The 142,887-nt window shown below is 47.4% G+C and overlaps 4 protein-coding genes and 1 long non-coding RNA gene across 7 annotated transcripts; 2 read left to right on the forward strand and 3 right to left on the reverse strand.

Moving 5' to 3' along the window:
* Positions 1–12,384: 12,384 nt before the first annotated feature.
* On the forward strand, positions 12,385–12,869 carry LOC117068504 (60S acidic ribosomal protein P2-like). The gene has a single exon (XM_033185734.1). The coding sequence runs from the start codon at positions 12,434–12,436 to the stop codon at positions 12,815–12,817; it is 384 nt and encodes a 127-aa protein (XP_033041625.1). The 5' UTR covers positions 12,385–12,433; the 3' UTR covers positions 12,818–12,869.
* A 7,626-nt stretch (positions 12,870–20,495) lies between these two features.
* LOC117068505 lies at positions 20,496–23,351 on the reverse strand. The gene is made up of 3 exons (XM_033185735.1): positions 23,200–23,351; positions 21,071–21,167; positions 20,496–20,923 (listed from the first exon to the last, which is right to left on the reverse strand). Exons 1-3 carry the CDS (start codon positions 23,331–23,333, stop codon positions 20,582–20,584), a joined length of 573 nt encoding a protein of 190 aa, XP_033041626.1. The 5' UTR covers positions 23,334–23,351; the 3' UTR covers positions 20,496–20,581.
* Positions 23,352–28,712: 5,361 nt separating this feature from the next.
* SMOX (spermine oxidase) lies at positions 28,713–69,807 on the reverse strand. 3 transcript variants are annotated; one of them, XM_033185737.1, is made up of 8 exons: positions 69,583–69,807; positions 42,482–42,715; positions 40,180–40,406; positions 34,154–34,327; positions 33,282–34,041; positions 32,476–32,636; positions 29,615–29,704; positions 28,713–29,189 (listed from the first exon to the last, which is right to left on the reverse strand). In XM_033185737.1, exons 2-8 carry the CDS (start codon positions 42,687–42,689, stop codon positions 29,052–29,054), a joined length of 1,758 nt encoding a protein of 585 aa, XP_033041628.1. In that variant the 5' UTR covers positions 42,690–42,715; positions 69,583–69,807; the 3' UTR covers positions 28,713–29,051. The 3 variants fall into 3 exon arrangements, with proteins under 3 accessions (XP_033041628.1, XP_033041629.1, XP_033041630.1); XM_033185738.1 differs by lacking the exon at positions 69,583–69,807 and adding an exon at positions 62,452–62,641; XM_033185739.1 differs by lacking the exon at positions 29,615–29,704.
* On the forward strand, positions 43,548–54,055 carry LOC117069093. Its single transcript, XM_033187087.1, has 5 exons — positions 43,548–43,637; positions 43,867–43,983; positions 44,940–45,296; positions 47,960–48,033; positions 53,794–54,055. Exons 1-5 carry the CDS (start codon positions 43,548–43,550, stop codon positions 53,834–53,836), a joined length of 681 nt encoding a protein of 226 aa, XP_033042978.1. The 3' UTR covers positions 53,837–54,055.
* Positions 69,808–74,116: 4,309 nt separating the features above from the next.
* LOC117068507 lies at positions 74,117–81,089 on the reverse strand. Its single transcript, XR_004431155.1, has 3 exons — positions 80,977–81,089; positions 75,829–75,938; positions 74,117–74,504 (listed from the first exon to the last, which is right to left on the reverse strand). It is a non-coding gene; the product is annotated as an uncharacterized LOC117068507 (long non-coding RNA).
* Between the last annotated feature and the right edge of the window lie 61,798 nt (positions 81,090–142,887).

The following is a 142,887-nucleotide window of genomic DNA, read 5'->3' on the forward strand; positions in this document are numbered from 1 at the left end:
GTGGTTAAACAACAGAGATTTATTTTTTCACAATTCTAGAGGCAGGAAGTCCAGGATCAAAGAGTCAGCAGGGTTGGTTTCTCCTGAGGTCTCTCTCCTTGGCTTGTAAGTAGCCATCCTCTCCATGTGTCTCACATGGCTTTCCCTCTGTTTGGGTCTGTGTTTTAATCTCCTCTTCTTATAAAGGCACCAGTCACATTGAATTAGGACCCACCCTACTGACCTCATTTTCAGTTAATTCCCTCTTTAAAGACCCTATCTCGAATACAGTCGCATTCTGAGGTACTGGGAGTTAGGACTTCAGTGAATTGGGCAGGGGTTGTAGGGAATGCAATCCAATCTACAGCAATCCCACAATCTCTTTAGTGCGAGCAGATACAAAGTCACACGGAGAAGCAGGCAGACACAGGGAAGAGAGACGCACTGAGGTCACTTTTGCCATCTACCTTCCATGAGTGACAATAGCAATCTAGCTCTATCTCTGAGTTAAAACAATGCAGATTGGGCCACTCTCTTCCGTGACCTGGATCAGGACCCTGCCCTGACAAGCCCTGAGTTTTCACTTTTTTGTGTGAGAATCGAATGAAATGCTGTTGTACACATGCTTTGAAAAGTAGAGAAGGCTATAAGGAAAGACCATGATTTTCTTAACTAAATACAGTAATTCAGGAAGAAAGGCAAGATGCAGATATTCTCAAACGTGCATGAATCTTTCTTCTAAAAAAGTACCCTAGAGCAAACAGCATACTTATTAGAGGCCTTAGAAGCATTCCCATGAAAGTCATGAATGGGCTATGATCTCATTTCACTCTTACTCAACACTGTACCAATAGCCATAGTTAATGAAATACGAAATGGAGTAAAGAAACAATAGGTTTATTGAAAGTAAAGAAATATGACCCTCAAAATGTGCAGATACTGTGTATAAAATAAAGCTGTAAGAACTACTTAAAAATGTAGAATAATGTCTTTATTACTTGGTATATAAATGCATATTCTTTTTTTTTTTTATTATACTTTAAGTTCTAGGGTACATGTGCATAACGTTTATATCATGTATAACTCCCCAATGCAATCCCTCCCTCCTCCCCCCTCCCCCTGATAGGCCCCAGTGTGTGATGTTCCCCTTCCCGAGTCCAAGTGATCTCATTGTTCAGTTCCCACCTATGAGTGAGAACATGCGGTGTTTGGTTTTCTCTTCTTGTGATAGTTTGCTAAGAATGATGGTTTCCAGCTGCATCCATGTCCCTACAAAGGACGCAAACTCATCCTTAAACAGGAAACAATAAGCACAAACCATAAAGGAAAAGATTGGTTAATTTGTTCATTTCAGAATTTAAAACTTCTGTATATCAAAAGACCCCATAAACAAAGCAGCTGACTGGGGGAAACTTTGCAATTTATATAACAGACAAAAAGATCACTATCCTTAATATTTTTTTTTAATACCTACAAATCACTAAGAAAACGACAACACAGGCCGGGCGCGGTGGCTCAAGCCTGTAATCCCAGCACTTTGGGAGGCCGAGACGGGTGGATCACGAGGTCGGGAGATCGAGACCATCCTGGTCTACACGGTGAAACCCCGTCTCTACTAAAAAATACAAAAAAAAAACTAGCCGGGCGAGGTGGCGGGCGTCTGTAGTCCCAGCTACTCGGGAGGCTGAGGCAGGAGAATGGCGTAAACCCGGGAGGCGGAGCTTGCAGTGAGCCGAGATCGCGCCACTGCACTCCAGCCTGGGCGACAGAGCGAGACTCCGCCTCAAAAAAAAAAAAAAAAAGAAAGAAAACGACAACACAAAAATATGGGCAAAAGGAGAAAACAGGCAATGCACAAGGGAGGGAAAAAAAACCAAATGGCTAATAATCATCAGAAAAAAAATACTAGTTGGGAAATGCAAATTAAAACAAAAATGAGACATCCTGTTCCACCTAGCTGGTGACCAAAAAAAGATTTTTTTTTTTTTTTTGATGGAGTCTCACTCTGTCACCCAGGCTGGAGTGCAGTGGTTCAGTCTGGGCTCACTGCAACTTCTGCCTCCCAGGTTCAAGCAGTTCTCCTGTCTTAGCCTTCCAAGTAGCTGTAACTACAGGCACACCCCACCATACCTGGCTAATTTTTGTATTTTTAGTAGAGACAGGATTTCACCATGTTGGTCAGGATGGTCTCAAACTCCTGACGTCAGGTGATCCACCCATCTTGGCCTCCCAAAGTGCTGGGATTACAGGTGTGAGCCACCATGCCCGGCCAAAAACAACAATTTTCTTTCTTTTTTTTTTTTTTTTAAAGGAGTCTCACTCTGTCACCCAGGCTGGAGTGCAGTGGCATGATCTCGGCTCACTGCAATCTCCGCCTCCCGGGTTCAAGTGATTCTCCTGCCTCAGCCTCCTGAGTAGCTGGGTCTATAGGTGTGCGGCACCACACTCAGCTAATTTTTGTATTTTTAGTAAAGACGGGGTTTCACCATGTTGGTCAGGCTGGTCTCGAACTCCTGACCTCATGATCCGCCTGCCTTGGCCTCCCAAAGTGCTTGGATTATAGGTGTGAGCCATCACACCTGGCCAAAAAACAACATTTTTTTTATTACACTGAGGAATGGCCAAGTTGTACAGATACCAGTGCTCTCATACCCTAGCGGTGGGCATGTAAATAGGTAAACCTCTTCCCAGGGTAATTTGAGAGTGTCACCATGTGTCTTACGTGGCTCACACTGATTGCAGGTTGTGTCATATCCCTGAGGAGTTCACATCTATAATAGGGGTACAAAAAGTATTTATTAAATGAAAGGCAACAGTATAATTGCTGGAAAATGCAAATTTTAAAAAATTGATATTTACTGAGGCAAATAGGCTTAAAAACATTCCTCAGGGGAAGAAAAGAAACTTTAAGGCTAGGCCTGTAATCCCAGCACTTTGAGAGGACGTGGCAGACGGATCACTTGAGGTCAGCAGTTTAAGACCAACCTGGCCAACATGGTGAAACCTTATCTCTACTAAAAATACAAAAATTAGCCAGGTGTGGCGGCACACACCTGTAATCCCAGCTACTCAGGAGGCTGAAGCAGGAGAATCGCTTGAAGCTGCGAGGCACAGGTTCGTTGTGTGACCATACTCCATGTAAGTATATAAGTATCCACTGAGTATAGTATGGAAAGGAAGGAAAAAAGAATAACTTTACAGGGGAGAAACCTGATAAACACTACTTTAGCCAGTTGATCAAGTTCAATATCAACAGTCATGAATCACATCAACAGTATATACCCTTGATATAAGATGAAAATGGTACTTTACCTCTGTGACCTTCCTTCCAAAAAACCTCGTTACCCAAGCCTAATTGTGAGAAAAACATAGAAAAGGTGGGGCGCAGTGGCTCACACCTGTAATCCCAGTACTTTGGGAGGCCAAGGTGAGTGGATCACCTGACATCGGGAGTTCAAGAACAGCTTGGCCAACGTGGTGAAACCTCATCTCTACTAAAAATACAAAATTAGCCAGGCATGGTGGCGCATGCCTGTAATCCCAGCTATTTGGGAGGCTTGAACCTGGGAGGCTTGAACCTGGGAGGCAGAGGTTGCAAGGAGCCGAGATCACGCCATTGCACTCCAGCCTGGGCAACAAGAGTGAAAAACTCCGTCTCAAAAAAAAAAAAAAAAAAAAGGCCGGGCGCGGTGGCTCAAGCCTGTAATCCCAGCACTTTGGGAGGCCGAGACGGGCGGATCACGAGGTCAGGAGATCGAGACCATCCTGGCTAACACAGTGAAACCCCGTCTCTACTAAAAATACAAAAAACTAGCCGGGCGAGATGGCGGCGCCTGTAGTCCCAGCTACTCGGGAGGCTGAGGCAGGAGAATGGCGTGAACCCGGGAGGCGAGCTTGCAGTGAGCTGAGATCCGGCCACTGCACTCCAGCCCGGGCGACAGAGCGAGACTCCGCCTCAAAAAAAAAAAAAAAAAAAAAAAAATCAGAAAAAATATCCAGTAGAGAGAGATCCTATAGTATACCTGACTACTACTCCTCAAAAATTTCAAGGTCATCAAAAACAAGGAAAGCCTAAGAAAACGTCATAGCCAAGAGAAACAAAAACTGTTTTTTCTCTCTACTCACATTCAACACAGAACACTTCTGTGATCAGATGTGGTGGGCTTCCCTCCACATCAAGCGGTTCTTCAGCAGACACCAACTGGTGTCTGTAATTCAGTTCCACTCTGGCACTACCTGGCTGAGATGGCGTCAGATCCCACAGATCAAGGGCTCAGTCCCGCAAGATGCCTCCACTTCAGATGCCAATCACAAGTCCCAGGTAGAGACCCGTTGTAGAAACAACTTATAGCTGACTGACCAGCTATAAATCAGGGTTCCCATGACCTAGCACCTCCGTTCAATACTTTTTTTTTTTTTTTTTTTTTGAGATGGAATCTCCCTCTGTCGCCCAGGCGAGAATGCAGTGGTACAATCTCGGGTCACTGCAACCTCTGCCTCCCAGGTTCAAGCAATTCTCCTGACTCAGCCTTCAGAGTAGCTGAGACTACAGGCGTATGCCACCACACCCAGCTAATTTTTGTATTTTTAGTAGAGACAGAGTTTCACCATGTTGACCAGGCTGGTCTTGAACTCCTGACCTCAAGTGATCCACCCACTTCGGCCCCCCAAAGTGCTGGGATTACAGATGTGAGCCACCGCATCCGGCCTCAATAATTTCTTAAAATGGCACACAGGACTCAGGGAAACACTTTACTTAAGTTTACCAGTTTATTATAAAGGATACAGATGAACAGCCAGATAAAGAGATGGATGGACAGGGCAGGGTGTGGATGGGTGGAGCTTCCATGCCTCCTCTGGGTGTGCCACCCTCCCAGCACCTCCACATGTTCAGCAACCCAGAAGCTCATCAGAGCTTATTGTTCAAGAGGGGGTTTTTTGGTTTTTGTTTTGAGACCAGGGTCTAACTCCGTCACCCAGGCTGGAGTATAATGGCACAAACATGGCTCACTGCATCCTCGACCACCCAGGCTCAGGTGATCCTCCCACCTCAGCTTCAGCCTCCGGGGTAGACAGGACTATAGGCACACACTACTAAGCCCAGCTAATTTTTTTCTGCTTTTTGTAGACATGGGGGTCTTGCTATATTGCCCAGGCTGGTCTCAAACTCCTGGATTCAAGCAGTCCTCCAACCTGAGCCTGCCAAAGTGCTGGGATTACAGATGCGAGCTACCATGCCCAACCCAAGAGTTGTAATAGAGCCACCCTGCTTCCCAAAAATTGGTGGGTGGGGATAAAAATTCCAACCCTCTAATCCTCTAATTACTTGATCTTTCTGGTGACTGTCCCCATTCTGAGGTTATCTAGGGGACCAACCCTAAATCACCTCATTAGCATTAACTCAGGTATGATCAAAAGGGGCTCATTATGAATAACACAGGACACTGCAATCATTCAGAAAATTCCAAGGGTTTCAGGAGCTCTGTGACAGGAACCAGCGACAAAGACAAAATACTGCGTATATTTCCTATTATACCACAGAACCTAAGGAGACATGACAACTAAATATAATGTGGTATTCTAGAAGAGAAAAAGGACATTAGGGAAAATATAAGGAAAGCTGCATAAATGATGGAGTTTAGTTAATAAGGTATCAATATTGTTCATTAATTATGACAAATGTATCATACTAATGTAAAATGTTCATAATAAGGGAAATTGGGGGGATGGGAGACTATCTTCTCGCTTCTTTAAGTCTAAAACTGTTCTAAAAATAAAGTTTATTAATATAAGAAACAGAACTGAAAGACAAAAATAAACAAATACACAATTACAGCTGGAGACTTCAACACTATTCTCTCAACAGTTGATAGAACTAAACTAAACATCAGCAAGGATATAGAAGAATTCAACACCACCATCAGTCAACAGTATCTAATCAACATCTATAAAACACTCCACCCAACAAAAACAGAAGACATATTATTCTTTTCAAGCACCTATGGCTTGTGTACCAAGATCATGTAAACCAAAAAGTTTCTGAGACAGGCCTTGATCAATTTAGAAGTTTATTTTGCCAAGGTTAAGGACATGCCCAGAAGAAGTAAACTCAGAATCACAGAAACAGTCTGTGGTCTGTGCCTGTCTCTAAAGATGAATTTAAGGAAGTCAGTATTTAAAAGGGAAACGTGGGCTGAAGAGGAACAGTCATCCACATGTCACAAGAGAAAAGAAGCAAGTAGAGAAAGCGTCAATTATGTATTCGTCTCATGCTCAGTAAATCATTAAGATAAGGGGAACACAGAGTAGCTAGCTTTGGAGATAATTTAACCTGTTATCTGTAGCTGTCTGCTTAGGAACACAATGAAAGGCAGCTTCTTACATGATTGGGCTCTCGGTTTAATTTTTTTCTTTTGGCCTCGTGAATTGGGGTCCTGGGTTTTTATTTTCCTTTCATAATCATATACCATATCCTGGGCCATAAAACAAACCTGAACAAATTTAAAGGAATTGAAATCATGCCAAGTGTGTTCCCCAACCCCTGTGGAATCAAGCTAGAAATCAGTCAGAAAGATCAAAAGAAAATCTCCAAAAACTAGGAAACTAAAAAACACACTTCTAAATAATCCCTGAGTCACAGAGAAGTCTCAAGAGGAATCAAAACATATATTGAACTGAGTGAAAATGAAAACACATCAAAATTTGTGGGACACAGCTTAAACAGTGGTGAGAGGGAAATTTAGGACATAAATGCTTACATTAGAAAAGAGGAAATGTCGGCCGGGCGCGGTGGCTCAAGCCTGTAATCCCAGCACTTTGGGAGGCCGAGACGGGCGGATCACGAGGTCAGGAGATCGAGACCATCCTGGCTAATACGGTGAAACCCCGTCTCTACTAAAAATACAAAAACTAGCCGGGCGAGGTGGCGGGCGCCTGTAGTCCCAGCTACTTGGGAGGCTGAGGCAGGAGAATGGCGGAAACACAGGAGGCGGAGCTTGCAGTGAGCTGAGATCTGGCCACTGCACTCCAGTCCGGGCGACAGAGCGAGACTCCGCCTCAAAAAAAAAAAAAAAAAATAGAAAAGAGGAAATGTCCCAAATCTATAATCTGACCTCACACCTGTGAAACTGATATAGGAGTTTAAAAAGGAATTATTTAGCAGATAGTGAAGGTAAGGAAGTCCTCAGTAAGGTTTTCCTTTTAATACAGAGCAGCCCCCAAATCATTTCTTTTTTTTTTTTTGAAACGGAGTTTCACTCTTGTTGCCCAGGCTGGAGTGCAATGGTGCGATCTCGGCTCACTGTAACCTCTGCCTCCCGGGTTCAAGCGATTCTTCTGCCTCACTCTCCCAAGTAGCTGGAATTACAGGCGCCCGCCACCACGCCAGTCTAATTTTATATTTTTAATACAGACAGGGTTTGGCCATGTTGGTCAGGCTAGTCTCGAACTTCTGACCTCGGAGCTGGGATCACGGGTGTGAGCCACTGCCCCAGGTCAATCATTTTCTTTTCTCACAAATAACAGCCTGTAAAATCGACCTGCAGACATAAAAAGGCAAGCTAGAAGCTTGCACGAGTGAATGCTGGCAGCTGTGCCAATAGGAAAGGGGCTACCTGGGGGCTAGGCATGTTCAACATGGCAGCTCCATCTTCCTTCACGTGTACAGTGAGGAGAAGACAATATGGCACTGGCCAAGTAACGACTCCATTTGTATAATAGAAGATTAGGATGGGGGTCGCCAGCTTCCTCGCATACTATGTAGAGGTCAAACCTGGTCCAACCAATCTTTGGGACCTATAAATCAGACAGCGCCTCATCAAGGCAGTCTATAAAATCCAGAGCACTTTGCTGCGGGCCGAAGTCCCACTCGGGAGCCCCTCTCTCTGGCAGGAGAGAGTGCTATTCTAGTCTCCTTTCTCTTTCTTTTGCCTATTAAACCTCAACTCCTAAACTCACTTCTTGCGTGTCCACATACTCAATTTTCCTTGTTGTGAGACTACAAACCTCGGGTATTTAGCCCAGACAAGGACACTGCTTCAAAACTAGAAAAAAGAGCAACGGCGGGGCGTGATGGCTCACGCCTGTAATCCCAGCGCTTTGGGAGGCCGAGGCGGGCGGATCACGAGGTCAGGAGATCGAGACCATCCTGGCTAACACGGTGAAACCCCGTGTCTACTAAAAATACAAAAAACTAGCTGGGCTCCCTGGCGGGCGCCTGTAATCCCAGCCAACTGCTTGGGAGGCTGAGGCAGGAGAATGGCGTGAACCCGAGAGGCAGAGCTTGTGGTGAGCCGAGGTCGCACCACTGCACTCCAGCCTGGGCAACAGAGCAAGACTCCGTCTCAAAAATAAATAAATAAAAATAAAATAAAAAACTTATGGGAGGAAGTCAAGGCCATGATTAACGGAAAATTCATAGCTTTAAAGGCACGTTAGAAAGGAAGAAAGTCAAAATTAACAAGCACTCACCTCAGAAAGGAAAAGAACAGTACATTAAGCCTAAATAAAGTAGAAAACAGAAAATAATAAAGATAAGAACAGAAGTTAATAAAAATTAAAAATCTACTTACAAAAGAGAGGAACATGAAGCCAAAAGTTGTTTCTTTTTTTTTTTTTTTTTTTTTGAGACAGAGTCTTGCTCTGCCACCCAGGCTGGAGTGCAGTGGCCGGATCTCAGCTCACTGCAAGCTCTGCCTCCCGGGTTTATGCCATTCTCCTGCCTCAGCCTCCCTAGTAGCTGGGACTACAGGCGCCCGCCTCGTCGCCCGGCTAGTTTTTTGTATTTTTAAGTAGAGACAGGGTTTCACCGTATTAGCCAGGATGGTCTCGATCTCCTGACCTCGTGATCTGCCCGTCTCGGCCTGCCAAAGTGCTGGGATTACAGGCTTGAGCCACTGCACCCGGCCCAAAAGTTGTTTCTTTTAAGACAATGTACAATTATTTCCTGGTGAGCTTGAACAAGAGAAAAAGAGAAAGCATCAATAGTCAAGGAAGAAGTCCGGGGAGGGAGGGGAGAAAGGGTTTAAAAATTAACTATTGGGTACTATTCTCAGTACCTCAGCACTTGCGTGCCAGGATTATTCATATCCCAAACCTCAGCATCACACAGTATATTGTGATCCCCAAATATCTGAGACAGTTCTCAGTCAATTTTGGAAGTTTATTTTGCCAAAGTTAAGGATGCGCACCTGTGACACAGCCTCAGGATGTTCTGAGGACATCTGCCCAAGGTAGCCAGGGCACAGCTTGGTTTTATACATTTTAGGGAGACATGAGACATCAATCATTATATGTAAGATGTACATTGGCTCCATCCAGAAAGGCGGGACAACTCAAATTGGGGAGGGGGATTCCAGGTCAAAGATAGGTAAGAGACAGTTGCATTCTTTTGAGTTTCTGATGAGCCTTTCCAAAGGAGGCAATCAGATAAGGATTTATCTCAGTGAGCAGAGGATGACTTTGAGATCTGTCTGTTCTTTGTCCACAAGGAAATTCCTTGTGGGGATGTAGCTTTATTGTCTAAGTAGCTAACTTTCTTAGGAAGAGAATGGGAGGCAGATTTGCCCTCAGCAGTTTCCAGCTTGACTTTTCCCTTTGGCTTAGTGATTTGGGAGTTTCAAGATTTATTTTCCTTTTACGATACCCAGGTAACAAACCTTCACAGGTACCCCCCAAATCTAAAATAAAAGTTGAGACCAAGTGTGGTGGCTCAAGCCTGTAATCCCAGCACTTTGGGAGGCTGAAGTGGGCGGATCACTTGAGATCAGGAGTTTGAGACCAGCTTGGCCAACATGGTGAAACCTCATCTCTACTAAAAAATACAAAAATTAGCTGGGTGTGGTGGTAGGAGCTGGTAATCCCAACTACTCAGGAGGCTGAGGCGGGAGAATTGCTTGAACCCGGGAGGCAGCAGTTGCAGTGAGCCAAGATTGTGCCACTGCGCTCCATCCTGGGGGACAGGGTGAGACTCCATCTCAAAAAAATAAATAAAGAAAAGAAAAGATGAAAAAGAAAAGAATGGGTTATATATAAAAAAGTAAAGATTTGGCACTCAGCTTGGAGAAAGGAAGTTAAAGACATGATAATGGTTTCAAAGCATCTGTTGACATGAAGACCTAAAGAAGACTGAACAAAATAACATGAATTAAAATGCATCTGGCCAGGCACAGTGGCTCACACCTGTAATCCCAGCAGTTTAGGAGGCCGAGGCAGGTGGATCACCTGAGGTCAGGAGTTCAAGACCAGCCTGGCCAACATGGTGAAACCCCATCTCTACTAAAAATATAAAAATTAGTTGAGTGTGGTATTGGGTACCTGTAATCCCAGCTACTCAAGAGACTGAGGCAGGAGAATTGCTTGAACCCAGGAGACAGAGGTTGCAGTGAGTCAACACGGTGCCACTGCATTCCAGCCTGGGTGACAGAGTAAGACTCCGTCTCAAAAAAAAAAAAAAAAACAGATGCATCACAGACTTTTTGATTTACATGAAGTAACATAATTTGAAGAACTGCTTATGATGGAAGAAAATAAAAGAAAAGGATTTTACTACAAATTGAACTTTAAAATTTTAAGTGATTAATCAAATTATGTTTATAATGAATAATTTACATAATATTTTGTTTGACTCAAATCTGTGCCTGAGGCAAATACAGTTTATCATACAGAATAGTTAGAAGACAGCAGAAACAATTTCACTGACACAACTAGATAGATCTAGCTCACATTTTACAGGTATATAGTAATTCTCAACTGCAAAATTCTTCTAATTTTTAGGTACTGAAAGTCAAAGTGATGATTAATCAGATTGGGAATTTGTCTCTGTAAAAGATTACCTTGGCAATGGACTGAAATAATGGAGCTCCTATTCTAAGAAATATTCTCCCTAGAGCAATCTTACTCTTGCTGGAACTAGATAAGAAAATTTTGATGGTATTCCCTTTGGATTCTCAAAGAATCGTGAACTCATATGAAAATTAAGAAATTTCAGTTTTAAACTATTAAATAAGGAAGAGATGACACTAAAGGGCTAAACATAAAATCCAAACCCATCAATTGCACCTTAGATTTTATTTTACTAAAGCGAGCAGAAAGATTTATCACCTATGTCTTAATAAGAGAATTAAGCAAATTGAATCAATTGTTTGTCATATTTATTTATAAGCCCATTTTTAGGCCACAGATTAGCTTAATTGCCATTTAGCAGATCATCTGCTTACTTTCATTTTTAAAATTTTATTTCTCTGTATAATTAAAATTTTTGTATAGTGAAAATAGAGTCAATTTTTTAAAAAATAAAAATAGAAATCACTCATGAACATAAAACAATAATACATGGATATGATGAAGTTAAGCCAATAAATTTGAAAACCTAGTGAAATAAACAAATTCCTTTAAAAACACAATGTACAAAATCTCTCCTAAAAAAGATAACATGGGCTGGGCACGGTGGCTCACGCCTGTAATCCCAGCACTTTGGGAGGCCGAGGCGGGTGGATCACCTGAGGTCAGGAGTTCGAGACCGGCCTGACCAACATGGAGAAACCCCATCTTTACTAAAAATACAAAATTAGCCGGGCACAGTGGCACATGCCTGTAATCCCAGCTACTCGGGAGGCTGAGGCAGAACAATCGCTTGAACCTGGGAGGCAGAGGTTGCAGTGAGCCGAGATTGTGCCATTGCACTCCAGCCTGGGCAACAAGAGCAAAACTCTGCCTCAAAAAAAAAGGAAAAGAAAAAGAAAAAGAAAATATGAATAATCCTATAATAAAGAAATAAATTAAATCTGCAACTTAAAAAACTTTCGAAGACTAAATGGCTTCACCTGTGAATGCCATCCACACATCTAAGGATGCAAATTTTATTTTATTTTATTTTATTTATTTGAGACAGAGTTTGCTCTTCTCGCCCAGGCTGGAGTGCAATGGCATGATCTCACATCACTGCAACATCTGCCTCCCGGGAAGAACACCAATTTTAAACAAACTCTTTCAAAGGCTGAAAGAAGAGCGAACACTGCCAAATTCATGTTATGAGGCCAGAAAAACCTTGATACTAAAATCAGACAAGAAAGGATGGGGATATTCCAAGAAAGGATGGGGAACAACTGGAAGTCTCATACCTGCTCCATTTGCCCCAGGCAGCTTTCCTGAGCCTTGGATGACCACTTCACAATTCTTATACCCCAGGTAAGTTTTATATCCCAGGGCCACATGACTCACTGGACTAATGTATTGAAGGACATCCTGTTTCTGAACGGGACTAGAACAGAGTCCAGACAGTTTTATACCTGCTGGAGGGTGTGTTCATTGGTACCACCACTTTGGGAAGCTGGTTCAAATTATCACCTGAAGTTGAAGTGACTTTATGAACCATCAGTTCCACCTCCAGGCACATACCAATCAAAATGTGTTCCCCTTTTTTTTTTTCCTCCCTGACACCGCCGAGGTCGCATGCATGAGGCCTCTCCGCCGCCGCCGCAGAGGCGGCCCCGATGCCTACGTGGCCTCCTGCCTGCTGGCTGCCCTCGGGGGTAACTCCTCCCCCAGCACCAAGGACATCAAGAAGATCTTGGACAGCGTGGGCATCGAGGCGGACGACGACCGGCTCAACAAGGTTATTAGTGAGCTGAATGGAAAAAACATTGAAGATGTCATTGCCCAGGGTATTGGCAAGCTTGCCAGTGTACCTGCCGGTGGGGCTGTGGCCGTCTCCGCCGCCCCAGGCTCTGCAGCGTCTGCTGCTGGCTCCGCGCCTGCTGCAGCAGAGGAGAAGAAAGATGAGAAGAAGGAGGAGTCTGAAGAGTCAGACGATGACATGGGATTTGGCCTCTTTGATTAAATTCCTGCTTCCCTGCAAATAAAGCCTTTTTACACATCAAAAAAAAAAAAAATGTGTTCCCATGTGCACCATGTGACAAGTATGCTTATTGTAATATTTATTCACAGTAGCCACAAACTAGAAACAACCCAAATGTCATGGTGGCTCACACCTGTAACCCCAGCACTTTGGGAGGCCGAAGTGGGCGGATCACTTGAGACCAGGAGCTCGAGACCAGCCTGGCCAACATGGGGAAACCCCGTCTCTACTCAAAATACAAAAAAAATTAGCCGGGCCTGGTGGCAGGTGCCTGTAATCCCCGCTACTCGGGAGACTGAGGCAGGAGAATTGCATGAAACCAGGAAGCAGAGGTTGCAGTGAGCCAAGATCACACCATTGCAATCCTTGGCAACAAGAGTGAAACTCCGTCTCAAAAAAATAAATAAATAAATAAAAATAAAAATTAAAAAAAGGATCAGATAAGAAAAATGTATTATATATAAAAATGCATGAGCTACTACCGCACACAACAACATAATGCATCTCATGAATATAATGCTTCACGAAAGAAGCCAAGCTTCAAAGAACGCATTCTGTGAGATTCCAAATATGGAAAGCTCATGATAGGCAAATTAAAAATGATAGTGTTAGAAGTCAAGTCCTTTTGGAAAGTGGGAGGAACTTACGTTTCATGACAGGGGCTTTGGTAGTGCTGGCCATGTCTCATTTCTTTACCTGCCTCATGGTACAAAGCTGTTTACTCTGCTAATTCATCATACATTTATATTTTGAGTAATTATCTCTGTGAAACAAGTTCACTGTGCACTTAGTTACCAACTTATCTGAGTCCAGTGAGACAAAACACCCACATATGCAACAAGTTACCTGAAGAGGATCTATTACTTACAGATAGACACCAAGGGATAACAGAAGCCTAGGGTTCATTGTGAGCTGGTCACCTAAGGCTGAGGAAAGCAGCCTGGGGCAGAAGGTGTCTCAACTGTGCATGCCCCACTTGCACTGCAACTGAGGGCCCCCAAGAAGCAGCCTACCCTGGGCTTTATACCCCGGAGATACATGATTCACTGGACTAAAGTGTTGAAGGACATCCTGTTCCTTTCTTTTTTTCTTTTTTTTTTTTTTTTTCTCTTGAGACAGAGTCTCGTTCTGTCGCCAAGACTGGAGTGCAGTGGCATGATTTCGGCTCACTGTAACCTCTGCCTCCCAGGTTCAAGCGATTTCCCTGCCTGGCCTCCCGAGTAGCTGGGATTACAGGTGTCTACCACCACGCCAGGCTAATTTTTTGTTTTGTTTTGTTTTGTTTTGTTTTTTTTGAAGCGGAGTCTCGCTCTGCCGCCCGGACCGGAGTGCAGTGGCCAGATCTCACTGCAAGCTCCGCCTCCCGGGTTTACGCCATTCTCCTGCCTCAGCCTCCCGAGTAGCTGGGACTACAGGCGCCCGCCACCTCGCCCGGCTAGTTTTTGTATTTTTAGTAGAGACGGGGTTTCACCGTGTTAGCCAGGATGGTCTCGATCTCCTGACCTCGTGATCCGTCCGTCTCGGGCTCCCAAAGTAATTTTTTGTATTGTAGTAGAGGCAGGGTTTCACCACGTTGGCCAGGCTGGTCTTGAACTCCTGACCTCGGGTCATCCACCCACCTCCGCCTCCCAAAGTGCTGGGATTACAGGCATGAGCCACAGAGCCCAGCCAGGACTGGCTGAGCGCAGGACTGGCTGATGGGAACTGGAACAGAGCACAGGCAGTTGTAGCCAATCCCTACTTATCACAGGATGTTGCATTCCCAGCACATTCAAGTTATTTTGAGAACTATAAGCCAGAAAGGGGGAAGAGCTGGGTTGGTCCAAGGCCACCAGGAGAACTGTCCTGCACTCTGTATGCTATGTTTCAGTACAAAAAGTTGAAGAAAGGCCAGGTGCAGTGGCTCGTGCCTGTAATCCTAACACTTTGGGATGTCAAGTCAGGAGGACTGCTTGAGCCCAGAAGTTAGATACTAGCCTGGCCAACATAGTGAGACCTTGACTCTACAAATAATTTTAAAAATTAGCTAGGTGTGGTGGTGCGTGCCTGTGGTCCCAGCTACTCAGGAGGCAGAGGAGGGAGGATGGCTTGAGCCCAGAAGATGGAGGCTGCAGTGAGCCATGATCACACCACTGCACTCCAGACTGGGCAACAGAGCAAGAGCCTATCAAAAAAAAAAAAAAAATGTTGAAGTAAAAAGGAGAAAGAATTATAGACCAAAGGGACTTAGGATATAGCAGTGGTTCCTAATCAAATCTCTCTTTGACGATTCAGGCTGGGCGCGGTGACTCACGCCTATAATCCCATCACTTTGGGAGGCAGAGGCGGAGGGACCACTTGAGGTCAGGAGTTCGAGACCAGCCTGACCAATATGGTGAAACCCCATCCTCACTAAAAATCCAAAAAAATAAAAATAAAAAGCCAGGCATAGTGCTGCGTGCCTGTAATCCCAGCTGCTCCTGAGGCTGAGGCAGGAGAATCACTTGAACCCAGGAAGCGGAGGTTGCAGTGAACTGAGATCAGGCCACTGCACTCCAACTTGGGTGATAGAGTGAGACTCCATCTCAAAAAAACAAAAAAAAAAATCTCTCTTTGATGATTCAGAAGGTAATCTTCATACCTCACAGGCATTGCTAAGCTTTATTATTGAATCCTGGCAGTGTGAAAATTTGATGGTGGAGAATATATTGTAACATAATAACTGTGCAAGGACATAAAATGGCAAGTTTAAGGAAATAGACACTTGGACAAATTGTCCAAAAGGTTCTTCCTGAAATATGGCATACCCCATGAAATTGATTAATCTGGATACATTCACTGTCCCAGAACCTCTTGAATAAAAGGAAGCCTGGGTACACTTGATCCACATGCTTTGTTTTGTAAACATCTTCCTTGTGCAAAAGTATTTGTATGATTGTTCACTAGGGGTGGAAAAAAACCTTTCAGAGATTAAATAACACCGATCACAGTGGGGACCATGTAGGTAGTAAGTTAATGGAGCTTTCACCGAAGTCTGTCTTGCAGTAGCCCAAGAAATCTGAACCCCTGCAGGGTTAGTTCCCCAGTTCCTGCATGAAGAGCAAAGGCAGATATCCTTGGCAACAGTTAAGCTCATCTCTTTGGCCCCCTGACTTGTGAAATGAAAGCCATTATGGTAGGAAAAGTCACCAGGTGGGCCCTGATGGAATTAGAGGCAGGAGTTGCTGCCTACATTGAAGAACACGGGGGAAAGGCCAATTCAAACCAGTTCTAGGGATGGCCCTGGGCATCCATGGCTTTTTTTTTTTTTTTTTTTTGCTCTTATCGCCCAAGCTGGAGTGCAATGGCATGATCTCAGCTCACTGCAACCTCCACCTCCTGGGTTCAAGTGATTCTCCTGCATCAGCCTCCAAAGTAGCTGGGATTACAGGCATGCACACCACACCCAGTTAATTTTTATTTTTATTTATTTTATTTATTTATTTATTTTTGAGAAGGAGTTTCACTCTTATTGCCCAGGCTGGAGTGCAATGGCACAGCCTCGGCTCACGGCAACCTCCGTAGGTTCAAGCGATTATCCTGCCTCAGCCTCCTGAGTAGCTGGGATTACAGGCTCCCACCACCACACTCAGCTAATTTTTTGCATTTTTTTAGTAGAGATGAGGTTTCACCATGTTGGCCAGGCTGGCTGGTCTTGAACTCCAGACCTCAGGAGATTCACTCACCTGAGCCTCCCAGAGTGCTGGGACTACAGGTGTGAGCCACTGCACCTGGCCTAATGTTTGGATTTTTAGTAGAGACAGGGTTTCACCATGTTGGCCAGGCTGGTCTCGAACTCCTGACCTCAGGTGGTTTGCCCACCTCAGTCTCCCAAAGTGCTGGGATTACAGACGTGAGCCACCGCGCCTGGTCACCCATGGCTTTTAAAGCTTCCAGGTGATCCAATGTGCAGTCAAGGGCAGGAACCATAACTCTAAGTTAAGCCAGGAACGCTGAGTTGTTGGTTTTTTAAATCTCCCCAAATGATCCTAATGCCATGGTGAGGAACCAGTGGTGTAAACAGCACATCTCAGACTTTACTGTGCAATCAAATCACCTAGAGCTCGTGTTGGAAAAACTCAGGTTCTGATTGAGGTAGGAGGTGGGACTTGACTCCAGAGGTGGGGCTAGGATACCACACCAAATTGAGAACTAGCTGAAACAGGAAGAGACAAAAGCATCCCTCTATAAGACATGTCCGTCAGTGTGCCATGTCAGTTTACCATTGCCATGGCAACACCTGAAAGTTACCACCCCTTTCCATGGCAACCACCCAACGATCCAGAAGTTACCACCTTTTTCCTAAAAATGTCTGCAAAATTCACCCCTTAATTTGCATGTAATTAAAAGTAGGTATAAATATGACTGCAGAACTGCCTCTGAGCTGTTCCTCTGGGCACACTGCCTGTGGGGTAGCCCTGCCCCTCAAGGAACTGTGCCTCTGCTGCTGCTGTGCACTGCCACTTCAGTAAAAGTCGCTAACACCACCAGCTCACCCTTAAATTCTTCCCTGGGCAAAGCCAAAAACTCATAATGCAGGGCAGCTAAGCCCCAGTTTAGGGGCTCACCTGTCCTGCTTTATGATCCAGTAGGTCTGAGGATGGAGCCTGCCATTCTGACGCTCTAAAAAGCTCCCAGGTGAGGCCAATGCTGCTAATCCACTGAACACACTTAGAAGGGCAAGGCTCTAGACAGGCAAAATAAATGGGAGGCCACCGCAGCACTGGAACACTCACAGGCTGTGGGGAAGCCCTAACACCTGCCTGCAAAATAAGTTAAAGATGGGCAAACTCTCCCTGGGAGGTGAGCTCTAGAAATGTATGACAAGGGCATGAAGGAGAGGGATGTAAGGAGATTATTAACCCCTGCTGTCTGAAAAGCATGAGGCACAGCTGAGCCTCACTATTAGTGAGGTATTATAGTTAGCACAGATCAAGCCAAATGTGCACACAAATCACCTGGAGATCTCGTTAAAATGCAGATTCTGATTCAGGTCAGAAGAGGAGCCTGATGTTCTGCATTTCTACTGAGTTCCAGGGAGATGCTGATGCTGTTAATCAGGGGACCACACTTGGAAAAACAACAGTGTAGACAAAAAGCAAGGAAGACTGGAGTGGAGGACGGAAAGTCAACTTAACCCAGCTGGGAATGGACAGGGCCTGACAGCCAGCCCTGGAATAGCCCAGGGCCTCTGCCCACTGAGCCTTGGCCACGGAGACTTGTGCTGGCTGCCCTGGTATCTGTGGTGGCCCCAAGAACCTCCAAAGATGCTTTGATAGAAATGAGGGCTGCAGAACCCCCAGACACTAGCTGTGGTGATATTAACTAGAAGGAGGCTCAGGTGAATTCTCTCAGGGAGAAGAGAACTAAGATGCATAATGACTCACTGTCAATACTCTTGGAGGAGAACCAGAGATAAATGTACACTTCCTGCTAGTGTGGAATGTGGGAGCTTGGAGCCATTATACCTTGAACTCCCAAAGCTAAACCACTCCTAATCTGTGACCCGTCCGTTCTTCTCCTAGGTATAGAGCCAATAGAAACGCATACACAGGCCAGGCGCGGTGGCTCACGCCTGTAATCCCAGCACTTTGAGAGGCCGAGGCAGGCAGATCACTTGAGGTCAGGAGTTCAAGACCTGCCTGGCCATCGTGGTAAAACCTAGGTCTCTACTAAAAATACAAAAATCAGCTGGGCATGGTGGTGGGCACCCACAATCCCAGTTACTCGGGAGGCTGTGGCAGGAGAATCGTTTGAACCCAGGAGGCATAGGTTGCAGTGAGCCAAGATTGCACCACTGTACTCCGGCCTGGACGACAGAGCAAGACTCCATCTCAAAAAAGAAAAGGAAAAAAATGCACATATATACACACATATATGTATAGTCACCAGAAGACTAATACTAGAATGTTGGTAGCTGCACTGTTCTTTGTTTTGTTTTGTTTCTTTTAGACGGAGTCTCCCTCTGTCACCCAGCCTGGAGTGCAGTGGCATGATCTCTGCTCACTGCAATCTCCGTCTCCAGGGTTCAAGCAATTATTCTGCCTCAGCCTCCTAAGTAGCTGGGACTACAGGCACACGCCACCACACCCAGCTAATTTTTGTATTTTTAGTAGAGACGGGGTTTCACCATATTGCCCAGGCTGGTCTTGAACTCCTGACCTTGTGATCGGCCTGCCTCAGCCTCCCAAAGTGCTGGTAGTACAGGCATGAGCCACCGCGCCTGGCTAGCTACACTGCTTTTAATAGCCAAAAACTTGAAACAATTCCAATGTCCATCACCAGGAGAAAGGATACACAAATCATGGCATATCACACAATGGAATACGATCCTGCAGTAAGAATGAACTAATGCTTGCTACACGAAACAACACGGATGGATCTCACAGACACAAGCTAAAGAAACCAAATAAAGAAACCAAGTGAGACAAAGAAACCAAATGGGGCATGTTTACATGAAGTACAAAAATGAGCACAGGTTAAACTAAAGCGTTAGAAGTCAAGATAATGGTAGCTTGTGACTGGAAGAACAAAGGGATACTTCTGTTTCCTGATCTGGGTGCCAGTTACATAGGTAGGTTCAAAATTTATAAAGCTGTACACACGTGATCCGTGTATTTTTATTTTTTTATATATTTATTTATTTTTGACATGGAATGGCACAATCTCGGCTCACTGCAACCTCTGCCTCTCGGATTCAAGCCATTCTCCTGCCTCAGCCTCCCAAGTAGCTGGGATTACAGGCATGCGCCACCATGCCTGGCTAATTATTTTTCTATTTAGTAGAGATGGGGTTTTACCATGTTGGTCAGGCCGTTCTCGAACTCCTGACCTCAGGTGATCCACCCACCTCCGCCTCCCAAAGTGCTGGGATTACAGGCGTGAGCCACCGCACCCAGCCTCGTGATCCGTGTATTATTGTACACAATTATACTTCCAATAAATATGTTTATTATTTTTTTAAATGAGACCTTATTTTGTCCCCATTAGGAAGCCAGATTTAACAGGACACATAAGATATATCCATACCTATGACATTCCTCACACCCACATTACTTAATCCACACACACAACTATTACAAATACAACCCGTAAGTCCAGCTTCCCTTAGGGAACAAACTAAGGACACATTTCTTATTTATTTACTAAACTTATTTCTCTAAGCATAATGAAGCTCTTTTTTTAGCATATAGCCTGGCATACAAGTCGAAATCATTAAAAGTCTGATAGATGAACAAAAGAATGAGTGAACAATTGAACAAAAGTAAATATCTCATCTTGGGGGCCACTAAGCCCTCTTAGTTTTTTTTTTGTTTGTTTTTGAGATGGAGTCATGCACTGTTGGCCAGGCTGGAGTGCATTGGCACGATCTTGGCTCACTGCAAGCTCCCCCTCCTGGGTTCACGCCATTCTCCTGCCTCAGCCTCCCGAGTAGCTGGGACTACAGGCACGAGCCACCACGCCTGGCTAATTTTTTGTACTTTTAGTAGAGACAAGGTTTCACCGTGTTAGCCAGGATGGTCTCGATGTCCTGACCTTGTGATCCACCCACCTCGGCCTCCCTAAGTGCTGGGATTACAGGCGAGCCACCGCGCCCGGCCAACAAGCCTTCTTTATAATGTTAAGAATGAAAAATAAATGATACTGTAGAATATTATAATCTTATTTTATTCACTTATTCAACATTAATTAAAGGCACTTCCATGATTTTATGTTGTTTGTTTAAATTCAGAAAAGCTCACGGAGAATCCAGGACACACATGTTCCCGGTGCAGCAAGAGGGCTGTGTCCCCCTCTGGGCAGCAGATGGCGCCAGAGGATGTGGCTCAGCCTTTGAGGTTGTCTTTGCTTCCAGAGATCCTGGAAGCTGGGATACCCCCTACCCCTCCCAGCCACAGTGAGAAGGGGAGCCAGTCCAGCCCTTCCTGTGTCTCCATCTGCAGCCTGAAGAGCCTCACCAACAACTGCTAGTGCAGGATAGTAAGGATGTAGCCAGAGTAAGTGTACAAAATGCTGCTGTGCAGCTTGACTGAAGGAGAGGCCCAGGAAGGTGGTTCCAGAGGAAGATGGCTGATGGGAAAGACGTGAGCATACTGAAATGTGGGTGGAAAGGATGAAGTAGAGAGATAGGGGACGGAAAGGACGAGGCAACGTCCCTGCACTTGAGGCATGGGAAGCACAGGTAGAGGGTCAGCCTAGGAGAGGCAGAGGCCTCACCTGCCACTGTCTGCAGGGAAGCTCCGAAGGATAGGCATGAAGGCTGGTGAGCTTGTCGATGGGGAAGAAAGTTGCCTCCAGGTGGCTTCTATTTTGTCTATGAAGCAAGAGACCAAGTTGCCTATTGACAAATGATGGTGGAGAGGGGTGTCCTCCGGATTTCCACCATTTAGCTTGGCTTCTTCAATCCCTTGCTTATTCCTTCTGCAAATATTTATTGATAACCTATTATGCTAGGCACTATTTTGGACTCACTGGACATGCAGAAGTGAACATAGAACTTACGTTCAGGGGTTGAGGGAAAACAGATAAGTAAACACATAAACATCAAAACCAAAAACATCGGGGAAAGAGAAGGACTGTGAAGAAACAGGCAGGATGAGAGAGCAGAGAGTGCGGGAGGCTGTGGAAACAAGGTGCTCAAGGAGGTCTTTTGATCAGGAAGTCTTCCCAAAGAAGTGACATCTGAGTAGAGATCAGAAGGCAGCAGCAAAGAGCCTTGCGAATATCTGGGGGACGGAGAGCATTTCAGTTAAAGAGGACAGCCAGGGTAAAGGGAAGGAGAGGGTGGAGAGGAGGTGCGACCCAGGGAGACAGATCACATAGGATGTTGGAAATCACCTTTGATCTTTAGCATGACTTTGTTACTAAGAACCAGGGAAGTGGCGTGGCTGGATTCATATTTTGAAAGGATCACGCTGCTGCTGTGCAGAGGACAGGCTAAAAGGGGCAGATGTGGCAAAAGGGACCCACTTGGGAGGCTGTTGCAGCCAAACACAGCAAAGATGTGAGGAGCAGTGAAGGAGGCTCAAAGTCATCACATTCAGGATGTGTTCTGCAGGGAGAGCCAACAGGATTTGCTGATGGCAAATCTGATGATCAGATGTGGAATGTGAAACGAAAAGAGGAGTTGATGATGACTCAGGTGTTTGCTCTGGACCAAATGGTGGTACCACTTACTCAAATGTGGAAGATCAAAGGTAGATTAGATTTGAGAAGAAGCAGAACTTCTGCTTTAAATATGTTAAGTCCCTGGAAAGATTCTGCAGGCAGTACTGTTATTTGCTTTGCTTTGCCCAGCAGGTGTGGCTCTGTTTTTTTCCAGCAGCACCTGTTGGTGGCCCAACCCTAGCTGTAGACTGATCCCTGATTGGAATTATGTCAACTGGCTTTAACAAAATAGGGGGTAAGAGAGTTGAGGGTATTAGAAGGAGACCCAGTGAAATGATAGACCAAATGTAAAACTCCAGTCCTGGAACCAATTTTAATTAGTCTGAACTGATCACAAGTGACAGAAGCCTAACCCAAACTAATTTAAGCAAAAGAGGAGGAAACAATGACTCAAGTAGCAGAAAGCACATCCAAGTAGCTCACAAATGAGAAGAAAGAGCTTCAAGGCATAATAAAGTGGCCATATGACCTTGAACTGGGGCTGAAAGACAACTGTGTAAGCCCATGTGCCCCATGTATGGGAGTGGGATGGTGGCAGTCTAAGACAAAAGGCAGTGGCTGGGACTGCAGTGAAATGGAGAGGGAATACCCAATCCAACAGATCAAAATTGCACAAACACTGAGTTTGCAGAATTAAAATATGCCTGACACTCCCTGAGAGAGATCTAGGCTTTGAACATTCTGGCAAAGTCAGTGTTAAACAACCACCGCTAGAATCATGGGAAGTGAGAAGACTTTTGTACCTATCAGTCTCAAGCTGAACAGTATGAAACAGGGCAGTGAATGACCCCCTTTTTTTTAATACTAAATACATAACACAAGATTAGATGTCCTGAATGCCACCTTGGTAGAGCAACAACTCTTCCTGCGTGTTGATGGCTTGATTATCCTACACAAATAAGGAGTCTCAACAAACAGCCCAGCCAGTCATTATAAAGAGTACAGCCTTCGTAACTCTACCATTAAGTTTGGCAGACCACTAATTAGACAGGCAATTCTCAAGAATTGACCCAGCAGCCTAACTCACTCTGCACCTTGGGGTTACCCTTGAGCTCACCCCAACAGGACCTAGTAAGTGCAGGTGACTCCAACTAGAGGTGCTTCACTCCTACATTTTTTGCAGGAGGGGCATACACTCCACGCAGCTCCCAAGAAATAGGACATAACATATTACTCACCTGTCACACAGCAGCAAAGGCAGCAAGAGACAGTGCCTGCCAAATACCCCAGGCCCTTGGAGGAAACAGTTCTGAGGTTTGCACGAAGGCACAACTAAACACCTTGACCCTGAAGTCCCTGATGCCCATAGCATGAGAAACCATGCAACCAATTCTCCATAGAACCTGGTGCCGGAAAGAACTTTCCTCTCCTGTGAACTTCTGTCAGGCAATGGGAATTTTATAGGAACCATTGACATGCGTGTTGGCCTGAGCATGCCACATTTGCCACTCCTAATAGAGCCCCTTGGGTTTCAATCTATGCCAAGTCTATTTTGAAACTTCATCACGGCATGAAACATATCCTGTGTTCCTTGTATGTCATATCTCCTCACTTCTGAATGGCTTTGCTCTTCCTTGCTCATCTGTCTTGAGTGAGTTTGGTTTTTGGAACTGTCAATCATAAATGGTACCCACATTATGCAATTAATGATGTGGAGGCAGCACACTGGAGGAGATGCCCCCTCTGGCACCTGTCCCTGCCTGTGTGTCCGAAGGCTCCCCATCGGCTTCCTCCCAGGGTTGCTCCCTTCCCCATGAGGTCATGTCCTCTCCAAGCTAAGTGGCCTTGCGTGGCCAACCCAAGGTCCTTCTGAGAACCTCCATTTCCTCTGCTGTGGAACAATCCCAACCCCCCTTTCGTGGTTGCAGATGCAGAGAAGATAAGGGGATACAGGCAATGGAACTGGTAAACAGTGACATCCTATATGAATTTAAGGTCACTCCTTATCACCAGGCAGCCAGGGGGGCCTAAGAGGGCCCTCCTCCCTTTATCTGCTCTCAGATGTGTCATCTCTGCTGCAAGGAGGAAATTAGCTGGGCCAACACAACCATGTTTTGGAATGGGAGAATGAAAGGAGGGCATTCTCAGACTCTTGAAACTTTCTTCCATGTATAACTTGATGCATTTTTACCAATGTGCATGCCCATGCAACCACCACCCACATCAAGATGTGGAACACTTCCGTAACCCCAAGAAATGCCCCCATCCCACTCCTGCCCAGCCACCATCCCCAGTCCCTCATCTCCAACACAGTAGATTAGTTTTGCAAGTTCTTGAACGTCACATAAAAGAAATCATACAGTACAAAGCCTTTTGTCTGGCTTCTTTAACTCAACATAATGTTTTGGGGGTTGTTGTTGTTGTTGTTGTTGTTGTTGTTGGAGATGGAATCTTGCTATGTTGCTCAGGCTGGAGTGCAGTGGCATGATCACAGCTCACTGCAGCCTCAACTTTCTGGACTCAAGCAATCCTCCCACCTCAGCCTCCCCAGTAGCTGAGACTATAGGCATGCACCACCATGCCCAGCTAATTTCTGTTTTTTTGTGGAGACAGGGTTTCGCCATGTTGCCCAGCTGGTCTTGAACTCCTGGGCTCAAGCAATCCACCTGCCTTGGCCTCTCAAAGTGCTGGGAGTACATGAGCTATCCTACCCTGCCAACGTAACGTTTTTGAGATTATGTGGTTGCAAAAGTTTCCTTTTATTTATTGCTATATAGTATTCCATTGTATGAGTGCACTGCAATTTATCCATTCTACTGTTGATGGACATCTGGGTGGTTTCCAGTTTTTTAGCTATTAGGAACTATGTTGCTGTGGACACATTGGTATATATGTTTGTGAGCGTCTGCATACCTTTCTCCTGGGTGTATACCCAGGGGTGGGAATGCTGACCAGCACATGGCCAGTTTTAGCTGACTCTGCTACAGTCCCCCAGTGTGGTCGTACCATACCCATTCTCTCCAGCAATGGCCTTAAGCTTTTTTGGTGGCACCAGCCTCTTCTTTTCATCATACAATAGAACAAGCCTACACTGCACGGTCAGACAGACTTCAGCTCATGTCTCGGCACCTCTGAGCAACCTTGGGCAAGTTACTTAACTTCTCTGAGGTTTCATTTGCCCACAGGAATAAATCACCCTCCCAAGCCTGAGTTGGCATCACTGTCAAATCAGTATCACATCCACATGGCATAGTGCCAGGCAATTGGCACTAAGTGAATATTCTCTCCCTCCCTCTTACCCACCCGTGAAGTTCCCCGAAGTGCAGTCAAGTAAACATTTCCAGACCTTTCACCCCCATGGGGTCCTTTAAAATTCCTCTGCCTGTACGCTGAGAACCTATTTATCACTTTCTTCCCCAATACTTATGTGATGGGGCTGCTTGTCTCCATCCCACTGCAGTGGGTGGGGAAATCCAACAACTGAGGAGTCAGAAGCAGACAGCAGACTGTGAGGCATGGAAGGTAACAGGTAATAGAAGGTGGCTTCCCATAAAGTGACCCTGGGAGGAGACAGACATGCTTTGACCAAAGTAAGGTCCAAATTTACATTGTCTGTTTATGTACTGTTATGGAAAGATGTCCAAGACATATTGTGGGTTTTTTTGTTTTTTGTTTGTTTGTATGTTTGTTTTTGAGATGGAGTTTTGCTCTTGTTGCCCAGGCTGGAGTGCAATGGTGCGATCTCGGCTCACTGCGACCTCCACCTCCTGGATTCAAAAAATTCTCCTGCCTCAGCCTCCTGAGTAGCTGGGATTACAGGCACGCACCACCCACCCGGCTAATTTTTTATACTTTAAGTAGAGATGGGGTTTCACCATGTTGATCAGGCTTGTCTTGAACTCCTGACTTCAGGTGATCCACCCACCTTGGCCTCCCAAAGTGCTGGGACTACAGGCGTGAGCCACCGCACCCAGCCTACAAGACATACTGTTAACTAAAGCAAGAAAAATGCAGGACAGGATGAATACTTTGGCGCTTTTGTATAAAAAGGAGGGAGAGGAGTGTTTTTATATTGACTTACATCTAGGAATGGATGCCCATAGGGCTGTGGAGAGGCAACAGTGACTGAGGACACTGTGAGAGGGAACATTTCAGTGTATTGTAATCACATGGACAACTTTTGGGCTTAAACTACATGAACAGATCCTCTATTCAGAGAATTTTTCATATATAGGCTGGGCGCAGTGGCTCATGCCTGTAATCCCAACACTTTGGGAGTCCGAGGCAGGTGGATCACCTGAGGTCAGGAGTTTGAGATCAACCTGGCCAATATAGCAAAACTCCGACTCTATTTAAAATAGAAAAATTAGCCAGGCATGATGGTGCGTGCCTATAATCCCAGCTACTCAAGAAACTGAGGCAGGAGAATCGCTTGAGCTTGGGAGGTGGAGGTTGCAATGAGCCAGGATCGTGCCACTGCACTCCAGCCTAGGCAACTTAGTGAAACTCCGTCTCAAAAAAAAGAAAAATTCATATATATACTTAGATATTTTTCAGCTAATCCAGCAGGTGGGTATGAATCCCTTGATATAAGCTCCATGAATATTTCTGGTGGATCAACCCTGGCAAAGCAAAATGTCTGTGAGGTTTGTGCACATAGGTATGTGTGTGTAAGTGGATGTAGGTAAGCATGTGTGTAGGTGTGTCTGTGTGTTAGACATCGCCATCACAACCTACCAGCCTGGGCAATATAACAAGACACTGTCTCTATGAAAAAATAAAAATAAAAATTAGCCATGCATGGTGGCACGTGCCTATAGTCCCAGCTATTCCTGAGGAAGGAGGATCATTTAAGCCCAGGAGTCTGAGGCTACAGTGAGCCATGATCGCACCACTGTACTCTAGCCTGAGCAACAGAGTGAGATGCTATCTCAATCAATCAATCACCTGAGAGGAGGAAGGTGATGGCATGTCCTATCAAGGGCAGGGCCCCAAATGTCCATGGAGGGGACCTAACCTAAGCTCACATGGAATTAGACCAGAGGGGCCTACCTGGCTCTTCATAACTTCTCCCCATCACCCCACCCCTTCAACTCTATAGAATTCAAATTTCATCACTAGAAATCTAGGATAACAAAATGACTAACTCTTCTTTAAGATGACTGGGGACAGTGTGAATGGGGACATTTTAGTGTATTCTTATATAGCTTTTGGGCTTAAACCACATGGACAGATCCATGTGGATCTGGATTCAAATTTCATCACTAGAAATGTGGAGTAACAAAATGACTATTCTTTAAGGTTCTGTGTGTGTACGTAGATGGGCATATGTGTAGGGTGTAGAGGTGAGTGTATATAGGTGTGTGTACCTGTACATGCCATGTGGGTTATGTGTAAGGTGTGGTGGTGAGTATATGTAGACATGTGTTCCTATATATGTGGGTGAGTATATGTAAGGGGGGTAGGTGTGTCTTTTTACTCAGCAAAAAGAGAAGAAAAAAAAGTTTTTCTTTTTTTTAGAGACACCTGTAGAGATGGGGTATCACTGTGTTGCCCAGGCTGGTTTCAAGCTCCCAAGCTCAAGCGATCCTCCTGCCTCAGCCTCCCAAAGTGCTGGGATTACAAGCATGAGCCACCATGTCCAGCCTAGGACCCTTTTCTAGATGCCTAGTAGGTAAAGGAAAGTATTGATTACTTTATATTTGGTGTGTGAATTATTCCTTAATACTGAGAAGCTTGACAGCTTACATGTAAAGGATTATAAATAACACCTTCTTTTATTTTTCTGAGACAGGGTCTCACTCTGTCACCCAAGCTGAAGTGCAGTGGCACAATCATGGCTTACTGCAGCCTCAGACTCCTGGGCTCAAGCGATCCTCCCACCTTGGCCTTCCAAAGTGTTAGAAGCACTGAATCCAGCTGAAGAGAAGAAAAATCTATCCCCCAATAAATGGCAGGCCTTAGGATATTCCCCCTGCCAAAAAATAAAGCCCAGAATGATCACCTGCCCAGATATTCAAAAGGAGGCCACCCCAGGGGCCAGACCCACAGCCCAGTGGCCAGGTGACACTAATTAACAATGAACAGACCAGGCGCAGTAGCTCATGCCTATAATCCCAGCACTTTGGGAGGCCAAGGCAGGTGGATCACCTGAGGTCAGGAGTTTGAGACCAGCCTGGCCAAGATGGTGAAACTACAAAAATACTAAAAATATAAAAATTATCCAGGCGTGGTGGCAGGCACCTGTAATCCCAGCTACTCAGGAGGCTGAGGCAGAGAATTGCTTGAACCCAGGAGGCGGAGGTTGCAGTGAGCAGAGATTGCGCCACTGCACTCCAGCCTGGGCGACAGAGCGAGACTCTGTCTCAACAAAAAAAAAAAAAAAAAAGAAAACAATGAACATACCTAGGCTTGGCATGGAGCCACCATCGCTGGGGTCCCTCCCACAGAACTCCTTTACTCCAGGCAGCGTGTCACTCAATTAAACTCAGAGAAGTCCAGCAAAAAAAGGGCCAGCAGGCAGACTCAGGCCAGACCTGAAGGAGCAGGTGCACAGTGAGAGGCCTGTATTCCTGAGGGGCCTTACTGGCAGGAAGGTAAACACCCCAACAGATGTGGGGAGGGGACACCCCTTCCAGTAAAAGCAGCACCTTCCCTCTGGGGACACGGCCAGGCCAGGGCTCCCCCACCTTCTCCTTCTCACTCAAAGGGGGTGTGACAGAAATAAACACGCACACACATACACAGAGGCTGAGAAAACCAGAGAGAAGCTGAGGGGCAAGGGAGGGAGCCTCTTTTATTATCCCAAAATGCAAAGTATTGAAGGCACTTACAATAACAAGGCGGGACAGAGGGTAGGCAAGGGGGGCGCAGGATCCAGCACAGAGGTAACTCAACAGCCCACCTGCTCATGGCCCGACCTGGAGAAAAAGAGAAGCTACAGGGCCGGGTCTGAAGGCAGTCAGGGCAGCTAGCTCTACAGAAGATAAAAATCCTTTCTACAGAGGACCAGGAAGGCAGGAGCACATGGCAGCAAGGGGCGGGCTGGAGGTCACAAGTTAGTGGCTCTTCTCAGCAGCGAGGACAGCCCTCAGGTCCCCTGCTGGAAGAGGTCTCGGTACATCTCGATGAGGCGGGCAGCCTCGCGCTGGCCAGAGAGCAGAGCACCGTGGGTGGTGGAATAGTACTTGCGGTGGGTGGCCTCACCAGAAAACAGCACCTGCATGGGCTGGGGGGCGGGGATAGGGAGGTCAGGGTGGAGGAGCAGCAGAGGCCACGAGGCCACCCCTCTCCACCAGAACCCCCCATCCCAATGACAAATTAGAGAGGCTCTGAGACACAGGTGCTGCTGCTTCCACAGGATGAAGAGCTGCCCATCCTATCTGGCCACTTTCCCCTGCTTCTTCCCTTGGCTCTTTCTGTCTTGAGGCCATTAGGAGTCCTGGCTCTGCGGTCTTAAATGCTCTTTGTGCCTCTTGTGAACTTGAGGCAGGTGGTTTAACCTCCCTAAGCCTTGCTTTTCTCATCTGCCAAATGGGTTTACACCACCTACTTCGGAGGGTGGTTGTAAGGATTAAGGGAAATCATGTATCTAAAGCACTTAGAACCTGGAAGAACAAAGCACTCAATAAAGTCGGTGGTAATTTGACAAACCTTTACGGTGCCCCTGTTAGCATCCAGGGGCTGTTCTGGGCACTTGGAAGAGAAAAGGTGACCAGGCTGCTGCTTTGTGGAGCTTCCATGCTGGTGAGGAAGCCAGACATGAAACCCAATTACTAAACAGCGTCATACGTGATGGAATGGGGTTTGCACATGGCGCCAAAAGCCCAGAAAAGAGGCCCAGTGTCAGGGGATCCCACAAAGCTTCCCAGAGGACAGGACCTTTGAACTGGTTCTCAGAAGATGCTGAGTGAACAGACAGGCAAAGGACATTTCGGACAGAGGAAAAGTTGCGGGCAAAAATGTACCAAAGCAGGCCTTGCTCAGGGGACAGTGAGAATTTTGGTACAGCCAGGGCTCAGCCCTGAGAAAGCAGGCTGTCTAGGTGAGGTCTAGGCAAGGTACAAGTTCTTGCACCCCAAGTTGGCGTTTGGCCTTTATCCTGGTTCCTCTCAAATTCAACATGCAAGGCACCAGCTGTGGATCCTGATAAAATGCAGTTTTTATTTATTATTTTTGAGACAGTGTCTCACTCTATTGCTCCGGTTGGAGTGCAGTATCACAGCTCACTGCAGCCTTAGCCTCCTGGGCTCAAGTAATCCTCCCACCTAAGCTTCCTAAGTAGCTGGGACTACAAGCACACATCACCACATCTGGTTAATTTTTTTTTTTTTTTAATTTTTTGTAGAGATGGGGGTTTTACTTTTTTCCCAGGCTGGTCTTGAACTCCTGAGCTCAAGCCATCCTCCCACTTCAGCCTCCCATATTGCTGGGATTAGAGGCAGGAGCCTGCATCCCTGGCCAGAATGCAGAGTTTTTAATCCAGCAGGTCTGGGGTGGGCTGAGAGTCTGCATTTCTTTTTATTTATTTATTTATTTGTGTGTGTGTGTGTGTGTTTGAGGCGGCAGGGGTTGTTGTTTTTTGTTTTTTGTTTTTTGTTTTGAGACAGGGTCTCGCTCTGACACCCAGGCTGGAGTGCAATGGCATGATCTCCGCTCACTGCAACCTCCGCCTCCCGGGTTCAAGCAATTGTCATGCCTCAGCCTCCTGAATAGCTAGAACTACAGGTGTGCACCACCACGCTTGGCTGGTTTTGTATTTTTAGTAGAGACAGGGTTTCGCCATGTTGGCCAGGCTGAGAGTCTGCATTTCTAACCAGCTCCCAGGTGAGGCTGGTACTGATCTACCTACCCTGAGTAGTGAGGCTGTATCCCACCACCAAGGAGCCCACAGAGGCTATTACACTGAAAGGGGTGCTGTATACTGTGTCAGGGTGCAAGCTGCCTACTCCCACATCCACCCATTCTCCTCTTTCTCCTCAATAACAAAGTCCTGATTTTTAACTGGGTCCATTGCCATCCAGAATAAAAATGATACTACCCAACCTCTCTAGCAGCTAGGTGCAGTCACGTGACTGTGTTCTGGCCAATAAGCATTAAAGTCCACTGTTGCTTAGAGACACAGCTGACTCAGCTCCAAGGGTTCCCTTCTTGCCATCTGCCTTTCCTCCTCCTTCCAGCCTCAGATGCAGATGTGAGAACTGGAGCTTCTGCAGCCCTCTTGGACCACAAGATGGTCTTGAAGATGAGAGCCAGGTGCTAATGATACGGGATCCTGCTGCCTGCCTCCAGATTTCCTTTTGATTTTCCTTAAGTCACAGTTGTGTTTGCTTTGCTTTGCTTTTTGTTACATGCACTAGTCCTAACTGATGCAAGTGAAAAGAGATTTGCTTTTTAGCAGGATGGCTGTGGCACCTGAAAGGGCCTTTCTGAGGACCTCTCTTTCTTTAAACACCAGTCCTTTTCTCTTTCCCTCTGAGCACCGTTGGGCAGGCACAGTAGATGCTGGTTGACTGAACTCTTCTTCACCAATTATACCAAATAATTGTTTTAAATATAACTCTGTTGAGTTTTAACATTTACTGTGTGTGTCTACTTGATGGGGGGAACTCAAAATCCACTTTACGGGAGCAAAAATGTATATTTCAGATTTTTTTTTTTTTTTTTTTAGTGTACAGCTGGCATAATTGTGGAGAACATCAGTAATCTAAACTTTATTTTCTAAAATATATTGGGAAAACATTTCCATTGAATCAGTGCTGTCCAATAGGACATGCCATGATGCTGGAAATGTTCTATCACTATATAATTTACTATGGAGCCTCTAGCCACATGTGGCTATGTGACTAGTGCAAACAAGGAACAAAAACTTTACTATATTGGCCATGTGTGGTGGCTCATTCCTATAATCCTAGCACTTCAGGAGGTTGAGGCAGGAGGATAGTTTGAGCCCAGGAGTTCAAGACCAGCCTAGCAGGATGATGAAACCCTGTCTCTACCCAAAAAAATATAAAAATTAGCTGGATGTGGTGGTGTGCCAGCATGCCTGTGGTCCCAGTTACTTGGGAGGCTGAGGTGGGAGGATCACTTGAGCCTGGGAGGTCAAGGCTGCAGTGAGCTATGATCGCACCACTACACCCCAGTCTGAAGTGTAGACAGAGCAAGACCCTGTCTCAAAAAAAGAAAAAAAAAATACTGTATTAACTTAAATTTTAATTAATTAATTTAAATTGAAAGTGGCTGATAGCTACCATATTGGCCAGCACAGCACGGAATAGCGCAGTTTTCATAATATCAAGAAAACACTTTAAGTTTCAATTTGATTCCATTTTTTCTTCCAGATATTAAGTGCACACTTTTCTCCTTGTGTTCTCTCTCATTACGGAAGCTACTCCATCCCTGCCTCACCTGAGCACCCCTTAGTGAACACTACCCTAGCCCTCCTCACCCTGGACCAGACACACACACGAAATACATCCACAACTCCCCTCCTCACCCCAAACGCCCCCGCTTACCGCTGTCTTCGAGCTCTCTGTGTACGGCAGGGGCTTGGCCAGCTTCTCCACATCTGCCCCGCTGGAGCCCACCTGCGTGTATGAATAGGAGCCGCGGAAGTAGGGGTTGCTGCCCCAGGCCGAGCGCAGGATTCGCCGAGGTTTTGGAATGTTGGGGTTCCCTGATGAGGAGTCAGAAAAGCCAAGGGGAAGGAGAATAAGAAATGGCTGCATACAGAAGATGACCCCAAATGGACAACCCCCCACCCCACCTCCAGGGCTCCAGGAGGACCAGGCTGCCGGGGGTAGGCACGGAGGATAGAGGAGGAAGGAGGGAGGCTGGGGCTCGAGCTGTGTACCCCCTCAGCACCTCCTGTGACCCCCAGCAAAACACTCCACCTTACTTTTCCTATCTATCTGAAAACAGGTGACAGATAATCATGTTTCCCTGCCTAATGTCGGGGGTTCTTGTGAGGCCCTCCTGGAATAGTGGGTGAAAAATGTTCAGCTGCAAGACTCAGAGAGTAAAATACAAATCCAACTCTTAGCAACAGAGCACAATGGGCAGTGATGTTTGAGAGTTTTACCATTAGCCCTTAGAAAGAGGGAAGAGACACAGCGCCCATAATTCTGAGTGTTTCAAGTTCTAAACTGTCAGCAATTGAAGAGCCTTTGGCTGAATGTGGCACCCTGCAGTGGCTCTCCCGTGGGGCACAGCATCGGAGCTTCACAGTCTGGGGAGGAGAGAGCTGCCACAGGTCCACCAGAGGAGGGCAGGTGAGGAAGAAGTGGCGCGGGGGAAGCGGGTCGTGGGGCACATGGCGCACCTGTGAACTGACGCAGCATCTCCGTGCAGATCTCGGCCACTGCCTCATCATCACACTTCTCCATGACGAGGGCCTCCTCCCCGCATATCCAGCCACTCAGCACATGGCCGTAGCGCTCAGGCGGGTAGAGGACATCAAAGCCGCAAATCTTGCGGTACCAGAGCTCGGGTGGGTAGGTGAGGGTGCGGCTCTCCGCCTCGTCCTCCCACACAAACTGTAGGCTGTTGCATTCGGGGCCCCAGAAGGGCTCCTCAAATTCCAGAAAGATCTTGTCAGTGGTGCCAATGCCCAGGCGGTGGATGGCAGCCACCTTCTCTGTGGGCAGGCCTGGCCGGAAGAAACTGGTGTACTGCCTCTTCAGCACGCCCAGCGACACGGTCACAATCACGTGGTCCGCTGGGATCAGCTCACAGTCCTCGCACTCCACCACCACTGGCCACTGCTCATCCTCATCCCACCTGCCCCCCCGGGGCTCCTCTCCCCCTTGGCTACCCTCCCCAGTGTCGTGATTGTGGTCGCCCTCACCCCGGGGCTCAATCTCAGGGCCTCTGGGGCGGGCTGAGGCCTGGTCCCAGTGAATGCAGCGGACAGGTTTCCCTAGCTGGATGACGTGGGCAGGGATGCCCTCCGCCAGCAGCTCCACAACCCGCATGAAGCCTGAGGGGATGATGTGGTGAGCGCCGGGGATCTCGGTCCACTCCCCGAAGGCGCTCAGGGACACCTCGTCCATGCTGTGTGAGCTGCTCTCACAGCTCTCCACCTGTGGGAAGACCCAAGGAGAAGCCAGGTGACCGCCAGGGTTGGGCAGGGGTAGGAGCAGCGCAGCCCTCCTCAGACCCAGACGCCCCCAGAATCCGTCTTCCTCAAGATACCTTCAGGTACTGCTGGATCATGGCGAGCTTCAGGCGCTTGGTGGCCTCTGGGTCATCAGGGTCATTCCTGATGCGGTTACGTACCTCCTCTCGGGTGAACACCCCCACGCTATTTTGACTTTCAGCATTGACTGGTTTATCGTGCCGGAAGAACTCCTGGGTCAAGTTATAGACCTGCCAGAAAGACCCCATGAGAGAGACTGAAAACACCTCATCACACCTCCATCTTAAACAGAAGGCTCCCAACTCAAACCCACCAGTTCCCAGGTGTCCCCTGGATGCACTGAGCCCCTGGTCTCTGTCCCTTAGGGATCTGATGTTGCACTCAATGCTGCACCAGGACTGCACCAACAGCCAAGGCCCTGGGCAGCCACCTCCTTGCCTATGGCCTGTTGGGGAGGTGAGATGGACCCTGGAGGCTTTCTTGCTGGGCCCTCGCTTAGGACAATGTGAAACATTTGGTGCCCATACAGTCTGTGGGAAAGAAGCCACCCCTCATGGACTCTGCATGGGCCTCCTCGGGCTCTACCTCCCACTGGAGGATGGGCATTTGCACACATTTACCTGTTCCAAGAGCCATACATATACTTTCCCTGCCACCCCTGCCCAAGTGTGTCTGCTTTGCCCGCTCCCAAGAGGGCAGTCTGGAGCTGTGGCCTGGCCAGCAGAAGGGGCCTTAAGTCTGGAGACACCTCCCTGGGTCTGTGCAGGTCCGTACAAAGTACCCCCTTTGCTTCAGGCCTCAACCACAAGTAAGGAAGCTGATGCAGTGGGGAAGACAGGAACACAAAAGCCAGGGTCTCAGGAGGCCCCAGTGTGCCAAGGAAGGAAGACGCATTTCATGGGCACATTTCAGCAAGAACTCCAGCCCACACCTCATCAACAGGTAACGATGATCAGTCCCTTGGAAAGGGGTCTGACTGCCCGCCCACCCACGTGCCTGCCTCATCTACAGCCCCCACTAAGCACCAGGCAGAGCTCCTTGAAGGAAGTAATCCAGTCCAGGGGCAATCCTGGGATCCCCAGAAGCAACATTTACTCAACATTTACTGAACTCTGCACAGGACACAGCTCGTAATGTGGGCGAAACAGTCCCTGCCCCTGCCCTCACTCCAGCTGGGGAGACAGTCCACGATTGGGCTGCCGTGATAGGAAAGAACCTGGGGATGTGAGGTCAACGCAGACAACCATGGGCAGCTGGGAAACAGCCAGGGTGGAGCAGGAGGGGGAAGAAAAGCATTTCAGGCAGAGGGAACAGCAACCTCAAAAATGGAGAAGCAGTCAGGAATACTGAAGGAGTCTGGTTTTATTGGAGGGGGCAGCAAGGAGAGAGGATCTGAGAGCCGACTTTGGAAAGGCAGGCAGGGTCCAGGGCATAAAGGACTGAGAGTCATTCCAAGGACTCTGGACTTGATCCAAGGCCCTGGCATCGCTGGAGGGCTGAGCAAAAAGGCGGCAGGATCACATGCCCACAGCTGTCATTCCCAGGACACCAGCTAATGGAGGCTCCTTGGCCGGGCCTCTGTGGCTGAGCTGATGAATGGTTTGTTTCCCTTCCTAAAGTGAGTGTGGTCAGCACACATGTCTGGGAATGGTGTCTGCCCTGTCCCTCAGCCCTGGGCTAGGCCCTGGGGCCACAGGGTGAAGGAAGATGGCAAAGCGCAGTGATGTCCACCACCCTCCACCACCACCATCTCACTCAAGGGGAAGGCCTCCACCTGAGACACAAACATGAATTAAACTTATCTCTGGAGACTAAATTATAAAGAAGAAAGTGAGGGAAACTGTTTTGTCTTGCCTCCCTGCAATCAGGAGATGCTGAGTGGTTAGCCTTAGCTAGAGTCCTCAGCAAATTCTTCACCCAGGACCACTGCCAAGGGTCAGGGTTTCAATTTGCCTCCTCCTCCCTGGGCTTTTCCCTTGGGCAATAAGCAACATGGTAGCCAGTCCTTAGCTTATGTTAAGTAGAGGCCAAAATGCCCAGCTGAGGAGTAACAAATTTAGTCCATCCACATGACTCTTTGTATCAGCCACCAACTACGGCAGCCTTCACTGAACATGGGTGTGCCATATGGCACAGTCTCCTCTCCTGGGTTATCTGACATCTTCCCAATGTGACCCAAGGAAAATGGGACACATCTGTGTCAGTTAATAATACTTACCCCAATTCTCATTAAGCATTTATCATTGGATCTCATTCAATCCTCATAATACTATGAGGTAGGTACCACCATGTCCATTTTACAGAAGAGGAAAGTAAGGCTCAGAGAGGCTCAATAACCTGCTCAAGATTCCACAGCTAATAAATGGTAGAACTGGTATTTGATCAAGGCAGTCTTACTCCAGAAACTAAGCTCTAGATGATACTATTGCGCAAACTCATTTATTTGCTAATAAATAAAATACATTCAAATGAGTGGCTCTTCAAAGTCATCATCTTTGGGAGGCTGCATATTTACTATGAAGCCACATTGAGGCAAGGCTTCACGTGCTTAGAGCACACCTCCTCAGAATGGCCTCTAGGATTGGTTAAAAGCCACACAAAGAAATCTTGACATCATGGTCACGCCTTATCCTTTTGACTCAAAACATCACCACCTAGATGGATAATCCACCATATCCACCCCATATTCACAATGCACACTCTTGACTTTCAAAAATCAAACCCACCTGCAGAATTTGATGATGATCTACTTTTAAAGAAGTTTGAAAAAACAAACCATGGGCCCTGAAAGTCATTTTCAAGAGGCATCCATGTTTGAATCACTCACAATAACCTGGGAATCAGGCTGGGGCTGATTTCCAGCAGACCAGAGAGGTCTACTTTGAAGAATACTAGTTCTTATCTGACCCATTAACAATCCAGTCTCTTTGCACATGAGTGAGAATGCACAATACAATGGATTGCACACAACGTACCTTGTTGGTGCATACACACAAGACACTGAGTGTGCCTGTCCTCCATAGAGGAGGGACCGCCCCAAAGCAAGAGTCATGTCTCCTTTCTCATGCCCAAGAGATTAGAAAATGCACAATAGGCTGGGTGCGGTGGCTCACACTTGTAAATCCCAGCACTTTGGGAGGCCAAGGTGGGCAGATCACCTGAGGTCAGGAGTTTGAGACCAGCCTGACCAACATGGAGAAACCCCGTTTCTACTAAACATACAAAATTAGCTGGGCATGGTGGTGCATGCCTGTAATCCCAGCTACTCAGGAGGCTGAGGCAGGAGAATCACTTGAACCCAAGAGGTGGAGGTTGTGGTGAGCCGAGATCATGCCATTGCACTCCAGTCTGGACAACAAGAGCGAAACTCCGTCTCAAAAAAAAGAAAGAAAAGAAAGAAGGAAGGAAGGAAGGAGGGAGGGAGGGAAGGAGGGAGGGAGGGAGGGAGGGAGGGAGGGAGGGAGGGAAGGAAGGAAGGAAGGAAGGAAGGAAGGAAGGAAGGAAGGAAGGAAGGAAAAAGAAAAGAAAAGAAAAAAGAGGCCGGGCGCGGTGGCTCAAGCCTGTAATCCCAGCACTTTGGGAGGCCGAGACGGGCGGATCACAAGGTCAGGAGATCGAGACCATCCTGGCTAACACAGTGAAACCCCCTCTCTACTAAAAAGTACAAAAAACTAGCCGGGCGAGGTGGCAGGCGCCTGTAGTCCCAGCTACTCGGGAGGCTGAGGCAGGAGAATGGCGTGAACCCGGGAGGCAGAGCTTGCAGTGAGCTGAGATCCGGCCACTGCACTCCAGCCTGGGCGACAGAGCGAGACTCCGTCTCAAAAAAAAAAAAAAAAAAAAAAAAAGAAAAGAAAATGCACAATAGGTGTTTGCTGGCCAAATTACTGACCTGGTATGAAGGATCATTACAGCATAAATGACAAGCTATCAGATGACAGGGCCTACACATTACTTTGCTTGTTCAGTGCAGTTCACACAGCTAAAGAATACTAACAATATTAATAATTTTTTTAAATCTGAATAAAACAAGGATGTGTGCCAATGACACTTCTATCCAACACTGTACTGGGATACTAACCTGTGCAGTAAGGCAAGAAAAAAATAAAACTGTCTACAGCTGTGCTATCCAACACAGCAGCTACTAGAAACCTGTAGCAATTTAAAATTAAGAAATTAGGTCAGGTACAGTGGCTCACATCTGTAATCCCAGCACTTTGGGAGGCCAAGGTGGGCAGATCATGAAGTCAGGAGTTCGAGACCAACCTGAACAACAAGGTGAAACTCCGTCTCTACTAAAAATACAAAGATTAGCTGGGCGTGGTGTTGTGCGCCTGTAATCCCAGCTACTCAGGAGGCTGAGGCAGGAGAATCGCTTGAACCAGAGAGGTGGAGGTTGCAGTGAGCTGAGATCGTGCCACGGCACTCCAGCCTGGGCGACAGAGCGAGACTCCATCTCAAAAATAAACAACAACAACAAAAAAATTAAATATTCAGTTCCTCGGTTTTACTTGCGTCATTTCAAGTGGTCAAGAGCCAAATGTGGCTAGTGACTGCCACACTGCATAGGGCAGGTGTAAAACATCACCGTCACTGTGGAAAGTTCTATTGGATAAATGCTGGTCTAAGGACTAGAAAGGAAAAAAAGACAAAATTCTCATTTTTTGTGTAGAGTTCTATACATAAATTCCAAAATATTATTAGAATATAAATTAATATAATTAACATAATAGATATATTATTAGAATTAAAAATAATTTAGCAACGTAACAAATCAATATATAAAAATCAATTATATTTCTATGTATCAGAAACAATTAGAAAATAAAGTTTTTTAAAATTACTATTTATGGCCAGGTGTGGGGGCTCACACTTGTAATCCCAGCACTTTGGGAAGCCAAGGCAGACAGATCACGAGGTCAGGAGTTCAAAACCAGTCTGGCCAACACAATGAAACCCTGTCTCTACTAAAAATACAAAAATTAACCAGGCGTGGTGGCATGCGCCTGTAATCCCAGCTACTTACTCGGGAGGCAGAGGCAGGAGAATTGCTTGAACCCAGAAGGCAGAGGTTGCAGTAAGCTGAGATCACACCACTGCACTCCAGCCTGGGCGACAGAGCGAGACTCCATCCCAAAAAGAAAAAAAAACTACTACTTATAAGAGTATCCAAAAACAGCCGCGGTGGCTCACCTGTAATCACACCGCACTTGGGAGGCCGAGGCGGGCGGATCACGAGGTCAGGAGATCGAGATTGGCTAACACGGTGAAACCTCGTCTCTACTAAAAATACAAAAAACTAGCCGGGCGCGGTGGCGGGCGCCTGTAGTCCCAGCTACTCGGAGGCTGAGGCAGAGAACGGGAACCCGGAGGCGGAGCTTGCAGTGAGCCGAGATCGCGCCACTGCACTCCAGCCTGGGCGACACAGCGAGACTCCGTCTCAAAAAAAAAAAAAAAAAAAAAAAAAAAAAAAAAAAAAAAAGAGTATCCAAAAACAACAAGCAACAACCATCACCACCACCCCCACATACCTAGTAATAAATCTAACAAAAAATATTTAAGGACTTTTTTTTTTTTTTTTTGAGATGGAGTCTCACTCTGTTGCCCAGGCCGGAGTACAGTGGCCGGATCTCAGCTCACTGCCAGCTCTGCCTCCCGGGTTTACACCATTCTCCTGCCTCAGCCTCCCAAGTTAGCTGGGACTACAGGCACCCACCACCTCGCCCGGCTAGTTTTGTTTTTTTTTTTTTTTTTGTATTTTTTAGTAGAGAGGGGGTTTCACCGTGTTAGCCAGGATGGTCTCGATCTCCTGACCTCGTGATCCGCCCGTCTCGGCCTCCCAAAGTGCTGGGATTACAGGCTTGAGCCACCGCGCCCGGCCTTAAGGACTTTTTAAAGGAATATTTAATCACATGTATCAATAATCTCTTGGTTAGTACTTTCCCGCTCAATATCTTCATTTACCCTCACATTATCCTGGTTTTCCAAATGCAGGGCCCAGGGAGTGTGCAGAGATATGACCAGAATCACAGACCTTCCAGGTCTCCCCATGCCCTCATGCCCAGCTACTCTGCTCACACCTCACCTCGTTGTATAAATCGCTGAATTCCTCAACCACGTCCTTGGGGATCCTGCGGCCGTGGTTGGTAAGGTAGCAGGCCACGCCATTCTTGGAATAGAGGCTGATGCGGCCCACGCTGCGTTCCCCATCGGTTGTCTCTTCCAGGAGGCCGCTGGCTTCTGCTAGATGATAGATAGGGTTCCCATGGGAGCCATGGATCCAGGTAGCTCCCAGCTCAAAGGTGGCGTGTCCTGAGGGTGACAACAACAGGCCCTTAGAGGCTTAGGGACTTCTCCAGAGAGGGCCAGCACTGCTTCCCCCTCTTCCTCCAAGAGGGTCTTTCCACCCCTACAACAGGGCAGGAAAGAGATTGAACTCCCACTGCTGGCAAACAACGAAGGTCCTCAGTGAAAAGTTCCCACTGAAAAACACCTTATAGCTAAGATAACTGCCACCTTGGATGACTCTGTGATTTGTCCCAGAGTCGCCTTACTGGACCAGTTAGAAGGCTCTTCTTTTTCAGTCCCACCTTTCTCTCAGGTAATACCAGATACCAGACCCCACTTCCTCACTGGTGCCTCCTCACCTGGGAGAAGCACTGTGGGCACCTGAGGGTTCCCACCTGGGCTTTCTTCAATTCTTCAACATCCCCAGTGGCTCCAAGATCTAAAGCATTTCCCAGACAGAAAATGGTCCCCTCCAAATTCAACATGGGGCAGGAGAGAAGGCCAAACATCCCAGTTTGCAAGATTCACCCATAAAGCAATCTAAAGCACACTTCCAGGGAAAGTGAAGCCCTCTACATCCTTTGGCACAGTACAAAAAACCCTGAGAGCCGGACTGGGGCAGGGGACATCTCCTGGGTTCAAGTTGGGATGACCTGGGAACTAGGTCCACTACCCCATTCCCAGCTAAGGTACCATATACTCTGAGGCACGTTGCCTCTGTGCCTGGGCCGCAGTTTCTTCTTCTGATGCTGCAGAAACTGTCTCCTTCTCCCATTCATCTCCATCCCTACCTAGCTCCCAGGGAAGCTGAAACAATGAAAGCAAAATAGAAATTTTGGGGAGTGTTTTGTTTTGTTTTTGCAGGCCTGCTTCAAGATATATGTGGTACATTTTTTGCCAAGATAGTCACAATGATTCCTCCTATCTTTGTACACACACCCCTTTTGCAACGTGACTTTGCCATTCCTTCCATGAGAAGGCGGAGTCTGTTTCCCTGCCAGACACTGTTGTGTGTGCCAGGGGAAAAGGGACAACTTTAGTTATGCCTTGCAGGAAATGCTGTAGGGGAAGACACTTAATGTGATCAAAGCTTCTACAAGAGGCCGAGGCAGGCGGATCACCTGAGGTCAGGAGTTCAAGACCAGCCTGGCCAACATGGTGAAATGCCCGTCTGTACTAAAAATACAAAAATTAGCCAGGTACAGTGGCGCACACCTGTAATCCCAGCTACTCAGGAGGCTGAGGCCGGAGAATCTCTTGAACCCTGGAGGCGGAGGTTGCAGTGAACCAAGATCACGCCACTGCACTCCAGCCTGGGTGACACAGCGAGACTGTCTCAAAAAAAAAAAAAAAAAATCCTCTAGAGGACCAATGTAGCCACACATTCCAGGCCATGTGTCGTCTCACTACATCATTTTCATGGTTCCTACCCACCCAACCCCTCACTGGTCAGATCCCACCACCCTCCCCGCCCCCCTGTTGGGAAGCTCTGACCGGGGGATTTCAGGCAATTTCCCCACTCTCTGAGACGCCTGGCAAAGTCTGCCCACCCCTAAGGCAAGTCTCTTACCTGGCTGCTTTCTCCAGGGTCCTCACTGCTCTGCAACCTGGACAGATCCACTTCCCAGATAATCCCAAGACCTGCCCATCGCACACATGGAGACCCAAAATCCCCTTTCACCTCTGCTAACCCGGGATCCTACTGCTGCAGGGCTAGCTCTCAGTCATGATAGACTAACTCACAATCAAAAGTTAACAACTACTAGGGCCTTGCAGAAGAATTTCACTTCTTGTGAAATAGAAACTGGCCCACTCAGTACCAAGAGAGCGTGGATGTCCACTCCCTCCTAAACACTGTGAACGCTATGTCAGAATATAGCCAGCATTCTCCACAAGTGAAAGTCAGAGCCCTACCGTGCCCACTTCAGAGGGCTGCCACGAGGAGCAAAGGAAGCTTCTGGAAAACTCCCAGGCAGGATGCACGATGGAACATTTATCCCAGAAGCTAAAATAATGAGACTTCAGGCAAATCCGGGAATTAGGAGACTAAAGGTGACCTGGGGAGGTGGCTGGGCTGGGCTGGACTGGGTGGCACTTACCAAGTTTCACACTCTGTACACGGCCTCCGATGTGGCTGGAAGCCTCAAGCACAGTGACATCCGTGAAGCCCTGCTCGAGAAGTGCTTTGGCTGCAGCCAGGCCAGCCAAGCCGGCGCCGATCACCACCACACGAGGCTGTCCCCTTCTCCGTAGGCCACGACTGAGAGGGTCATCCGCACTGTCGCCACTAGATTCACAACTTTGCATACCGTCCGCACTCACCTTCTAGGAACCTGCAGGGGGAGGAGGTATCACAGCTTACTGGCTCTGCCTTCACTTCCCACCTGCTCCAAGGGACACCCAGGGCTCCCATCACACTCTGCCCTCTGTTGTGGGTGGGGGAACCTGGAGTCCTCTCCCTCCCTCTCTGAGGACCTGGACAAGAAGAGCTACGTCCAAAGGGGCAGGGAGGGAGGGAAGAATAAATAAGAGAAGGTGGCAGGAGGGAGGAAGAAAGGAAGAAAGGGAGGGAAGGAAAACGTAAGGCAGGGATGCATTTTGGGTCCCCACCAGCAGGCAGGAGACCTGGGAGCCCATCTTAAGCCCCTGAAATTCTCAATCCCACCCCCAAACTTGTTAGGCACTGCTTCTTCCCTGACCACAGGCCCCAAAGTGGAGATGAGAGGCGGCCAGTGAGGAGATGACCAAGAAGGCCACAGTCAGGAGAGACTGGGGCTTGGGGCTGCTGATTCTGGACCAGCTCAGCATGGCATAGCTGCTGGGGTCCACCTGGCGCCAATACCAGGATGCTCACACAGACCCCAGGATATTTGTCTGGACCCAAAGATACTCACACAGATGCCCAGGATACACAGACCCCAGGATACTTGCCTGAACCCCAGGATACTTGACTGGACCCCAGGTTACTTGCCTGGACCCGGAGATACTTGCATGGACCCCAAGATATTCACACAAACCTCAGCATACTCACACAGACCCCAGGATACATGCACACACAACCCTGGACCCTCTGTTCTCCCTCCTTTGCCTGGCTTTCCCTGGCACTCTCTCTTTCCCTTGCCCCTTCTCTTGTCTCTGGCTTTCTGTTGGTCTTTCACAGCCTCAATGAAGTGGCAATTTGGTGGGCAGGACATAGTCCCGCCCTCCCCCAAGAAAGTGCCACGAGGCCTGCATCCAACAAGCCTGCTATTCCGGGTAGGTTGTTTTCCCAGCCACCCAGTCCCTCAGCCACCACAAAGCAGCAAGGAGCCCAGGAAACAGTGGACCAAGAGGACCCATGGCACCAGAGGCCAGACATGAAATTGACAGTTACAATAAACCAGTTTGCTCAGAGACGCCAGATTAGGGGAGCTGATGGCTGGGAAGCCAAGGGGGTCCCCAAATCTGGCCCCAGGGCTAGGAGAGGCTGTGTTTCTCTTCCTAGAATGACCCGGAGGGTTTAGAGGTATCTGGGGGCCACCATGAGGAACCACTCAACTCAGATGCTGTCCCTGTTCCTTCCCTGAGTCAAGCAATTTCGATTCCAGCTGTCTTTGCTAAGGTTTAAGTGGCAGCAGTTGCAGAATCTAATAGCATCCAGGATCTAACAGGGAACAAATGTGGGTGGAAGGTGGCTGCCAGACAGCAAACAAGGGGCACTGTCACCTGTACCTAATAAAGCTGTGCATAACTGTTCCCATGACATAGCAATCCCACTCTAAAGCATATACCCAACAGAAAGGGGGCAGATTCCACCAAGGATACATGTTAAAAAGTGTGCACAGCAGCTACATTCATAACAGCCTGAAAATAAAAACACCCCACAAGTCTATCAGCAGGAGAACAGATACATATACGGTGCTGTATGTAGCATATCCATACCACGCACTACTCTTCAGCAATAAACAGAACCCAACTATTGATACTCCCAACCACACAGATGCACCTCAATCACACACTGAGCAAAAGAAGCCAGAGACAAAAGGGCACAGACTATGACCTCATTCCCACGAAGCTCAGGAAGAGGCAAACCCAATCTGTGAAGCCGGAGGTCAGAAGAGACGTTAGGAGCAGGGAGATGACTGAAGGGGGCAGGAGGGGCCTTTCTTACCTAGAGGGAATAAGTATCTTAATCTGAAGAGTGGGTACCCAGTGCACATATGAAGATTCGCTGAGTTACACATTTAAGATATGTGTAATTCACTGTTTAGATCTACATAGACCTCACTAACAAGATAGTCATTCCTGCCTTCCAATCAACCCGTCAAAGGCTGCCACACTGACTTTCTTCTCTATGCATTTCAGGGTCTGACCACTGAGGTTTCCATCCTGCTTCGAACCGCAGCGTCCTTAACATCACTTAAGTGATATGGTTGAGCAAAGGAGGCTTTTTTCGAAATACGCTCAGGCTGAGAAGCTGCTCTTTGTGCCTCCCCCCCGCTCCACCCATTCCACCTGCCCTCGCAATACCTGGGCCTGGACTGGAATCCTCCCTCCACCCCCCCGCCCACCCTCCAGCCCCTAAAAGTCCTCCAAGCTCCCCGGAGACCCAGGCCCGCCAACTCCGTGCAGAATCGGTTCCCAAAAAGGCCGGTAGGTGGCACCCGAGACCCGGAACCCCATCCGGGCAGCCTCCAGTTCCGAGGCAAGGGCTCCCGCTCCCCTTCCCAGACAGCGGGTGTCGCGCTTTCGCTGGGGATGAGGCCACGCCGGGAGCAGGGCCGCTCCGGCGCTTTCCTCCTCCTCCCGTCCTTCTCCTCCCTCACCCCAGAGATGCTAGGTCCTGCCTCCCTCCCGGGAGGACAGGCATCAGGGCTGGCTCCAGTCCTCCCCCACCCTACCCCAGGTTCTCCTTCCTGCAGACTAAATTTAGAGGTAAGGATGTGGCCGCCTGCATGGGGCGGGCGGGGAGGGTCAGCGGTGATGCCGCCGGATGTCAGCCAGCCGGGCCGGGACGCTGCGTCAGGTGGGTAAACACGCGGCGTGCTCCAGAGGGACCGCGCCAGCTGCGAGGGGGACGCTGCCACCCTGCGCACCCTGGACTGACGTGGCGCCGCAACCCGCCCACCCGGCGGGTCTGCCCCAGGCAACCCCCGCCACAGTCTCCTATCCACTACGGAAAGGGATGGCCGCAGTGGCTCTCACGCCTTACTGGTGGAACCCCTTAAAAAGCTGCTATGGAGGTCGGGGTGTAGCAGGTATTAAACTGGGGGTCTCCCTCACCCCAGGCTCCCTGGAGCACCACCTCTGAAAACCAGGGGACCAGATAAGCTCCAGCCTTGGGAAGCCAGGATAGGCGAACAACGCTTGGTGCCAGCAGGGCCGTCCCAGCCAGCTACCTGCATTCCCAGATCCCAGAGCCTTGCATGGCGCGCTTGTCCTCACCTGTTGTGGCCGTCAAATAAGACCCTCCATGGATGTCACAAGACTGTCAACATTTTCAAGGGCCTCGTGCATGAAAATAATTTGTCAAGTGCGGAAGCTACACCGTGAGCAAGTATCTTTGGAACAAGCTGTGGAATGGACAATGTGAATGCAGGCAGCCACTCTGCCTCCAAGATCAGCACAGAAAGAAGCCCCAACTCCCTGCACCTGGTCTCAGAGACTTTGAACTCAAACAGACATCGCACATGGAATGCCACGCAAGTAAGCAGGGGCCATGTGAGTCCCCTGTATCCCGACCCTCAGAGCTAATCCCACAGTCCTGTCCCTCCTCAGGCCCTGTCCTAGATAAGCCTGTCAACCCCCAGTGCCCCCCAGGAAGCCAGAGGAGCCCCCTACACAGTCCACAAAGGGCAGAGAAATGAGTCTGTCCTGTGGCCCTAATATCCCATGGAGCCAGCACACCCTGGACAGTAGCGTCCTTAACATCACTTAATCATGCCTTGGAGCCAGCACACCCTGGGGTCCAACTGAAAGGGACAGAGAGAACATAGCCAGGACACATACTGTGTGCTAAATGCTTGGTGGGGAGTGCGGGCAGTAAGGGGCAACTTGTTTTCTGTTGGTGTGTGTCATCGTTTCCTTTCCCTTTTGGGGTTTGTTTTGTTTTAATGTATGAGAAACTGCCTTATTGAGGAAGAACAATCGCTTAAATGGTCCTCGGTGCCTGCCCTGTCCTTCTCTCGCCTTGGGGAAAGAAAGAAAGAAAGAACATCCACTCCTTGATCTGTATGCACAGGAGAAACAGAACACCCTGTACTTTTTGAGCAGATAAAGGAGAGAAGAAAAAAGTGCTGGCTCAGCCCGGCAGGGAAGAGGAGGAGGGCGGGCAACAGACACTTGCCTTCTTGCTCCTGCTTCCATGGCAAAGGGGGAGTGTAAGCCTCTTGCCCAGCGCCTGCACCCACGCCTTGAGTTAATTCTTCATGTCCCCAAGCAGGCAATGCCTGGGAGCATCAAGAAATCAGGCCAGCCAGGGCATGAGTGCACCCCCTGGTCCCCTGGCAATTTCATCCAAGATGCCATGCAGCCAATTCTCCAGCCTGCAGGACTCTGCCTCCCCCAGCTGTCCAGAGCCGCCACCGCCCTGACTGAAGTGTCCCAAGAAGCCACATTGGACACAGGAAAGTAGCAGGATATGGGGAGAGGAAAAGAGGGAAGAAAAACCCCGTCCTGTGGCAGGGTTGCCAAAGATGGATGAATAAAGACTCAGAGGTCAGGTGCCCAGAGTGGGCATGAGCCACCAAACTTTGTGTGAACTGCCACTTCTTCATCCCGTCCCTGGAACATCCTCCCCAATTTCATTTTGACACCCTCAGAAATTTATACTCTAGTTGCAGTGAGCTGAGATCGCATCACTATGCTCCAGCCTGGGCAACAGAGTGAGACCCTGTCTCAGAAAAAAAAAAAGGAAAGAAATTTACACTCCAGCAAGTACCTCCTAATGGCCAAATACTAGAGACACGTGTTAGTCCTGGTCTCCAACGTTTGACCCTGCCAAGCCCCCCTTGGAAGTGGCCAGAACTAAACTGGGGGCACCACCCAACTCCTGGCACTTTCCTCACTGAGGTCAAATCACAGGACCACCAAGCAGTCCCTAGGCTCAAATCTGGAGTCACCCTTAGTGGGAGACCCTCCTCATTTGTTGGGTCAAGCCATGGCAACCCCACAGCCTAAATCATTGTCACCTCCACCCTAGCTGCCCCAGGAGCACCTCCCACCCCCCTCCTCTATCTGAGCCTCACCTATGCAGGTCTCAATCTCCCAGGTCCACCCGCCAAGGATAAGCACAGCTGGGCATCTCGTTGACCAGGGAATATAATTTAGCAATTCACTGAGTACCTACTACGTAGCAGGCCTGGGAAAGATCTCTGCATGTCAGCCTTGCCCTCTCGACCCAACTAGCCTTTCTAGCTTCAGTTCTCACTCACAACTCCCCCCCCCAAACATACACACAGACCCCCAACTTCACCAAAAGCCGGGAGCCTCCCCAGCCCAGCCCACCTGAAGGCCTGCAGGAAACAGCCTCCCTCATACACATCAGAGAAGCTGGTTCTGGGTTCTCTTAACATATGCACACCCTTGTGTGATTTCAGGGCTGGGTGTTGCTCGAACTACCAGCAAGGCCTGCTCCATTACTGTTTCCTGAAGCAACAGACACCCTTGAAATGTGAGTCCCTCATACTGGTTCTGCACTGTCACCTGCCCCCCAGCCTACCCCAAAGCACGGGCATCTCACCCCAGGAAATTCTGTTGTCTATTATCTCAAGAATGAGGTTGAAGCCCTACAGCCACAGAGCAGGGCTGAAGTCCCAGGCTAGACTGGTGAGCCCCTGCCCAAGGTGAGCACAGCCAAGCCCTGTGAGTGAACCACAGTGGACTCAATCACCCAGCTGGGTGTGCGGTGCCCTTTCTTTAACATTGAAACCCACCTCAGCATCACCCAAAAATCAGTACATCACGCCTCTCTCCAAGAGTGGCTACTGAAACAAAACAGTGCCAGGAGAGGCCAGCCTTCCATACCCCACACCCTTCCAAGACACCCCTCACAAGACATAAAAATCTGGCCAGGTGTGGTCAGAGCCATTACAAGTGGCTCATGCCTGTAATCCCGGCACTTTGGGAGGCCAAAGTGGGAGGATCACTTGAGCCCAGGAGTTAAGAGACCAGCCTGGACAACATAGTGAGACCTACTTTCTACTAAAAATTAAAAATTGCAAACATATTCAGACTATCTGAAACATAAACAAACAAAAAAATTTAAAAATTAGCTAGTTGTGGTGAAATGCATCTGTAGTCCCAGCTACACAGGAGACCAAGGACGAAGGATGGCTTGAGCCTGGAAGTTTTAGGTTGCAACGAGCTATGATAGCGCCATGGCACTCTAGTCTGGGCAACAGAGCAAGACCCTGTCTGTAAAATAAACTAAAATAAAGCTTTAATTTTAAAAAGAGAGAGAGAGAACCAGGCATGGTGACTCACGCCTATAATCCCAGTAGTTTGGGAGGCCGAGGCAAGTGGATCACTTGAAATCAGGAGTTTGAGACCAGCCTGGCCAACATAGTGAAACCCTGTCTCTACTAAAAATACAAAAATTAGCCAGGTGTGGTGGTGCATGCCTGTAATCCCAGCTACTCGGGAGGCTGAGGCAGGAGAATCACTTGAACCCGGGAGGTAGAGGGTGCAGTAAGTCAAGATCACACCACTGCACTCCAGCCTGGGGGACAGAGTGAGACTCCATCTCAAAAAAAAAAGAGAGAGAGAGAGAAAAAACTCCTACCCATCTCTGGCCCCCTCTGAACACAGGCTATTCCCAAGTGTGCCTGAGCCCTGCCTTTTTCTCAAGGTCACCCCAGGATGAATTTCCTAATCCGTTTCCCAGAGAAGAAGAGTGAGGCTCCCAGGAAATTGGCCCACCTGGCTCATTTTGCCTGGCTCCCCTTGAGGCCCAGGACTCCACCAGCTGAAGTGCCCCAAAATATACCCAGCCCTTCCACCAGCAGCTCCTCCCTCCTTCAACCCTACATCTGCCCATGAGACCTGTCCAGGGCTGTGGTGCCCTCGGCAGCAGGGGACAGCTCACTTGCCCCCTTCTGGACCAGCCTTGGGGACTTTAAACCTCTCTTCCCAATGGAGACTTCTAGTCCCTGAGGGCAGCCCCACCTCAGTTTCTCCATGACTCCCGCCCCCACCCTGCTCTTTCTCAGGTTTCTAACAGGAGAAGAGGGAGTGGGAGGGAAGCTGGGGAGCTGCTCCAGGGGCACATCTTTGGACTGCCTGGAAGTCTGGGGAGGGATTTGGATTCTTGAGGCCCCCCAGACAATGCAATTATTCTTCAAATGTAAAAACGCCCAGAAATCCCAGACCAGCTGCTTTGCACAACGGCCCAGACAAAGGGGCTCTGTGTCTGCGGTGAGGCTCCTCCCACCCCTCAACCGGGGAGGGGCTGGGCCCCAACTCCTCCCAGCCAGACCCTCCCCAGCCTCCTCACTCAGGCCAGTCAGGAAGTAAAAGGACTGCTGGGCCAGGCTGGGCCGCCACGGAGGGAGAATGGGGACGCAGGTGTGGGGAACAGAGCAGGGGCAGCCCAAGAGTCCAGGAAACACAAGGGGAGGGAGAGAACACTGGCCCAGGAGCCCAGAGGCCTGGGTTCAGGCCCCAGCTCAACCTCTACCTTGCCAGGTGACCCCTGGGCCAGTGTCTTCCCTTCTCCAGGCCCCACTTGGCCAACACCTCTGAACTCACTCCAAGGACGCACCCTCTGTACCCCACCACCCAGGTACACTTGTCTCAGCCCTGATACCTGAAGGCTTCCTTTGGTCTTCAAGCTTTCCCATCTGTAAAATGGGGATAGGTACAGCTACCTTGTAGGACGATTAAATTAGCACAGGTAAAAGGTGTGGCAACTGCGAGGGTCATCTCAGAGCGGGTGGGAGAGGGAGGAAGATCCCCAAAGAGACCATTAGAAAAGTCACCTTTCCTAGAGCCCAGAGCTCTGTCTCACTTATAGAAGAACCCCGATCTTCATCTGAGCTCAGAACCCAGCCTTCACCTTGGCCCCAACCTTAATATCAGGCTGGACCTTGACACTGACATCATGCAGGTACCCCACATCTGTATCTGACTAACCCCAACCCAATACTGACTCAGCCTGAGCCTCTCAATCCTGACTCAGTCTGACCATCCTCCCCATGGTTGAGGGGAAGGGGGCATCAGAGGTGGTGGCCATTAGCCAGTTCCAAGCTCATGAAAGGGAAAAGCTCTGGGAGCCTCTTTCAGCAGAGCCCCCGCCCCCAGCAATGTCCACTGACCCTCACAGGCCAAAAACAGGGAAGGGCTCCATCATCCTGCCTGGCACCCAGACTTCTCTCCAAGCACATTGTCATTGCTACCCACATTTCTTCCCTAAAATCATAAAGTCCCTAAAAGCACAACTTTAAAAAGGCTTTGTAAGCCAATTTCAGATGAGAAGAAGGAGCCAGGGGCCCTTGGCAGGCATGTGTTGCAAGGAGAGGCAGCCATTGGCTCAGTGCATGGAGGGACAGAGCCAAAGACACGGCCCCCACAGGCACTGGGAGGCAAAAGCAGGAGGGCCCCCTGGGAGAGGGGAGCACTTTGGGGCGTCTCTGTGTCCCTTGGTGTCCTGCACACCACCGAGGTTCATTGTTTCAGGACCCTTTTGCCTGGGAGGCATAAGGTGATTTTATAGCTCCCTGTAGGGGCAGACCCAGGAGACTACTCAACTAGAAACCTAATTGGGGATGGAGGAGGGGAAGAAAGCTCAGAAAGAAGCCAGAGAGGCTGGAGGGGGATACATTGGCTTACACCTGTAATCCCAGCACTTTGGGAGGCCAAAGCAGGAGGATTGCTTCAGTCTAGAAAGTCAAGGCTACAGTGAACCATGATCACACCACTGCACTCCAGCTTGGGAGACAGAGCAAGACCTTGTCCCAAAAAACAGAAGCCAGACAAAGGGCAGGGTCTTTCTGATGGGCAGAAAGCTCACTGAGGGCCCTGATGACAGTGTCAGTCAGAGAGAGAAACAGGTAGAGATGGGCCAGAACAGAGGCTGGTACTGCAATTCCTTCCCCAGGCCACACCCCTGCAGCTTTATCCCAAGCCTCACCCTATAGGTCCCACCTTCAGCAAAAATTAGCCACTTGATCACACTCTGACAATAGATTAGGTCAGGCCCTGGGCACAATTGCTCTGAACACCTCTGAACCTTTCAAGCTCTGGGCCACCCCCACCAGCTCAGTTTCCACTTTCAGGCTCCTCACACCCCACACCCTGCTTCCCATCTTTGTGTATGTCTATCTGCAGACGTCCCTGGCTTGCCAGATAGATAGTCATCACTCAGCAGACAGAACCCACATTCTTCCCATCAGATTCCAGATCTTCCAGAGGTAGGCAAGCTCCATGCCCTCTCAGCAACCAGAGATCTGCTGGGAGGATATGCCACTCCAGGATGCTCCTAGAGAAGATGCTGCCGAGGCAGCAGCCTCTGCCACTAACCAGTGTGGCCTTGGGAGAGTCTGTTAGCACTTGAACCTCATTTTCCCCATTTGTCTAATAGGGAAAATCACCCCTACCCTGAGAGAGGCCAGCCCTGACTCCTGAACCTATTCACCAGCCTCCTGTATCCCCAGCAAAGTCTACTGCAGCTTCCTTTAATGGCTCTCAAGATAAGACCCCATGGCCTGGATTCCCTCCCTGTGAGCAGGACCTAACACCCCAACTCTGAATTCCCCTCCAGGAAGTCATCAACCACAAAGGTGTAAGAAAGACCAGGCCCAGCATGGTGGCTCATGCCTGTAATTCCAGTGCTTTAGGAAGCTGAGGCGGGAGGATTGCTTGAGGTCAGGAGGTTGAGACCAGCCTGGGCAACACAGCAAGACCCTGTCTCTACAAAAATAAAAATTTAAAAGTTAGCTAGGGCTGGGGACAGTGGTTCACGCCTGTAATCCCAGCACTTTGGGAGGCCGAGGCAGGTGAATCACGAGGTCAGGAGTTCGAGACCAGCCTGGCCAACAGGGTGAAACCCCGTCTCTACTAAAAATACAAAAATTAGCCAGGCAGGGTGACGTGCACCTGTTAATCCCAGCTACTTAGGAGGCTGAAGCAGGAGAATCGCTTGAACCTGGGAGGCGGAGGTTGCAGTGAGCCAAGATCACCCCACTGCACTCCAGCCTGGGTGACAGAGCGAGACTCCATGTCTTTAAAAAAAAAAAAAAAAATACACAACTGACTGGAGTCCCAGCCACTCTAAAGGCTGAGGTGGGAGGATTACCTGAGCCCAGGTGTGTAAGGCTGCAATGAGCTATGATCATGCCACTCTACTCCACTATGGGCGACCTTGTCTCTAAATTTAAAAAAAGACCACAGAACCAGTCACTGCCCTGGCGAATACACTGGTGCAAGACTGCCCTTGATAACAGCAGACCAGGCCACTGGCAGGAGAGGGTCAATAGGTGATGGTGCTCACAGCTGCTCGCTTCCTTAGAAAAAAAGTCTCCTAACACAGCTGAAACCCAGAGAGGCAATACTAGCCTCAAGACCAAGGTATCAGCCCTGTTTTGAGGTACCCAAGTCACCACAGCCCTCGGGGAACCCCAGAAAGAGACACTTCTCTTATACACACACACAAATCATGAAAGCATATTTCCTTATGTTTCATTTGATGACCTAACTTAATAAACGGGCCTATCCTTTGGGAACACCTTATAGTACCACAGTTTTCACACAGGTCCTGGGGTCTGATACTGGCTTTTGAACACCAGTCATTTGAATCCCCACCACTTATTAGATAAGTGATCTAAGCCTCAGTTTCCTCATCCGTAAAATGGGGATAAAGTGTGCCTGCCCCACAGGGGTGTGTGACAATGCATGCAGAGGGCTTATCCCAGAGCCAGGTGTGTAGCAGCAACAGTCCCTGTGTTTTCCTACAGGCCCCAGTCTGCACACTAGTGGTAGTCACTGCTGGGAAGATTGGGCCGGGTAAGAGGCAGGGGTGGGGATGAAGGAAGCCCAGCCAGTAGAAAGATCACAGATTCCCCTGCAGAATGATTCCAGAGCAGAGCCACCAGGCCTCAGAGAGAGGCACCCTACCCCACAGAGACACTGTTATGGACTGACAATGGGAAGAACAGGATAGAAGGGTCGCCCCACTATCCTACTTGGTAGGGGTGCTTGGAGCTCCTAGGCTAGGGTTGTGAGGCTGCAGGTGCAACAACAGGACAATCTGTGTGGCCACCAGCCTCTAACTCTAAGATGCCCCTCAGTGATCCCCGCCTCCTGGGATTCATGCCTTGGTGTAGTTCTCTCCCAAGCTGACCATTGCAGCTGATAGGATATGGCAGAAATGATGGAATATTACGTCTGAAACTAGACATAAAAGACACTGTGGCTTCCACCTTGCTCCTTTGGGCAGCTTACTCTGGGAGAAGCCAGTCACCATGTGGGGAGGACACTGAAGCAACCCTGGGGCAGCCCACAGGACACGGAACTGAGCCCTCCCATAAACAGCCAAACCGTCCTGCCAAGCATGTGAACGCACCATCTCAGAAGCAAATCCTCCTGTCCCCTTCAGATGTCTGCAGTGCTGGCTGACACTGTGACTGCAACCTCATGAGAGAGCCCAAGCCAGAACCACCCAACTAAACTGCTACCAAATTCCCGAGCTACAGAAACTGTGAGCGTAATAAATGTTTACTGCCATTTTAAGCTACCGGTTTTGGGGTCACTGGTTAGCCAACAATAGGTAACTAAGAGTCAGCATCTCTCTCCCCACAGAGACTCCCCAAAGTGGATCAGGTAAACACTCCCCCAACCAATCCCACTCAGGGCCTCAGACCCCGCTGTTCTGAAATGCAGAGCTAGGATGAAGTGGGCAGGTAGCCTGGTCCAGGTCCTACAGCTTACAAGGCCCAAGAGACAGGAACTTCTCCCAACCAGTACATTAGACTCACCTGGAGATTTTTACAAATAACCCCTACCTACACCAGGTCATCTAAATTAGACTCTCTGGGGTGGGGCCCAACCATGGATTTTTTTTTTTTTCTTTAAGGACCTACATGATGCTAATGTACAGCCAAGGCTCAGATTCCAATCGCAGCCTCCTGGCTAGCCCAGAGCTACTGGGGTCTGACAGTGCAGGAGAGGAGGAGGCAGAGAGAGCCACAAGGCCAGGCAGTGCCCAAGCTCTCCACCCTGGGCTTAGGCTTGGGTCTCCCTCCACCCCGCTGCTGCCCAGCTCCCAAAGCCCCCTGCTCTCCAGGCATACAAAGCACCTCAGGCCACACAGATGTCCTTGCCCAACCTTGTTCACACACCGCCACACATAGTCGCATCTTCCCCATCTTTCTCTCTGCATCTCAACACCCTCTTCAGGTCCAACGTCTGTGCTGGGACTGCTCCCCTAGAGGACGGGAGCCAGGAAGCAGGGATGGGGTCTAGCTCTGAGTGATCTTGGAAAGACTGATTCCTCATCCACAAAATGGGAATGACCATCACATCTGTTCTGCTCTCTGCTGGGTCCCAGGCTCCTCATCAGAAGCCCTTAGAGAGACCTATATTTGTATGTTTTGTCTCCCGCAAGATGCACCCTTGCCTGGCCCTGCATCAGCCCCTGGAGATTCCACAGCATTAGACTAAAGAGACAGGGCCCTGCCCTGAGGCTCACAGCCAGTGAACTCAAAGGTACAGAAATAAGGATCATGATGAATTCAAGAGACGATGGGAAGGAAGACCTAATGGAGGGTGGAAGAGGAGGCGGAAATTCCCAGGAGAGAGAAGTGAGCTCCACGCAGGGAAACTGCACATGCAGAGGCTCAGAGGCGCTGCTAACAGGATCATCTCTCAACATGTGATTCCAAAGCTGTCACTTTTCGCTCTCTCCCAGAACTAACCTGGACCGGCTTGGAATCCCCTGGTCCCACGCTAAGCACTCTCCTGAGCTTCCTCCATAACTGTGGCAGCCGCCTCACCCCGCCCTGGGAGTTGGGAGTCGGGAGTGGGGAGTGGGGAAGCCTTCCAGCATCAGGTGGGGAAAACACACCTCCCGCCTCCGCTCAGGGCCTGCCCCAGCCCCACCCGTGCCGCCCTGCGCTTCCTGGGCAAGTCAGCCATGCAGGTTGGCTCCCCGAGGCGCCCTGGGGAAGGGCAGGACGCACACCTGCCAAGAGGCACACGACCTGCCACCCAAGGCACCAGGAAGGGGGCGGGGCAGGCACAGGCGCTAGAGACACACAGGCCCTGTAACCCGGTGGCCACAGCGAATGGGAGTCTGGATGGGCACCAGGCAGGTGGGGGGCACGTTTTCAGCCTAGGGTGGGGCCAGTGCTAAGGAGACTGAAGAAAAGCACAGACACGGTTCCTGAGTGAGGCCTAAGGCAGGGAGGGGAGCAGCAGGGGACAGATTTTTCATTCATTCAAAAAGCTTTCTGGAGGGCTACCTGTGCCAGGCACTGTCTGAGGCACTGGGGATACTGTAACACCCAGACGCCCCCCTTAAGGATCTGTCAGGTCAGGGAAAAGCAGGGCGGAGAGACAGGAAACTAACTTTGCTCAGGGGCGTCAGGGAAAGCCTCCGGCCAAGGCAACGCTGCAGCAGAGGTGCAGTGCTGTGTCAACCTCCTGGGGACTTGCTGAATGGCAGGATGTGGGGTGAGGGTAAGGGCCACATCAGCATGACCTGGGTGACCAGGCATGACACCACTGGGACAAACCCAGACCAGTTCTAACTGTGCCAACTGGTCATCATCTTTGCCCTTCAAAACAAGCTGGTGGGGTCAGAAAAATGACAGAAGCCAAATGCCTCGGTGCAGGACTGCAGTGGGGAGGTCAGCCCAGGGGTCTGACTACTAAGCCCAGTTCTCTCCTCCGGACTATCAGCAGGGTTGGGAGAGCTTCTCCAAGCCGCCTGCCATCGTAGGGCCAAGCACACCCCGAAACACAGCCCCCTGCATCAGGCATCACCTGCAGGCACGGCCCCGACGTGAGTCAGTGTCCCCAGCACCACCCGGCACAGAGATCCGCCCGTTCTGCAACCTGGGCACTTGACGCCTGGGAGGTGTGAGCTGGCAGCTGAGGGGGTGGCTTCCCGGTGGGGCTTCTCCCCTATCCCTGCCAGGAGCCGCAGCCTCACAATTCTGGGGTGAAGGAGAACAGCCCAGTCAGCACTTTCCGCTGACTCTTTCAAAACCACTTACAAGAACTGAGGCCTGTGAGCTCAGCTCGGGCGCAGTTCCCCCTCAGCGGCCCCTCGTGACTCTTCACAAAGCCCAACTGTGCTTCAGCTCCAGCCCCGGGGAGGGGGTGGGGTCTCCGGCAAGCCCATCCTGTCTCCTGAGCCACAAGGTCCCACTCCGCCCAGCCTGGGACCTGTGCTTTCTGCCCACAAAGAGACACGACAGCCCCAGTGTCAGAGTTGTCTGAGCTGTGCTGGATCCGGGCAGCCTTCCTCCCAGAAGGTGGGGAAGGGTCTTCCTCCACTGTAAACCCTTTTCCAGCACAAATACCTCTCTTATGGTGTCCATGCAACATAATTTATCATAGAGCAAAGGTGGCATACATAATCCCAAAACGAGAAAAGGAAAATATCCAAAGAAAAATCTAGTCACCAGATGAGCCTCACAGCAAACCTCTATTTTGCCCCTCCTGTGCCAGGCCCTTTGCTGGGCACTTTCCATTCATTGTATCCTTTAATAATCATAAACTCCCTTCTGCCCATTTTACAGATGAGGAAACAGGCCCCAAGAGGTTCAGAGGCATGACAGAGGCCACCTGGATGGAGTGAGGGGCAGGGTGGGGCAACACTGCTCAACCCTTGCTCTGACCTCAGGCCCCCCCACTCAGCCTCCCCAGGGGTGCTGCAGGCATGAGGACTGCCCTGGCTTGGCAATTCTCCCATCTTACTCCTCCCCACATATGCACACATTGTGCCAGGCACTTGGGGCTGGCAGGAGTCATCTCAAGGCCTGACGGCTCACTCCAGCTTCACTGCCAAAGCCTGGGGCTGCCACGGGGAAGCTACCTGCTTTCTGGCCTGGGCGCTTAGTGGGGTCCCTGCAGGTCACCCTGGTCTCCCCCCTGCCCCATGCAGCTGGATTAGGCTTGCCAGGCACTAAACTAACCAGGCCCCAGTCCTTCACCCTCAATCTCCTCCTCCATAAATAGGGCCAGGGACAAGTTCTAATTGCTTTGGCCAGCACAAAAGAAAATTCAAAAAGCAAGTAACTCATAACTGCCTCTAGACGGTCCTCGATCACTGGCCCAAGATTTTCCCCTCCTGGTGACTTCAGGGCACATTAACTGTGCTCTCCTAACAAGTCCACAGGACTAACCAATAAAGCACTTTCCATAGAATTCAACCATGAAGCACAGTCCCTCACCCAAGCGAGAGCTGGAACCAGGTCTCAAAAGCCACTGAGGTTCCTTTCAAAATGCACACATGGGCCATGCACCCATGATTTAATCCATAAAACCCCTACGGAGTTGAGACGCTGAGTTTGGACATAAACATATTCTTTAGGCCCTTTTGTGGAGTTCAAAGACAGAATAACTCACTAGCTTTTGAAGCATCAAGAAAGGTCTGTTCTTAAAATCCTGTCATCATTGTTATCACTCTATTTTTAGCTGAGTACGTCTGAGATACAGAGTGCAATGCCAAGCGTTTTGTGTGGAATATCTCAATCCTCACATCAATACCCCCATACTACAGAGGAGGCAACTGAGATTCAGAGAGGTTCCACAGCCTGCCATTAGCCTGCCTCTAAACTTTACTTAGTAATATATTAAGCCTCAGGCCTTGCTCTTTTTAAAATCGAATGAAGCAGCTGGGTGCAGTGGCTCACGCCTGTAATCTCAGCACTTTGGAAGGCCGAAGTGGGCGGATCTCTTGAAGTCAGGAGTTTGAGACCAGCCTGGCCAACATGGTGAAACCCCGTCTCTACTAAAAATACAAAAATTAGCCGGGTATAGTGGCGGGTACCTGTAATCCTAGCTACTCGGGAGGCTAAGGCAGGAGAATCGCTTGAACCCAGGAGGTGGAGGTTGCAGTGAGCCAAGATCATGCCATTGCACTCCAGCCTGGGCAACAAGAGTAAAACTTTGTCTCAAAAAAAAAAAAAAAAAAAAAAGGCCGGGCACGGTGGCTCAAGCCTGTAATCCCAGCACTTTGGGAGGCTGAGACGGGCGGATCACGAGGTCAGGAGATCGAGACCATCCTGGCTAACCCGGTGAAACCCCGTCTCTACTAAAAATACAAAAAACTAGCAGGGCGAGGTGGCGGGCGCCTGTAGTCCCAGCTACTCGGGAGGCTGAGGCAGGAGAACGGCGTGAACCCGGGAGGCGGAGCTTGCAGTGAGCTGAGATCCGGCCACTGCACTCCAGCCCGGGCGACAGAGCAAGACTCCGTCTCAAAAAAAAAAGAAAAAGAAAAAATCTAATGAAGAAGTCAAGTTCATTGTCTTTCCTTGAGTTACTTTTTAAACTCCAAACCTTTTCAGATTAACTCTCCAGGTTTTGCATTGTGTATGATTTTTTTTTTAATTTTCCAAAATAAGAGAGAGAAAAAGATCCCTGTGTGTTTAACATTTAAAGGCATCATTTAAAAATATTTCCTAAGAATATATGCCCCTTGGTGGTCCTGGGTGTCTCCTGCTTGAGTCATCCTAAAATCCAGCTGACTCAGCCTGCAAGGAATATCACCACCACCCGCCACAATCAGAGGTGCGGTGGCTGAGTTGGGCTGTCCCGGAGGTCTGGTTATGGGTGGGGAGCAGTTGAAGGTATGAGGCCAGGCTCTGAGAGAGCCGTGGAGTTGAGGAAAGGGCATCAAGCCAGATGTCCCGGAACCTGAGTGAGACCCATCATGCCTCACTCAGGCCGCATGAGGCTGTATGGGGAAGACAGGACCCATGTGTCTGCCAGGGCCTGGCACAGAGTTGGCAGGGGTGGCTAGATTCTTTGTTCTGTTTTCTAATAAATTGCAACTCATTCCCAAGTGCTTGTTCTTCTGGCTTTAAGTCACACCTTCCTTAATGCCATCCCTCAAGAAGCAGGTGGAGAAGAAGGGAATCTGGACTAAGGGGTACTGCAATGGCCCCCAGCTAGGCCACCATGCTCCACCTGAACCCAGATGCTTTTCCCCATCCTCCAACCTCCCAGCCCCGGGTTTAGAAAGCAGTGGGCTCCTACGTGCTTGAGGAAGAAAGGCAAAGGGGCAAAGGAGGACAAGAGAGTGGAGCTGGGGTTGGGTAGGAAAACCCACTAAGCATGCCCCACCAGGGCCTCCGGGTCAGGTCGGAGGGCCAACGTTGCCCCAAGCACCACCGTAGCTCCTCCTGGGTACTATTTAAAATACCACATCCCGGTGGGGCGCAGTAGCTCACGCCTGTAATCCCAGCACTTTGGGAGGCAGAGGCGGGCAGATCACGAGGTCAGCAGATCGAGACCATCCTGGCTAACATGGTGAAACCCCATCTCTACTAAAAATACAAAAAATTAGCCAGGCCTGGTGGCAGGCACCTGTAGTCCCAGCTACTTGGGAGGCTGAGGCAGGAGAATGGCGTGAACCGGGGAGGCGGAGCTTGCAGTGAGCCGAGATCACACCACTGCACTCCAGCCTGGGTGACAGAGCGAGACTCTCAAAAAAAAAAAAAAACAACCACACCCCATCTCCCCAACCCGAGCTGCTGAACAAAGAGCCTCACACCACAGAGGAAAGGAGGTGTGGTAGAGGCAAGGCAGGGTAGCCTCACTGACTGCCCTGAGAGTCTGAGAATGAGGGTCACGTCTGTAACCTGGCCCCTCCCCAAGCTTCAAGTCCATGAAGGGGCACAGCACAGTCCCTGCCCACAGCCCACCATCACTCACACCCTGCCTCATTTCTCACTAATGCACTGCTCTGATCACATCACTGCCCTGCTCAAAACCTTCTGTGGGCTGCCACAGCCCAGTGAAGGAAAGCAGTCCCTGGCGCCTCCTCCCTGCCCACAGGCCACCTGTCTCCTACACACACCCACCAGGATCCTCTGACTCTCAGACCAAACCTGTGACTTCTCATTCTGTCCAGATCTCCCCACCCCACTGGCCATTCCTCCAGGAAGCCAGTCCTGCTAGCTACTTGCACCCTCACTCTTCTCCTCTGCAGGCTGCTCTGGTCTAACCAGGACCCCACCCTAAGCCTTGTGCTGCTTTCTGCTGGTTCTTGCCTTCTTCCCTCATGTCCACGATGACAGGACCCTCCCCAGGGTCCCTCCTCCAGCCATGTCAATCACAGTAGTAAGAGCAGCCAACCGGTATTACAGTGTCACAACAACCCAGCCACCCTAGGAGGGAGGAAATATTAGCCTCATGGTACAAATGAGGGAACAGAGGCACAGAGAGGCTTAGCTTCTTGTTCAGAGTTCACAACCCTGCTGTGTTAACCTCTGAGATGAAAGGCTGGGGAGAACTTGCAGAGCGAGAAGATGCCCAGGAGGTATAAGGAAAAGGCCCTCTCAGAATCCAGAAGACGGCCGGGCTGGCTCACATCTGTAATCCTAGCACTTTGGGAGGTCAAGGTGAGAAGACTGCCTGAGGTCAGGAGTTTCAGACCAGCCTGGCCAACACGGTGAAACCCCGTCTCTACTAAAAACACAAAAATTAGCTGGGCATGGTGGTGAGCGCCTGTAATCCCAGCTACTCAGGAGGCTGAGGCAAGATAATTGCTTGAACCCAGGTGGTGGAGCTTGCAGTGAGCCAAGATTATGCCACTGCACTCCAGCCTGGGCGACAGAGTGAGCCTCCATCTCAAAAAAAAGAAAAAGAATCCAGAAGACCCAGGCCCAGCTACCTGGGGATCCCAGGCACCAGACAGGTCCTTCCAGATCCTTCCTCACTTACCCAGTGAGGCAGAGCCATTGCCAAAAGAACCCAGGGCTGGCTCTCGGCCCAGAAATACCAGGGAGAAAAGGAAGGATGGCGGGGAGCTTCCTGGTGGAGGTGGGATAGGCACATCTGAGGGCCCTGGTCAGTTGAGGTCCCCACAGGCACTGGCAGGGAGGTAGCAGTCACTACACCCAAAGGAAGGTGGGGAGGCAGACATGGAGGGCAAAGATTTACAGAGATGAAGAAACTGAGGCCTCAAAGGGGAGCCTGGCATCTCTCTCTCTCTGCAGTGCCCTTTTCTTCTACTGATTGTCCAAATGTGCCCATCCCACCAAGTCCACCTCTACCAGGAAGTCCACCTGTGCTACCATGTTCATGACCTTCCAGTGAGCAGCATCTTTCCACATCAGCTCTTCCCAGCAGGTGTTTTCCTGGTGGGTGGGACATTATTGGTAGTCGTTAAAAAAAAGATTTCCATGGTCAGATCAGGCTGCGAAACACTCAACAGTTTCTTTTCTACAGGACTTGTCAGGGCCTTTAATTCTCTTAAACATATTCTGAACCTCCCATAGGGTAGTGGAGTGAATTTGCCAGTTTCTACCCTTATTTGTCCCCTGAACCCTTGAGACTACACAGAACAGTCTTTGAGAAACGTTATCCCCTCCCATCCCGCAGGACAGCCTGGCCCAGGGGCAGGGATCAAAGTGGGGTGTGATTGGCTTGGCCTTGCCCTCCTCTGAGGAGGGGTGTGTGGGATATCTGGGGAGCTCAGACTGAGAGCCAGTCAACCCCTACCCTGCCAGCCCCTCATGGCACTGCCCAGGGCAGCTGAACCTTTGCCCTTTGTGTCTGCCCTCTGCACCTTCCTTTGGGTGTGGTGACTGCTACCCCCCTGCTAGCATCGGGGGGACTCAACCAACCAGTGTCCTCAGATACCCACTGCAGGCCATTTAGAGTCTGAGGTGCAAGGGGCCTTGGGAGAGCCCCAAAGCAACCTGGTTTTTTGCAAGCAAATTGCTAATTCGACCCCATAATTAGCATGTAAGTTTTAATGTTAACTTTGATATTTAAGATTCAACTAAAATGTGTTAAGCTGACTCTCTGGGAAGATGCAGTGCCCCACCCAACAAACCCTGTGATAACCCCCAAGGAGGGACCTGAACCCCTCAGTTTACAGATGAGGAGACTGACACCTCAGAGAGGAGCAGACACTTGCCTGTAGTGTACCAGCCAGGGCAGAGCACAGAGAAGCATCCAGGCACCTGCTACTCCCATGTATACCGCAGAGGTGGCCAGAGTGGGATAAAATCCCCCAACAGCAGCTCACGTAACCATCAGGCAACAAGGACTTGGGTCAGAGTGACGGGCACTGCACATACTGGGGTGATGGCCCGGCAGCTGGGGAGACTACGGTCTTTTATGAGGACACGTCACAACTGGAGCTAGAGGGCTAGATCAGCTGTTTCCCCAATCTCTCCGCCCTGCCCTGGCTGGAGGAAGGCTGCTCACTCCAGATTGGTTGCCTGCAGTGCCAGGCTCGGCTGTGGGCAGAGATAAGGTGCCCTCCGTGCTGTCTGCATGTCACCCTGCCCTGGGATACAGTCACTCAAGATACCCACTCATAGTCTTGGGAGCTCCTTACAGTTAGGGGCCCTGGAAATCAGACCTGTTCCTGGCCTATGACCCAAGCACCCAGAGGCCCTCACACAGCTCCAGCTCCCAGCAGAGCCCCTGCATCTCACATCTTCTACAGTCCCCTCTGTCCTGCCCCCAGCCCACCTACACCACCCCCACCCCCTACACCGGCAGCTCCCTACACATCCCACAACACAGGAGCCACAGGAGCCAAGGTGGTTCCCTTTACCTGTTCCACCCACCTGAACTGCACTCATCCCTCAAGACTCCAGTCTAAATCCTTGCTATACAAAGCGTGCTCCATGGAGCAGCACTGCACTGCCAAGGAGCTTATTAGAAATGCAGTCTCAGCCGGGCGCGGTGGCTCAAGCCTGTAATCCCAGCACTTTGGGAGGCCGAGACGGGCGGATCACATGGTCAGGAGATCGAGACCATCCTGGCTAACACGGTGAAACCCCGTCTCTACTAAAAAATACAAAAAGCTAGCTGGGCAAGGTGGTGGGCGCCTGCAGTCCCAGCTACTCGGGAGGCTGAGGCAGGAGAATGGCGTGAACCCGGGAGGCGGAGCTTGCCGTGAGCTGAGATCCGGCCACTGCACTCCAGCCTGGGCCATAGAGCGAGACTCCGTCTCAAAAAAAAAAAAAAAAAAAAAAAAAAAAGAAATGCAGTCTCAGGCGGGGCGCAGTGGCTCACGCCTGTAATCCCAGCACTTTGGGAGACTGAGGCAGGCGGATCACTTGAAGCCAGGAGTTCGAGCCCAGCCTGACCAACATGGTGAAACCCTGTCTCTACTAAAGATGGTGGTGGGCACCTGTAATCGCAGCTACTCAGAAGGCTGAGGCAGGAGAATCGTTTGAACCCAGGAGGCGAAGGTTGCAGTGAGCCGAGATCCTGTCATTGCACTCCAGCTTGGACAACAGAGCAAGACACCGTCTCAAAAAAAAAAAAAAAGGAAGAAATGCAGAGTCACAGGCCTCACCCCAGACCTGCTGAATCAGACAGGACAGACCTGCATCTTAACAAGCTGCCTAGGTGATCTATGTGCATTCGAGTCTGAAAAGCACTTTTATAGACCACTGCTCTAATCAGGTAATTGCCCCCATGCCCTATAACCTTCAAAGGCTCCCCAGGGCCTACTGAATCAAGGCCAGACTCAGCAGCTTGGCAGCCAAGGCCTTTCCCAACCTGGCTTCAAACCACTCCAGGCCTGGCTTCAACCCACTTCTCCTCCACCTTAGGAATGCCATCCCCTCCTCTGTCAGCCAAAGCCTCCCAAGATTTCAGAACCCTCCCAAAGCACCACCTCCTCTGGGAGGAGGACCTCATTGTATCACACCTGGCATGGCTCACATTTATTTCCTGGAGAGCAGGAACCATGTCCTGTGTTCCCAAAGGCTCTGGACACCAGGCTGGGGCACAGGAGATGCCAGGTGCTAACCACAGCTAACAAGGCCCAGTGTCTACTTGTCAGGAAGTCCACCTCAGCTCTAGCCTGTCCATCTCAGGCTCAGCCACAGCCTTCACTGCAACTCAGCAGACAAGGACTTGGGCATCGTGGACAGGCCTCCTCCATGCTCCCCTGCCAGAGAAGGGAGCCCTTCCTGACAACCATGAAGGCTGGTGAGCTTCCAACAGCAATGTTTTCCCTGTACCTCAGTTTCCACTACCCCTGCTTCCCTGTCTTCCTAGGAGGCTGGCAGGATCTGTCCAGATAGATGAGCAGATCGCCTCAACTCTGGGGCTCAGAATTCGGAGAAAACAGACCCCATCCCTGTGTGGCAGCAAACCGTTCCTCAGCCAGCCAGTCAGGTCCTTGGGAGGCCAGGTCACCTGCCTAGAGTCATCCTCATGCCAAACAGGAAAGCCTCCCAGGGCAGAGCTGTCACATCCTCCTCCCTCCTTCCTGGCCCAGTTCCTCAGCCTGGCATCCCAGAGGAAGCCTTTCCTCCTTTCAGAGTCTACAAGAAGGCACTCAAGCATGTGACCTTCAGGGAGCAAAGAAAAAAAGTCCCTCTAATCCCATTTTACAGGCAGATGACAAGGGCAATGCTAAACCCAGAAGGGTGACATTCTAATGATGGCATCTCAGGCAGAAAGCAGTAGCTGAACCAGAAGCAGTAGACCTTCCCAGCACCCCAAAATCACAGTGTACGTGATGCCCAACCCATTGGTCTGGGTCCGGAGCCCCTCCTGGAAGAAAAAGCGGGGCATGAAGCAGAAAAATTCGGTTACCCACTCCAAGCGAGGATCCCTTCTACCTTAAAGGGTGTAACTTCTTTCCCACCTCCCCAGCCCCCAAGGCCAGGCACCTCTGGGAGGCAGGAAAAGCCTCTTCTTAGGAAGCCCTCAGCTGACACATAACTGAGAGGCATGAGAGAAGTGGCAGAGTGGACTGATTTTGAACATGGATTCTGGAGTCAAGTTGCTTAGATTCAATCCTCACTTTGTCATTATTTAGTTGTATGACTAGGCCTCAGTCTTCCCATCTGTAAAATGTTTGGATTCAATCCTCATTCTGTCTTATTTAGTTGTATGACTGTGCCTTAGTCTTCTCATCTGTAAAATGGAAATAAGACCTACCTTATAGAGCCTTTAAGAGGATTAAAGGAGTTAACATTTGCAAAGTCCTTAGAACAATGCAGGGCATCCAGTGAATATGCCAGGGCCCTGCCCTGCCTCTTGGCCTCTCCTTGATTCCTCCCACCCAGGATGCCCTCCTCATCCCCACCTATCCCAGCTCAAGGCCTTTCCTAGGCATGCCAGCCGGATCCCAGATCTGGACCACTGCCCCTAGTTCCAGCACCCACGTCGTGGTGTTACCTTGGTCCACCCCTGTCCCTGTCCAGGGCCCAGCTCCCCTCCCTCCCAGATCTGAGGTCCCCTGGCTCTCAGCCTTCCACTCTGAGAGTACCAACCACACAATTTAACACTCAACTGGCTCCTCTGTGCAAACAGGAAAGCTGTGTGTAGAAAGGCAAGAGTCTAGAGAGAGACTACCCCAGGGCTAGGCACCCAGCAGTCCCCCAAGAGAGTGGGCTGAAATCAATTCCTGGCTGCCCAAGCTGCCCACATCTTGTGAGCTAGAGAATCTCCCTCCCACCCAACATGCACACATATCCTTCTGCTGACCCAGCCTGGATTTCTACCAAAGAAAGCAAAGGAAATCATTTACCCCAACCATAGTGACACGCACAGACTCACATCCCACCAGCTGCCCTCGATATACAGGCCTGCTCTGGAGCCACCCGTACCTTCTCCACTTCCCTTTTTCACATCCCATTGGCGCCCTTAGATTCTTGCAGCAATCTGCACAATTGCTTTTGTGGAAAAAAAATAAAAATCCTCAGGGTCACTTGAAGTTTAAAGGGGGCTCCTGTGCTCACTGCAATACCCACCTCTCTGCCCAACCCAGCCCCAATCTGCCCACCTGGCTTAAGATTTCCTGGGCATTAGCTATATGCCAGGCACTGTGCTAGATGCTCCAGACACAGCACTGGTCCATTCAGTCAAGGTTCCGGCCCTTAAGAAGCCAGATAAGTCAAATATACAAACAACTGTAACAAATGGTTGTGAACTGTGATAAATATAATATAGAAAGTAAGTCGGGTGCTATGATGAATTATGGAGGACTTCCCAAGACTGGGAAGGCATTTGAGGAAGGTATAATTAAGTGAAGACCTTAAAAATAAGAAGGAGAAAAGCCAGGCCAGTAAAGGGCACTGGAAAAACACTCCTGGCAGGAAAAATAGCATAAGCAAAGGCCCTGGGGCAGGAGAAAGCTTAGGGTGTCCAAAGGGCAGAAATGATTCAGATGTGTTTGTCAGGGAGAATGCAGAGGAGACAGTGGTCAAGATAAGGCTGGGGAGGTCAGCTGTGGCCAGAATGGGAAGGGTCTGGTAGGCTGAGGGAAAGCTTTGAGATTTTAATCAAGTGTGATAGGGAGCTATCAAGAATTTTAGAGAAATGAGATGGTCCCATCAAAAGTTTCTATATCATTCTTGCTGCTCTACTAAAATAGATCAGAGAGGAGGGCAAGTGCAGACCTGGGGAGAGGGTTAGGTGGCTTGGCTTGGTTTGGGGCAGGTAGCCTGGGGCCGTAACAGTGGAGTCAGAGCACAGAGGGCAGGCCTGAGATCAATTTTGTGAAAAGAACCAAAAGGACTTGCTCTTGGTGGAGTTGTGCCAAGTTGTGCCCCTGGTTTCCCATCTTTCTTTTCCTTCCTCCCTCCCTCCTTCCCTCCTTCCTTCCTTGACTGGGATGGAGCTTCACTTTTGTTGCCCAGGCTGGAGAGCGATGGTGCGATCTCAGCTCACAGCAACCTCCGCTTCCCGGGTTCAAGCAATTCCCAGCCTCAGCCTCCTGAGTAGCTGAGATTACAGGCGTGTGCCACCATGCCCGGCTAGTTTTGTATTTTTAGTAGAGACGGGGTTTCTCCACGTTGGTCAGGCTGGTCTTGAACTCCCGACCTCAGGTGATCCATCTGTCTTGGCCTCCCAAAGTGCTGGGATTACAGGCGTGAGCCACCACACCCGGCTAGGTTTCCCATCTTTAAAAGTGAGTAGATGGGCCAGGAGCAGTGGCTCATGCCTGTAATCCCAGTACTTTGGGAGGCCAAGATGGGTGGATCACCTGAGGTCAGGAATTTGAGACCAGCCTGGGCAACATGGTGAAACCCCGTCTTTACTAAAAATACAAAAATTAGCCGGGCATAGTGGCGCAAGCCTGTAATCTCAGCTATTGGGAGGCTGAGGCAGGAGAATCACTGGAACCCAGCAGGTGGAGGTTGTAGTGAGCCAAGATCACATCATCGCACTCCAGCCTGGGCGAAAACAGTGAAACTCCGTCTCAAAATATAAAAATAAAAATAAAAAAAGTGAGTAGATGATGGGTCATTCACTGAGATGGGAAGGCCTGGGGAGTGCCATCAGGGTTCTGTTTTCATCCATATTAAGCTTTTTGTCACCCAGGACATCAAAAATCATCAGCTGGGGGTTAGGTAGAGAGGCTGGGGGCTGGAGATAAAATCTGCTATTTAAAACCATGAGAATGATGTACATTTAAGATCTGTGTGTTTGCAAATTGATGCTTGATTTTTAAAATCATAAGAAAGAATGAAACGGGGAAGGGTTTGTAAATAGACCGGGAAGAGAAGCATCTATGGACAGAGCTCTGGGGCCCTCCAACATTTGGAGCTGAGTGAAGGAGTTGTCTGAAAAGAAGTCTAAGAAAAAGGGCAGCCAAGGAGGGAAGAAAACCAGGAGAAGCCAAGGGAGGATACTGGTTCTTGAAGGAGAGTGTTCAAGGAGACCAGGAGAGGTGGAAGAAGACTCGCTTGTGGGGGCGTGGAGCTCACTGGAGAGCTTGGCTGAGGCTGTTTCAGTGAAGGGGTGGGACCGAAGTCAGGGCAAGCCAGCTAAAGAACGGAAGAGCTGTGCTCGGAAGGAGCGAGTGCAGAAGGCTCTCCAGAGAAGTTTTGCTGTGAAGGGAAAAAGGTCTGAAGCTGGAAGGAATGAGGGAATAAGGCAAAAAGGGGGCTACAAAATTGGAGAGACAGGGTGCCAAAGCATATTTCTCATAAAGCTGTGGACGATCCGGGGGAAAGAAGCCACTTCTAACACCGGAGAGAGGGGGAGTAACTGCAGAAAGGGGGACAGGGAGAGGACCTTGGAGCCCAAGCGGAGGCAGGGCCAGCGGCAGGAATTGGGATGCTTTCTCCGCCCAACAAGAGGCAAGGGGGCAGGGGTGGCCGAATGCAGATGTGGGGGCTTCACTGCACACACTTTTGGATGCATGGCACCCCGGCCCGCGCCACTCCCGGTAACCCCAGGGCACCTACTGCTGGCTCCAATCATGGCCAACTTGCCCCCACAGATTGGTACGTGATGTGCCACCAACAGCAATGTTCTGCAAACAACCTGTGGGCACCTCTCACTATACATGCCAGGAACCGCGCGTATCTCACCGGGCCAAGCCCCCTGGCTCAAGCGCCGCGGGCCCCTCAACTGCTCTAAAGGAGCCCTCGTCCCTACCCCAGGGCAGTGGCTTCCCTCAGCCCCTCCCCCAGAGTGAGCCGTCCAACACGCCTGAACCCTTTGCGAGCCCGGCTCCCGCCAAGCCTGGGGCATCCCGTAAGCCCCTAGTTGGCCCTTAGCAGAAAGCTGCTCCTCACCCTGCCCGGGGCCCCAAAGGGACCACCTGGACGCCCGGAGCCCAGAGCGGTCAGCACAGCCTCTCCTGGCGTTCGGGCCATCACCCGGGAGCCTTCTGTCCTCTCCCCGGTGCCCACCTTCCCGGCAGCCCGAGTCGTCGCGGGGCGTCCGCGCTCGGCTTTGTCTGCGCCCACGGGGCGCGCCTGCCGGGCACCCGGGACGCTCCCCTCCCGCACGCAGCCCGGGGGTCCGTCCGGCACTCTACCCCCGGCGCCCGGCCCGGGCCGCGCAGCCCTAGCGCCGGGATCACCGCCACCCCGGCCCACACCACTCCTTTCCCCGGCGGGAGCCAGGGGGGCGCGGCGCCCCCGGCTCCCCGCGAGCCTCCCGGAACGCCCCGCACCCACGCCCGAGCGCCGCGCTGGCCGCCCAAGCCCCGCGCCGGCCGAGCCTTCGGGGACCGCTCCGGGCCCCTCACCCTCTCGCTGTGGCCGCAGCCCCTGCCTGCGCCCGAGGGAGGCTGAGAGCCGGGGCCCGGGGCCGGAGAGCCGGCGCACTGTACCTTTCCCTGCTGAGCCGGGGAAGTAAGTCTGCGGCGAGCGGCGCACCGGTCTCGGCCTCCTCCTTCTCTCCTCCTCCGCCAGCCGCCTGGCTTCCTCCTCCAGCCGCCGCCGGGACCGTAGGGGCCGGAGCCAGCCGCCGCGGCCTGTGTGGGGCCCCGCTCCGCCTCGCGTCCCCTACCCACCCCGCTCCGGCCCGGCCCTCCGTTCCGCCTCTGGGCGGGGACGCGCCGAGCTCCTCCCCGGGCCCGCCCCGCCGGGAGCCGGGAAGCTGGAAGCCCCTGAAGCCAGAGACTGCTGGATTCCTGCCTCGGAAACCCAGGTCCCGCGCCCAAATCTGGACCCGCACCTCCTCCCTCTCTATCAGGGGTCGCCCCTCCCGCAGGGGACCCACCGCAGGACAGGCAGCGACGTGTAGCATAGGGCGGCGGCAGAGGTCCAGAAGCCAGGAGGGTAGAGGTGGCCCTGGAGAAATGGGGTTTGATGCTCCCCTCCAAGAGGGAACCGCTTGGGGACAGGCTTCAGGACTGGGGCAAGTGAATTTCAGGTGAGGTTTCCTCTCAGCAGAAAAGGCCTTGTCATTGCCCAAGCTGTTCCGTCCCCTGGAAGCCTCTTCTCCCCACCCCACCCCACAAATCCCTATGCCCTCTTGGGGTTAAATGTCAGTCTACATGTCGCACCCTCCTCTGTGAATCCTCCTAGGTCACCGAGGAGAGCGGAATATTTGTTAGATCTCAGAATTGTATCTCCTGGATTTGAATTCTGCCCCTAGGTAGCCTTAGGTAAACTACTTAATCTCTGCTTCAGTTTCTTCATTTGTAAAATAGGGTTAATAAATAGTACCTACTTCAAAGAGTTTATTAAATAAGGCCGGGCACGGTGGCTCATGCCTGTAATCCCCGTATTTTGGGAGCCCGAGGCAGGTGGATCACCTGAGGTCGGGAGTTCAAGAGTAGCCTGACCAATATGGTGAAACCCCGTTTCTACTAAAAATACAGAAATTAGCCAAGCGTAGTGGGGGGCTACCTGGGAGGCTGAAAGAGGAAAATCGCTTGGACCCGGGAGGCGAAGGTTGCAGTGAGCCAAGATCACACACTGCACTCTAGCCTGTGTGACAGAGCAAGACACCATCTCAAAAAATAAAAAATAGTTTATTAAATAAAAATATTAATATGGACTTGATGGATTACAAATGATGGGAAACTATGCAAATTGGCTTGGTATAAGCAGACAGGTAATTTATATGCTCACATAAAAGGTGGTCTGACTGATTCAGGTACCAAGAAGCACAAAATACATGAGGATTTGGTCTTCCTTCTCCTGTCTTTCATCTCTGTTCTTTGCAGTAGGAAGTTGGCTTCCAGCTGCTCTAGGCTCCATCCTCTCAGCCCAAGTCCTCATTTATTTCAGCAAAAAGCCAAGGTGACACCTAGTTGCCTTGGACTGGTTCACATATCATTCCAAACTAATCACTGAGGTTCTGATATTCAGATTAGTTGGGTCTGAGTCACACATCCATCCCTAGAGTCAATTCATCCTAATTCATGTGGATGGAGAGTGAGGAAAGGTGATTTCAGGGCCCTGTTTACCTTTAGAAGGTGAATGGACCCAGAGCTGTGTGCCAAGAACACATTAAGTTCCCAAAAAGTATTGGGCATGGTTGAAGACCTTCATTACATTTCAGGGATGCCAGTACCTTTTGAACATCTTTCTATGTTAGGGGACCTTTCCAACCCCTCCCCACATGCCAAAGCCAGAAACACTCTTTCCCAGTGTCCTTTGCAGCTGAAGTGCTGGCAGCACCCAGGCCCTGCCAACAAGATGCACCCCTGAAAATTAGTGTATAGAAGTGAGCAATGCTGGGAACATCAAATAGAATGTATCTTTAAAAATAAAAATAAAAAAGAAGAGAAGCAAGCAATGTAAGGAGGCAGGAGTCACCCAGAATCCATCGGGAGAAGGGTGGCAAGGATGGCACTGGAGGCTTTAAGGGCAGCAGTGGCAGAGATGCTGGAGTACTTGCCCCACTGAACTGAAGATGCACATCTCAGTTGCCCATTGCTACATAACAAGCTGCCCCAAATGTAGTGGTTTAAAACAACTTTTTTTTTTTTTTTTGAGTCAGAATCTCACTCTGTTGTCCAGGCTGGCATGCAGTGGCTAAATCTCGGCTCACTGCAACCTCCACCTCCTGGGTTCAAGTGATCCTCCTGCCTCAGCCTCCCAAGCAGCTGAGATTAAACCCAGCTAATGTTTTTGTATTTTTAGTAGAGATGGAGTTTCACCATGTTGGTCAGGCTGGTCTTGAACTCCTGACCTCAGGTGATCCACCCACCTCGGCCTCCCAGGCGTGAGCCACCGTGCCCAGCTGAATGATTTCTTATTTCTCACTATTTGGGGGGTTTGCTGGACTCAACTGGACAATTCTGCTGCATGTGATGTTGACTGGGGACATTAGCTAGAAGCTTGACAGAAGCTGGAACAATCAAAATGGCCTGTTTCTCCATGGGACCTCTCCAGCAGGATAGCCTAGACTTCCTTAGCATGTGGTGGTTTGGTTTCCCAGAGGGTGAATATGGAAGCAACCAAACATCTTAAGACCTAGACTCAGAACTGCCAAGTCATGATTTCTACCACATTCTATGGCTGAAGAAAGTCATAAGGCCAGCCCATATTCAAGGGAAGGATAAATCAACTCCACCTCTTGATGGAAAGAGGGGAGTGTTGTACTCATTTGCTAGGGCTGCCATTACAAAATGCCACAGACTAGGGGACTTAAACAACTGAAATTTAATTTCTCACCGTTCTAGAGGGCATTAATCCAAGATCAAAGTTAGGTGGGTTCCCTCTAGAAGGCAGAATCTGTTCCAGCCTCTCTCCTATCTTCTGGTAGTTTTCTGGCACTCCGGTGTTCATTGGCTTCACCTCCATGTCTGCCATCACCTTCCCATGAGCTCTCTCTCAAATCTCCTCTTCTTTTTTCTTTTTTCTTTCTTTTTTTTTTGTTTTTTGTTTTGTTTTGTTTTGTTTTTGAGACAGAGTCTCGCTCTGTTGCCCAGGCTGGAGTGCAGTGGCAGGATCTCGGCTCACTCCAACCTCCACCTCCCAGGTTCAAGTGATTCTTCTGCCTCAGCCTCCTGAGTAGCTGGGATTACAGGCGTGTGCCACCACGCCTGGCTAATTTTTGTATTTTTAGTAGAGATGGAGTTTTACCATATTAGCCAGTCTGGTCTCAAACTCCTGACCTCGTGTCTCAGCCTCCAAAAGTGCTGGGGTTACAGGCGTGAGCCACGGCGCCCAGCTCAAATTTCCTCTTCTTATAAGGACACCAGTCACATTGGATTAGGGCCCACCCTAATGACCTCATTTAACTTGATTACCTCTGTAAAAACCCCAGGGACTGAAAAACAAACCATTTATCCTCTGCTCTCACACCCCAACAATCAATACAGAACACGTCTGTGACCAAACATGGGAGATTGCTCCCCAATAAGTAAGCAAGCAATTCTGCAGCAGACACCAGCTGGGCAATTCTTTTTCTTTTTTCTTTCTTTTTTTTTTTTTTTTTTTGATTTTTTTGTTTTAGACGGAATTTCACTCTTGTTGCCCAGGTTGGAGTGCAATGGCATGATCTTGGCTCACCGCAACCTCTGCCTCCTGGGTTCAAGCGATTCTCCTGCCTCAGCCTCCCAAGTAGCTGAGATTACAGGCATGTGCCACCACACCCAGCTCATTTTGTATTTTTAGTAGAGATGGGGTTTCTCCATGTTGGTCAGGCTGGTCTCAAACTCCTGACCTGAGGTAATCTGCCTGCCTCAGCCTCCTAAAGTGCTGGGATTACAGGCGTGAGCCACCATGCCCAGCCAGCTGGGCATCTTCTAATGCAACTCAATTCCAACACAATCGATCTAGAGATAGTGGCAGATCCCCCAGGTTGAGGGCTGGGTCCCACAAGACTGCCCCAGCTTCAGATGTGGGTCACAAGCCAAGGCCTCTGGAACTTCTGACCAACCAGCTTCAAGTTAGGGTTCCCATGATCCATTCTTTGGGCTTGATGAATTTGCTAGAGTGGCTCATAAAACTCAGGGAAACATGTTTACCAGTTTATTAGAAAGGATACTTTAGGTCCGGTGTGGTGGCTCACACCTGTAATCCCAGCATTTTGGGAGACCTAGGCAGGTGGATCACCTGACGTCAGGAGTTCAAGACCAGTCTGGCCAACACGGTGAAACCCTGTCTCTACTACTAATAAAAAATTGTCCAGGCATGGTGGCGTGTGCCTGTAATCCCAGCTACTCGGGAGGCTGATCAGGAGAATTGCTGGAACCTGGGAGGCAGAGGCTACAGTCAGCCAAGATGGTACCACTGCACTCCAGCCTAGGCAACAGAGTGACTATCTCAAAAAAAAAAAAAAAAAAAAAAAGATATTTTAAAGGATACAGATATTTCTGGCAGTGGAAGAAAAAATAAATACATTAGTTAAGTAATTAATTAATTTTAATACCTTTATTTAAATAATACAAATAAATAGCCAGATGAAGGGATTATATGGGGCGAGGTCTGGAAGAATCCTAAGAACAGGAAGAATCCTAAGAACAGGAGCTTCCATTCTTGTGGAGTTGGGGTACAACATCCTCTGGCACGTGGATGAGTTTTTGTTCACCTTCCTATGAGTTGAGCTGTTCAGAAACTCCCCCAAACCCCTCCTCTTGGGCTTTTATGGAGACTTCATTGGATAGACATGATTGGTATAAGGACAAATGTGTAGAAATGTGATAGACAAAAAGGGTATAATCTAATACTAATAGACTGAGTGGGGAAACCCAGCAAGGCCTGTCTGTTCAGATTCTTCTTAGCCTTTCTGTGCAGCATTCCTTCCTCCAGGGCATGGGGCAAGACCCCTCTGAAATGAGGATTTTATGACCTGCAATTAAATAAGTCAGAGAATTTCTTTACGGCTAGCTCCAAGATGGAAGGATGGGGGGTAATCAAAATATATCTTTAATTTCTACGGCCTGCCTTGGGGAGAAAAAGAAGCAGGTGAAAGATGGATGAAGAAGGTCAGAGAGAGCAATTCTGTCTTCTGAGGCCTAAAGTCCCCCAACATTACAACAAAAGACTGCCTTTCACCTTCATGGCTCTGAAGCTACTTCAGGAACCAAAGACAAAAGTACAAATAATTTTAACAAAAGGTATGTTTTGGTCACTTAGGAAATAATAAGGGCTATAGGAGTTATGAACCAAGAACCATGGACAAAAACATATGTGCGTGTAAACACATACACAATATATATCATGTATGTGTGTGTGTGTATATATGCAATATATTGTGTGTGTAATATACACACACACATACAATATATGGTGTGTATATATACATACACACACACACACAATATATCATGCCTTATCTTCAACTAAAGTCATATCCTGTGGTACTCAGGGTTACGACCCCAGTATATCTGGGGGAACACAATTCATCCCATGACCACTGTGCTTCAGGAACTGAAGGACTCCTTGGCAGCCATCTTTGCAAGTAATCTACCACCAAGCTGAAGCCCCCAGGAATACCTCGCTGTTGTCTTCAAGAACAGATTCCTAGGGCAGGCAGGTTCAACTAAAGCCTGGGAACTTCAAATTCTCCTTACAAGTCACACCAGCAGCATCAGCAGCCTTGGGCATAATGTGTTTTTCTGCTTCACCAAGGAGGCCTTTGGAGCCTGATTGGTGTAAAATGGAGTGGAGCTGAGAAGTCTCCTCTTTGTTTCCTCACAGAACAATGAGGGGAAGAAGGTCGGGTGTGGGTATCTAATGACCAGCTGTGAAGCCTTCAGCAAGTTTGGAAAACTCCATTTTGTCATCTGTAAAATGGGGGTAATGATAAAAGTCTATCTCTCAGGGATGTAGTGAGGATTAAAAAGAATAAAGGGTGTGAAAAGTGATGTCCAAGCCATCAGGTACTCTCCAAATGTCAGTAATTATTAGCACCAGTCTCTGTCACATTAGTGCAGCTGACTTAGATTCCATTTTGTGTTGGAACATTAGTAAAGTGTTGATCGCAGTCAGATTTCACATGTGTGGAGCGCTTCACACCCATCATCACAGGGCATTGTGTTACCATGTAGGATGAAAGCAGAGTAACAGAAAAGGGCTTTAACAAATATATTAGTTACAGTACTGCTGGCTAGTGTAACAGAGACCCAATAATACAATGCCTCAAACATAATAGAAGTTTAGATCTTACTGACACAATAAAGGAATATCCGTGTTTCATAACGGCCTTCCTCCACACAGTGATTCCAGGATCTAGGCTCATTCCATCTTGTGCCTCCAGTAACCATTAGGTTCTTGTAGTAATCTGCATAAAACCAGCAGCAGAAGAAAGTCTTAGCTTGAAAAATGACGTACCTCCACTCACATGCCAATGACCAAAACCAGTCACATCGTCACATCTAAGTACAAAGAAGGCTGGGAAATGTGTCCTAGCTGTGTATCCAGGAAGGGTAGGAAAGTGATAGTGATGAACAGTCAGCAGTCTTTGCCAAGAGGAATTTTATAAAGTAATGGGTCATGTATACCCACAGAAACATAGTTTCCAGTTGGAAGTATAGTGGATTGACATATTGGCCACATTCCTCACTTCCCGACATAGTATTTTGCATCCACATTCTTGCCATGGACTCGGAAAAGAGGATTATATTTTCCTACCTACTGATATTGGGCTTGACAATGTGGCTTTCCCTGGCTAATGAAATGGGGAAGAAGTGGTAGCGTGTCCCTATTGAACCTCAGCTGTAAGAGTTCCCGCATGTTTCCACTTCCTTGTGCTTTTATCATCTCTATTAAAAGTCTTTTCCTAGACAGCCACTGCCCTTCAGCCTAGGGCCACAGAATGAACACAGGAGCAGACCAGAGCTCAATCCAGCACCCAGAGGCAAACTCACCCAAAGAGTAACTTGAGGCAGAGCCACATATCTGATCCCAGCTTAGTTCAGCTTGTAACACCCAGCTAACTTATAGATACATGAGATCAGTAGAGTCATCCCAGACACCATACACACATGAGAAAGAAATAGGAATTGTTGTGTGCCAGTTTCATGGTTGTTTCACAGCACTGTCATGGTGATAACTGGCTGATACAGAGGACAAATAAAGAACATCCCTCACTTGCCCAGTCTTTTCATAACTTGTGTCAGTATGATATAATTGAAAAAAAGAATTAGAAAACAAGAAAGTGGCCGGGCGCGGTGGCTCAAGCCTGTAATCCCAGCACTTTGGGAGGCCGAGACGGGCGGATCACAAGGTCAGGAGATCGAGACCATCCTGGCTAACCTGGTGAAACCCCGTCTCTACTAAAAATACAAGAAACTAGCCGGGCGAGGTGGCGGGCGCCTGTAGTCCCAGCTACTCCGGAGGCTGAGGCAGGAGAATGGTGGGAACCCGGGAGGCGGAGCTTGCACTGAGCTGAGATCCGGCCACTGCACTCCAGCCTGGGCGACAGAGCAAGACTCCGCCTCAAAAAAAAAAAAAAAAGAAAACAAGAAAGTGCACAGCTTAAAACCAGGCCTGTATGGTCATGCAGTAAATGAATGTTGCATCCAAAGTCAAGGCCAAACTGTATGCCTTATCATCTCCTCTACACATATTCTGACTGGTTATCCTCAGGTTTCTCCTCTAAGACAGAAGTCCCTGATCTTCAGCCAACATTTTTGGTTACTGTATGGTTGTCCCAATGGAACAATGATGCATTGATGAAAAGACACTAATAGACCCAGGCAAAGGATGTATCCAAGTTCCATTCCTGTGGATAAAAGCTCCAATTTTGTACACTCACGGGTGGGAGATACTGCAGTAAGCTCTGATGGGAAGGTAAGCCTCTGTGGCCTTCAGGTCCCCATTGAAGGAGGCCAACTACTGCTGAGACCACCCATCAGGATGAAATTCCTGACAGGTCACTAAGGCAGACTGCATACAAATCACCTGGGGACCTTGTTAAAATGCAGGTTCAGATTCAGCAGGTGTGGGATGGGGCCTGAGGTTCTGTATTTCTTTCTTTTTTTTTTTTTTTTTTTTTGAGATGGAGTCTCACTGTCACCCAGGCTGGAGTGCAGTGGCACAATCTCGGCTCACTGCAATCTCTGCCTCCCAGGTTGAAGCAATTCTCTTGCCTCAGCCTCCTGAGTAGCTGATACTACAGGCATGTGCCACCATGCCTGGCTAATTTTGTATATTTTTTAGTAGACATGGGGTTTCACCATATTGACCAGGGTGGTCTCGAACTCCATCTCAAAAAAAAAGTGACCTTTTAGTTTAATTTTATTTTATTTTAGCACCTGACCAACTTGTCAGGCTAAAGCGCAATGGTGCAATCTCAGCTCACTACTGCAACCTCTGCCTCCCGGGTTCAAGCGATTCTCCTGCCTCAGCCTCCCGAGTAGCTGGGATTACAGGCACTAGCCACCATGCCCAACCAATTTTTGTATTTTCAGTAGAGACGGGGTTTCACCAGGTTGGCCAGGCTGGTCTCGAACTCCTGACCTCAGGTGATCCACCCACCTCGGCCTCCCAAAGTGCTGGGATTACAGGCATGAGCCACAGTGCCCGGCCGAAACACTTGCTTTTTAACCAGGATGATTTAATACCTGTTTTATATCAAAACAAGGATAGAAATATGGAGATGAGCTTGAAATTTATGTGAGTTTTTGAGGTGAAATCCCAGGCTTCAAAGTAATTCCAGGTTTGCTGCTGATGGCCTCAAGTTCGGACTAGGATCTGTCCTTTGGAGGGTTCGGAGAGGTTGTCAGATTTGCAAGTGAAAATACAGGTTACCCAGTTAAGTCTGAACTTCAGGCAGACAATGAATAATTTCTCAGTAGAAGCACTGGCCCAGCCACACAGCAGTGAGTGGCAGATCTGGGTCCCCTGAGCCCAGGACTATCTGGATTTTCACCATCATTCTTGGTGTGTAATCAGCCCAGGAGGCCAGATTCCTGGAGAGTTTCAGGTGACCTCAGTAATTCCACAAATCCCTTTAGAGCAGCCCAGGCCACACCTCTAGAGTCGGCTTATGTGAGTTTTGTTTATTCCTTGATTTTTTCTTTGAAAATCTTTGTATGCTTAGGCCCTTATCTCAGAGTTTAGGAGTCAGGTCATAGGCGAGTATCTTAAAATCAGAGCACCTATCTTTTTTTTCCTTTTTATTTTATTATAATTTTATTTATGTATGTATTTATTTTTTGAGACAGAGTTTCGCTCTTGTCTCCCAGGCTGGAGTGCAATGGTGCTCCACCTCTTAGGTTCAAGCAATTCTCCTGCAACCTTTGCCGCTTGGGTTCAAGTGACTCTCCTGCCTCAGCCTCCCAAGTAGCTGGGATTACAGGCGCCCACCACCACACCTGGCTAATTTTTGTATTTTTGATAGAGACAGGGTTTCACCATGTTGGCTAGGCTGGTCTTGAACTCCTGATCTTGGGTGATCCACCCACCTTGGTCTTCCAAAGTGCTGGGATTACAGGTGCGAGCCACCACACCCGACCTGTTATTATTTTTTTAATCAGCTTCTTCAGATTAATTATTATTGTTGTTGTTGTTGTTGTTGTTCTTGTTGTTGTTATTTTCTGAGACAGAGTTTCACTCTTGTTGCCCAGGCTAGAGTGCAATGGCGCAATCTCGACTCACCACCACCTCCGCCTCCCTGGTTCAAGCGATTCTTCTGCCTCAGCCTCCTGAGTAGCTGGGATTACAAGCATGCGCCACCACGCCCAGCTAATTTTTTTGTATTTTTAGTAGAGACAGGGTTTCTCCATGTTGATCAGGCTGGTCTCGAACTCCTGACCTCAGGTGATCCTACCACCTTGGCCTCCCCAAGTGCTGGGATTACAGGCATGAGACACTGCGCCCAGTCAATTTTTGTATTTTTATAGAGACAGGGTCTTGCAGTGTTGCTCAGGCTGGTCTCAAACTCCTGGCCTCAAGCTATCTTCCCACCTTGGTCTCCCAAAGTGCTGGGGTTACAGGTGTGAGGCACCATGCCCAGACTTTCAAGCACTATTTTATTTTTTATTTTTTATTTTTTTGCTTCAGGTTCCTCCAACTTTCTACTTAAATGCCATCGCCTCCACCATCTGTCCTCTCACAGGCCTGCCCCCTTCCCCAACCCATACCACCGGCCCCTGGAAACTTTTGTCAGTTTCCAGTGTCACCCGGAACAGTAGCCACTGCACGGCATTTAGGGAAATCAAGAAAAACAAAGGAGTGTATCTCAAATCACATGAATTAAGGAAGGGCCCGGTCAGGGGAGGCGGAACAGGGAGTGGGTGTGGTGAAGGGCACCCATCCTGCAAGCCCTTCATCTTGTCTGGCCCTAACTCCTTCATGAGGAATCAGAGCACCACCAGACAAGGTGCCTACTGTCACCCCTCCGGCATCTCCCTTTCTGCTTCTTACACCTCCCCCGACCCTGTGAGCAGCTGCAGGTCACGCACTCAGCCTCAGTCAGATCTTTTCTAAGCCCTGAGCCATGCCAGGCAGGCTGGGGCATCCATGTCAACAGCACAGGAGATGACCTCGGCCCAGTTGCCAATCCCACAGCATCCGAATCATCAGCTGCAGTGGGGCAGCCTGACCTGGTCGTGGCTGTGTGTGTGCCTATGTGTGTCAGCATCCGTGGTCCCCACCCCACCCTGTGGGGGTCCTGGTGGACAGCCTCGCTAGCCACAACCCACTGGGTCAGCAACAAGTAAACAGGATGGACCGATGGCTGCTCCAAAAGCAAATGCCACTCGCTATCTAAACAGGAAGGAAAACGCTCAGCCCATGGGAGGGCTGCCTCCATGCTCTCAGTGATGCAAGAGAGAGGGAAGGAGGAGAGAAAAGAGAAGGGGGAGGAGAGGAATGGAGAAGAGCAAAGGCAAAGAAGCAGTGAAGGAGTCAGGGAGAAGAAAGCAAGGCAAAATTGAGGTCATCACAAAACCAAGGTCTTGGTCTGCTGTTTCCACCAGGTGCCCTGCACCCTCCAGGTCCCGCTCCTCGCCAAGCTTCCCTACCTCCCACATATCGCTCCAGCCCTGCCTCTGGCCAGCCCACCCCCTATCTGACCTCCTGCCCCTCACCCGACCTTCCTCCACCCTCCTGCTAGGCCCTGCCCCTGCTACAGCTTGTCCTAGAAATCCTCAAGGATAAACCCACTCCCAGGGTTCCCTTCCTTTTGCACAGAAAAGTTCCAGAGGGCTGGGCTTATCTTCTCTCCTTTGGGGCGGCTACTGATATCGTAGGATACACAATTTCTCCATTTTCAAGTAGGGACACTAAGCCCTCCATTGGTCCACCCAAGGCCTCCAGCAAATGAGGAACAAATCTAGCCTTTCAGTTTCCGTCCTCTTTCCTGATCCACTTACTGCTGATCTTTCTTGCTTTGCCTCCCCTGGAGGTAACTGTGCCTTGACGGGAGCATCCCAGGGCTGGTGACTCAGGTAGGGGGAGGCTGGGGCCCCCAACTTCCTGGGAGGAGCTGTTAGTTACCCATTAAATAGACCATCTTCTGAGTCACTGGAAGGACTGGGAAATCCTGGAGGTTGGGAGAGGCTGAGTCATCTTTGTCTTTATTTCAGCAGAGAAGAAAAAGGCCTCCCACAGAGAATGGCCAAGCCAGTTCACTGCTATTTCCCAATAGAAATGAAAGCTGGAATTGAGCCATGTGGAAAGATGGACCAAGCCCCAAGAAGGTCTTTGGGATAACCCTGAAAGGGGTGACCCAGGGAGAGAGAGTCCGGGGTCCTTTCAAATCAGGGCAGAAGCAAAGATCAAGATTGGTGAAACCTGATATTCAAATGCAGGCGCGGAAAAAGAATAGGTACATTGAACTGTGTTGTTTGCCTTGAGAAATAATCTTTCATTAGAAAGATTCAGAGTTCCTCTGAATGGCATTCCATGCTTGGAAATTTCCAGGGTTTACTTATAGTTCTGTCCCTGGCGAAGAGAGAGGACACCCCTATAGCTCATATCACCAGGAACTTCTGCCTCCTCGAAGAACTGAAGCCCTTCGCACACAGACGTTGTGGGTCATCTGCATGCCCCGGGCTCCTTTGCCCTAGTTCAGCACTTCTCAAACTTTCAGAATCACCTGGAGAGCTTGTGAAAAACAGATGGCTGAGCCCCGCCCGCGGAGTTTCGGATCCAGTAGGTTTGGGGTGGTGCCCCATGGGCATTTGCATTTCTTAGTTTCCTGCTGATGCTGATGCTGCTGGCCCATCAAGCTCACTTTGAGAATCACTGATGGAGTTAGACCCACCTACTATGCTCTCTGCCCACACCCCAGATTGCTCTCAGAGAGAGAGCGCAGCTGGGGAAATCACTCAACGCTGTCCTAGGGGCTGTCTGTCCCACCCTCCTGTCCCTTCTGAGATGCAGGAGGCATCCTGCTCCCAGCAAAAGCCATTCACCCCACTGTGCCCCTCCTCCTTCAGTTCTCCCTCCTCTCCTGTTTCTTCCATCTCTCCCTCTCTCATGGACTGTTCCCATACACATACACGTTTTCCAGCCGCTCTCATCTAAACAAAACAAGGTTACCCTAACCTCCTTATCTGCCTCCAGCAACCACGCCCCTCCTCTGTGATATTCACAGCAAACCTTCTTCAAGGGTTGTGGGTCCTTCCATCCTCAGCTCCTTCCTTCCCAGCCCACTGCAGACCAGCTTCCTTTCCCAGCACCTCCCACGTGGCCAAATCTGATGGTCCCCACCTTGCTCAATCTCTCAGAAACATCCAGTCCACTGACCACTGTCTTCCTCTGGGAAGGCTTTCTACTCTAGATGTCTCAGACCCTGCACTCTCCCAGTTTTCCTCCTGCCTCATTGGACAATGCTCCTCTGAATGTGGGAGTGCCCATCTTGGTCCTGACCACCTCCCCTTCCCCCCATACTCTCGCTAGCCGCATGGCTTTAACATGGTATCTGCTGAATCTACATCTAGAGCCCTGGTCACTTGCTAGAGCTTGGATTTTTATCAAACTACCTCCTGAGCACCTCAAACTTAACATGGCCAAAATAAAATTCTCGATTTCTTCTGCCCAACATGTGTGTGTGTGCATGTAGTAAAAGATACAAAGCACAACATTTATAATTTTAATCTTTTCTGAGACAGGGTCTCGCTCTGTTGCCCAGGCTGGAGTGCACTGGTGCGATCATAGCCATCCTCCTGTCTCAGCCTCTTGGATAGCTGGGACTACGGGTGTGTGCCACCATGCCTGGCTTTATTTATTTATTTGTTTGCTCATTTATTTATTTATTTTTGTAGAGATGGGGTCTCCCTATATTGCCTTGGCTGGTCTCAAACTCTTGGCCTCAAGCTCCCTCCCAAAACATTGGAATTACAGTCATGAAACACTGCGCCCAGCTCATTTTAACCATTTTTAAGTGTGTAGTTCAGTGGCATTTAGTATATTCACAATTCGTGTGACCATTACCACTATTCATTTCCAGAACTCTTTCAGTAACCCAAGCTAAAATTCTGTGCTCATTAAACAATAACACCACCCTGCCCCACTTCCAGCCCCTGGTGACCACTATTCTGCTTTCTGTCTCTGGGAATCTATGGTGGGCACCTCACATAGGCAGAATCACACAATATTTGTCCTTTGTGTCTGCCTGCCTGACTTTTCCTCCCTCAAGTTCTATCATCCTCCAAATGCCTAAAAATACTCCCCAGCAAATAGAATTGGTGATTGGCAGGCTGCTCCAAGAAGGTTTCTGAGCTGTTGTTCTTCAGTATTATTATTATTATTTCCTTTTTTAATGAGACAGAGTCTTGCTATGTTGCCCACACTGGTCTTGAACTCCTGGGCTCAAGCGATCCTCCTGCCTCCCGAAGTGCTAGGATTACAGGTATGAGCCACCACACTCAGTCTCTTCAGTATTATTTTTTCAGGCATTTCTGTTTTATTCCTTAAAACTTTTAAATACAGAAAATAAAATAAAAATAACCAAGAAAGACAACCACCATGCTCCTGCTTCTCAGATATGATTATTGTGAACATTATATGTCATTTGTCTTATCATTCTTTTTTTGTAGACAGCCTCAGTGGTTCATACCTGTAATCTCAGAGCTTTGGAAGGCCGAGGCAGGAGGATCATTTGAGGCCAAGATTTCAAGGCTACAGTGAGCTATGATTGCACCACTGCACTCCAGCCTGGGTGACAGAGCAAGACTCAGTCTCAAAAATAAAAAATAAAAAATAAATCAATAAAATCAAAAAAGCAAATAAATACAAGAAATGAAACACTACACGTCAAATTATAGTCTCCTTTAGATCCCTACTGCCAAAGGCAACAACAGATAAATTAAATATGTATCCATTTAATCGGCTTCTTTGGTTTAAACTTACATCATATTTAATCTAATTTGATCAATTTCATCAATTGTAAGATGCACTTTTTTTTTAGACGGAGTCTTGCACTGTCACCCGGCCTGGAGTGCAATGGTGCTATCTCAGCTCACAGCTTGAATCCCAGGTTCAAGTGATTCTCCTGCCTCCACCTCCCAAGCAGCTGGGATTACAGGCACCTGCCACTACACCTGGCTAACTTTTTGTATTTTTAGTACAGATGGGGTTTCACTATGTTGGCCAGGCTGGTCTTGAACTCCTGACCTCGTGATCCACCCACCTTGGCCTCTCAAAGTGCTGGGATTACAGGGGTGAGCCACCTCACCTCAGATGCACTATTATTTTAATTCTGACACAATCCTTTATCATTCTTTTTTTTTTTTTTTTTTTTTGAGACGGAGTCTGGCTCTGTCCCCCAGGCTGGAGTGTGGTGGCCAGATCTTAGCTCACTGCAAGCTCCGCCTCCCGGGTTCCCGCTATTCTCCTGCCTCAGCCTCCCGAGTAGCTGGGACTACAGGCGCCCGCCACCTCGCCCAGCTAGTTTTTTGTATTTTTTAGTAGAGACGGGGTTTCACCGGGTTAGCCAGGATGGTCTCGATCTCCTGACCTCGTGATCCGCCCATCTCGGCTTCCCAAAGTGCTGGGATTACAGGCTTGAGCCACCGCGCCCGGCCAATCCTTTATCATTCTGACACAATACTTTATAATCTTAGATTTTTATTTTATACTTATTGAAAGAAATCTTAAACATATATATTTTATCATACTTTTTTTATCATACCGTATTTCATCAAATCTAAAATTCCATCTATTTTAAGATGCAATCTGAGTTCAGAAAGATTTTTGGCCAGGTGCAGTAGTTCATACCTATAATCCCAGCACTGTGGGAGACCAAGGCAGGCAGATAATTGAGCCAGGGAATTCCACACTAGCTTGGGCAACATGACAAAACCCTATCTCTACAAAAAATAGAAAAATGAGCTGGGCATGGTGGTCTGTACCTATAATCCCAACTACTCAAGAGGCTGAGGTGGGAGGATGGCCTGAGCCCAGAGAGGTCGAGGTTACAGTGAGCTGTGATTGTGCCATTGCACACCAGCTTGGGCAACAAAGTGATACCCTGTCTCAGAAAAAAAGGAAGAAAGAATTTTTTTAATGTGTGTCTTAGAATCAATGAATTATGGCTTATCACTCTTGTGCGTACATAAGAAGCAAATTTTAAGCAAAATAAAATGGGTTAAGTATTCCTAAAACTTCACAGCTAAAGTTCAACTCTTCTACACCACTTTTTTTTTTAATTAGTAAATTTTTGTTTCAGTAGTTTTAGGTTTACAGAAAAAATTGAGTAACAAGTACAGAGAGATGTCATATACTCCTTCACCTTCCTCCCAATCTTCCTTATTTTTAACATCTTGCATTAGTGTGGTACATTTGTTACAATTAATGAGCCCATATTGATGCATTATTATTAACTAAAGTCTCTATTGACATTAGGATTCACTCTTGGTATACATTGTATGAGTTTTTGACAAATGTATAATGATATGTATCCAACATTATGATATCATACATATCATACAATTACATATCATACCATAATTACATATCATAATTTCACTGCCCTAAAAAAAAAACCTCCTATGCTCTACCTATTCATCCCTCCCTCCTCCAGAGCCCTTGGCAACCACTGATCTTTTTACTGTCTTCCTAGAATATCCTAGGCTTGCAATGGTACAATATGTAACCTTTTCACATTGGCTCCTTCCACTTAACTGTAAATGGTTAAAGAGTCCTCAAATGATCTTAAAATTTCAAGGTATACCAGTGTCTGGTCATACTACCAAGTCACTATACTTTTTGGTGAGGTTATAGTACTTTTTAATAATTTTTAAAATTATTTTCCATACTAGAATGCAAATGTTTGGAGGTGCTTAGAGGTCATCTTGTATTTTCACTTAAATAAGGAGAAGAAATTTGAGATGGAGGAGAGAAAGGTCAGATGTGTTCATCTGATCCAGTTCTTGGTAAAGTAGGTGGAAAAGTCATCTGTTAAAAAGTCAGAGAGGGCTAGAGGAAGTGGTTCTGGAAATCTGACTCAACAACAAACAGTGTTTTTGGCGCGGGGAGGGGGTGTGGGTATGTGTTTGCAGGAGTGTATAATAAACAGCATTTACTTCCATGTTGAAGAGAGTGAGGTTATAAAATATCCTGAGGATGCCTTGATTTTTTTCTTCTTTTTTTAAAGGTATAATTTACTACGGTAATTTTCACTCTTTTTAGGGTATACTTCTGCAAGTTTTGACACACTCATACAGTTGTGTTATCACCACCAGAATCAATATATAAAACAGTTCCATTCCCCCAAAATATTGCTCCATGCCCCTGTGTGATCACCTCTTCCCTTCCCCCAGCCTCTGAAAACAACTGACCTATTTTCCCTCTCTATAGCTTTGCCTCTTCAAAAATACACAGTATGTATAGCCTTTTGAGTCTGGCTTCTTTCACTTAGCTTAATGCATTTGAGATTCATTCATGCCAAAGGGTACATTAGTTGTTCATATTTTATTGCTGAGTAGTGTTCAGTTATATGGTTATACCACAGTTCATCCATTTGCTAATTGAAGGACTTTTCAGTTGTTTCCTCTTTGGGGAGATTATGACCGAAACTGCCATATACATTTACATACAGGTTTATGTGGGAACATAAGTTTTGTTGTTGCTTGTTTTTATAGATAGGGTCTCGCTGTTGCCCAGGTTAGAGTGCAGTGGCTATTCACAGATACAATCATAGTGCACTACAGCATTGAACTCCTGGGCTCAAGCGATCCTCTTGCCTCAGCCTCCCAAGTAGCTAGAACTGCAGGCATGCACCACTGCACCTGGCTCAGAACATAAGTTTTTATTTCACTTGGATAAATACTAGAATTTGGATTGCTGGGTCATATAGTAGGTATATAGTGACATTTCATTGTAGTTTTAATTTACATTTCCATAAAAATTAATGATGTTGGACATTCTTTCTCTTTTTTTTTTGAAAGAGAGTCTGGCTCTGTTGCCCAGGCTGGAGTGCAGTGGCACTATCTCAGCTCACTGCAACCTCTGCCTCCCAGGTTCAAACGATTCTCTTGCCTCAGACTCCCAAGTAGCTGGGATTATAGGTGGACACCACCATACCCAGCTAATTTTTGTATTTTTTTTTTTTTCAGTAGAGACAAAGTTTCACCATGTTGGCCAGGCTGGTCTCGAACTCTTGATCTTAAGTGATCCACTGGCCTCGGCCTCCCAAAGTCCTGGGATTACAGGCAGGAGCCACCGTGCCAGGCCCAGCATTCTTTCATGTGCTTTATTGTAATCTGCATCTTTTTCAGTGAAGTGTCTGTTAAATCTTTTGCCCATTTTTATTAGGTTATTTGCCTTCTTATCAGTGAATTTTGAGAGTTATTCTTATATTCCAGAGTTTTTAAAATAGAAGAACCTCAAAATGATTCTATCATGTGTTTCCTTTAAACCATATTTCTCTCTTAGGTTTGCATCACATATTTCAAAATAAAGGTAGTCATAGTCTTTCTGATGGCAGCAAATGTTCTAGCCTTGAAACTACTGTTTTCTCAACCCCCCAAAGCATTTGGTGGCAGTGGTTTTGTTTCCACTTCAGATGCTCCTTTCTGAAAGTTGGGCAAGAGGCAAAGTCGTTAGAAGAGGCCGTGTCTAGGCCAGACATGATGACTCATGCCTGTAATCCAGCACTTTGGGAGGCCAAGGCAGGCGGATCACCTGAGGTCAGGAGGTCGAGACATGCCTGACCAACATGGAGAAACCCCGTCTCTACTAAAAATACAAAATTAGCCAGGCGTGGTGGTGCATGCCTGTAATCCCAGCTACTCAGGAGGCTGAGGCAAAAGAATCACTTGAACCCAGGAGGTGGAGGTTGCAGTGAGCTGAGATCACACCACTGCACTCCAGCCTGGGCAACAAGAGCAAAACCCCATCACAAAAAAAAAAAAAAAAAAAAAAAAAAAAAAAAAAAAAGGTCATGTCTGGTGCTATGACTTAAATATAATGGAAAAACATATTTGCCTTTATTTTTATTTTTCTCTTTATCTCTTCTTCGCATCTGAGACTTTCCATCTGAGTTTATTTTATTTCTATCTAAAGGACTTGCTGAAGAATCTTTTGTAACATTCTGCAGGGGGTAAACCCATATTTTAGATGTTTCGTTTTATGAAAATGCCTTTTTTCACCTCTTTCTTAACAGATGTTTTAGCTGGGCATAAAATTCTATGAATTTTTTTCCCAACACATTGAAAATATTATTCCCAGTTTCTCCTCATTTCCACTGCCATCTAACTAAAAGTAATCTGACATTTCTTTTCTATGGCTACTCTTAAGAATTGATGAAATATAGGTAAAACAAAATTTGATAAAATTATAAGCAGAAATTGACAAATCCATGATCTTGGTGTAAATTTTTAGCAAACTTCTTTCAATAATTGAGAACTAAGTAGATTAAATATTTTTAAGGAATACAAGTGATTTGAACAATTGTGTTAGTAAGCTTGATCTAAAAGGCATATATAGAACCTTGCACCCAGCAAAACAAACCAAAAAAAAGCATTATTATTCTCAAGTGCATACACAATATTTCCAAAAATTGACCACATAATAATAGACCATGGAGCAATCAAATAGCAAACTAATAGCAAAGAATGAGTATCATAAATGTTCTCTTGGCCAGGCACGGTGGCTCATGCCTATGATCTCAGCACTTCAGGAGGCAGAGGCGGATGGATCACAAAGTCAGGAGATGGAGACCATCCTGGCTAACGCAGTGAAACCCCGTCTCTACTAAAAAAACAAAAAATTAGCCGGGCGTGGTGGCACGTGCCTGTAATCCCAGCTACTCGGGAGGCTGGGCCGAATTGCTTGAACCAGGGAGGCAGAGGTTGCAGTGAGCCGAGATTGCACCATTGCACTCCAGCCCAATGACAGAGTGAGACTCCGTCTCAAAAAATAAATACATAAAAATAAATAAATAAAAGTTCTCTTGATGCAAATAAATTGATTTACAAATCTCACAAAAAAACTAAGAAACACACATTTATAAACTACTTTTAAACACATTTCTAAGTTACAGATAAAATAACAAATCTATAATAATGAAATATCACAAATATGAAATTATAAAAATACTATTTTTTTTCTTTGAGACAAGGTCTTGCTTTGTTTCTAAGGCTGGTCTCAAACTCCTGGGCTCGAGCAGTCCTCCTGCCTCGACCTTCCAAAGTGCTCAGATTACAGTAGCTGTGAGCCACTGTGCTCTGCCAAAATACTGTATCATATTGGGTGTAATAGCTGCTATTGGTGCCCCAACCATATCCCCTATAACAGGTCAATGTGCCCATCCTCTGGCTGCTGTGAGTGTTGCCTGCCAGCAGCTCCGTGACTGCTCCGTTTCCATAGAATTGCCCTCAGTTGATGAGAGCCACTTCACCTGGACTTTATGTGCCAGTCACAACTTCCACAGTGGTCTGCAGCCAATCACTGACTCAAATAGGGATACAAAAGTCCAGCCCACTTGCCTCAAGGAAGGACCAATTCCACAGCCATTCATAGTCCAGAATCATGGGCTCAAGCCAAGACTATACTCCAGCTGAACACACATCCTTGCTTAACTCCTTCCTCTTCTTCACCCAGCTCCCCTCTGCTCCCTTATTCTTAGTGCCCTCCCTAAATAAATCACACACACAAGAATACCTGTAACAGGTGCTGCCTCTAGGAAGCAGGACATAAGACTGATATATAACCATACATGGTAAATGCTAAAAAAAAGAAAGGCTGAAAATTATTGAGTGATGTAGCCAACATTAAACATGAAAGAATAAATAATAGAACAAATCCAAAGAAAGTAGAAAAAATAAAACAATAAGATTTAGATATTAAATACCTAAATTATTAAATAAAATGGAGAGGCGAGGTGGCTTACGCCTGTAATCTCAGCACTTTGGGAGGCCAAGGCGGGAGGATCACTTGAGGTCAACCATTCGAGACCAGCCTTGGCAACATGGTGAAACCTTGTCTCTACTAAAAATACAAATATTAGCTGGGTGTGGTACACGCACCTATAATCCCAGCTACTTGGAAGGCTGAGGCAGGAGAATCACTTGAACTCAGGAGGCAGAGTTTGCTGTGAGCTGAGATTGGGCCACTGCACTCCAGACTGAGCAACAGAGTGACATCTCGAAAATAAAGAAAGAAATATCTACGAAATATGTAAGAAAGAAGGTACAACTTAACAATATGAAAAATGAAAAAACAATGCATAATGGTAAAAAAAAAAAAAAGAAATTTAAACTATAAACAATTATAAATTACAAATAAATTTTTACCACTAAACCTAAAAACTTAGATGAAAATGGGTAATTTCCTGGAAAATATATCTATGCAAAACTGACTCAAGAAGAAATAGAAAAGCTAAACAATTTTATAATCATTTGGGAAATATAATCAAGAGTTTAAAAATCTACGTTGTAAAAAATAGGCTCTGATGATTTCACAGGCAGTTTCTTCAAAGCATTTAAGAAACAGATCATTCCCATCTCATAAAACTGTTCCAGAAAATGAGAAGAGAACATGCCTCAGTGCACTTAATGGGGTTAGAAAAAACCTTCATACCCAAACCAAACAAGAACAAAATGAGAAAGAAAAATCTGATCTATATCATTCATAAACATAGATATAAAAATTCAAAATAAAATTCTGCAAGCTGTCTTCAGTAATGTATTCAAAGCAATAATGCATTATGTCCTAGTTAGATTTACCTCCAGAATTCAGAAATGGTCTAACATTTAAATGTATTAGCTAGTCACTTAATTATTAACATTTAAAACTATACAAGACTATCTCAAATAAAGAAAAATTAAATTAAATTCACACCCATTAAGGATAAAAATTCCTAGGTATCTACAAACAGAATGAAAGTCCCCCAACCTAGTGAAAGATATCCACCAAAATCCTTTGTAAAAAAGCCATACTTGATGGAGAAATATTACATCCTGACCCTCCAAATTCTGGAACAAGGCAAAGACACCCACCGTCACTTGCTGTCTCCATCTTTACTAGAAGTTCTGGTCAGGCTTCTTCTAAAAGTTGAGGAAAACTAACTTTACATAGAAATAAACAATAGAGTCCTGGAGTGGTGGGTCATGCCCGGCACTTTGGGAGGCCAAGGCAAGCAGATCACAAGGTCAGGGGATCAAGACTATCCCGGACAACATGGTGAAACCCCATCTCTACCAAAAATACAAAAATTAGCTGCACGTGGTGGTGCATACCTGTAATCCCAGCTACTCTCGGGAGGCTGAGGCAGGAGAATTGCTTGAACCAGGGAGTCAGAGGTTGCAGTGAGCCAAGATGGTGCCACTGCACTCCAGCCTGGCAACAGAGTGAGATTCCATCTCAAAAAAAAAAAAAAGAGAAATAAGCAATAGAGACTGGGCGCGGTGGCTCACATCTGTAATCCCAGAACTTTGGGATGCCAAGGCGGGTGGATCATTTGAGGTCAGGGGTTCAAGATCAGCCTGGCCAACTTGGTGAAACCTCTGTCTACTAAAAATACAAAACTTAGCCAGGCATGATGGTGGGTGCCTGTAATCCCAGCTACTCGGGAGGCTGAGACAAGAGAATCCCTTGAACCCCGGAGACAGGGTTTGCAGTGAGCTGAGATTGTGCCATTGCTCTCCAGCCTAGGCAGCTGAGCGAGACTCTGCCTCAAAAAATAAATAAATAAAACAAACAAACAAGCAAACAAATATTAGAGCCGGGCACAGGGGCTCACACCTGTAATCCCAGCACTTTGGGAGGCCAAGGAAGGAGGACTTGAGCCTAGTTGTTCAATACTAGCCTGGGCAACATAGTGAGACCCTGTCTTTCCAAAAAATCAAAAAGTTAGCTGGATGTGGTGGTACACACCTGTGGTTCTAGCTGCATAAGTGGCTGAGGCAGGAGGATCGCTTGAACCCAGAAGGTCAAGGCTGCAGTGAGCCCTGTTTACACCTCTGCACTCCAGTCTGGGTCACAGAGTGAGACCCAAGAAAGAAAGAGAGAAAGAGAAAGAGAAAGAGAGAGAGAGAGAGAGAGAGAGAGAGAGGGAGGGAGGGAGGGAGGAGGGAGGGAGGGAGGGAGGGAGGAGGAAGGAAGGAAGGAGGAAGGAAGGAAGGAAGGAAGGAAGGAAGGAAGGAAGGAAGGAAGGAAAGGAAAGGAAAGGAAAGGAAAGGAAAGGAAGGAAGGAAGGAAGGAAGGAAGGAGGAAGGAAGGAAGGAAGGAAGGAAGGAAGGAAGGAAGGAAAGAAAGAAAGAAAGGGGAGGGAGGGAGGGGAAGGAAGGAAGAAAAATAAGCAATAGGAAATCATCAAGGCAAAAACCCATACAGGCCAGGAATGATGGCTCGCGCCTGTAATCGCAGCACTTTGGGACACCGAGGTGGGTGGATCACTTGTGGTCAGGAGTTTGAGATCAGCCTGGCTAACATGGTAAAACCCCGTCTCTACTAAAAATACAAAAAAAAATTAGCTGGGCCTGTTGGTACACGCCTGTAATCTCCACTACTCGGGAGGCTGAGGCAGGAGAATTGCTTGAACCCAGGAGTGTGAGGCAGAGGTTGCAGTGAGCCGAGATCATTCCACTGTACTCCAGCCTGGGCAACAGAGCAAGACTCCGTCTCAGAAAACAAAACAAAACAACAACAAAAAACTCCACCTATACAATGTGATTATAAGAAAAAAGAGAGGGGGGCGGGAAAAGCTGGGCACAGTGGCTCACACCTTCAATCCCAGCACTTTGGGAGGCCAAAGCAGGAGGATCACTTGAGGCCAGGAGTTGGAGGTCAGCCTTGGCAACAAAGTGAGACCCCCTCTCTACAGAAAATAAATAAAAGAAAAGAAAAAAAGAGAATACATAGCAAAATAACATTCCTACAGACAATGAACACACCAGAAAGATATGCCCACAAAACAGATTTTTAAAAATGATCTTCTATATCAAAATGAGCTGAATGATATTGAGAAATTACAAAAGATATGAAATAGGAATACCTATCAGAATAGAAAATTTAGAAATAAGGTTATAGCACTCAAGAAAATTTGAAATGAAATAAAAACTTACTGCAGAAATGAAGACTAAACTAGAATGAATACAAATTAACTTCCTTTTAATGATACAACCAGGGAATTGTACATATCACTTCCACTCACACCCCACTGACCTGGCTATATGGCCACATCAAGCTGCCAGGGAAGCCAGGAAACAGGATTATAGCTGAACAAACTCCTAGTAAAAACTTCTATTTGTTACTGTAGAATACAAGACAAATGGAGAAGACAGGGTACAATTTAGTAATCTTTCTATCAGTCCACCACTTTGGCTACACAAACACTTCTGTTCATCCGTAGAAAAACTCATGCTCCCTCCTCAAGGTAGATGATCCTAAAGTTTTATCCAATTAGTGATTCCAGCTCAAAGTCAAGGATTTTTTTTTTTTTTAGATTGAAGCGGGGTCTTGTTCTGTTGCCCAGGCTAGAGTGCAGTGGCACAATCACAGCTCACTGCAGCCTCAATCTCCCCAGGCTCAGATAATTCTCCCACCTCAGCCTCCCTAAGTAGCTGGGACCATAAGCACATCCTACCACACCTAATTTTTTGAATATTTTTTGTTTTGTTTTGTTTTTTGTTTTTATAGTCTGGGTTTCGCCATGATGCCCAGGATAGTCTCAAACTCCTAAGCTGAAACAATCCACCCACCTCGGTCTCCCAAACTGCTGGGATTACAGGCACGAGCCACTGCACCTAGCCAAGTCCAGGATTTATGGGAGATGTGAAGGTCTCTCCGTTGGGGCTGGATAAACTTCTCTGTGTTCAATGGTCTATAAAATAAAGGACAAGTTATCTGGTCCCCACCACATGTGGGGATGTGTACAATGCTGGAGTTAAACAGGTAACTACAACAAAAAAGCTCTAATTTGAAAAATGGGGGAATGGAAATCTGCACAGCAGCCAGTGGTCCGCAACTATTGTTAAGTCCCACTAGATGGGCAAGAATCATGAAATTCCCTCCCTGACCGTGGAGCGAATCCTTGGCTGGTCCATTTAACTCTGCTCATTTCCTCTTTGACGACTTGGAGATTAATTATTCTAGATTTCAAGCAGGCTTTGGAATGTATGCTCTTCCTACATTCTGCAGCGCCTTCACAGCTGGCTTCCTATGGTGCAGGTCTGGGGGACCAGGGGTTACCTTCAGGGTTGCAGACCAGGCTCGGAGTTTCTTTAGCAATCCAGCCTTCTCAAACACTTAGAAGGTTACAGGTTTTATTTGTTCACCCTCAATTTGATGTTTAAGTAACTCCACCCAAAGAATGTCTTTTTTTTTTTTTTTTTTTAACATTTGAAAATTCTTGACTTTTCATCATTGGCCTTTGTATTGTGACATCTTTCTTTTCTTTTTTTTTGAGACAGAGTCTTGCTCTGTCACCAGGCTGGAGTGCAGTGGCGTGATCTCGGCTCACTGCAACCCCCACCTCCCAGGCTTACATGATTCCCTTGCCTCAGCCTCCCAAGTAGCTGGGACTATAGGCACAAGCCACCACACCTGGCTAATTTTTTGTATTTTAGTAGAGACACAGTTTCACCATGTTGGCCAGGATGATCTTGATCTCCTGACCTCATGATCTGCCCGCTTCGGCCTCCCAAAGTGCTGGGATTACAGGCATGAGCCACCGCACCCAGCCTGTGACATCTGTCTTTATTCAGCTTAATGATAACTCCCTTGAGGGCATATAAAATAATAGGCATAGAGATTAAGGCAACAGCTGTATTCTAATCATTGTGTAGCCAAGAACCCTTCCTGTAAGTCTTGAGGTACCAATCTATCTCTTGCTTAGAATGTCTTTACAAAGCCATTTCTTTTTCTTTCCTTTTTCCTTTACTTTTTTTTTTAAGACAGCATCTCCCTATGTTGCCCAGGCTGGTCTCAAACTACTGGCCAATCCTCCTACCTTGGCCTCCCAGAGTGCTGGGATTAGAGGCACGAACTGCTGCACCTGGCTGGGTTTTAATTTTTAATTTTTTTGTTTTCAAAGACAGGGTCTCTCTCTGTTGCTCAGGCTGGAGTGCAGCGGTGTGATCATAGCTCACTGCAGCCTTGAACTTCTGGGCTCAAGGGATCCTCCTGCCTCAGCCTCCCAAGTAGCTGGGGCTGCAGGTGCTTACCACCAAGTCCAGCCTCAAAGCCATCTCTTATCTGGAATAAGCCACCTCTTCTCAGGTATTAGGGATGGTTCACCTCAAGGCTTCTTGTGCTGGAATCACCACCTTATACCAGGGAGCCCTTTGGGGAGGGATCTAAACAATCCTCTTTATCTCTTGTGTATGGCCACATCTGCTACGAGATTAGCCCCTTTGACCCACCACCCCAGAGGCTGCAGTTACTTCCCAAATACAGTCATATTTCTTTTTAGGCCCCTGACCGTCAGTTCTATTCATAGCCTATCACGAATCAAATTTTTTGAGTGAATCAGATACCAGTCTGCTATGTCTTGCAAGCTACAAAGGCTCATATCAAGCTTTCTGAGTGGTGCTATAGATTCCCCTCTCATTTGACCCCAAATGTGGGGAAAGCACCCTCTCTATCTCATCCCAAGGGAGACAGACCCATAGCACAAGTGCCTAGGAAATTCTCTAAATAAATTCTCTCTGATTTTCAACTCGCTCTCTTTGCCTTAAGGGCCAGGGTAGGGGTCCTCCAAGGCTCCCAAAGCTGGCTTTCAATGCCTCTTTCCATATCCACCATAGGTGGTCTAAGAGGACTTCCCCTTGGCACTGAGGTTGGGATGGTGCCCCCTATTCTCTTAGCTCCTTGGCTGAAATCAAGATGCAGAGAGGTCTGGTTTTCACATCCTGCCATGTTGGAGGGTGACAAACAACCCAGCAGAAGCCTTCAAACCTCAGGACTATTTTCTAACTGGGAACATAAGGCTAAATTAAGCGCTTCCTCTGTGGGAGGGAGTGTTTCGGGGGAAGGGGGGTCACTTCATTCCAACTCTCTCTTCATGAATGAAAAAATAAATAAATAAAAAAGCATTTACCACGAACATCCTCCAAGCTCGGAAATTCCACGGTCAACTCAGCTTCCAACTCTACTTCCTGCTGCAAAAGGAAGATGGGTTCCATTCCAGATATTCTGGGCCCAGCCTTGGCTGTCTTCCCTGGTTGGTGTGTTTATCTGGCAGTTGCCACGTTTCTCCTCCACTCCTGCACCCCATCACAGCTTTCTTCGTTGCTAGCTGGACCCTGAGGGACAATGGAGAATGGGAGACTCCGTTTCAAAGGGTGCTTCTGGCCGGGCACTGTGACTCACTCCTGTAATCCCAGCACTTTGGGAGGCCAAGGTGCAAGGATCATCTGAGGCTGGGAGTTCAAGTCCAGCCTGATCAATATAGGGAAACCCCATCTCCACAAAAAATACAAAAATTAACCGGGCATGGTGGCGGATGCCTGTAGTCCCAGCTACTCAGGAGGCTGAGGTGGGAGAATCGCTGGAACCCGGGAGGCAGAGGTTGCAGTGAGCCGAGAGCGCACCTTTGCATTCCAGCCTGTGCAACAGAGATTCTGTCTCAAAAAATAAAAATTAGGCCGGGCACGGTGGCTCAAGCCTGTAATCCCAGCACTTTGGGAGGCCGAGACGGGCGGATCACGAGGTCAGGAGATCGAGACCATCCTGGCTAACACAGTGAAACCCCGTCTCTACTAAAAAATACAAAAAAAAAAAACCTAGCCGGGTGAGGTGGCGGGCGCCTGTAGTCCCAGCTACTTGGGAGGCTGAGGCAGGAGAATGGCGTAAAACCCGGGAGGCGGAGCTTGCAGTGAGCCGAGATCTGGCCACTGCACTCCAGCCTGGGCGATAGAGCAAGACTCCGCCTCAAAAAAAAAAAAAATTAAAAATTAAATTAAAAATTAAAAAAACAAAGGATGCTTCCTTCCTCCATTCATCCATCTCCCATTCTCAACTCCTTCTATGGCTTGTGGAGCAAACCCTTCTTGGTGTCTCTCTGCCTCGTGCTCCACTTATCACCCACGTCCCTGGAATCTGGCTGGCTTCTGCTCTCCTCACTCCACAGAACCTGTCGGGGTTTTTTTGTTTGTTTTTTTTCTTTTTAGAGAGAGTCTCGCTCTGTCACCAGGCTGGAGTGTAGTGGCATGATCTTGGCTCACTGCAACCTCCGCCTCCCGCTCTTGGGTTCAAGCAATTCTCCTGCCTCAGCCTCCAGAGTAGCTGGGATTACAGGTGCCCACCACCATGCCCGGCTAATTTTTGTATTTTTCGTAGAGACGGGGTTTCACTATGTTGGCCACGATGGTCTTGGTCTCTTGACCTTGTGATCCACCACCTTGGCCTCCCAAAATGCTGGGATTACGGGTGGGAGCCACTACGCCCAGCTGGAAACTGTTTTTTAATAGCTTCCTCGGTGGACCTATGTACGGCCTCATCTCACTTACCCTCTTGGGAATATTTTGACTCACTGACCATTTCCTCCTTCCTTAGAAGTGTACTCAGTTTCTTTGGCACCTGCTCTTGGCTTTCACCTCTCTGGACACTCCTCTGTCTCTTTCTTCCAGTTAACTCATAAATGAGACTATTCCTCCAGGTTTGGAGCTCAGACCACTACTCTCAAGCCACACTCTCTTCCTAGATGTGGCCTTATTTGCCATCCATGTGTTAATCACCCACAGATTTGTATCTTCAGACTAGATGAGTCCCCTGACCTTTCATAAAAACTCCCGACTATTGTCACTGCTTGGGTGAACCTCGAGCACATCAAACAAAAACGTGTGTAAAAGGTAGCCCATTTCGCCACCCATAAAATCCTATATTTTTTTAAAATTATCTGACTCACTGAAAGCACTCACATCAATCCAGTTGCTCAAGTCAGAAGCTGGATGTTTTACCCGGTTTTATCTCCCTGCTCACACTCCCATATCTGGTCAAGAGCCAAACCCTCAAATTCATCTACTCGAATTTCAGCTGCAGTGGCCGGGTGTGGTGGCTCACACCTGTAATCCCAGCACTTTGGGAGGCTGAGGCGGGTGGATCACCTGAGGTCAGGACTTCGAGACCAGCCTGGCCAACATGGTGAAACCCCATCTCTACTGATAATACAAAAATTAGCCAGGTGTGAGGGCGCATGCCTGTAATCCCAGCTACTCGGGAGGTTGAGGCGGGAGAATCCCTTGAACCCGGGAGGCGGAGGTAGCAGTAAGCCAAGAGCGTGCCATTGCACTCCAGCCTGGGCAACAAGAGCGAAACTCTGCCTCAAAAAAAAAAAAAAAAGTAAGCTGCAGTGATCTCCTAGGTGACTGCAATAACTTCTACATGGTCCTTGGACTTTCAGTTCTGCCCTTTTCCAACCCATTCTCCATTCAGTGCTTCATTCATTTAAATAATATTTATGAGCACAAGGGCAGAGAAATTTGTCTGATATGAAAATCTAATTCTGTTCGGCTGCGATCGCTCACGCCTGTAATCCCAGCACTTTGGGAGGCTGAGGCGGGTGGACCACCTGACGTCAGGAGTTCGATACCAGCCTGGCCAACATGGTGAAACCCCATTCTACTAAAAATACAAAAATTAGCTGGGCGTGGTGGCGGGTGCCTGTAATCCCAAGTACTAGAAAGGCAGGAGGCAGGAGAATCACTTGAATCTGGGAGGCAGAAGTTGCAAATCATGCCATTGCACTCCAGCCTGGGCAATAAGAGCAAGACTCCGTCTCAAAAAAGAAAAGAAGAAAAAGAAGAAGAAGAAGGAGAAGGAGAAGAAGACCTAATTCTGAGGCATCTTCCACCAACCCTGATCTGTCCTTGCTCTGCACCCTCCCATGTAGGCTTCAGATCCTAGCTCACACAGCATCTGCCTCTCTGAAATGCCTTCTTGTGCCACCCACAGCCTTGGGAAGGACCTCTCCCCTTCTTCCATGAGCACCACATCCTTGTGCCTCCTGCAGCGCTCACCACAATGTAGGTTCCTGGAAAGCAGCACTGAGTCATGGTCTCTGAGTTGTTCTACTCAGGAAATGTTGAATGAAACATTAAATAACAAAATAGAATATTATTTGATAATTTTAGAGAAGGCTCCATGAAGGAGATGAGGCTTGCAGTTGACTCAGAATCTGGATGATCTGGACGGGTGAAGCACTCCAGAGGAACATCGAATAGAGGGAAATAATCTTGTTAGACAGGGTTGACTGTGCACACTCGCTTCAGTGAAGAACACTGCTTGGAGCCAAGGTCAAAGTCAGGCAGGATGGGAGTCTGAGGTCATAACTGTGGCCACAGGAAGTCACTGTCACAGGATCAGATCAAGGTTTAAAAAGAGCTTTCCTGGCCGGGCGCGGTGGCTCAAGCGTGTAATCCCAGCACTTTGGGAGGCCGAGACGGGCGGATCACGAGGTCAGGAGATCGAGACCATCCTGGCTAACACGGTGAAACCCCGTCTCTACTAAAAATACAAAAAAACTAGCCGGGCGAGGTGGCGGGCGCCTGTAGTCCCAGCTACTCGGGAGGCTGAGGCCGGAGAATGGCGTAAACCTGGGAGGCGGAGCTTGCAGTGAGCTGAGATCTGGCCACTGCACTCCAGTCCGGGCGACAGAGCGAGACTCCGCCTCAAAAAAAAAAAAAAAAAAAAAAAGAGCTTTCCTAAGAAGTTACAAATGCTTTTGATCCAGCAATCCCACTTATTGGAATTTACCCTGAAATTTCACCTACACAAATACAAAACAGTAAGGTATTTAACCGTAGAGTTACTTGTAATAACAAATGATCAAAAACAACCCACATGTCTGTCTATAGGGGTGATACAGTTTGGAAATTTGTCTCCTTCGAATTTCATGTTGAAACGTAATCCCCAGTATTGGAGGTGGGGCCTGGTGAGAGGTGTTTGGTTCATACGGCAAGTCTTTCAGGAATGGCTGGGTGCCCTCCCCATGGTGATGAGTGAGCGCCCACCCTGAATTCACCCAATATCTGATTGTTTCTAAGATGTGGCACCTCCCCGCTTGCTGTCTTGCTTATTCTCTTACCATGGGATACACTGCTCCCTCCCCTTCCCCTTCTACCATGATCATAAGCTCCCCAAGGCCCCCACCAGAAGCAGATGCCGGCACCACGCTTCCTGTACAGCCTTCAGAACTGTGAGCCAAAATAAATATCTTTTCTTTATAAATTACCCAGGCTCAGGTATTTCTTTATTGCAATGCAAGAAGGAACTAACACAAGGGGGCTGGTTGAATAAATTCTGTGGCATTTACACAGCTGTACAGATGAAGGAGGATGATCACTATGCACTATGGAATGACTTCTAGGATGTATTGCATCGTGAAAAATGCAAATAAGCGCAAATAGTATTAACAATACATTTCCCATTATGCAAAAATAAAAGGTAAATAAGACATATAGATACAGATATAGATATAAATATAAAGAGCATGTGCATCATTTTTGCATAAATTAAACACTAGAAGGATAAACTAGGAATAAATAAAAAGTTACCAATGGGTAGCAGGAAATTAAGTGGAGAAGAAAGAGTTGAAAGTAAGACTTGCTGTGTTATAAAGCATTAACTTTTAAAATATGAAAATATTTTACATATTCAAAAGCCAAATCAAAAAGAAAAAAAAAGCAAACCCTAAAATGGAATGCAATCCAAAATAAACGGGCTGTGCAGGGTAGCTTACACCCATAATCTCAGCACTTTAAGAGGCCACGGAGGTAGGAGGATCACATGAGCCAAGGATTTTGAGACCAGCCTGGGCAAGAAAGCGAGAACTCTATCTCTACAAAAAAAATTAATCAATAAATAATTATACCTGACCATGTATCAGGTTGATAGCAACCACTTAGGGAAAATATCATTATTTCAATTATCTTTGAATGTAGTATTCTGATTATATATTTATGGTATGATAAAATCCCAAGACAAAATACATATAAAGAAATCTTAACCTTCATTCAGGAGGTTTATTGCTAAACTATTTTACATATATTGTAAGATACATAATGTTGCTATTAACCAATATTTCCAGTAAGAGAAATGAGAAAAAATTTTAAAGATCAAAAAGTTTGTTAAAACTCCTATAATATTAAGTCTGAATAAAAAATATAAATAGGAACTCATAATTTAAAAAATAATTTCCTACCGGGCGCGGTGGCTCAAGCCTGTAATCCCAGCACTTTGGGAGGCCAAGATGGGCAGATCACGAGGTCAGGAGATTGAGACCATCCTGGCTAACACAGTGAAACCCCATCTCTACTAAAAATACAAAAAACTAGCCGGGCGAGGTGGGGGGCGCCTGTAGTCCCAGCTACTGGGGAGGCTGAGGCAGGAGAATAGCATAAACCCGGGAGGCGGAGCTTGCAGTGAGCTGAGATCCAGCCACTGCACTCCAGCCTGGGGGACAGAGCAAGACTCTGTCTCAAAAATAATAATAATAATTTCCTAACACTGTCCAAAGGAAGGACCTAGAAGCAGTGACAGCCCCCCGACCTAGCAATCAGCACACCTAGCACCCAGCTCTTGCTTTCCAATAACCATTTTGCACTAAAAAGAACCAGAGCTCTTTGAAGAAAAGGCTGATTCCAGGAAAATGCAAGGTGAGCCTAGAACATCATGTTCCAGAAAGCAAGGAAACACTCAAAGATTTAATTGGGTCATGACAACAGGACATATGACCAAGCATGAAGGGACTGCGATTGGCCAAATTTAGGATACTTTGAACATCAAAAAGAATAATGATTGTAATACATTGAATTATAATAATTCATAGGTCCATAATGATATTCCAAAAATCACTATTTTCAAATCCCCAATGTAACGATTGATTCAGGCCAGTCCCAAATGGTTGACATAAGTGAGATATTTATAAGACGCCAAAATAAAATCTCACTTCTTAATTGCAAAGCGGGAAATATGCCTTACCATTAAAGGCAATGGAAAAATCTGATGCCATGAGCCTTCTATTTGTGCCAAAGTATTTGTGCCAAAAATGTTCAATCTAATCAACAGAGTAATGTGTAGGGCTTGAATGTAATCAAACCCTTAAAGATTACCTCCAGGTTACAGAAAAGTCAAGCGATGCCGGGACAAGTGAAACAATATCACAAGGAAAGAGACCAATCTAGCGGTGGCATATTCCACAGGAAACTGGCCTGGATTCTTCAGAAAGTTAGAGTTATTAGGGAAAAAAGTATTGAGGGGGTGGATGTTCTAGATTGAAAGAGATTAAAGAGGCATAAGAACCAAATACAGTATGTGAACCTTAATCAGATCCTGGTTCAAAAAATAGACAACTACAAAAGCCATTCTTCTTCTTCCCTTTTTTTTTTTTTTTAAACAATCCCAATGTGATGGTAACTACAAAAGCCACTCTTAGGACAACTGGGAAAACTGAATATAGACTAGACATTAGGTGACATAATGCAATCATTATTAATTTCTTAAGTGTGAAATGTTATTGTGGTTAAAAAGGAGACTGCCCTTGGCAGCTGGGTGGCGTGGCTCATGCCTGTAACCCCAGCATTTTGGGAGGCTGAGACAGGCGGATCACCTGAGGTCAGGAGTTCAAGACCAGTCTGGCCAACATGGTGAAACTCCTGTCTTTACTAAAACTACAAAAATTAGCCGAACATGGTGGCGCAAGCCTGTAGTCACAGCTACCCAGGAGGCTGAGGCAGGAGAATTGCTCAAACCGGGGAGCTGGAGTTTGCAATGAGCTAAGATGGCACCACTGCACTCCAGCCTGGGCAACAGAGCAAGACTCGTTCTCAAAAAAGAAAAGGAGACTGCCCTTATTGTTAAGTGATGTACTCAAAAGCGTTTAGAGGTGAAACAGCATATCTGCAATTTACTTTTAAATGTTCAGGAAAAAAGTATATACATATATGTGTGTGTATATATATATATAAAGCAAATATAAAAAATTATTACCCATTTTGAATATACGTGGCGGTGGGGTACATTGTATATAGGTACACAGGTGTTGGTTGTACTGTCTTTCTACTTTTCCCATGCTGGGAAGTTGTAACAACACAAAGTTAAGGAAGTTAAAGATTTCCTGTGGTGTTGGGGGTGGGAGGGAAAGCTGGCACTCAAGGAGTAGGTGTGGGATGTTTATAATTATTCTTCTGGTTTCATTTTTAATTATTGTGCACATAATTCATGTTCATTGTAGAAAATTTCAAAAATGCAAATAAACACAAAGACATAAATAGAAATCACTGTTAATCACAGCCCCCAGGAAAAAAGTTAATGCTGTAAATGTTTTCCTATATTCCCATCTGGTCTTTTTATATTTTTACTTCTCCTTCCTCCCAGACTTCTGAGTACGTTTAGGGCCATAATTACCCAGAAAACTGTTTCTGCAGAACCTCAGAGCCCTGAAGTGCTCAAGCAGGGAAGTGGTTGGAGCTGACAGTTTATCCCACTGTCCTGTTCAGTGCCACCATCTGTGCCCGCAGTGGGCTCCAAGAGATGGCAGGTGAATGCTGTGTCAGCTGTGAGGCCTGGCACTAAGGGAGGGGCTGACACCTTCTGGGGAGTGATGGGGCTCTGGTCCCATTGCTATGGCTGTCACAGAACCCAAGCCCCAAGTTCACACTTGCAAACACACTTCTACATCCATCTGCACACACACAGACACACAAACACATACAAATATGCAAACACACCCCAACACCCTACATACACCCACACACACAAACACACAGTCACACAAACACACTCGCCAAACTTTCTGTTACCCCTCAGAAATTAATTGAGAAAGTAACTGGAATCTTGCCTTTCTCTTTGATAACTGAGAACAAAAAGTAAATATTTTCCCCTTCTCAGGAAGGGCAGTCAGGGGAGAAAAGCAGTTGACAAGCTTTTTGTATTTCTTAGGCTACCGTGAAACATGTCCCTGTGAGGTCTGGCCCAAGGGGTGGAAGGGCTGATTCTCTGACACAAAGAGGAGAATGACCCAATCATAGCTGATGGCCACCAGGACCTGCAACCCAGATGACTGTCAGAGGCTCTCCTGGCTGACGTTAAACCCAGCCTGCAGAGGAAGATAATCAAGTAGGCTTATTTTAATTTTGCAAAGCCAAGTGATTTTTTTTCACCAGGGTGTTGTACAGTAACTCATACCTGCTGTCCCAAAAACAGGTGTTTGAAAGCAATGACTTGGAGCATTTAAAGTCTAGCTCTGGCCTAATTCACAGAGAGGCTAGAAAGTAATTCACACTGGAGCGTCCCTCTCTGGTCCACTGGACAAGGAGACCAGCCTGGCATACCCCCATGTCCATCAGACACTGGCCATGGCCCATGGAAGGCAGATGTGTGCATAATCTCTCAGGCATATCTGGGCTTGGTGGTTCAGTGCAGGCAGAAGGAACAGCTGGAAGCCGTTAGCAGCCAATACTCATTCACTGCTGCTGGGGAACAGCCCGTCTGCAGCTAAAGGAGACCCAGGCAGTGCCAGATCATCCTCTACGTGCATCCTTTGAACCAGCAAAAGCTCCAAGCAGGTGCTTCGCACACTTGAGTGAGAATCAAATCACCTGGCGGACTTCTTAAACCACAATTGCTGGGCCCACCCTGAGAGTTTCTGATTCAGCAGGTATAGAATGTGGCCCGAGAATGTGCATTTCTAACCTGTTCCCAAGTAATTGCTGGTTCTGTTGGTCTGGAGCTCACATTTTGAAAATCACAGCTCTAAGCATTTGGGACCGGCAATTTCCACCAATTAAAGGCTGAGTTATGAGCACAGATGGGAATTTCCTGAAAAAATCATTGTTAAAATGATGTGCTGAAGCCTGCTGCACACTGATTTGAGGCAGAGATAGAGGAAATAGCCCAAAGAAAGAAAGAACTGGTTTAACCAAAAAGGGAATTCATTGGTTCATAATACTTAAAGGCACCAAGGTAGCGGCTTCAGGAATGGTTCGATCAAGGCTCAAATGATGTCTCTCCATCTCCCAGCCTTGCCTCTTTCAGGTTGGCTCCTGTCCCAGATTTAAAAGGGTGGCACAGTTCCAGATCTCACTTCCTCTCTGCAGGTCCAGCAAGAAACAGCCTCTTCTAGGTTAGTCAAGTTCCAGAATCAGCTTTGGGTAAGCCTGACTGGCTGATTGGCTTAAGTGGAGGTCACAGGTGCCTCCCCTGAGCAAGCCAGGAATGGAGAAGAAGGCTTAGCTGGCACAGCACTGGGCTCTGACCCTGGCTGGGAGCCAGAGACTTCCCCAAATGAAGAAGAGGGCAGCAGGAAAGCTCTGGCTACTCACCCTGGAGCAATAAGTTATCAGACTCTGAAAGCCAGATTTGAGCCAGCCATGTTCCTACCTTCCACACCACACCAGCGGCTCCCAGGAAATGGTACTAACGTTGAGTCCCATTCACGGCTAAAGTGAGGCAGAAAGGCATGGCTATTTGTGAGAAGCCCAAGGCCCTGAGAGCTGAAGGGACATGTCCATTGACACAACTCATTAAAAGCAGTCCCAGATTTGAGCCCAGGCCTCCTGACCAGTGCCCTGGGTGGTGCTCCAGGAAGACTATCACAAGCAGGGAGGGGCCTCACTCCTAGCAGCAGGCCGGTGGAGCAAAGTTTCAAGGACTCTCATCCCAGCCAGGGTTCTTCCTTTTGCAAAGGAAGGAACAACGCATAAACTGGCTTCAGCAAATAGGGAATTCACTGGTTCACAAAACTGAAAGGTGCCAAGGCAGTAGCTTCAGGAATGGTTCAATCAAGGCTCAAACGATATCTCCCCATCTCCCAGCCTTGCCTCTTTCAGGTTGGCTCCTGTCCTAGATTTAAAAGGGTGACACAGCTCCAGACCTCACTTCCTCTCCACAGGTCCAGCAAGAAACAGCCTCTTCTAGGTTAGTCAAGTTCCAGAATCAGCTTTGGGTAAGCCTGCCCGGCTGATTGGCTTAGGCAGAGGTCACAGGTGCCTCCCCTGAGTAGGGAGGGAGGACAAGCTCCGTAAGGGGAAAATCTGCTGCCAGGAAAAGATAGAGTGAAGACTGACCAGCAGAGCCAGCAGACGTCCCCCTCAGAGAATGCTGCCTACTTGTTGGCTTGCCTGGTTGCCTTGTTATCTAGTTGTTGGTTGCCTGTCATCTGGTTATCTGGTTGCCTTGTTACCTGGTAACTTGTCTGGTTACCTAGTTACCTGGTCACCGGGGGCCTGTGTGGGGATGAGGCTCTCTGGCTGACTATGTTACCTCCATCAGGCCCTGAAGCTGAGTGAAAAAGACACAATGTCTAGGTCTCTGGTACCCAATTCGCTGAGGATGGAGAACCTGGTGGGTGTGTTTGGGGGACCTGGAGGAGGGTCCTCACTTTTCCTGTAGTGCCCTCCGAGGAGACTGGGAGTGGGCTGTGGCCTGAGTTCCGGGACATCTGGCCCCTGACCTGGCTGTCCTGAGGGATTGAAGGCTACAAAGATAGATCTGGGGTACAACAGAGAGCAAAGATCTTTATACCGGTCAGGGACGGGGAAGGAAATAGTTGCAAATTCAAATTAGGATAATTCTGGGAGAGTATAATAAAGGAACCATTCACAAAGGTTGGTCAGGGTATTGGGAGATCTCAATGGAGGGAACAGTCATGACAGCTGGAATCTGGGACCACCCCAGGCCTGGCAGGCCAAGGGGAGGGAGCTGCTATCGGGGAGGGTTAGAACGCAGAGGCAGAGAGGGCTGTGTAGGGAGAGCTGCCTGACAAGCAGCTAGCACCTGGGGCAGTGACACTGCCAGGCTGCAGCAGCCCCAGGAGGGAGCTGGGGGGTAAATGCCCACCTCTCTCACTCCTCCCTCTCCTCCATTGATCACCCCTAACCAGAAGCAAAAGCACAGGGAGCCCACAGAGGCAGCCACCCAGCTCAGCCTTGGGGGGCACAGGGCGATGGAGAAGACGGTGGATCTGGAGAGAGCCTAGAGCAGCCCCATGCATGGGGAGTGTGTCTGGGGGTGCTGCAGGGGCTGCTAGGAGCTAAATCCAAAGATCTGGTGGTTGTTCAGGAAACAGGAAAAGGACCCCTCAGGATCAGGCCTGCATGCCAGAGGGAGTCCCTGAGCACACAGGGCAAACATTGCAATAGAGTAAGGACAAGCTCAGGGCCAGCCAGGCCATAGGCAGAAAACATCCCATCAACTGCCAGGACTCCATGGGCCTGGAGAGCCCAGAGGAATTTCAGGAGGCCTTGAAGTTAGGCCAGCTGGATAGAGGGCCCTGGGCTTCACCCATCTCCGAAACAACAATTGTCCTGAGCTGAGTAAAGAGGCTCATTTTGTCTTTGTGTCCTGGATCTGGGCAGCTCCAAGGCTCCTCATTGGTGCGCGGAAAGGAGGTGACCCTGTCTCGCTGAGCGCTCAGGCTGCAGGCAGAGCTGGCTTCGAGAGTGTGCAGCCTGTGCAGCAGTGCCGGGCCCCGTGCTTAGTTGAATTCTCTTCTGCTGTTGCCTTGAAATTCTTCCTAACTTTTGTATGAGGAGCCCTCCATTTTCATTTTGCACAGGGCTCTTTGCCAGTCCTGACCACAGCTTGCCACCTATTACAATACGAGGAAATAGGAGAGGGTGATGCTGAACCCAGGGGTTTCATGCACAGACAGTATGACAGTCTGGCAGGGAGATATTTAGGCTGGTTGGGCGGGGGGCATTTTTGGAGCCCCTTACATCAAGTCACATAGATGAATGCCTACTGCATCCAAGGGCAAGATGAGTCCCACACAGAACATGAAGATCAAGGGCAAAGAAACCCCCAGGAAGCAACTACAAGAAAGAGTAGGGTCCTGATGACAGTGACTTTGGACAAAGTCTGTGCCCCTCACCCACTCACCCAAGAAAGTACAGGTCCCTCTGGCCCTGCAGGCTGAGAGGCTGAGTCACCTCCAGGTCCCCAGCTTGAGATGGTCCAGGCTCTGAGAGGCTATGAAGAACTCGCTGCCCTGCCAAGGTGCCAGGGTTATCTGGCAGCCCTATAAGGCTCCTGGTGTCCTCTTACGTCCTATGACATCAATTCAGGCGTCTCAGGTGCTGGCCTGGGTGGCAGAGCAGAGAGCGACCATGTGAGCCAGGTCCATGTCCTTCATCTACTGCCCAGTATTCCTGATACAGCCACTCCTGTAGGTAGACGAGTCATAGAGACAGCACCCCAACAGCACCCCAACATCTGAGGCTCCCTTCTATGTAGGCTACTAATATGGCCTTCCCAACAGTGTCATGAGGTAGACATTATTATCATCCCCAATTTACAAAGATTTATGGCCCTGGCACCACAGTAGGTACCAGCAGCCAGAGAAAGCCCCAGGCAAAGAGACACAGGTTCTGGCAGCTGGAAGGCACGAAGGCAGAGGATTGCTGGGACTCAGACAGCACCTACTACACCCGGCACAGAGGAGGGCCTGTGGGCCTCCACTGTAGGTTGTGCTTGACAGTGCAGACGGGGAAGCAGAGTTGCTGCACATCAGGCACCTACTGTTTGTGTGATCCTAGGCTAATATCTCTTTGTAAATGAAGTCTCCAACTCTCATAACCACCCCATGAGAAAAGTCTTATTAACTGCTCCCATTTCATAGATGAGGGGCTCAGAATGATGTATCTTGCCCACATTACACCCAGACGGTAAATGGCAGGGCTGAAATTCGAACCCAGTTGGGTCTGACCCCAGGAAAGGTACACAGAGAGAGAGAGAGGAGCCCGTGCAAGATGCATTTGGCAGGAGATACTGCTCAGCAAATGAAGGACCTTTCCTGTCCTAGAGAGCTGTTGAAGAATTCTGAACCAGTGACACCATCAGGTATGAGGTTTCTAGAGGTCACACAGGGTATGTGGGGAGAACTGATGGGGGCTTACCGCAAGACTGGAGGCCGGAAGGGCAGTGAGAGGCTTTTGCAGTTTGCCGGTGCTTTTCATCAGCCCATGGTTACCTTGCGGTCCTGTGCTGCCCCCAGGCGGTAGTTCAGCAGAATTGATTCCCTCACTGAGGACCTGCTTGAGGATACTTGTTTAGCCTAGAGCATGCATTAGAATCAGCTGGAGGGTTTATTGACACACAGATGTCTGGGGTGGGCCCAAGAATGTGTCTTTCTAACAAGTCACCAGGTGATGCTGATGGTCTGGAGACCACACTTTGAAAACCACAGGCTTAGCTGCCTTCAAGGGGCCACCCAGTCAGGTTGCCCTATGGGGAGAAGAAGGTTACAGAGGATCCTGGCCTCAGAGCTGCGACCTCAGAAGGCAGGCACCTGAAGCAAGTAGGGAAGGCTTCTAAGGGCATGGGGTCCGAGAACCGTTAGGACTCAAAGGAGCCAAATTTCAGGGGAGGCAGGAGCTTAGGGAAACCTGGAAAGTGGCTGCCCCATGTTCACATGTCGTTTCTGCATCTTTAACAATAGAAAGCAGGCTGGGGGCCAGGCATGGTAGCTCATGCCTGTAATCCCAGCACTTTGGGAGGCCAAGGCAGTGGATCACTTGAGGTCACGACTTTGAGACCAGCCTGGCCAAAATGGTGAAACCCCGCTTCTACTAAAAATACAAAAATTAGCTGGGCATGGTGGCACGTGCCTGTCATCCCAGCTACTCGGGAGGCTGAAACAAGAGAATCACTTGACAAAGGCGGAGGTTGCAGTGAGCTGAGATCGCGCCACTGCACTCCAGTCTGGGCGACAGAACGAGACTCCATCTCAAAAAAAAAGGAAAGAAGGAAAGAAGGAAGGAAGGAAGGAGGGAGGGAGGAGGGAGGGAGGAGGGAGGGAGGGGAAGGGAAGGGAAGGAAGGAAGGGAAGGGAAGGGAAGGAAGGAAGGAAGGAAGGAAGGGAAGGAAGGAAGGAAGGAAGGAAACAGACTGGTGCACGCCTGCAATCTTAGCGACTCAGGAGGCCAAGGCAGGAGGATCACTTGAGGACACGAGTTTGAGGCTGCAGTGAGCTATGGTCATGCCACTGCACTCTAGCCTGGGCGACAGAGCGAGATGCTATCTCTAAAATAACAGTAATAGTAATAGTAAAAAGCACAAGCACTTTGCATGTCTTAATTCAATCAACTCTACAAGTTTTTGAAGGAATAAATTCTGATATTATCCTCCAGTTAGGGGCTGATTTATGTCCCCCTCCAAATTCATATATTGGAGTCCTGACCCCAGTCCCCCAGAATGTGACTGTATTGGAAGATAGGGTCTTTGGAGAGGTAATTAAGATGAGGCTGCTAGGATGGGCCCTAATACAGTATGACTCGTGTGCTTCTAAGAAGAGGAAATTTGGACACAAACACAGACAGAGGGAAGATCCTGTGAGGACACAGGGATAAGGTGACCGCCTATCGGCCAAGGAGAGAGGCCTCCAACAAACCAGCCCTGCAGACACCTTGAGCTCAGACTCCCAGCCTCCAGAACTGTGAGTAGACAAATTTCTATTTGTTTAAGCAGTCCGTTCTGTCATACTGTGTTCTGGCAGCCCTAGCAAACTGATACACCCTCATGTTACAGGTAAGGAAACTGAGGCACACAAGGGTTAAATAATGGGCCCAGTTGCTTCTTGAACTCAAGTAGTCTGAGCAGTAATTAGTTCCCTCCCCTGAGTGCTCTATAGTTCTGGGGCTGAAATCTGGTTGAGACCCACACCAAAGGCCACAGGGTAAGAGTTGCTCCCCTGAGCTTGGCATCAGTCATAGCTTATGCTGCAACAAAGACACACAATTCAGTGGGACACAATTTAGATCCAAGCCATATGTTGTTTTGTTTTATTTTGAGTCAGAGTCTCACTCTGTCACCCAGGCTGGAGTGCAATGGCATGATTTCGGCTCACTGCAACCTCCGCCTCCTGGGTTCAAGCAATTCTTCTGACTCAGCCTCCTGAGTAGCTGGGATTACAGGCGCCTGCCACCATGCCCAGCTAATTTTGTATTTTTAGTAGAGACGGGGTTTCACCATATTGGTAAAGCTGGTCTCAAAAACCTGACCTCATGATCCGCCCACCTCAGCCTCCCAAAGTGCTGGGATTACAGGTGTGAGCCACCACGCCTGGCCCCGAGCCATGGTTTTTTTGTGGGTTTTTTCTTTCTTTCTTTTTTTTAGACAGGGTCTCACTCTGTTGCCCAGGCTGGACTGCAGTAGCATGATCTCAACTCACTATAGCCTCGATCTCCTGGCTCACGCAATCCTCTCACCTCAGCCTCTAGAGTAGCTGGGACTACAGGCAAGCCACCATCCCCAGCTAATTTTTACATTTTTTGTGGAGTTAGGGTCTTGCCATCTTGCCCAGGCTGGTCTTCGAACTCCTGGGCTCACCCAGCACTGGGAAGGCCTGCCTCAGCCTTCCAAAGTGCTGGATTACAGGCATGAGCCATCATGCCTGGCCTTTTTTTGAGCCAGTGGGCACTGTGCTGCTCCTAATTGTGAATGAGTGAGTCTTGCTCTCAGCTCTTCTCCTCTACTGCCTTCCCCCACACCACCACAGAGCGGGAGCTTCTCAATCTCTTTGGACTATTAAGATGGTTAGCCAAACTCATCTTCTCTCCCTATGCGCGTCCTACTTCTATCCCCTCTGCTCCACTGCCCTGCCTGAGAGGGTTTTCTCTGGCCCTCTTTAACCTCATCCCTCCTCTGCCTAAAGCCTTAAGGATGCAACTTTTTTTTTTTTTTTTTTTTTTTTTGAGACAGAGTCTCGATTTATCTCCCAGACTGGAGTGCAGTAGTGCAATCTCCGCTCACTGCAACCTCTGCCTCCCGGGTTCAAGTGATTCTCCTGCCTCAGCCTCCTGAGTAGCTGGGATTACAGGCACCCACCACCATGCCCACCTAATTTTTGTATTTTTAGTAGAGACAGGGTTTCACCATGTTGGCCAGGCTGGTCTCAAACTCCTGACATCAGGTGATCCACCCACCTCAACTTCCTAAAGTGCTAGGATTACAGGCATGAGCCACCATGCCTGGCCAAGGATGCAACTTTTAAACGCCCATTGCAGATGTCATGACACATCACCCCTCGATACCCCAACACATGTGGTGACCCCAGAGGCACAATGGACCCCAACAGGAAGCAGGGGGTGTGGGCAGTGACCGTGAGAGCAGGGGTCTCTCTTCCCTTGCTTTGGCTTGTGAACTGGCTCTGCTGCCTACTGGCGACCTGCCCTCTGGTCCTCTGCCCTCTGGTTCGTTTGTGTTTGGAGCTGTGCTGCTTTGTGTTGCATTTGCCAAGTCCTCTGAGTGTCTGTTACAGATTTTACCAAAGCAAGCTGGAAGTTTCAGTAATTGGTGTTTAGGGACAGAAGTATGGGATTGGAGCCCTCTTTTTTTTTTTTTTTTGAGACGGAGTCTCGCTCTGTCACCCAGGCTGGAGTGCGGTGGCCGGATCTCGCTCACTGCAAGCTCCGCCACCCGGGTTTACGCCATTCTCCTGCCTCAGCCTCCCGAGTAGCTGGGACTACAGGCGCCCACCACCTCGCCCGGCTAGTTTTTTGTATTTTTTAGTAGAGACGGGGTTTCACCGGGTTAGACAGGATGGTCTCAATCTCCTGACCTCGTGATCCGCCCATCTCGGCCTCCCAAAGTGCTGGGATTACAGGCTTGAGCCACCGCGCCCGGCCTGGAGCCCTCTTTAACATGGCTCTGGGTCATGGACCTTGGCGTGGCCCTATCTGTGTGTCTCACTGAATTGTGTGGTTCCAGCATAAGCTATGGCTGATGCTAGGCTCAGGGGAGCAACTCTTACTGTGTGGCCCTTGGTTGTGAGTCTCAACCAGACATTGGCCCTGAATCTACAGAGCACTCAGGGGAACTAGTAACACCTTGTGCAACATTTCCACCCAATGATGGTCACTCATGTGGTGCAGGAGCTGTCACCATGTGGCCTGCTGAGGTCCACACCCCTAAAAGGCGATGGCTTTCCAAGTGCCACCTGCTGCTGCTTCTGCCACCTGTGCCTCTCTCACACCAAAGACCCTGATCCCCAGGGTTATAAGAAAAAGACATCCATGACACCCATGGCACAGACTCCTGTGAAAAAGGCCTGAATGCTTTATCTCAACCTCTCCTAAGGGGTTAGAGGATACCCTGGCCCTATTGGACAACTGTTGTCCTATTGGATAACAAAGACTCTGGGGTCAGCTGAGTGCCACAACTTATCAACATGCAACAGGGCTCTTCTGCCACTGCAAAGTCTGTGTCCCTTAGCCAACAAGGTAACCAGTGCACTGGAGGAGGCCCGGCCCTGACCATGCTAACGTAAGTCCCTCTGAAGGATGAAGCTTGTGAGACTCTCTGAAGGATGAAGCTTATAAATATGGCAAAGGTGGAGGGGACCTGCCTCAAACTACAGTAAGTAACCACCTCCCTCCAGATACCTGGATACAGGGGAAGAAAACAAAAACCCAAGGTCCACAGTTGGGATGACCCAAGTGGAAATCCAAAATAATCTTTTCTTTTTTTTTGAGATGGAGTCTCGCTCTGTTGCCCAGGCTGGAGTGCAGTGGCACAATCTTGGCTCACTGCAACCTCTGCCTCCTGGGTTCAAGCAATTCTCCTGCCTCAGCCTCCTAAGTAGCTGGGACTACAGGCGAGAGCCACTATGCCCAGCTAATTTTTATATTTTTAGTAGAGATGGAGGTTTGCCATGTTGGTCAGGCTGGTCTCAAACTCCTGGCCTCAGGTGATCCACCCACCTCGGCCTCCCAAAGTGCTGGGATTACAGGCGTGAGCCACCGCGCCCAGCCGGGAATCCAAAATTTACTGAAAGAATTTATACAACAAAAACATGAAAGGGTGCCGAATGACTTTTGTGCCTCTGCAACATGAGTTTTGAATTAAGTTCTACACCTGCTGAAACGTACCAATTGGCAAAATGTCATTTTCTTAATCCTAGGGCTCAAATTACAGTTATACCAGCAATCCCACTAAATTAAGACAAGGTGCCCTTTGTAATCTTAGGGAAGTTACTAAACATAACAGGAGAAACAGGTATGCCTTACCTTAACCATCTGAACTATTGCCTTGCCTAAATTCCCTGTAGTCATAGCACCCATTATTCTAAAATGTCCTATAGTGGGCATGGACTCTCTGATCCAATGACTAATACATTAAAATTCATTTAAGTCTTTGGCACTTAACAATTGGATTGACAAAATGGAACCCCACGGACCTACCTCTTCCTCTTCATTTAAAATAGTTAATGTGGCCCAAAATAAATTAAAGCAGGGCCTTCAAGGACTGAAACTCATTATACAAGATTTATTCAGAAAAGAGGTGATTATCCACACTGTTTCTCCATTTAATAGCCTGTTTGTGAACCTGGAAAGAATGAATGGTGCAGCACAGTGAATTACCATAATACTTTTTTTTTTTTTTTTTTTGAGACAGGGTCTCGTTCTGACGCCCAGGCTGGAGTGCAGTGGCTTGCCTCACTGCAAGCTCCGCCTCCTGGGTTCAAGTTATTCTCCTTGAGCTGGGATTACAGGTGCCTGCCATGACAACCAGCTAATTTTTGTATTTTTAGTAGAGACGAGGTTTCACCATGTTGATCAGGCTGGTCTCGAACTCCTAACCTCAAGTGATCCACTCACCTCAGCTTCCCAAAGTGCTGGGATTACAGGCATGAGCCATTGCGCCCAGCCCTTTGCCCATTTTTTAAATTGGGTTGTTTGTCTTTTTGTTGTTGGGTTGTAGGTATTCTTTACATAGTCAGGATATTACAACCTTGTCACACATGATTTACAAATATTTTCTACCATTCTGTCAGTTTTCTTTTTACTCTGCTAATAGTACCCATTCTTGATTGGGCTATTTTTTTTATTATTGAACTGTAAAAAGTTCTTTATATATTCTAGAGACAAGTCCATCATCGGATACATGAATTGCAAAAATTTTTTTCTTATTCTATGGGCTGTGTCTTGCTTCTGGTGTCTTTTGAAGTACAAACATTATTAATTTTGACAATGAATACTGGGCTCTTGAAAAAGATGTTTAACAGAACTTTCACCTCCTTTATTGGCCTCAGACTCAAGGCCTCGGAGGGCGCCATAATGGTTTGCTTAAACAAGTTCAAATGCAATCAAATGAAATATGGCACATTTCAGTCAGCAGTCGAGCATCAGAGTGAACTGTAATGAGTCTGACTCCATTTTTTTTTTCTTTCTTTCTTTTGAGATGGAGTTTCCCACTTGTTGTCCAGGCTGGAGTGCAATGGCATGATCTCGGCTCACCGTAACCTTGCCTCCCGGCTTCAAGTGGTTCTCCCGCCACAGCCTCCCAAGTAGCTGGGATTGCAGGCATATGCCACCAAGTCCGGCTAATTTTGTATTTTTAGTAGAGACGGGATTTCTCCATGTTGGTCAGGCTGGTCTCGAACTCCCAACCTCAGGTGATCCTCCCACCCCAGCCTCCCAAAGTGCTGGGATGATAGGCGTGAACCACCGCACCTGGCCAAGTCTGACTCTGTTTTTGATGATTGACTGCTGACAGCTGTCAAGCCCCATCCCTCCCTTTTCCCCTCTTGCCCTGTATCTGGACAAACCAGTAAAAAAGCCCAGCTGTTCCCTCCCTTTGTGCTGGCAGATAGTTTCACCCTTGCAAACCCAGCCGATGGGTAGGGACCCTCACCCCAGCCTCACTTCCAAACACAAAGCCAGGCCAGTTGCCCCTCTCTGCATTCTCAAGCTACTTTGGGGCCTGTTTTGGAACCTGTTGTACTCTCCCCAGAATGGCTCATTACATGAGTCACAAATCTTTTCATGCCTTCTTGGTGTGCAGATAGCATCATCTGTCTCAACATCCAAACCAAATTTCACGTGGGTTAGGGAAGATCTATCCCACATCTGTGGGGTGATCACAGCAATGTACATCTCCTAAAACTCTCGTCTTCCTCCTACGTCACCCCCAAGGCCAATATTACACCTAAAATAATTAACAGTAAGTGGTGCTGACTATTTAAATCTACATACAAATATCCCCATTTGTTTCCAGAATGTCTTATGTAGCTACATTGTTTTGATTTGTATTTTCTTAAACCAAAATCTAATTGTTGTTTGTATCTGGTTTCTGTCTCTTTAGTATCCTTTAATCTAGGACTGGACCATTCAATACAGAAGCCACGAGTGGTTAGTGGCTATTAAGAACTTGAAATGTGCCTAATCCAAATTGAGATGTGCCGTAAGTATAAAACCCACAATGAATTTCAAAGAACTAGCACTCACAAAAAGTAATGTAAAATATCTCATTAATAAATTTTTTATGGCTTACGTAGAGAACTGAATTTTTTTTATATATATTGAGGGTAAGGCAGAATAATGCACCCCAAAGATGTCCATGCCCTAATCCCTAGAACCTGTGAATATACTACTCTACGGAGTAAAATAGACTCTGCACCTTGACTAAGTTTAAGGATTTTACTATAGGGAGATTATCCTGAATTATCTAGGTGGATCCAATCTAATTGCATGAGTTCTTAAAAGCAAGGAACCTTTCCCAACTGTATCGGGGAGATGCAACCTGAGAAGTATTTGACCTGCCATTGCTGGCTTCAAAGATGAAGAAAGAAAACCACAAGCCAAGAAATGCAGCAGCCTCTGGAAGCTAAGAACATCCCTCAGCGTATAGCTAGCAAGAAAACAAGGACCTCAGCAAGGTAGTAAATTCTGCCAACAACCCAAATGAGCAAAAAATTGATTCTCTCCCAGAACCTCCAGAAAAGAACACAGCCTACCACGCCTTGGTTTTAGTCTGATGAGACCTGTATCAGACTTCTGACCTATGTAGCACTGTAAGATAATAAATTATCATTGTTTTAAGTTTGTGACAGCAGTAATAGAAAACTATTACATTAGGTTAATTATTTATTCTAATTTAATATTAATAAATTAGTAACAATTATTAAAACTAATTTAACCAGTTTCTTTTTACTTTTTTTTTTTTTTCTTTGAGACGGAGTTTCACTCTTGTTGCCCAGGCTGGAGTACAATGGCGAGATCTGGGCTCACCACAACCTCTGCCTCCCAGGTTCAAGCGATTCTCCTGCCTCAGCCTCCCAAGTAGCTGGGATTACAGGCATGCACCACCACACTTGGCTAATTTTGTATTTTTAGTACAGACAGGGTTTCTCCATGTTGGTCAGGCTGGCCTCGAACACCTGACCTCAGGTGATCCACCCACCTCAGCCTCCCAAAATGTTGGGATTACAAGTGTGAGCCACCACACCTGGCCTTTACTTTTTTAATGTGACTACTAGAAAATTAAAAATTACATACTGTATGTGACTCACATTTGTGGTTCACTTTATTTCTGTTGAACAGTGCTGATCACACACAGGCATATCACCTATTTTTTAACCCGTGACACTACATTGACTTTTTGTATATATAGAGAGAGACGAGGTCACTATGTTGATAAAGCTGGAGTGCAGTGGCACAACACAGAGAGAGACCTTGATTATAGCTTACTACAGCATCCAACTCCTGGGCTCAAGCAATTCTTCCACCTCAGCCTTCCAAGCAGCTGGGACTACAGGCACTACCACCTCCGGCTTGACATACACTTTTTGAGGACAGCACACTAGTTGTCTTGTAGAATATTCTCCCTACTCTGGACTTCTCAAATTGCTTTATCATGGTGTCATTTAACGTACTCCTCTACCCCATATATTCTCTGTAACCTGGAAGTTCATTCAAACAGTTTTATTAGATATGGGTTAAACATTTCTGGCAAGAATACAAAGGTGGCACTATGACATCATGTTGTATCACATCAGGAAGCTCATAATGTTTGGTCATCTGACTATAAATGATGGCAAGTTCGATTACTGGTTAAGGTTGTGTTGTGAGTTAAACTGTGTCCCCCCAAAAGATAAATTGAATTCCAAACCCCTAGTACCGGAGAATGTGACTTTATTTGAAAATAGTGGTTTTTACAGATATAATCAAGCTAGGATGAAATCATACTAGATTAGGGTGGGCCTAATCCCATACTGTCCTTATAAGAGAGAAATTTGGACACAAAGACACAGAAATGTTCAGGGTGGATGTCAAGTGATGACAGAGGCAGAGACTGGTGATGTGTCTACAAGGCCAAGAATGCCAAGCATCACTGGCAGCCACCAGAAGCCAAGAAAGAGGCATGGAACTGATTCTTCTTCAAAGCTTCCAGAAGGAAGCAACCCTGCTGACACAAGGATTCAGACCTCTGGCCTCCAGAACTGAGAGAATACTTTTCTATTGTTTTAAGCCTATTGTTTATTCTATTGTTTAAATTATTGTAATAATTTGCTACAGCAGCCCCAGGAAATAAGTTCAGGTGGTGACATCAGATCTTTCTAACACAAAGGGAAGAAGGACTGGGCACAGTGGCTCACACCTGTAATCCCAACACTTTGGGAGGCTGAGGTGGGCGGATCACCTGAGGTCAGGAGTTCAAGACCAGCCTGACCAACATGGTGAAACCCCGTCTTTACTAAAAACATAAAAATTAGCCAGGCGTGGTAGTGCATGCCTGTAATCCCAGCTACTCAGGAGGCTGAGGCAGTAGAATCACTTGAACCAGGGAGGCAGAGGTTGCAGTGAGCCAAGATCACGCAACTGCACTCCAGCCTGGGTGACAGAGCAAGACTCTGTCTCAAAAAAAAAATAAAAATAAAAAAAGGGAAGAGGTTTATATTACTATTCCATTGTGGTTTAATTTGCATTCCCTATGCAATGTTGAGTAATGTTGAGTGTTGAACATCTTTGTGTGAACTTATTTGCCATGTGTATCTCTTCTTTGGTGAAGAACCTTTTCCCATTTTTGTTTAAGTTATTGGTTTTCTTAATATTGAGTTTTAAGAGGCTTTTTAAAAAAAATTCTAAATATACGTCTTTTATCAGTTATTTAATTTGCAAATATTCTTCTTCCAGTCTGTGGCTTGTCTTTTTGTTCTCTCAAAAGTGCCTTTCAAAGAACAGGAGTTATGGCTGGGTACGGTGGCTCACACCTGTAATCCTAGCACTTTGGAGGCCGAGATGGGCCGATCATGTCTCTACTAAAAATACAAAAATTAGCCGGGCATGGTAGCAGGCACCTATAATTCCAGCATTCGCCAGGCGGAGGCTCCAGAATCACTTGGACCCGGTGGCAGAGTGAGACTCTGACTCAAAAAAAAGAGAACAGAAACAAGATCACAATATTTTCCCCTGTGTTTTATTTTTAAAGTTTTATAGTTTTAAGTCTATGATCGCTTTTGAGTTTATTTTTATACGGTGCCAAATATCGATAAAAAGTTCATTTTTCGGCCGAGTGTGGTGGCTCACGCCTGTAATCCCAGCACTTTGGGAGGCCGAGGCAGGCGGATCATGAGGTCAGGAGATCAAGACCACGGTGAAACCCTATCTCTACTAAAAATACAAAAATTTAGCCAGGCATGGTGGCGGGTGCCTGTAGTCCCAGTTACTAAGGAAACTGAGGCAGGAGAATGGCGTGAACCCAGGAGGCAGAGCTTGCAGTGAGCTGATATCACTGCCACTGCACTCCAGCCTGGGTGACAGAGCGAGACTCTGTCTCAAAAAAAAAAAAAAAAGTTAATTTTTCTGTATATGGATAAACAAATGTTGATGCACTTTGTTAAAACAGAAACTACCCTTTCTCCAGTGAATTGCCTTTGCACCATTGTCAAAAATCAATTGGCCATGTATGAGAAGGTCTATTTCTGAGGCAGTAGAATCACTTGAACCAGGGAGGCAGAGGTTGCAGTGAGCCGAGATCACGCAACTGCACTCCAGCCTGGGTGACAGAGCAAGACTCTGTCTCAAAAAAAAAATAAAAATAAAAAAAGGAAAGAGGTTTATATTACTGTTTCATTGTTCCGTTTTTCTTTCTTGATGCCAATTTCACACTGTCTTGATTAATGTCAGTTTCTAAGTCTTAAAGTCAAGTAGTGTAAATCCAACTTTATTCTTCTTTTACAAACTGGTTTTAGCTATTACAAATCCTTTGCACTTCTATGTTAATTTTAGAAGCAGCTTATACATTTCTACCAAAAAAGACTGCTGGGATTTTGATTAAAATTGCATTGAATCTACAGATCAATTTGGAGAGGAATGATATTTTGTAATATTGAGTCTTGCTATCCATGAACACAGTATGTCTCTCCTTTTATTTAGATCTTCTTTAATTTCTATCAATAATTTTCATTGTAATGTCTTGCACATCTTTTGTCAGATTTAGCTTAAATATTTTATGTATCTCATGCTGTTGTAAATGGTTTTGCTTCATTTCAATTTCCTATTACTCCTTGCTAGTATATGGAAATAAATAGATGTTTGTGCCGGGCATGGTGGCTCACGCCTGTAATCCCAGCACTTTGGGAGGCAGGTGGGTGGATCACAAGGTCAGGAGATCGAGACAATCCTGGCTAACATGGTGAAACCCTGTCTCTACTAAAAATGCAAAAAATTATCCGGTCGTGGTGGCGGGCACCTGTACTCCCAGCTACTTGGGAGGCTGAGGCAGGAGAATGGCATGAACCTGGGAGGCGAAACTTGCAGTGAGCTGAGATCCCGCTACTGCACTCCAGCGTGGGTGACAGAGCGAGACTCCATCTCAAAAAAATAAATAAATAAAATAAAATGAATTGATGTTTGTATTTTGATCTCGTATCTTACAACCTTGCTAAACCACTTATTAATTCTAGTAGCTTTTTGTAGATTTCATAAGATTTTCTAGGTAGACAATCAGATGACTTGATGACTTTATCATCTGCAAATAAAGATAGTCTTACTTCTTTCTACTCAATGTGGATGTCTTTTTTTTTTTTTCTTATCTTTTTGCATGGGATACAACTCCAATACAATTTCAAGTAGAAATAATATAAACACACATTCTTGCCTTGCTCCTGAGCTGAAGGAGAATGCACCACTAAATATGACATTAGTTAAAGGTTTTTCATAGATGTATGCTCTTTATCAAGTTGAAGAATTTCCCCTCTCTTCCTGGTTTTCTGAGAGTATTACCAGAAATGGATTTGAAATTATGTCAAATGATTTTTCTGCATCTATTGAGAAATGATCCTTTTTTCTTTTTTAGTCTATTTATGTCGTGAACTACATTAATTATTCCAATGTAGGAGCAATGTTGCATTCCTGTGATAAATCCCATTTGGTCATGATGTATTACTCTTTTTTTCTGAGACGGAGTCTCACTCTGTTGCCCAGGCTGGAGTGCAGTGGCGGGACCTCGGCTCACTGCAAGCTCCACCTCCCGGGTTCACACCATCCTCCTGCCTCAGCCTCACGAGTAGCTGGGACTACAGGCGCCAGACACCACGCCCAGCTAATTTTTTTGTATTTTTAGTAGAGGCGGAATTTCACTCTATTAGCCAGAACGGTCTCAATCTCCTGACCTCGTGATTCGCCCACCTGGGCCTCCCAAAGTGCTGGGATTACAGGCATGAGCCACCTCGCCCAGCCACATTACTCTTTTTATATATTGTTAGATTTGCTTTGCTAAAACTATAATAAGAATTTTACATCCACAATCAGGAGAACATTGGTCTGTAGGTTTCTTTCCTTGTAATATCAATTTCTGATTTTAACAACAGAGTAATAACACTGGTCTTGCCCAGGCACGTTGGCTCACGCCTGTAATCCAGCACTTTGAGGGGCTAAGGCAGACATATTACTTGAGCTCAGGAATTCAAGACCAGCCTAGGCAACATGGCAAAACCCCATCTCTACAAAAACATACAAAAAATTAGCCAGATGTGGTGGCATGCTTCTACAGTCCTACTTGGGAGGCTGAGGTGGGAGGATTGCTTGAGCCTGGGAAGCAGAGGTTGCAGTGAGCCAAGATCACACCATTGCACTCCAGCCTGGGTGACAGAGCAAGACCCTGTCTCAAAAAGTAATAATAATGATGATAATAATATGTCCTCATAGAATTAGTTAGGAAGCAGTCCCTTCTTTTCAATGTTTTAGAAGATGCAATGCAATGTTATGAAATGCAATGCTATGTAATGTTATGCATTTAGTTCTAGATATGTTATGAATCCCACAATAGTTATTCATTTTGCTTTAGGCAGTCAATTACTATTTAAAGAAAAATTTTTCCTTTAAACAATTTTTAAATCATACTTTTTAAAGTCTTTACACTTTTCCAAGAAGTTACTATTTCCAGAGCCCTTCATACCTTTGTGTAGATCAACATTTCTAGCTGGCACAATTTTCCTTCTGCCTGAAGGACTTCCCTTAATGTTTCATTTATTTATTTATTTAATTTTGAGACAGAGTCTCACTCTATTGCCCAGGCTGGAGTGCAGCAGCATGATCTCGGCTCACTGCAACCTCCACCTCCCAGGTTCAAGCAATTCTCCTGCCTTAGCCTCCCAAGTAGCTGGGATTACAGGCACTTGCCAGCACGCCCAGCTAATTTTTATATTTTTTAGTAGAGATGGGGTTTCACCATGTTGATCAGGCTGGTCTTGAACTCCTGACTTTGTGATCTGTGCACCTCAGCCTCCCAGAGTGCTGGGATTACAGGCGTGAGCCACTGCACCTGGCCAACATTTCTTACAGTGCAGATCTGAGGGTGATGAATCTTTCAACTTCTGTATGCCTGAAAAAATGTTTTTATTTTTTGTTTAGTTTCCAAAAATGTGTTTACACAGTGAAGAATTCTAGATTGACAGATTTATTGATTTCAGTAAAGATGTTAATCAACTGTCTTTTACCTTGCATTGTTTCCAACAAAAAATCTGCTGTCGTGTTTCTCCATACATTATGTGTTGTTGTTTGCTTATTTGTTTGTTTTCCCCTCCTGGCTACTTTTAAGATTTTCTCTTTATCATGGCTTTTAAACATTTAATTATAGTGCAATTTGATATAGTTTTATTCGTAGCTTTTGTGCTTGGGTTTATTCAGGTTTTTGGATCTCTGCGTTTATAATTTTCATTATATTTGGAAACATTCTGGCTACTATTGCTTCAAATATCTTTTCAATCTCCTCTTCTTAGTCATCTTTAGAGATTCCAATTATACACATGTTTGATTAAAGTCATCCACAGTTCACTCATGACCTGCTCATTTATTTTCAGCCTTTTTTTCCCTTTGTGCATTTTATTTTGGATAGTTTCTATTTCTATGTCTTCAAGTTTACTAATATTTTCTCCAGTAATATCTAATCTTCCATTAATCCTCTCAAGTGTATTTTTCATCTCAGACATTATAATGCTCATCCTTAGAAGTTTGGTTTGAATCTTCTTAAGATTTTATGTTTCTAATTGTCATGTTTGATCTTTCCTCTATCTTCTTGAACATATGAAATGTAGTCACAATAATGGTTTTAATGTCTTTGTCTACTAATTCCATTATCTGTGTTTTACTGTATTGGTTTTAGTTGATTTTTCCCTCTTGTGAATAATGTTTTTCTGATTTTCACATGTCCAGAAATTTCTTGAGTTTTTTCTAAGATGTGGTTAGATTACTCAGGAACAGTTTTATACTTCCAGATCTTGCTTTTAAGGTTTTTGGGCAGGTTGTACTGCCCTGCATTATGGCCTGGAGATTCTCTCCAGGCAGTAGGGTGGGGCAATTGTAGGGCTCACTCATTTTTTTCCCATCTCTCTGGGATCACTGTCCTTCAGTATCTAATGTCCAATGTCTTTAAAGTCATTGTTCTATACATTTTTCAAGGTTTTTAGTTGTTTCAAGTAGGAGTATAAATTCAGTCCATCTTGACCAACTGTGTGTGTGTGTGTGTGTGCGTGTGTGTGTGTGTGTGTTAATCTTACCTTTGTTACATTGGGCAAAATGAGGAAGACAGGAAGAAAGGAAGTTTTCATTATCTAGGGATATTGACAATTGTGGAATAATTTGTGTTTATTCAATCAACAAACACATGTTGAACATCTGGGTGTCATCTCTTAATTTCATGCCCAATATCCTGACTAACAGTGCTCCAACTTTGTTTAAAGTACTTATATATCCAGCCCTATGTAATGTAATTTTTTTCTTTTTTGAGACAGTCTCACTCTGTTGCCCAGGCTGGAGTGCAGTGGTATGATCTCAGCTCACTACAACCTCTGCCTTCCAGGTTCAAGTGGTTCTCCTGCCTCAGCCTCCTGAGTAGCTGGGATTACAGACATGCACCACCACACTCAGCTAATTTTTGTATTTTAAGTAGAGACAGGATTTCACCACGTTGGCCAGACTGGTCTCGAACTCCTGACCTTAGGTCATCTGCCCACCTCGGCCTCCCAAAGTTCTGGGATTATAGGTGTGAGCCACCACGCCCAGCCTAAAATACACTATTAAAAGTAATTTCATCTCTATCTTTTTAAGTTTTTAATATGGCTACTGGAAAATTTTCAATTACACACATGGCTCACATTATATTTCTGTGGGCCAGCACTGATTTGAACCAATCATGAGAATACTATTGAGTATTAGAGTTCTCCAGGGCAACAGAAACAATAGGAGATATACATATACATATATACATGTATATCTCCTATATGTAAGCAAGTCCCAAGATCTGCAGAGTGAGTTGGCAAACTAGAGACCCAGGAAAGCTGATGGTTTCGTTCTAGCCCAAGAACGGGCTTTCATTCTGAAGCCCTGAGAACCAGGAGAACCAATAGTGTAATTCTCATTCAAAGACCAGCAGTTTCAAGGCCCAGGAAGAGCTGATGTTTCTGTTCACGTCCAAAGGCAAAAAAAAAAAAAAAAAAGCTGATGACCCAATTTGAAAGCAATCAGGCAGGAGGAATTCTTTCTTGCCCCAGAGAGGGTCAGCCTTTTTGTTCAATTTAGGCTTTCAATTGATTGGAGGAGGGCTCACATTAGGGAAAGCAATCTGCTTTACTTGATCTAACAATTTAAGTGTTAATCTCATCCAAAAACACTCTCACAGAAATACCCAGAACAATGTTTGATCAAATATCTGGGCACCTCATGGCCCAGTCAAGAATACACAAAAGGCCAGGCATGGTGGCTCACGCCTGTAATCCCAGCATTTTGGGAGGCCGAGGCAGGCGGATCACTTGAGGTCAGGAGTTTGAGACCAGCCTGGCCAACACGGTGAAACCCTGTCTCTACTAAAAACACAAAAAATTAGCAAGACGGGGTGGCATGCACCTGTAGTCCCAGCTACTCGAGAGGCTGAGGCAGGAGAATCACTTGAACTGGGGAAGTAGAGGTTGCAGTGAGCTGAGATTGCCCCACTGCACTCCAGCCTGGATGACAGAGCAAGACTCCATGAAAGAGAGAGAGAGAGAGAGCGAGAGCAAGAGCGAGAGCGAGAGAGAGAGAAAGGAAGGAAGGAAGGAAGGAAGGAAGGAAGGAAGGAAGGAAGGAGAGCGGGCGCGCGGAAAGAAGGAAGGAAGGAAGGAAGGAAAGAAAGAAAGATAGACACAAACTTAAGCATCACATGTTCTCTGTTTTTCTAACCTCCCTTAAAGCTAAAACCACTTACCCAGTCCTGGGTAACAAGATATGAGGGGAAATCTGCTCAGAGATTTCTGGGAAAACTTTTGCTCCCATAGAAGGAGACATGGTTGGCACCATCCTTCCTTGCTTCTTTCAGTCTTACCTGTGGATGTGAGCCCTGAATCTGCGGTAGCCATCTTGTGACCATGAGGTAACAGATGTGGAGTGAAACATCAACACTCAAAGAATAATGGAGCAGAAATATAGAAAGAGCCTGGGTGCCCAAGGACATTGTTGAGTCACTAAAACAATACCAAAAATTGCCTACATTTGGATTTCTTCTTAGGTGGCAAAAATAAACCCTTATTTGTTAAGTCCACTATTTATCAGATGTTTTTGTCTCTTGCAGGCAAACATTCCTAATTCATAGCAGTCAGAAGAGTAGTAGGTACTATTTCAGACCTATTACTGAATAAGTAATAGGTAATAATTCAGAATTACAACAGTGAATAATGCCCCTTGTGTGTGGGAGGAAACATTCTACAGGGGAAAGTTAATATACAAACAAGATAATCTAAGATTATGGTAATCACTATGAAGAAATAAACAAACTGAGGGGAAAATGACAGGCCTTTTAATGAAATAATAATTAGAATGAAATGGAAAGAACTGAAAAGGAGCTAGCAACACACACACACACACACACACGTGAAAAAAGGATGTTCCAGGCAGAGGAAATAGAAAGTACAAACAATTTGAGATAGAAAAGTGCTAAGCTTGTCAAGGAACTGAAAGAAGGTGTGGGAACAGAGTGGGCAGGAGGGAGAGCAGTATGGTGTGAGGCTGGAGAAACAGGCAGGGCCCAGATCATGCAGGGTTGTTTGTTTGTTTGTTCGTTCATTTGTTTGTTTGTTTGTTTGTTTGTTTGTGACAGGGTCTCACTCTGTCACCCAGACTAGAGTGCAGTGGCTTGATCTCGGCGCACCACAACCTCTGCCTCCCAGGCTCAAGCAATTCTCCTGCCTCAGCCTCCGGAGTAGCTGAGATTACAGGTGCACCACCACGCCCAGCTAATTTTTGTGTTTTTAGTAGAGATGGGGTTTCACTATGTTGGCCAGGCTGGTCTTGCACTCCTGACTTCAAATGATCCACCCACCTTGGCCTCCCAAAGTGCTGGGATTACAGGCATGAGCCATGACACCTGGCCCATGCAGGTCTGGGGGCCATGGAACATAATTTGGACTTTACTGTAAGTGCAGTGGGAAACTCTTGAAAGCTTTTTAGTGTCATAGCCAAACGGTGTTGAGTGAGTTCTGGTTGTAATGTGCAGTGTGGAAGCAGAAAGACCTGTAGGAAGGGGCTGGAATGTATACAAGAAAGAAAATAGACAGTCAAATACAAGATTGCATAGCTAAAATGAGAAGTCCGGTGGAAATTTAATAGGCAGCAAGATCAGTGTGATTTGAGATGGTGAAGCTCTCTCGAATGTGTAATTACACTTTAAGTTCACCCATTACCTTCAGGCTACAGGAGCTTGTCTGATTCTCTCTACTTGACAAAGACATGGTAACTGGCTCAAGGCCACAGAAATCACTCACAGCATCAAGCAGCCCCTTCAGACCAGCTTCCTGGCCTAGCCTTCATGTTGCCAAGGCTTCCTAAGGAAGACTACCAAACATCCCCCCATTAAAACCACCAAACCCAGGGAGACCCTGTCTCTGCAAAAGATTTAAAAATTAGCTGGGCGTGGTGGCATGCACCTCTGGTCCCAGCCGCTTGAAAGAATTGCTTGAGCCCAGGAGTCTGAGGCTGCAACGAGCCATGATTGCACCGCTGCACCCCAACCTGGCCAACAGGGCAAGACGATCTCTCAAAAAAAAAAAAAGCCATCAAACCCTTTGCTTGGGAAACTACCTTCAATCTCGCCTGCTATGAATTATCACCCTGATCCCTTCTCCCACCTTTCCTAAGTCCCAGTGGGCCACTTTTGGAAAACACAAGCAGCCTAGGGAAAAACTCTATGGGAATCACCACCATTCTCCGCGGGCCCACGAGAGGACAAAAGAGAGTCAACGGGCCTGGGACATCTTTTCTCTGGCTCCTGAGATCAGGGAAGAAGTGGAATCCAGGGCAGGTGTGAGGCCAATTCTGGGCTTGGGTGGGTGGCTGGGGGCTGAGAGAAGGGAGGCCCCGGGAGCCTGGCAGCTGCTTCCCTTGCCCTCGCCCTCACAGCATGGTAGGAAATGCCGCTGTCACCCCCACTGCTGGACAGACATGTGTCTAGCCTTGGCTGACCCCACAAGGACACCGGATTGCGGCACCTCAGATAAGATTCACTTGGTGGCAAGGCAGCAGGGCTTACATGTCAGTCATCCACAGGCTGCAGGCTGTTGGAGTGGGCGTGACTCCCACTGGGCAAAGGGCAATTCCCTAGAGAAGAGAGAAGGCCCCTGTGACCCAACAGGCACAGCAGCTGCAGATGCACCCTATCCTGCAAAGAGGTCTGGGCGAGGCACCCACAGTGTCCATTTCAGTCCCCTATCAGTTTGCTGCTGAGCCCAGCCAGCCTCTCTTCTCCTCTTTCCCAGGTAAGAATAGATACAGCCAAGAGTTTTCACAGTGGCTGGGACAGTCTATGAAGTTCTAAGGGGTCCTGAGGCCTGACCTCCTGCAGCTGGGATCCTCTGTCGGCTCCCCTTCCCAGGCCCAGGGGAATATTTCTTACACATTTGCCTCCTCTCGTTTCTCCCTGATGACGCAGGGATTCAGCCATGCTCTTCACTTATGATTTATGTCTTTTCCTCCAGGGGCCCAGACTAACTTTCTTCTCTTTACAGCTTTGCAAAAAGCAAAGGTCCCATCCCCACCACCTTATCACTTACACCATAAGGGGTTTGGGACTTTTAACTAAAAGAACCTTTATTACAGCAGAGATGCCACGTGCCAAATAGGATACCCACCCAGCCCCCAGTGGCTTTGGGAGCCTGCTAAATGCAGTAAAGGTTGAGAACAACTGAATGTCCAGCATCTTTCCTCATCCTAGGAATTCCTAGGAATCCTCCACTGACCGAGTCAGCACAGAAATGAAATGAAAACTAGAGGCTTAGCCAATCAGATGCTTCCACCCAGCTCTTTGAGCCTGTAGTGAGTGACGCAAGAAGGCAAGGACAGTGAGCTATTCACCCTGGTGGTGGTGGCAACAGCAGCATCCTGGGGCCTGGCTACATGGTGGTGATGGCCACAGTGTCCCCCAGATGTTCCAGCAGCATGGTTTGCATAGTGGTCTTGGTTATCCAGCTGTTACTTTTGGTGCCTGTGTGATTTCTGGGTCCAGTTTTCAAGATATTCTGTGAGCTAATCAATAACCTCCATTAGATTTTTTTTTTTTTTTTTTTTGGCCATAGTCAGAGCCTGTTTCTTCTGCTTGCAACTGTGAATGGACTAACACAGAGTCTTTGAAGGGTATGGGCAGGGAGGAATGATGGGACCTGGCTTGTACTTTGAAGAAGTCCTGCAGGCTGCTGTGTGGCCAACATAGTAGAGCAGAGCTAGGGCAAATGTGAGTAGACCAGCTAGACAGGCTATTTAGGGCTCCTTGGACTGGGGTGGTGGTAATGGGAAAAGTTGAATGGCGTTTTGGGGGGTGAAAATCAAATTGGCTTGGTGAGGTAGCGGATGTCGGAGAAGTGGGAGGAAGGACTCAGGTTGTCACTCAGGTTTCCGTCTTTCACAAGTGGGTGTTGTGTTAGATTGATTGCAAAAATGGCCGCAATTCTCCACCCCTCCCTTTACAATGTGACTTAGTAACACCTCTCATCAAGAAGCAGAACTTTGCCAGGTGCTGTGGCTCACATCTGTAGTCCCAGCTACTCGGGAGGCTGAGCTGGGAGGACTGCTTGAGCCCAGGAGTTCGAGGCTGTACTGAGCTATGATTACGTCCCTGTACTCCAGTCTGGGTGACAGAGCAAGACCCTGTCTCTAAAACAAACAAGCAAAAGAATCAGAACTTTTTCCCAAACTCTTTCAAGTGAGGCTTGGCTTTGAGAGTTGTTTGACCAAAAGAGTTTGGCAGAAGTGACAGTATGTCAGTTCCAAGTAAAGACCTTATAAGATCTTGCATGTTTTCGTTTGCTTTCCTGAACCCCTGCAATCACTATGTGACTAAGCCTAGACTTACCTGCTGCATGGCCACACTATACCAGCCAGCTTCCAGCCAGCCCAGCATCTGCTTGCAAAAGCCTAGAGAAATCATAAATGGTTAATGCATTAAGCCAGTAAGTTCTGGGGTGGTTTGTTATCCAGCAAGGACTAACTGATACGTATATGTATATATATACACACACACACACACGCACACACATACCCCTATATATATAAAACCATCAGGTATATATATGTATGTGTGTGTATATATGTATATGTATGCATGTATGTAGCATATATCAGGTATAACATATATCAGGTGTATATATATATATATACACACACCATGGTACATGTGTATATATGTATACACCTTTATCTATCTATCTATCTATCCACATCCCAACCAAGCCCACCACCCTCGAGACTTTCAAGGGCTCCTGACTACCTGGACTTTCCACTGTTCCCCTTAGTCCATAAAATTGGATGTCCCTGTCCTGTCCCAAGGCTGTCTGCAGTATACTTGAACTTGCTCTTGGGCATATCAGCTGCCCCTTAGGCCAGCCCCTGGGCTTTCTGTATCTCAGAAGTCTGCCTTTACCCCTGGACCCCGCATTAGTCCCTGTTCCTGGCCTTTGGGATTTGCTGTGGTTGTGGTTAGGCCCTCCAACTGGGTGAGGGCCCAACTGCTCACTCCCAGAAGACCAGCACTCACATCCCAGCACAGAGCAGATGAGAGCTCCCACACTCCTTTCGACCCACTCGCAGAAGACCAGCACTCACACCCCAGCACGGAGCAGGTGAGAGCTCCCACACTCCTTTCGACCCACTCGCAGAAGACCAGCACTCACACCCCAGCACGGAGCAGGTGAGAGCTCCCACACTCCTTTCGACCCACTCGCAGAAGACCAGCACTCACACCCCAGCACGGAGCAGGTGAGAGCTCCCACACTCCTTTCGACCCACTCGCAGAAGACCAGCACTCACACCCCAGCACGGAGCAGGTGAGAGCTGCCACACTCCTTTCGACCCACTCGCAGAAGACCAGCACTCACACCCCAGCACGGAGCAGGTGAGAGCTCCCACACTCCTTTCGACCCACTCGCAGAAGACCAGCACTCACACCCCAGCACGGAGCAGGTGAGAGCTCCACACTCCTTTCGACCCACTCGCAGAAGACCAGCGCTCACACCCCAGCACGGAGCAGGTGAGAGCTCCCACACTCCTTTCGACCCACTCGCAGAAGACCAGCGCTCACACCCCAGCACGGAGCAGGTGAGAGCTCCCACACTCCTTTCGACCCACTCGCAGAAGACCAGCACTCACACCCCAGCACGGAGCAGGTGAGAGCTGCCACACTCCTTTCGACCCACTCGCAGAAGACCAGCACTCACACCCCAGCACGGAGCAGGTGAGAGCTCCCACACTCCTTTCGACCCACTCGCAGAAGACCAGCACTCACACCCCAGCACGGAGCAGGTGAGAGCTCCCACACTCCTTTCGACCCACTCGCACGGCCTTACTGTGTGCCCTTCTGTAGCTTCTGTGACCCATTCATCTTCCTAATACCTCTCTGGCAGGATCTCTTTGCCCCTCTCCATCCCATACTCAATACTGGGCCCCTGTGGAGCTCCAGGCTCTATACTAAGGACCCTGTGTGGGTCCCCCAAGGGCAGAAACCATCTTTCTCCATCAACTCAAAGTCTCCAAGGTAAGTAAAGTCTGGGGGTGGAGGGCTGAGGACTGACCCAGGACCTCTATTTTGCCTCCTGTAAATAAAGATATCTCAAAAGGCCAACTAAGTGGGTGAAACTCCACCAACTGACAGATAATTGTCACATCTTAGCTATACATCTTTCCTTGGCAGGCAAGACACATCTAGGCCTGGTGAAGACAGAAATGCTAGTACCCCCCTTATTTGCAGGGGATACATTCAAGACCCCCAGTGGATGCCTGAAACCAAAGATAGTACCAAACCCTATACATACTATGGATTTTTCTATATGTACCTACCTACAATAAAGTGTAATGCATAAATTAAGCACATTATTAAATAAAGTAAGGGTTACCTGAACATAAACACTGAGATACCTCGTTACTTGATCTGAGAGCCAAGACAGCTACCAAGTGACTAATGAGCGGGAAGAATATGCAGCATGGACACGCCGGACAGAGGGATGATTCACGCTACTCAGCATGGCAGGCAATTTAAAATGGAAGTTGCTCATTTTGTTTTTTTGTTTTTTGAGACTGAGTCTCACTCTATCATCCAGACTGGAGTGCAAGGGTGCGATATTGGCTCACTGCAACCTCCGCCTCCCAGGTTCAAGTGATTCTCCTGCCTCAGCCTCCCAAGTAGCTGGGACTACAGGCGGCCGCCACCATGCTGGCTAATTTTTGTATTTTTAGTAGAGACAGGGTTTCATTACGTTGGCCAGGCTGGTCTCAAACTCCTGCCCGCCCTGGCCTCCCAAAGTGCTGGGATTACAGGTGTGAGCCACCGCGTCTGGCCAAAACATGAATTGTTTATTTCTGGAATTTTTCCATTTAATATTTTCAACCTGTGATTGACTGCGTCTAACTGAAACCACAGAATGCAAAATTGCCAAAATAAGGTGGGGGACTATTGTAATTTTCTTTTTCTTTTGTGAACCACTCCCTCCCAGGGCCAAAACGAGTCAGATCCTCTACAGCAGGGGTCCCCAGCCCCCACAGTACCAATCCATGGCCTGTTAGAAAATGGGCCGCACAGCAGGATGTGAGTTGCAAATGAGTAGCATTACTGCCTGAGCTCCGCCTCCTGTCAGATCAGCAGCGACATTAGCGTGATGCATTACAATAAAGTGTGAACCCTTTTGCGTGAACCTTATTGCGAACTGCGCATGTGAGGAATCTAGGTTGCACGCTCCTTATGAGAATCTGATTAATGCCTGATGATCTGATGTGGAACAGTTTCATCCCAAAACCATCCCCTCCCCCCACCCCATCTAAAGAAAAATTGTCTTCCACAAAACCAGTCCCTGGTGCCAAAAAGTTTGAGGACCGCTGGTCTACAAAGAATGTGCCTGAATCAGGTGGGGACATGCTATGGTTTGAATGTCCCCTCCAAAACTCATGTTGAAACGTAATTGCCATGGTAGCAGGGTTGAGAAGTGGGGCCTTTAAGAGGTTGGTGAATGCTGTTATCACTCGAATGGGTTAGTTATCTCGGGAGTGGTTTCCTGATAAAAGGATGAGTTCGGCCAGTTTTCTTTCTGTCTCACACATGTGCTTCCTCACCATGTGATGTCTTCCACCATGGGATAAAGCAGCATGAAGCCTTCATCAGTCAGATACCAGCGCCATGCTCTTGGCCTTGCCAGCTTCCAGAACAGTGAGCCAAATACATTCTTTTCTTTATAACTCACCCAGTCTGTGGTATTCAGTTATAGCAGCAGACATGGACTAAGATGGAACACAAGAGAGGGAAGGAAGGGCAGAGGGAGGAGGAGAAGACGGAGGGAAACTTCCCCAGAGCTGCGGAGAGCCTGCCCCATCTCTTCATCCCTGGGAATCAAGGAGGGGCTGCAGACACAGCCCCTAAGCCTGCTCTGCGTAATGAGAAGCATAAAGACCTGACCCTACAGTGCAGTACCCTGAGCATGTTCCTCCTGCCTGCGATGAAGGGGGCTATCTCTCCACCCACATCCATCCCATCTGCCTGAGGTGTCCACACCATGGAGGCAGAATGTCATGGGCTTGCTGTCAGACCACGACAGATCATGCTGGGAGATACATCCCCACCATTAACTCAGAACATGGTGGTGCTGGTGGTGGGTTCCTATGGCCAGAGCCTGTGCCCTCTCTGTCCGTGATAGCTGCCTCGGGGGTGTAGGCTGGCACCAGCTACAGATACCCTGAGAGATGCTGTCCAAAGAGCTGTTCTGAAGAAGCTTTGCTGAGGGGCACAGGGCAGTGGGGGGAGAGAGAGAGGCAGCCGTGGGGGCGCCCCAGAGGTTGTCCCATGCCCCTCCAGGGCCTGCCTGGAACTGAAGACATGAGCCCTTGTGAGAGTCAGAGGCACTCATCTGAGTCCCACTTCAAATTGGCAGAGGGGAGGGAGGAGTCCCCAAGACAGGACCTACGAGCTGGCAAAGAACGTGCAGGTGGAGGAGGCAAGAGAGTGAGGTCACACCAAGGGGCCAGAGGGAGGTCATTCCATGACTGATGTTCTTGGAATCCAGAATCTGTCCTGCATGCACAAAAATGGCCTCGGAGAGCACGGGGCTGGGGAGCTGGCAGAATCTTCACAGATGCTGAAGACAGGCACAGCGCAGGCCCTCCCCTGAGTCTTCCCTGATGAAAAAAGGAGGCCAAGGGCAAAGCGGAGAGTGCTGGAGAGCCCTCATTCCTGTTCCCTCGCCACCTGGGGCCCAAGAACCAGACGGACCCTGGGTTAGGATGTGCAGTTACTGCCTGATTTAAGGCTGGAAAAATACCACGTCCAAGAGTTGGCAGGGGCTGTGACTGACCACCAGGGGGCAGCTGTGAGCCCTCGGCCAGGCACATGCATAGCTCTCCTCTTCAGGGAAAGACAGCCAGGCTTTCACTGGCTGAGACACTGCTTTAAAAATCCCAACCAGTGCCTGCTCCCCTGAGCCCATAAGGAGTCCTCAGGTTGAGAGGTGTACAATGTCCTCCAAGAAACCTTTGTCCCAGTAGGCAGACCCCTAACTACCCCAGCCAGGTTTCGGTACCAAAGATGGGATCCTATACTTTTAAAACCTGACTTTGGTGTGACCCCTACCCCTGGCCTCAGACTTCCCCTAAACCCATTGCAATCCTTCATTTGTTTAACCAATATTTATTTAGCATCCACTATATACCAGCAGCCTATTAGACACTTGGGATTCTTCAGTGAACAAATCAGACAAAGACCCCTGCCCTCCTGGGACTTCTGTTCTCTGAAAAGAAGGTGCCATTGAACCATCCACAGTTGCCCGTGATTGGCCAGAATGATTCAGGTGGCTCTGAATGAAGCCATCATCAATTCAGCCTCAAACAGGTGAGTCAAGTGGTTCTGAGGAGCTTCGCCTTACAGCTTGAGCATTAGGCCTCCTGACCATCAGACCCAGGGAGAGTGATGAAGACTGAGGACATCTGAGTCTAGGAGAGACTTCAACTTTTTGGCCTGTGACTTCCGTTTCTTTCTCTTCAAAGTAGAGGATAGTCCCTTATTCTTTGAAATTTGCAATGTGCTGCCCTTTGACTACAGTGCTTTCACAGAGCAGAAATCTGTTGCTTATTTGATCTGAAATTTCAGTGCTCAGAGAAAAATTTCACATCGGTCTTATTGGATCATTCTCTGAAGAAGGGCCTCTGGGTACCAGTGGCCAAAATGTCATCCTCTTCTTCCAAAGATTGGTTCCCCTCTCTGTCTTCTCTCTCTGCGTGTTTATGGCACCATTCCTCCCCAGAGAACTCAGCTGGAAATCTCAGCCTCACATCTAATTCCTCTCTCTTTCTTCCCCAGATCAATCTAGACACCCATAAGTTCTACCTTCTAAACGCCTCTTGATCCTGTTCTCTCCTCTCCACCCCATAGCCACTGCACTGGCCAGGCCACCATCTTTACTCACCTACACAATTGCTGTGTCATAGTTGATCCCCAGATTCCCGTTCGGAAGATAGTACTGCCAAGCCCCTGTGCCTGGTGTCCTTCAGGCTCACCCGCTTCACCTGAGGCTCCAACCAGGCAAACTCTCTCCCTGCTGCCTCCTGCCATCCCTACCTACCCCTCAGGACCTCTGCTCCTCTCCTGGCACCTGTACTTCCTGCAGCTCCTCTCTAAAATTTACCAAAATACTCTATCTCCACTTTCACCCTCCCAGGAAGCTCTCCCCAACCAGGCCATCCAAGTAATTCCTTCCTTTATGGCATCTTATTCTTCACTATCCAAGCTTACCTGGGGCAAAGCCCTGTGTTCCAGCAAAACTGTGAGCTCCTGAAGTCAGAGTCAGTCGTTGTCTCCTCTTTGGCCTCAACCAGTGCCTGGTCCCCATGAAGGAACTAGAAGATACCTGCTGCATGGCAGATAGAGCTAAAGGCATCAGTGACATGGTTAAATCAACCTATGACACCTCAACTCTCAGAAATATGGAGTAGATGTGCTTTTTCCTATTCTCTCCAGTAAATATGGCTAAAATCCCTAGATACTGCCTAGAAAACAAGCATCTGAAAGCGGAAAGAAGAAGGCAAACCAGCTAGGGATTTTGGGGCCTAGGAAATGACACAACAAGGAGTTCTCTGGGTTTATCTTTTTGCCTCATATATCCTGGACGATGTGCAAAGAAGCCAGCAATCTGGAAACAACCATAGGAATAGATGCCCCCCAAAAGCCCAAGAAAATCCTGCTCTGCTTGACAAAGGACCAAGATGGGGTGGCCTAACAAAAGAGAAAACTTTTAGACAATGATTGTTCTATGCCAGCCAAACACCATAGGAAAAAATGTATGACCCCACCCCTACCCACACCATCCAAGGCTGAGTGGGGAGCTTAGGCTTCATGGTTAGGCTCAGGCTGGACTTTATGGCTTCAGGCTATCATGAGGTTTCAATCTCCTTCCCCCGGCCAGGCTAGTATCAGAAAAAGCTGGGTGGGAAGCCAGGACTTTTATCGCGCTGGGCAGAAATGAGATCTCCCTTCCCCCAGGGGTGTCAGTGGAGACCACATGGGAAGTCCGGACTTTCACTCCCATCTGGTGGTAACAAAGCACTCCTCCTCCTTTTCCCCGCCCCCTCTCCAGTGGTCTCAGAGGAAGCCTGGTGGAGACCCAGGACTTTTGCAACTGTCAAATGGTAATGAGGCTACCCTTCTTCCCCACAGTATCAGTGGAGGCCACAGGTGAAGCAGTGGGACATGGGAACCCTGCTCCTCCCAGCCAGGATGTTGTCGATGGAGGCCTAGTAGGAAGCCTGAACCCTACCCACTGCCCAACAGTGATGAGGTGCTCCTTCCCTCACCCTGACTGTCAACAGAGGCAGAGTGGGGAACCTGGACCTTCACCTCACCTGACAGGAACCAAGCAGCAGCCCCTTCCCCTGCAGCAAGTCAGAGGAGGCCTGCTAAATCAGATTTAAAGAAGCTCCAAGGTCTCACAACAGAAACTCAAAATGTTGAGGTTTCAGTTGAAAATGACTCATCAAACCAAGAACCAAGAAAACCTCATATTGAATTAGGAAAAATAATCAACAGACAGCAATGCCTAGGTGACATGGATATTAGAATTATCTGACAAGAATTTCAAAGCGGCCATCATGAAAATGCTTCAATGAGCAACTAGAAACACACTTGAAAAAAACACACAAAAATAGAAAGTCTCAGCAAAGGAACAGAAAGTCGTGGGTCTCAGCAAAGAAACAGGAGACATAAAAAAGAACCAAATGGAGGCCAGGCACAGTGGCTCACGCCTGTAATCCCAGCACTTTGGGAGGCGGAGGTGGGCAGATCATTTGAGGTCAGGAGCTCAAGACCAGCCTGTCCAACATGGTGAAACCCTGTCTCTACTAAAAATACAAAAATCAGCCAGGCGTGGGGGTGCATGCCTGTAATCCCAGATACTCAAGATGATAAGACAGAAGAATCGCTTAAACCCAGAAGGTAGAGCTTGCAGTGATCCGAGATGACTGCACCAGTGCATTCCAGCCTGGGCAACAGACCAAGACACTCCTTCTCAAACAAAAAAAAAAGAAAGAAAGAAAGAAAAAAGAAAAAAAATCCAAATGGAAATTTTAGAACCAAAATCAACAAATTTTTAAATTCAATGTATGGATTGAACAGCAAAATAGAGATAACAACGTAAAGAATTACTGAACTTGAAAATAGAACAATAAAATTATCCAATCCAAGCAACAGAGAGAAAATAGAAACAAAAGATCTAACATTTGTGTCACTAGAGACCCAGGTGGAGAGGTGAAAGGAGGTACATTTGAAAAGGTATTTGAAGAAATAATGGCAAAAATGTCCCAAATTTGACAAAAGACATGAACTGACAGATTCAGGAAGCTAAGTGAAACTTAAACAGAATAAACCCCAAGAAATTCAAATCAAAACATATCTTGGCCAAACTTCTAAAAACTAAAGCCAAAAAAAAAAAAGAAATCTTGAAAGCAGAGAGAAATGACACATTGCCTACAGGAGAAAAATAATTGGAAAGATGTCAGATTTCTTATCAGAAACCCTAGAGGCCAGAAGAGTGTGGCACATTATTTTTCTAGTGCTGAAAAGAAAAAGAAACTGTCAACCCAGAATTCTGTATCCAGTGAAAAGATTCTTCAAGAGTGAGGGGAATCCAGATGTTCTCAGATTAGGAGAACAAAGAGAATTTGTTGTCAGCACCTGCCATTTAGGAATGACTAAAAAGAAGTTATCTAAACAGAAAGGAAATGATGAACAAAGGAATTTTTCTTTTTTCTTTTTCTTTCTTTTTTTGAGACGGAGTCTCACTTGGTCACCAGGCTGGAGTGCAGTGGTGCAATCTCAGCTCACTGCAACCTCCACCTCCCAGGTTCAAGGGATTCTTCTGCCTCACCCTCCTGAGTAGCTGAGACTACAGGCATGCGCCACTATGCCTGGCTAAATTTTTTGTATTTTTAGTAGAGATGGGATTTCACCATATTGGCAAGGCTGGTCTCAAACTCCTGACCTCGTGATCCTCCAGCCTCGGCCTCCCAAAGTGCTGGGATTACAGGCATGAGCCACCACGTCTGGCCAAATGAAGGAATCTTAGAACAACAGTAAAGAGGAAAGGACAATGAAAAGCACAGAAATGTGGATAAATACAACAGATTTTCCTTAACCTCTTGAGTTTTCTTTCTTCCTTTCTTTCTTTTTTTTCTTTTTTTTTTTAGATGGAGGCTTGCTCTGTCGCCAGGCTGAAGTGCAATGGCACAATCTTGGCCTCCCGAGTTCAAGCGATTCTCCTGCTTCAGCCTCCCGAGTAGCTGGGACTACAGGCACGTGCCACCACGCCCAGCTAATTTTTGTATTTTTAGCAGAGTCAGGATTTCACCACGTTGGCCAGCATGGTCTTGATCTCTTGACCTCATGATCCACCCGCCTCGGCCTCCCAGAGTGCTGGAATTACAGGCGTGAGTCACCGTGCCAGGCCTCTCTTTAAATATAAAGATGGGGTCTCACTATGTTACCCAGACTGGTCTTGAACTCTTAGGCTCAAGCAGTCCTCCTGCCTCAGCTTCTCAAAGTGTTGGGATGACAGGCATGAGCCTCTTGATTTTTCTAAATTATGTTTGACAGTTAAAGTAAAAATCATACTTTGGGATGCCGAGGTGGGCGGATTGTCTGAGATCAGGACTTCAAGACCAGCCTGGCCAACATGGTGAAACCCCATCTCTACTAAAACTACAAAAAGTAGTTGGGCGTAGTGGCTCAGGCCTGTAATCCCAGCTACCTGGGAGGCTGAGACAGGAGAATCGCTAGAACCCAGAAGGCAGAGGGTGCAGTGAGCTAAGATCGCACCATTGCTCTGGGCAACCAGAGTGAGACTTCATTTCAAAAAAAAAAAAAGGCCAGGCGCAGTGACTCATGCTTGTAATCCCAGCATTTTGGGAAGCCAAGGCAGGCAGACCACGAGGTCAGGAGTTTGAGACCAGCCTGGCCAACATGGTGAAACCCCGTTTCTACTAAAGATACAAAAAATTAGCTGGGCCCAGTGGCGTGTACCTGTAATCCCAGCTCCTCAAGAGGCTGAGGCAGGAGAATCACTTAAACCCGGGAGGCGGAGGCTGCAGTGAGCCGAGATTGTGAGATCGCGTCATTGCACTCCAGCCTGGGCGACAGGGCAAGACTCCGTCTCAATAAATAAATAAATAAAGCAAAAATTATAATACCATATGATGTGGTTGTCAATGAATGTAAGTATTTAAGACAATTATATTAGACATGGAAGAAAGTAATGCGATGTTAGGAAGGTAGGTTTTACACTTCACTTGAACTAAATGTTAATACTCATAGATAGTGTGACTTGAAAGATTTGAACACATAGAATGTGTTCTCTGACCACAAGAGAATACATACAGAGACAGAGATATGAATATAGATAGATATTTGAATAGACAGATATAAATATAGATAGCTATACATCTAGAACAACTACTGAAAAGGGTATACAAGAGTTATACACTCATAAACACTCGATAAATCAAAATGAATGAAAATATTCAAGTGGCCCATAGGAAGGCAGGAAAGAAAAAACAAAAAGAACAATAGAAAACTTAAAAATTTAATGACTGACTTAATTCCTAACATATAAATAATTCCATTAAATATAAATTACCCCGGTGGCTCAAGCCTGTAATCCCAGCACTTTGGGAGGCCGAGATGGGCGGATCACGAGGTCAGGAGATCGAGACCATCCTGGCTAACATGGTGAAACCCCGTCTCTACTAAAAATACAAAAAACTAGCCGGGCGAGGTGGCGGGCGCCTGTAGTCCCAGCTACTCGGGAGGCCGAGGCAGGAGAATGGCGTAAACCCGGGAGGCGGAGCTTGCAGTGAGCTGAGATCCGGCCACTGCACTCCAGCCTGGGCGACAGAGCGAGACTCCGTCTCAATAAAAATAAATAAATAAGTAAATATAAATTACCCAAGTATACCAATTAAAATACAGAGACTGACAATTGACAGAGAGGATTTAAAACATGACCCAACTATATGCTATCTATACAAAACTCATTTCAAATGTAACAATATGGGTAAATTGAAAGTTAAAAGATGGCTAGGCATGGTGACTTACACCTGTAATCCCAGCAATTTGGGAGGCTGAGGCAGGAGGATCACTTGAGCCCAGGAGTTTGAAGCTGCAGTGAGCTATGATTGTGCCACTGCGCTCTAGCCTGGGTGACAGAGTAAGACCCCGTCTCTAAATAAAAATTTAAATTTAAATTTAAAAATTAGAAAGATCAGGCGGGGCGTGGTGGCTCATGCCTGTAATCCTAGCACTTTGGGAGGCCGAGGCGGGTGGATCACGAGGTCAGGAGATCGAGACCATCCTGGCTAATACAGTGAAACCCTGTCTCTACTAAAAGTACAAAAAAAAAAAAAAAAATTAGCCAGGTGTGGTGGCAGGCGTCTGTAGTCCCAGCTACTCAGGAGGCTGAGGCAGGAGAGTGGCATGAACCCAGGAGGCACAGCTTGCAGTGAGCCGAGATCACGCCACTGCACTCCAGCCTGGGCGACAGAGCAAGACTCCATCTCAAAAAAAAAAAAAAAAAAAAAAAATTAGAAAGATCAGTTTTACACCACAAGCATAAATCAAAAGAAGGAAGAATGGCTATATTGATGTCAGACAAAGCGACTTCAGAGCAAAGAAAATTACCAAGGTCATTCTACAATGATAAAATGGTCAATCCACCAAGAAGGCATAGCAATCCTAAATGTCTATGCACAAAACAACAGAGCTGCAAAATATGTGAAGGAAAACTTGATCAAATCAAAAAGAGAAATAGACAAATGCACTATTGTAGTTGGAGAATTCATTTTTCTCTCAGCAATTGATAGAGCAACCAGACAGAAAATCAGCGAAGATATAGAAGACACCAACAATACCATCAAACAACAGAATTCAACTGACATTTATGGAACATTCCACCCAAAAATAGCAGAATACACATTCTTTTCAAGCACCCAGGGAACATACATCAAGATAGGCCGTATCCTGGACCATAAAGTACACCTCAACAAATTTAAAAGAATTGAATCATACTGTGTTTTCTGACCACATGGAACAAATAACAGAAAGGTAACAGGAAAATCTCCAAACACTTGGAAATAAAACAATACACTTTAATCCATGGGTTGAAGAGGAGGCTCAAGGGAAATTTAAAAAAAATATAGTGAACTAAATGAAAATGAAAATACAGCATATCAAAATGTGTGGGACACACTTAAAACAGTGTTAAGGGGGAATTTGTGAAACTAAATGTTTACATTAGAAATGAGGAAAAAACTCAAATCAATAATTTAATCTCCCATCTCAAGAAACTAGAAAAAGAATAGCAAAATAAACCCAAATTCAGCAGAAATCAGGAAATAATAAATAAGAGCAGAAATGAATGAAAGTAAAAACAGAAAACAATAGAGAAAAGCAATAAAACAAAAAGTTGATTCCTTGACAAGATCAGTAAGATGGACAAACCTCTAGCAAGACTGACGAAAGAAAAAAGAAAGAAAACACAAGTTACAAATTTCCGGAAAGAAACAGGTATCCCTTGTTATCACTGAACACCCCACAAACATTAAAAAAAGAGTAAGATGATACTACCAACGCTACACACATACATTTAACAACTTCAATGAAATTGACAAATTCCTCAAAAACTACAAGCAACCACAATTCACCCAATATGAAGTGAATAATTTGAGTAGCCCTTTAACTCTAAGGAAAATTGAATTCATAATTTTAAGACTATTAAAATGAAAGAAGAAATCTTCAACCCTGATGATTTCACTGGAGAATTATACCAAATGTTTAAAGAAAAATTAACACCAGTTCTATACAACCTCTTCCAGAAAATGGAAGAGGAAAGAATGTTTCCTAATTCATTTTATGTAGCCAATATTACTCTAATACCAAAACAAGACAAAGTACAAAAAAGAAAACTATAGTCCAATATCCCTAATGAATACAGATGAAAATGTCCTTAACAAAATATTTACTAAAACAATTTAGCAATATATTAAAATACACACACATATACATTATATATAATATATATATTAGAGAGATTATAACCAAATGAGGCTTATTCCAGGTATTAATGGCTTGTTCAGTATTAAAAATAAATCAGTGTAATTCATCATATCAATAGGCTAAAGAAGAATTATATCTATAGGCATTTGACAAAACCCAATATCCATTCAAAACTTTTTTAAACTCTCAGAAAAATAGGAATGGGGGGAATTTCTTCAACTTGATAAAGCATAGCTACAAAAGAACCTACAACTAACTCATATTTAATGGTGAAAGACAGTGCTTTTCTGCTAAGATCGGGAACAGGGCAAGGATATCTATTCTCACCATTGCCATTCAATACGGTAGTGTTACATTTAGCCAGAATGAAAAGGCAAGGAAAGGAAATAAGACACATGTAGACTGAAAAGGAGGAAATAAAACTCTGCTGTTTGCAGATTACACAATCGTCTATGTAGAAAATCCCAAGGAATCTACAAAAAAGTCTTCTAGAACTAATAAGGTTGCAGGATACGAGGTCAACATAACAAAAATCAACTGTATTTCTGTATACTAGCAATGAATATTTGAAAAACAAAACTTAAAACACA

The sequence above is a fragment of the Trachypithecus francoisi genome, unplaced genomic scaffold, assembly GCF_009764315.1.
Source record: "Trachypithecus francoisi isolate TF-2019V2 unplaced genomic scaffold, Tfra_2.0 Lachesis_group21, whole genome shotgun sequence".
NCBI classification, from domain to species: Eukaryota; Metazoa; Chordata; class Mammalia; order Primates; family Cercopithecidae; genus Trachypithecus; species Trachypithecus francoisi.

Bases quoted from the DNA above. Each gene is read 5' to 3' on its own strand.
- LOC117068504 (XM_033185734.1), top strand. From the start codon at position 12,434: ATGAGGCCTCTCCGCCGCCGCCGCAGAGGCGGCCCCGATGCCTACGTG.
- LOC117068505 (XM_033185735.1), bottom strand. From the start codon at position 23,333: ATGCTATGGGCATCAGGGACTTCAGGGTCAAGGTGTTTAGTTGTGCCT. The intron at 21,168-23,199 runs GTGAGTAATATG...CTTGCTTCATAG, and splicing joins CCTTTGCTGCTGTGTGACAG to ACAAAATAGAAGCCACCTGG. The intron at 20,924-21,070 runs GTGAGGCCTCTG...CTTTCCCATCAG, and splicing joins TTCCCTGCAGACAGTGGCAG to CCATCTTCCTCTGGAACCAC.
- SMOX (XM_033185737.1), bottom strand. From the start codon at position 42,689: ATGCAAAGTTGTGAATCTAGTGGCGACAGTGCGGATGACCCTCTCAGT. The intron at 40,407-42,481 runs GTAAGTGCCACC...TGTCACCCTCAG, and splicing joins TGTACAGAGTGTGAAACTTG to GACACGCCACCTTTGAGCTG. The intron at 34,042-34,153 runs GTATCTTGAGGA...GTCTTCCCACAG, and splicing joins TGATCCAGCAGTACCTGAAG to GTGGAGAGCTGTGAGAGCAG.
- LOC117069093 (XM_033187087.1), top strand. From the start codon at position 43,548: ATGAAGTGGCAATTTGGTGGGCAGGACATAGTCCCGCCCTCCCCCAAG. The intron at 43,984-44,939 runs GTTTAAGTGGCA...CCCACCCTCCAG, and splicing joins TTCCAGCTGTCTTTGCTAAG to CCCCTAAAAGTCCTCCAAGC. The intron at 48,034-53,793 runs GTGAGTCCCTCA...TCCTTTGGGCAG, and splicing joins GCAACAGACACCCTTGAAAT to CTTACTCTGGGAGAAGCCAG.